Raw genomic sequence first — 144,179 nt, 5'->3', positions numbered from 1 at the left:
TCAGGTTTAGGCTCACATTCTTTTTTAAATTGTACACATAGCTGCAGAATGTTTCAAGATAGCTTTTATGTTGCTCAATGTCCTAATGGTACAGTTCTCCTGTCCTCTGTGAAGGGTTCAGAATCAGGTCACAGTGAGATCTTACCTGTCTTTGCTAAGTGATGTAATCTTAATGTGACTTAACTAAAAGGGGCTTATCATTGATTTTAGAGTCAGACTTCCGGAAGCAAGCAGCATTCACAACGAGAAGGCTGAGATTGTGGACTCCTATGTGTGTCTTGGTGCTGTATTTGATTGTCAGTTAAATTCTGATGTAAACACGAAAGGGCTGAACTCTTTTTATGTTTCTGTCTTTGATTAAAAGGTATTGTAACCTTTTCCTTTATCTATTGGTTTAATGGAATGATACAAAACAACAAAATCAACCTACATATAATATAATATGAGTGTTTGTGCCAACATTGTGGGATTTCACCAAAAAGGCTTCGGCACACTTAAGAAGAAACGGGTGTCCTTAAAAGCAGAGAATGATTTTAGTCAGCTAATGCAAGTCAGAAGTAAATGTATGGACTAAGAGTGAATGGTACATTGATAATAATAAAATCTCTCCTTTACATTTAGATGAACATAATTTTCTCAGAAATAATGTGTTTTCATTTCAAGAGCTTCCACTGTTGTTGGTGATATTGAATGAGAGGGAAAAGTTAGTTTGTAGCAGCATGACTTCTGCATCATGTATTATTCTCTGCAACAGCCTGTCTCGTGTCGAAAAGAAAGCTGTCACCTTCCCTTTTCATTGCCTCCACATTGTTTTTCAAACACTTAAAAAATTTCAGACACAAAGCTTTAAGTGGGAGCAGTAGGCAGCATGACAGTCAAAGCTAAAATTAAATTCCCCTCCCCCCCTTTACTTTCTATAATTGTTTCCTTTCATGCGCAGTAAGTAAACAGTGCATGGCTAGCTAACCAAATTCCACTGCCCCACAGGTATGCAAACAATTACAAAAGCCTGTGTTTGGTATTATTCCCTGCAGCTGCTCTGATGAAGGAAGCAGAGTGGTGGTGCCTTTTAATCAGCACCAATGTAGGGAGCTTCCATGTGTGACCAAAACCCTGCCAGACAATCTAAAATGCGTCAAGGCAAATAAGTGTTAGTTCCTTAATTTTAACAAACACTTTTGCTCTGCTTCTTTCCCTCTACCAGTATGATGCATCAGACTCAAATATGCACAGCCTTAGAGTAAAGATTATTGTTTTTAAGGCTAAAATCGCTCCCTGATCCTTTTTTAGTGAATTTGAGACCAGAAAAGTAATGGCAGCTTTGCTTTTGAATTCTCTACCATACTCTACCATTGTTGCTTAAAAGAACAATTGTTTTTGCCGTTGGTATGACGACATGTTCTTAAGAATGGATGTGTCAAAAAAACTTTATACTTTTCACCATCTACTTTTCAGTGATGAAAAGTAGATGGTGGTGATTGGCAAACAAATGGCCGGAGTCCATTGACTAGTCGATTGAATGAACCAAGACTTTATGGTCTGACTAACCAAGCCTTAACTACCTCGTTAAATATTTGATTGATTAATTTATGGTAGCTGGGATGATCTCCAATCAAAGAAACAGCTCACCATGTTTAAATATTCTTATTTGTCAATTATATTGGTCTGATCAATTATTGTTTAACTGTTTGTTTCATTTAGCAAATAGGTAGTATTCAATTTGAGACAGAAATGTTAATCTGAGATTTAATATATAATCACAAAATAATCCTCATTCCATTAATGCAATGTAGGCCTCTGACACAATGTACTTTTCAGACAGAATGATAAAAGTAATATGCTTCATTAAATAAGACTAATTTGATTTTTAAACAATACAATTATGATATCTCATTCACTACAGTATTTCAAACTTTTATTGTTTTCCATATATTTTTCAAAATGTTTTGGTATAATTTGTCTGAGGAGCAAAACAAAAACTTCTAGCTTAAGGAGGAAGTGTCATCCTCCCTTGTCTCAAAGGAAGACAGGCTTTGTTCTGAACACTGTTGCAAGGATTTTTGACAACATCAAAGAACTGCACTGCATTTCTTCAACTGGTGTGCTAATGAGAAAAGACCGTCTTGCACAAGTATGATTATAGCAGCTTCATTAAGGGGTGAAGTAATATTTTGCATCTTGCTCTGTAACTGCTGCCGATGGGAGCTTCTCTACTCAGACCTCACATTCACTGAGCATCAGTCAGGATGAGTGACTCTTAAAACACTTGTGATCCATTTTGATCTTGTAGAGCTACAATTAGAGGTGCTTTCCGTAATAAAAAGGCCTGTCAAGCAGGTTAAAAGCGGTTGACATGCTCTGTGAAAATCTGTATCACATTAAAACTGACAAAGTTTTCAGCTCTGGAGAAATACTCAGTTGTGTGCACAGCTGAGCTGTTTATTATTGCTTTGAGAGCTTGAGAGCAATTCACTCGAAACAGAGCGGGAGCAGGAAAAACTGAAATGAGTGGGGTTAACACTACATGTCACACAACATAAACCCGAGAAATCACCAGAAGCCAAAAGAGAGTAGGAACAATGCAGAGAAATGAGATCTTGACCCTGGGTTTAATTCCATTTCTAAAACACCAGAAAGAGTTTATTTTTTTTCAACAGCCATGCATCACTGCAGCTAGCTTCTGTATTTACAGCCTAGTCACCTCGCACTGATATTAAAATGGATTATGTTGTAAAATTGCTCCTTGTAATTTATTAGGTTCATGGTCATATTAAGTGTGTTGCCTTTTAGTGTTAGTGAATGTGTCTGATTATGTGAAAACAACTAAAACCAGAATTCATGAAGCAGTGGGATCGGCTCCATTGTTCTCGCACCATTTGCTTTATTTTTGCCTCAGAATCGCAAAACAATTTACTTAAAATACCCACATGAGGAATCTCACCCATAAAGTCTCACAGGTTAGAGTAATTGAGAAGCAGTTTTTGCATCTGGTCACAGTTGCTCTCATTTTACCCAAGCGCAGAGAAGTAAGGGAGAAATCTTTTACAGTTTGATTAATATTTGATTCAGCTTGCTTAGGAAGGTCATTTTTGTTGCAAATTTTCTGAAATGGGAGCACCTGGAACTTCAGGTGTGCAAACATTTACTAGTTTCTAATAGCATTATCCATCTGCCCTACAAATGTGCTCTACTTAAATGTGGATAAAAATAACTAATGTGTTAAGGCTAATGAAGAAAAACTACAAGAATATCTAGAGTTACTAACAAAGTTATATTTGGATTATCAAATAATACAAGCAGACAGTGAAAGTTTTTTTTCTTTTTTCTCCACATTTATGGGTCCATTTAAGAATTAGTAATTAACTTACTTTGCTATTTCAAAACATTTGTAGTGTCTTAGCTGGTGATCACATTATTTATGTTAGTGTTAAATATGCAATGCTGGAGTGTTTTTACCCAACAAAGCCAATTTTATCCTGCCAGTGAAACACAATACAGACAGAAAATGGTATGACTGAGTATGAAGATGATTCAACTAACAATAATTTCAGAATGAATGGGTATCATCTAATCACATCAGAACTCATTCTACCCGCTTACTTGGCCTCCAGTTGTCTGCAGAAAATCACCTGAAGAAGGTTTCATTATTCAAGCCTCCTTTAACGTCATTGTCTTCACCCTCATATAATTATTTCAGATCCATTGGTTCCCCCACATTACAATTAGCTGTATTTATGGAAATTTCTCTTGAAAAAGGCAGAAAACCCCTCTTGCTTAGGGAAATAATGGTCTTGATTATCCGGGATCTCTTAAAGATGCAAAGGCCACAGCCTCCAGTTTGCTTGAGGCTAGTTTCACCTACAAGTGGAAATAATTTCCACTCTAAATCCTTAATTATCCTTACTTTATACACAACAGAATATAATGATGAGAGATAATTAACAAGTATGCTAATCATATCTTACTTGATAGAGCAATTATTTATAATTTCAATAAGGTGTTGTTGATTTGGTTTGCGTTTCACCATTAATGTAATTTGATACATTTCTAGGTTCCAGAAAGAACACATATTTTTAACTTCTTTATATAAAGAAGCTCTACATATTATACAGAAAGCAGGAGAAAAACACACAGGATGGGTAAGAGATGTGCAATAGCAGCAAAAAGAGCTTCTAGTCTGACACCAAAGCCAACTGGTCGGATATGATCTGTTATTCTCTCAATAACAAGGGTAGACACAAGGGCGCTGGCCTCCGAGGGCATCTATAATTCATCAGAAGTTTTCATGAATTAACAATGACATCATACACCCATATACAGTATCTAGTACATGTAAAAAAACAGGAAATAAACAATTATCACAAATGTACTCATTCCTTTTGAATAGAATCAAAATGGGAAAATGTGTTCTGTGCAATAAAGGCTTCTAAAATTAGCATTTAATTTGTTCAAAACGATTTGAAACAAAAAAAACATGTCATTTTTTCTTAGCAATTGTCATATTTCTCATTTTATTTCCTAAAACCATGAAACAGTTCCAGTACGTGAAGATGATTACTCTTAAGACTGAAATTATGTTCCCCTCATTGCTCTTGATAGAACTAATCTCCTAAAAAAATTAAACCACAAAATAGTGACAGCACATTCTCATGACAGATTGCAATATATCTACAAGGCCAAAACTCATTTTATTTGTGAAAACGAATACCAATTATGGATTTGTTGGTGAGATGCAGCATCTTGGTCTTGGATTCTGTATGTTTCTGTTTTGGTCACGCTATCGGCCTACTGTGTCCTGGAGAAGTATTGTGCACCCCTTTAACATTTTGTCATGATACAACCACAAATTTTAATGTATTTTTGGGGATTTTGTCTTTTGTGAAAATGATAGAGATAGGTGCATAATCGTTAAGTGGAGGGAAAAGTATAAAAATCTGAAGTGACGACAATTTTACTCAAGCGCCTTTCCAACGACACTCCAGTAAAACTTATTGAGTTTAAATTTATCACTTATTTTTCAACCTTCCTTTCTGCCACTTAACGTGTCCAGATCTCAAAGATTTCATAAAAGATTTCATAAATGTGGATGGATGCATCAGTGAAAATGTGCTCTGGGTGGTCAGAATGATGAGAAAAGAAGTCAATTTATTTTATCTTTTCGCTCTTAAGTGTAATGGAAACGTCAAACGACACAGAGCCGTGAACTGTTATGTAAGATGGAGGTGGCAGTATCATGGTTTGGGAATGCTAGGATACTCGAAAGAAAGTTGTTAGCAACTCTAACAAGTTTACAAAGATTATTTATGTCAGAGTCCAGACATAAATATAATTAGGAATTAGATTCCTATCCATAGTCTAATTAGACTCTATTTATGATAAAATAATTTATTTTCCTTCCACCTCATTTATAAACTCTCTATCCCAAGGTCTTTGTTGTTTTTCATTTATGCACAAAGTTACAAAATGCAGCACGCCCATGTTTTTCATATTCACATTCACTTGTGCTTCCAGGTTTTAAAACTAATCTGATCTTAATATTCATTAACATAAAAGGGCCCCACAAAGGTGCCCATCTGTCTCTGTACTTGTGAGGGCAGATGCCCCTCACCCTATGGTCCAGCTCTCACCCTCTGAGCCTCCCTCCTCTGAAGAAGGTACTTTAATTAAAACATTTCAGCATCCTTCAAATTTTCCCATACAAACTCTCTCTTCCTGTGAAATGAGCCAGTCGAGTTAAAGGTAGTGCAGAAAACCTGCTGGGACTAAGATGGGATAAGAGTTGACATTATACAAGCACTTCGCAGCAGGATGGAGAGAGAGATTTGAGATAAGACTTAAAGTCCAGCTGGCCCTCACCTTAATGCCAAAGAAAACAGTTCAGCACTGCCAAATCGGAAGTTTTTCATAAAGAATTCATCAGGAATAACATATTTTTTTAGCAAACAGGTTCAAAAGCAGGGAAAAATATAAAGTCGTCATCTGTGGTAAAATTGGATTCTTGTTACCAAATTTGGAAATAAAGATAAAAGTACTTTCCTTTCTCAGATCATTGTTGTACCAGATCTTCTGTTGTCTTTTTACATTTTTAAAAATTTGTCATGGTGAATAGATAGACCCACGGTGAAAGCTAAAATGAAATTCTGGGTTCATAAAATGGTGGTTTCATCAGCTTTTATGATGTTTTTGAGATGAGAGATCAGACTTAGCTATTGTCTCTCTCAGAGTAGCAATTAGATCCCTCCTGCTGGACGCAGATGTTGCAAGAATGAAAAGAATTCAGAAAATTTAAACATAATTTTGAGCTTTGAGGGCAAGCAGACATTGACATAATCTGTGGGGAATATTGTGTGACAAAATCCAAAAGTGAGTGCATGTTACCAACAGTGATATCCACTTGTGGAATCAAATTAGCATTTGAAATTACAAATTTCAAATGCCGGATCATGTTGCTGAGGGTCACCAGTTAAAAAGCAGAAAGTGATAGCAATCAGAAGAAATATTTATCAATATATTTTTCATGGAAAATGTGTTCAGAAGAAGTCTGCATTGGCTCCTGAAACACCAATGCAGACTTGTCATGCCAAAACACACACCCCTGCAAATCAACATTAATTGTTTCCATTTCTAATAAAGATACACATCATATTATTGAATGTGAAGAAAAAAAAAAATCTGAATCCATTCTTAGTTAGAGTTGGTTTTGTATATTGCATTTTAAGATGAATGAGATGTACTTGGACTACAAATAGTCATTGGTTTGTAAATATGACAGAAACAAAATGCATATGAACAGTCTCAGTTAGGATTGTGCTAATTGACTTTTAATGAGTATGTGGCGAATTAATTACAATCACTACACAAACAGAAAGACACAAAAACTAAATTAAAATGTTCAATCAATCTTAAAGCACTGCGTTTCCAAAGAGATACAACATTTATATGCTCATTCCGGGTCTTTCATGCCATTTTGGCTCCAGATAAAGCACCAGTGAGTAAAGTAATGTCATCACCTATCTACCATGTTTAACTCTCTTCCTGGCTTAAATTAACATACCCACAGCCTCTGAGCAAATGATATTTAGAAAACACTTCATTATGTTCCACAAAATTAAACCAAATTCAGTGGGCTAAAGCACTAAACAGATATTTGAGTGAATGAAGCAGGTAGTTACTCTTTAGGCGCATATGGAGGAAAATTTTCATACAGGGTTTTGTTTTCTGGCTAATGTAATTATGAAGCAATTTACACCCTCGTCGTGGTTCTGCGCTATATTTATCTTCAGTAAAGTGCATACGGTTGAAATGTGGCATGATGCCGGAGTCTGTTTTTGAACGCGATGAAAACACTGCTGAATTGTCTGCCATATGCTCCACTGTGCTCAGGTTTACCATCTAAACAGCTTTAAATTAGAGATAATTCATCCCTCGTGTTCCTGTTTGATTTGAGATTTCACTCTAAACCTACTTAGTCTCAACATATGACTGCTAATTAGTGTTTTTTTTATTTTTTTTATTTTGAGAAACAGGACTTCACATTTCTTGGTGGTGAATGTTGACAAGATGTCATTCTTGTCAACTGCATGCTCTAAACTATGCTCTCAATGTTGCAACCAATGGAGATTTCCCTCTAATGTTTCTTTGGATGAGTGACTGAAGAGCAGTGGTAAATCACCTGAAGTGGAAATACGTCTACAAACACCATTTAACAATGTCTGATGAATATTCAGTGCTCTCCAGCCCAGGCAGGAAATCCCCATCAGCCATTTCACAAACTATAGCAGATAATTATACCACCTCTAAAGCAAGGATCCAACACTCAGAGTTGTCTGATGCCCCCTGCGTTTAATTAGCAAAATTACCGCATACTTCGCCCTCCAATGATTACTGCTGTGGGGTTTGATTATTTCCATTTGTGCACACATGGACACACACAAAGTACTGCCATGGGTGGGAAAACTATGCTTCTTTAAACACAACTCTAGAGCTTAAGGTATTAAATCTTTAGTTAGACAAAATGGAAATAAAATATAGATATTGCATTGCCTTTGGGTTTCATTCCAGTATTTCCAAATGAAACCTTTCTTGTAATTTACCCCAATGTACAACCCACCAAGATCCAGAAAAACTGGATTAAACAGAAATGCCGAAAACTATTTACACTGCTAGTAAATAGTGGTGTAACACAGATTATACTCGGTGGACCAGAACTAAACACATAGGTACAACATTCAGTCACTTCATGCTTCAGCTGTGGATCAAAATCCCTGAAAACATGAGATGTGCAGTGATTTCCTTAAACAAAACCAAAACATTTTTTAAGTCACTTTTTAATCAAATAATCTAACTAGGGAAATGTTTGATTTTTCTATGCCTTTACTATGCCTTTATGTCTTCAGTTTAGCTGTTATAACATTTTGAAGTGACTAATTAGGTTGTAGTTGACGTGTTTGTTGCTGAGAGTATTATTTTGCTCATCTATTCCTTACCATTGAGTATAACAAAAGATATTAGCTGGTCTATTAGTCAGGCTATCTGTTCTGGTAGAGAATCCCTACTGGGCTTGTCATTTGTAGCTAACATCAGAAAATTTTTTAAAAGTGTTACTTTGATAAAACTGCATTGTGCTAATTTGGCTTCCGCTATATAATTCAGTTATTTGCAGAAATATTTTTGAAAGAGGGCATACTTCTACATACTGTACTTTTAGCCAGCAGCAGCTCATCTTTGTTTTCTGAGTAACAGTGAAGTCATCACCAAACAAATTGAGGTAAAAATAAGTCCAGATGTCACTTCAAAACTTTTGGACTCATTTCAGTACCAGCTGGTGAGGACATAAAATATGTTTTAAACCAAATGCCAGTCTGCCATGTGCTATGAACTTTCGACTTGTCCCTAACATGAGAGGACAGATTGGCAGCCGTCACATTTGGCCAGTGGCTTACTGGCCATTGTTTTCAATGGAAAGAGCAAATGTTGCAGCTATACAACCATGGCACCTTTTTGCGACATTTAAACAAAAAGGGTATTTGCAGTCTCTCCAAACATCCTGACATTCAACAACACTGGTTCCATGTTATGTTAGGACCCCAGCCCCCTTTCATGTCTCCTTCTTGAATCTGGTTGCAGCTGCCACAGCCCTGCTGTCAGACTGCAACCGCAGCATCTCTTTCTCTCTGAGCCCATGGGGTACAGCTGACAACACCGAGCCAGACAGTCAGCTTGAGCGCAGCAAGAGAGCCCTCAGCTAAAGCTGACATATTCCAGGCTCTATTTCAACAGATGGAGTTTTTACAGGTACCGTTTGGGGTAAAATACCTCGCTGGAGGCTATAGCATCTGGTCCATCACAAATTGGATGGCTCACCCCCCCTTATTCTCCTCACACTTTACAACCAAACCCTATCACCTCACCCATTTTTGTTTTCCCCTCTATTATGTAGGAGAAAAGCACTGCCCAGCAAAACACAAACACACATTCCCAGAAACTGACACCTTTAAGTAGTAAAAAAAATGAATAAATAAAAATCTTTCAGTCTCTTGCGAAAACATTCATATCCCTTAAACATTCTCACACTTTGTCATGTTATAACTACAAACTTCAATGTGTTTTATTTCAGAGACCAGCACAAAGTATTGCCTAATTGTGAGGTGAGAGAAAAAAAATTATGCATCTCCATCAAACAATCCCCATCAAGTTTTGGCTGTTTTAAAAAATTAAACAACTTTCAAAACACATTCACTTAGGAACTACTTTAAGCTTTTTCTCATATAAAATCCAAGTAGAAACACATTGAAGCTTGTGGTTGAAATGGAAAAAAAAATGTGAAAAAGTTTGTCGTGAAAACTGTCAGATGGCTGTAAAATTCTCAAACTCTTTCAAACACTGAATTTGTGAACACAATCCAGTTCTATTCAAAGGCTCTTATTCTGCTCCTCGGGTGTGGCAGATGAGATGACACGCTGTTGAATCTCATTTGTGGAGAAACTTGGGCCAGCACGTCCCCCTCCACATCTCTATCACTCACGCAACGCTCAATAACCTTGGAGTCATATTTCTCTGGCAGTGATTTAACGACTTGCAAAATTACACCGCGCTGGGATGAGTCCGTGTAGATGTTGATATCTCTACTCTTTACTGTCCTGTGCGTCGTCAGCCCTGCTCGTGTTATTTATCGCGACGTACGCCGTGACACACGAGCAGCGCCCAAACGACCATTCATCTCCACGTTAAATAACACGTGCCAGGCCAAGCAAAGATGAGAGGGCCAAGGTGAGCTACGAGGTTTTGAAAACTGCGGCAGGTGAATTACAGCCATTAGGAGTTCCTCTGAAGTTGTGCTGCTGTGTATTTTCCTGAGGCCTGACAGGCTGTAAAAGAAAATTTACACTTGTGAGGCATTTACTCTGATTAGATGAGAGAGTAACCTCATACTGCTGAGTGCAGTTTAAGCGTTTTTATATTGCAGGAAACCACACATTTACCATTGGCTTATGTGGGAACTGATACAAATTCTGAGGAAAAATAGAATAGACTCTGAACAGGCTGTAGTCTGTGCTTTCACTTTTTGCACTGAAACCAGCAGGTTTGTCGTTTTGCATAAAAATAACAGTGAAACAAGAAAAAACAATCTATATTTGAAGCATCCCAGGCAATGAATATCAAGTATCATATTATGTATTGGTAGGTAGTGTTGATGTATTCGTGAGGCAGAATCACCTGTTTGTGAAACAAGAATAAGCAGCAATATTGCACACTATTTAAGTTTTACACAAGGTTAGAAGCTGAACTCAGCTGATATTTTTATATAGGGTGATTCACACCAGCACTAGAAATTACTGTAAATATCAGTTATTACATGAAAATACCTTCCAATTCAGATCTCTAGTGAATATTTATTCACATCCAGTAATTATAATTCAGTGCACACCATCTCTTCATGGCAATTACTGCAAACTGCACATTCCAAGTAATCATTCACTGAAAATGTGGTGCAGCAGCTTGAGCACATAAAAATACTGTATACATTACATAAATAGTTTATCCATGGAGTGATACACATTTGTACTGCAGATATGTGTGCATATTATTCTGGTCCACCTCACCTTGCTGCAACTTGCTATAGCTTCCTAGAATATAACCCAATTTAAAGGACCTGCATGATTACATTTTAGAGCCAGAAAAAAATATTGCAAGTGCATAACATAAATAACATCTGCTATTTGTGTTTTTTGTCTCAATGTCTTTTTAAAATTACACTTTTCTGACATGTAAAGAGCCTTTGGAGTCAATAGGAAGGAACTATGATAATCATGATGATGTGGGGTATTGGATCAGCTGAAAGTTGGCCCCTTTCTATGGTTTAAAAGTTATTTGTCAAAAGACTATTTAGTGGCAAAATGTTAAGTACATGTTTAGACACTTAATGAAAACACTGAAAGATGACATTGAGAACTCTTGCTACAAATAACAGACCAAGAACTGGTTGAGATGACCATACGTGCCTAGTAGTACACCTTGGGATTTTCCAGAGAAATGAAGAGTGTTGCTGGATTCTTCCCTGCCCCCACATCACTCTTAAGCAGCTGACTTAGCTAATCAACTGGCTAGTGTCAGAATGCTACTATTGAACTGAGCAGGTGTTTATTACATATTTTGGTTTGAGTTTATGTTTTAATATAAAAATGTGATTGATAAAAACTATTTTGTCAAGCTTATGACATTTTTGAGAATCTTATATTGACCATAATTTAAACTCTTTTGCCATAGAAGTTAAAGCCCCTTTTTTGGAGGATAAATGGTATGGAAACCAACAATATCAATGGGCTCCTAAAAACAATATAAAAAATACATAATTTGGTCTTTTATGTCTTTGTTGCATCCCATGAAGATGTGATGGACAGCGCCCACAACAAGATTAACACGGGTATGACAGCAAGACAATCATGGCAGAGAAGTGGCCTGTAATTCAATCACTGGTGCAGGACATGTCATGTCAGTTAAGTCTATTGACTTTGACAGGCCGCGCGAGGTGGTGGCAGGCTTTTATTGACATGGGGAGGTGCACAAAGTGCTGAAGCATCATTGTGTAAATGAGGAGGGGTCTTTTCTCCTTCACCTTTGACCAGCAGCTTAGAAGAGACTGGTCTAAAATGTGTGAAAGAGGACTATTTTTTCATATGAGGTTTCACTGTCCTAATTAGGTTGCAGAGAACAAAACAGGCTGTCCTCCATGCTCTGTTAGAAAAATACACATTTAAAAAAAAATGCAATAAACGACAAACATCTCTGATGGTGCATGTACAGCTACAAATGGCTCTATGTGTGCCTCGGCTCAGCTGCATGCACAGCCACGCAAACTCCAGATGCCATTCATTAAATAATTAACGTCAGACTGAGATGAACTTTGATTTAATGGATGTAGCCAAGCCTTGTGGAGCAAAATTGATGGGTCACATTGTTTGGATTTCCTCCCTAACTGTGAAATATCACTTTGGAGATTTTATCGAACAAACAGCAGCAGGAAGCAGAAGCATAGCTTCTTAATGGCAAGACTAAAATTACAAAAAAATGAACAATATAGCTGTTGTTTAGGTAGATTCACAATGATGGGCTATTTATTCGCATCTAAGATCAACAATTTTAGTGTGGATAAGACATGTTTCTTTACTTGTATATTGCTGCTAAAGCTTTGTTGTAAATAAAATCTTTGTCCTTTGTGGCTTAGTTTACAGTAAAGACAACATACAGGAAAATACAAGTGTTTGGACGGTTCAGAATAAAGTCACAAGACTGGTTGTGGTAACAGTTAGGAGTGTAATGATATATTGAATATAGGTTGGTCAAAAAGTCCAGATTTCCAGGCCAGATTTCAGCAATATTACACAGCAATTGTCAATATTTCAAAAATATAATACAGGTTTAACTAAGGAAAACATGTAATACTAGTCAGACTAGAATAATACAGTCTAGGATTGTACTAAAACCATTTCATATGAAGTGTGCTATATGTCTGTCTAATTCAGTGCTTCTCAATTATCTTCCGTTACGCCCCCATATCAAGAAGAAAACTATTCGCGCCCCCCACTCCCCACCGTGACTATCCATGTCTACTGCAGGCAGTATCAGCTCCTCTGCTATGGTGTGGGGCTTTTTGCACTGCGCAATTTGGTACGCCACCTTATATGATGCTAGCAGCGCTCGATGGTTTACTGAAGTAGCCTTCACAAAGCGGGATGACTGTTGGCAATATTCAGCACGTTTTCGCTGAAAAAACTCTAGCGGCTTATCGGCGTGATTGAGATGTAACGTATTTAAGTGACGCGCTAATTTATTTGGCTTCATGCTGTCCGCTGCGAACATTTTTAGACACAGCAAACACACCGGTCTTTCCTCTTCTCCAACTGTAGTCACAGTGAAGCCAAGCGCTAAATACGCTTCGTCGTATTTCCTCTTCTTAGCTTTCGGTTGACTTTCTGTTGTCTCATTATCTTTGTCTCTCTCCGCTTTTCTTTCATCCCTGTGAAAAACTTTTTCATGTTGTGGGTTGTTGAATAACGGAGGCCATAGACAGAACGCAGTCGGAGCTTTTTGTTGACTTAACACTGCTAACCAAGGCAAACCTGTTGTCTTGTAAGTCGTAAAATGTTGCACTGTCGCAAACGTGACAGAAGTAACAATGAGAGCGCCACTGCCGCCCACTGTGCGCAGTTACACTTTATACTAGTACAGCCAAAAAAAAAGCCTGTTCCCCAGGATCACACGCGCCCCCCCAGGTATCGCACCGCGCCCCCCAAAGGGGGCCCGCCCCACTATTTGAGAAGCACTGGTCTAATTTCAGATGTCATAAAAAAAACACCAAAAAACATCACAACGGTTATTCTCTGTTCAACAGAAATTATCTGTTTCAAGTGTGATCAAAATAAATAATTTACATCTGAACTCAAAACTGCTTGATATCAGAAAAAATATTAAATATGCAGCAATGTTGCAATAATAAGATGACTTGCAAAAATTGTACAAATAACTATACAGTGGTATATTCTTTCTGTTTCAACAAAAGTATTGACCAGATCGCCTCAATAATTATTCACCTTACTTATCCTTGTTTGGCATCAAGATTGGTAAAGATAGATTGTTTTAGTTTAAAACAATGTTGGTTTTTCATTAAAAAATGCAAAAAACTGTGTTTGTTCTGTTCTGCATGGACTCCAGAGAGACTGACAAGAATTTTGCCAATATACTATTGCAACCACACCAAGACAATCTTCACTATGACAAGAAATTTGTGTATCGGTACTTTGAATTTCACAAGCTCTCCTTATATCCCTTCTGAAGCCTTACGCTCACCCATCACACCTTCTGCGGCTGGACTCTCCTCCACCTCACTGTAGATGATGGGGTTGTTCTATAATGCATACAGAAAGAAATGCTGCACACAGATGTGGGCAAACAAGTCTACACAAAAATAACTGGAAGGGGGGTGTAGAAGGCACCATGCACAACAAGCTGCTGCTGCATGTGTAAATTGACTGATGCTGCCCATTCCCCCTCCCCCCCGTCAGATTAACTCCACAGGGCAAGAAAGATGAGAGGGGAGGAAAGAAGTGTGATTGGGGGGCTGGGTTGTGCCCCTCATCAAAGAGCTTTTCTTTTCCAATTTTGCATTCATTTTGTGGGTGGGAGAGCCATCCACTCCTACTTTTATACCAACAGATTACTAAACTCGTCACAACATTAAACATGGAATAGAGCATAACAAAACTATTTAAATTTGCTTCAGAACATGAACGAAAGTTGATTCTGTGTTGGGCTTAATCGGAGCACTAGAATACCAATGACTAATATGCATCTTCCTCATGACCTATTATTTGAATGTCAACTTCTCTGCCATGTTTTGGTTTACCAGTTCCAGGCCCCGAGGCCAGGATGTTTTAATCTACTGTGTGGGGCCCTGGGCCATGAGGGCGACCCGCACCCTGAGAGGCAGGTCTGCTGACAGTCCTCTGCTTTCTATTGTGAGGCTGTCACATCCCACCCGCTGATCCCCAGCCCATCTCTGTCTCCTTCGCTCCCTTGAGTGGGTGTAATTACATTTAGGAAGTCAATCCATGCCCAGCCTTCCTTTACCTACATCTTCACCCAAATGTATATCTTGTTAGGTCTCCCATAATCCTCACCCAGGGCAATTATAATGACCCCTATGCAGGAGTAAACCCCCCTAACAATGAAAACATGACTTGTTCACCTTTCTAATGGAGCAGTAATGGTTGGAGAAGAGAATACACCAAATTATTAATTATTTCTCTTTTGGGAATAACTTTCCCTAAATACATCTCATCTATGATATAGTCAAACATCTGATTGTTCAGCTATCGTGATATTGGTAAATCAGGCATGTTAAGGTTTGAAAGCAGATCATTTAATGGACTCAAGTCATGACAAAGTTAGATTTAAGAGAAGCCAGTGAGAGATCATTGGAAACCAATATTGCTGTGAGAGACAAGTCAAGGATAAATCGAGGCATCGCCATACCCTGCAAAGATAAATCTTGTTTTAGACAAAGCAGAGGGGTTGAAGTTCACCATCCTAATTTGATCAGGGAATATTCACTCAGCTTGATAATAGCTTTAACAGCCAACCTGTAGTTGTAATTACATCATCTGCTTAATAACCGAATATGGCGTTAGCTAATGTAATTTGCAATAAAGTGGGCAAGGATTGCTCTAAAGTTGTCTTAATTGAGTTAGGGGGTATCATTTTCAGCAAATTTGCTGGTTTCTATCGTTTTAAATGGAGGATTTGCTCGTAAACAGAGTCTCCGAGGAATTCACTGCCTGATCAAACATGAAGAAAGAAGCAGCACACCCAATAATAAAACACTCATTACCATACTTGCACAGCAGCTGCACAATGACAACCACACATTAAAAAGTCAGCCAAATGTTGGTTGTGATTAAAACTATTTTACACTATTAATATAAACGTGTAAAATACAGATTAAAAACATACATTGCCTTGGAGAAGCAACCTGATCTGATGAACTGCATGATGTGTAGTTCTTTTGAAGATTCAATTTTTTCAACAATTAAATTTTTTTTTTTTTAATTTTTAAAATTAAAAATGTATTCAGCCTCAAATACTCTGCTACACTAAAATAAACTCAAGTGTAAGCTGAAATGTTTATTTGGAAAACAAACAGCATCAGAAATAAAGTTGAGCAGTAGTTTAAAGCATGATTCGATTATTCAATAACATCCCCAGAATTAATTGTACAATTTACAATTTTGGCCTTGAATGAAGTATTAAAAAATTATAAGTAAACAATTTGGCACAAGCTTTGTAGCTGACATGGCAAAGACCTAAAAAAACTGCTCCAGTCAGACAAGATTAGAATTTGCCTTGATTAAATAAAAGGCAAGAGTTGAAAACTGACCTTTACAGATACTTTCTAGCCAATCTATCTGAATTTGAGGAAACACATAGAAGTCAGTCTCGAGACAAAGGACCTGCACCACAAGCGAACAGAGCTTTCACAAAAAGTAATGACTTAGAGAGATTGTATGCCACATGTTCTGTTGTGTAAAAAAAAAAAAAAGAAAAACACGTTTATCTGTACATTTCCTTCCTTTTTACAGTTAGCTACCACTTTGTGATGGTCTTCGATATGAAATTGTAAAAATATTCATTGGTGTTCTTGGCTGTTATAAGACAAAAAAAAAAAAAAAACGAATTCAGGATATTTAAATCATTTTGCAGTCACTGTAATGCAATATTTTGCAAATGATTTAGAGCAAGCACAACCAGATACTATGCACCTTTTTACAGTTCCTTGCTACCTAAAACCTGCTCCTGAAAAAAAAATAGCAACACACAGTGGGAAACATCCATTTGTCTCAACTTTTTGATACCTATTGCAACCCTGAAATAAAAAAATTCCCTTCACTCCCTTAAAAACCACTAGCTTCTATAATTGATTATAAAATATTTTATCTGAGTTTTTGAATCATGGATACTAGCATTTATTGGAAAGTATGAGAGATAGAAGAAAAACATCCTAGCACAAAGCTCAGGCACCATCCCTCTCTTCACCTTAGAGATGAGCTTCAGAAATCTTGATCCATCTTTTGCAGGGTGAAAACAATGAATTTTACATGGCTTCTTTCAAAGAGAAAACTGTAGGGGTTGTGAAGAGAGATGGCACTGTGGCAGCCCCCCACTCCAATCCCAGAACTCACTGCAGACCCCCTGCAAGGAACTTTGTCTGAAGTTACTGAGAAGAGAGGAGGTGCTTGAAGCACTTCATATTTATGGCTGAGTTTGAGTGGAGAAGACTCATCCATCAAACACAGCATTTCCTTTCATCGAGCTTATGTGATGTTTTGAAGAGGTGATATAACCTAGTAGTAAAACTTACCATGCACTAGAAACTGAATATGGGTGAGGGTTTTAGCATTTTTCCAAATAAACTTCCTCCTGTTTACACTGAATTCAAAAGAATGCAGAAAAGTGTCCTTAGTTTGTGTCTCAGGAGAAAAAAGAACGTATTTCTTTGAATCACACTGAGGATGGAGATCAGGTATAAAGACAGATTTTTTATTCATGTGGCTTTGTCACTGTTAAAGGTTTCAAAGGCATTTCAAAAAGACAAATATAACCTCATAGAATATAAAAAGCAGTTCAAAAATGATTTCATTTGTGAAAGGGAAAACATTCATCATGATTATTGGACATTGCAGATATCCCTTGCCTGCGAGGCACCTTCATTCTGGGAGTCCCAAGCAGTTCCTTAGCCAGAAGGGATTCACACTCGCTCTGCCATGTTCCGATTCTGCCTCAGGATCTACTTGCCTGGAAACCCTCCAAAGGGAATTCCCCAGTAGGCACCTTCTTCAGATGCCCAAACCATCTCACCACTCCCTTCGATGTGGAGGAGAAGCAGCTCTACCTCGAGTAGCCTGCTCGTTTCGATGCAGTCGTCACTGACACAAGGACACTGACCATCGTGGAAGAAGCAATCCACTTTTAGTGTCTTCAGTTACCTGCTTTTCAGGTGAAGCTAAAATGAAATGTGGCCGAATGGTGTGCATAATGCATGCTCTTAAAGTAAGAAGATGTAAAGTCAAATAAAATAGTTGTAATTTGTAATTTTTAAAAACTAACAAAAGAACAAAATAGAAAAAAAAAAAAAAGACTGGAGTCACTGGTTGGGAAATATTGAAATGTGTCCTGGTTTTGCACGCTTGACTCCTTTTCAGAACTTGTCTTGTTTCGACAAAATGACACGACAAGCACCATTTACCGCCTTCAAACTTCTTTCCACGACATTGAATAGATTCTGTCAACTACTAACATCTTAAAATACACTTACACACTTAGAACTTATTCTGGTTACCTGTAGTTTACACTATTTTATGTACCTTAACATAACAGAAAGTTATTATATGATTTGTAAGGAAACTCTTTTAGTCTTTCATTAAACTAAAGATTGGCTCTTTTTTCCCATCCTGTGTGGATTTTATAAAATCTGTGCACAAGCGCTTTTCAGCATCTCAGTAAAGAAGATGTGTGAGTGTGACTTCGGCCGACCTTGTAACACAAGCTATCTAAGGCTTTTAAAACCATTACACCACTACAAAGTCATTTAGGGACCGTGTAACAAGACGCTAACCAACACCCCACTCTGATTTTATCTTCATAAATTATTTGTCGTGTTAACTCCAGCTAGTTGTTACCTTCCCTATCAGGGCATTTGGAGATTTTATGGTGATGTGATTTATATGGGCTTGTGGCACATTAATGATGCCAGGGAGCCTTTGCTTGCCATCCATATTCATGAACAACTGTGTTTGGGGAGCAGTAGCGATGGAGGGAAGAGGAGGGACCGCTGCACATCCGCCAAGTCTCCCAGGCACAGGGTCTGGATCGCAGAGCTGCTTCAGGTTCACATGCCTGTAGCTACAGACCCACCTGTCCACCTAGATTCATTGCATTCCCTAAGACATGATACTACTGAACAAAGGAGCCACAGTAATAAGTATTTGAATATATGGTGCCCTGCTTCTTTCTTCATGTTTGATCAGGCAGTGATATAAAATTATTATTTTTTTCAAGATTTTTAAATGGCACCACAATATGATGCTCTAAGAGATATAAAATTAATTTACAACAGTCATCCTCCTAATCCCTTTGTGATATTAAAATGCCACAACTGCTAAGACGCAAATATTTTGTTTGCTTGTGGATTAGTGGGCTTTTGTGAATAAATCAATAAACAATTTTGCACATTAATCTGTTTAAGACATTAGGCAATGACCAAGAGTTATGTGTCATTAGAATATGTTGTTTGGTAGCTGTACTGCTCTAATACCAATTTGTTTTAGTAGATTTCCATAGCTAGTTTGCTGATATAATGAACAAAACACAATGCTGAGTGCAATTCTGCCATGTAACATTTAGCTTTTTTATTTTGGCATAATTTACAGTACTTTGCAAAAGTATTCCTAACCCTTTTGAAAATTGAAAGAGTATAACTCTATTGTAATTTACTCTGGAAAAGAAAATTATTGATCAGAGCAGCATCCATGTTGCGGTTAATTTTAGTTCTGGACAAGCTGCAAATATGGACGCAGCAACCATGTGGAGACCAACACTGAACTTTTTGGCCGACATGCAAAACATGAGAAAAAACATAATGGAACAGCACCCTGAAGCATGAAGTACAGTTAAGCATGATGGTAGAATAAGTGGGTATGATTTACTTTAACAAGGTCAGAAAAACTGGCCAGGGTTGATAGGAAGATAGGTAAAGTTTAGGGTAGATGGAAATAACACAAGGCTTAAAAGCCCTGAGAATCAGGGGGGAGAACAATATTACACACAGGAGTACGTTTTTTATAATCTACATATAGTACACAGTATTATACAGTACTATTAGCTGTAATGTATGAATACAAAAAACTGTGAAATATACAAAGTATGAGGAAGCCAAGATAGATTCTTGGATGTAAACAGTGCATGATTATAGACTTTGAACAGTATTCCATTGAATTTTACAATATTATTGGACTGGAATGAAATTTATTGATCTAAATTGAATTTGGACCAATGTGGACACTTCATTAGATTGGATCTCTGAGTTTTGTAAAGTGTCTGGAGATTACATTCATTGTTCGGCACTATACGGATAAATCTGCTTTGAACTGACATGCAGTATGTCTCATTCAGGTTCTTTTAAAAACTCTGAAGTAAATTTAGCCCAAGATCAGTGGTCATATTTCTGGCAAAATCCAGAAAAGGGAAATTCAAGCAAACCGAAAATATCTCCTGCTGTTTTCCTATAATGTCATTCTCCAACATGGTTTATTTTGCCCATTTGAGAAGAAAAACTCAAGCAGTCTCTGCTGGTGATATAAAACCTGGATTTATTGTTACCTATATAAACACAAGACAGCACGATTTCATGTCCTGTTAGCGATCATGATCTAATCAATGAGCAACACCTTAAAACTGCTGACAGGTAATTATGAGGGCAGCTCACTCTGCGACATGCCATTCAGGTAACCTGTGGTAATTACAGAGGAGAAGAAATATCTGCTGAAGGTTGCACACGGTGCAACAAAAGCCGCCAAGAGTGAATTGCATGTCTGCTCCTGGGTGAGGCCTAATTTGCTTCTGAGGAAAATCAATAAAAGCTTTTCATGTTGGTTGCTATGGAACAACATATACTAAAACACGATGAACATTACCTTGGGGAAATTGGCACCAAACAATCTCTCCATTGCCCTCCTAAACAATGCCTTTTTCTTCTTTTGGAAAAGAAACACACTTTTCAATGATATAGTGCTGATTTTGTTATTTACTGCAAGAATTATTATTACGATGGCAAACACCCAATCACCATTGATTTAAATTCTGTGGCATCAAACATAAAAAGCATAATAAAATAAAATAAAATAAAAAAAATCCTGCAACTCTGATCTTAATGCATCAGGGAATATGCAAACTTTACCATCTTCCATATGGGCCTCCACAGAGACAAATAATCATAAAGGAAAATAATAGCGTGTTCCTCCAGTAGAATAAATGTCATCCCCGGACTCTATGATATTCCTAAATCATAAAGTTATTGTTTCGCATTAACAGTACGTCATTTACAAATTTACAAATACAATACAAAAATGTATGCCTCCACTGATGTATTCCAGTCTGTCTCGGTCATATCTGCCTGTATAAGCAGTTCTTCTCGTTACAGCCGTAATCACAGGTTGTGCACCTGATGTGAAAAAATGTATGTGGGAGTCTGATGCAGGCAAAAAGGCAACACTGGTCTAAAGCAAACTACATAAAAGCAGTTCAGAGAGAAGCATGATGGATGTTATTAAGATTTGACAGCGGGTCACCAAAATATTTAAAGTACAAGAATTATTTGGTTAAAAATTATTATGTGGAGTCTAAAATAAAAGATAATCATAGTTTGGCATGTGTTGGCAAAAATGTGATTTATTTTTTAAATAAATCAAGTTTTGGTGATTACATAAAAAAAACATTATACGTTATGACATTAATTAGGTGACTATATTTATACTCTTTATAATCTTTATAAGCTTTACAGAAATCAATTTCTTATAGTTGCTGATCTACACTTTGCTTAATTGTGAAAACCAACAAACAGTATTTTGGGGATTTAAGTTTTTATAACTTCCATACAAACTAAACAAAAACATTTCCCACCCAAATTTTGACAATCTGATTGGACTTTTGGCAATTAAATAAGGCAAACAGTCTTCCTGTTTTCGTTTCCATTTATAATCCATGTCCCCCCATTATTCTTTCAGGTTTGTGGTGTCAAACACACGTCTTCCACCTGTAGAGGGAAGAGGAAGAGGAGTACTCTTCATGCAGGTTGTCGAGTCGTCTCTTGCTTTGTCAAATCAATAATAAAAAGTTTCTCACAATTATAAACAATTGTCAGCCCAATTTATACTGTGTTTTCCATCTAATTACTTGGATTAAATATTAACCTACTTCTGTGTTAGTGTTTGAACAGCAGACAAACGGCTTTCATTTTTACGACTTCAAGCTTTAATGAAGCACAAACACAAGCAAGACTGATGCAGTCTGTTGGTAATTCAAAGAACACATTTATTATCCTCTGGCTATGAATGAACAGCAGTAAAAGAGAAAGGGGGGATTGCACCACCAGCCTGCCAACCAACTCAAAGAGACAAACAGCAGGACGTGCACATCCTGCCAGCCAAGCCGCCATCACAGCAACTGTCGCCACGCAGCAGAGCTGCCATCGCACGTTTGATTTGTACGCGTCTTGGACATGATTGGCTGCGATGTGAATTGTGAGGCAAGAAGGGGTCTTATTTTTTTGAGTAATTAACCCTTTCACTTGCATGTATTCTAGTTGAGAAATTACAAGTCCCGACAGGCTCCTGTCAACAACCAGCAGCAATCCCACTCTTAACAATGTGTGAGACAGAGAGTGAACACAAAGACAGTGTTTGGGCTGTCACCAGTGGGGTGCTTCGGAAACTGTCTGTAGACAATACTCTGTATCTCAGCAAATCAAATGAAGGGGACACTCACTGCTGTAACGGAAGAGCCTATAGAGAAAGGGCCTAACAGCTCATACAAAGTGACAGACAAAATAATGCACAATTCTGACTTATTCAATCTAATATTTGACGATGCACAGTAGCTGTATATGTTACAGCCTTATTCCAAATTAGATTAAACTAATATCTTTCCTCAAAATTCCACACATAAATATCACTCTGACCATAAAAACCCCAAAAAAAGAATCACATTTACACAACATTCACAACTTTTTTCATCACCAATTGAGCTGTTTTCATTGATAATCCTTGAGTTGTTTCTACAACTTAAATGGAGTCTATCTGTAATATATTCGGTTGATTGGAGTTTATTTTGAAAGGTACACATTTGCAAATAAACATAAACACCAGGCATGAAATCAAAGGGATTCTCTGTCGACCTGAAACAGGATTGAATTGAGATACAAATCTGTTGAAGGATATGGAAAATGTTCTGCTGCTACTACTACTCTTCCAAGGAACTATTAAGGTATTAATTGCTAAATGTAATGTGCTTCTTTGGGGAATTATAACAAAACTTCATGCAATATGGAAAGACTGATTGCAAAGCCAATTTCCTTGTTTTAAAAGTTGAATAATTGAACAATTGTTATTCTGTCCTACAGAAATAATGACTATCTTGTTTGAATTTTATTATTTGGCAATTTCTCATAGGCATCAGCTGCTGTTTTTAAACCCTGGACAGAGCATTACAATTTGGCTTTCATTTTCAAAGTGAGAAAACAAATGAAAGGGAAAATTTATCACATTTAAAGGTCGTCAACATGTATGAAGCCATTCATCTTGGCAGACAGCTTTATTCAATGCATAAAGGTTCCTCCCAGAGCAATCAAAGCTCTAGGGAAAAAATAAAAATCTGATGTTTCATGAACATTGCTAGAGATATGCATTCCAATTATTTTATAGGGCTAAGACATATGCCTATTAAAGTCTTATTTTATCAAAATCATCCTGGAGTGAAAGCATGAGGATCAGAAGAGCAAATGGATGTTGAAAACTGAAATCATTCAAGCTAAAAGTGGATGTTTAACAATCACCATGTAAATGTGTCCGAAAATCTTTCAAAGCTTTCACAGGTGGCTTCCTCCATAAGCAATCTGCATTAGGTAAATGGTTTCACAAATAAAGAGTCACTGACAGACTTCAGAGGATGAGGCTTTTCGTTTAAAATGTACCATATGTGGAAAATAAGGCAGTTTACATGTATTAAGTATTTTATGGCCGGTGTGTGAACAGATTGCAATGCATCCTTAATGAGATCCTGTGACTTTCCTGTGCTTTACACAGTCAGCAAGAAAGTGCTTCTCTTTTGATAATCCCTAAATATAACTTCAGTTTTAATTAGAATTTAACTTTATTGTTCAACTTGGAAAGACCTCTTTCAAACCAAAACACAAAAGCAACAAAGACTCACAATCACATCTTAAACAAGACGTTGAATGATCAAAACTTTTAAATGTGACTTAGAGAAAGAATCACTTTTCAAAGAAATACTTTAAACAATGTTTTTGTTTGGCAACCTGAAGTAAAATAAGATGATACTCTTTGTCTCTATTAGTTTTCAGATTTTGGGAGCTACGTGCTTTTTCTTGGCATTCTACTGTTTCCACCTGCTTCCCTTTTAGATTCCTTTTGGAACTGGATTCATGTGCCAATGGTCCCACTGGGACAATTAAACGCATAACTCTATATTTTAGCTATTTAAAAGAGATAAACAATAATAGAAGAACAGTTTCAAATAAATAAAACTATCAAAATGCAGAACACAAGACAAATAGATAAACTATGCTGTGCAAAATAAAGTGTTCAATCAGAAAATGATGGGATTCTCTCAGAGTGTAAAGTAAATACCTTTTATGACCAGCTTCTTCTTTGTATCTTTGGGTGGCGTCCTTGGTGGTGTGGATAGCCCCCTGTAGCTGAGGTTCTGTTGTCCACCAGATGGTGCCCATTGGTGGAAGAGAGCCAAGTTTCTTCCTGGTGATCACTAAAATTTAAGATCAGAGGTGCCTGCTGATTATAAAGTAACTAACTAATAAAAGAAGTTGTTTTTCCCTCTCTTTATGTCTCCACATCTGTTGAGCATCCACAAGCTGATAGGATGACTGACTGTTCAGTTTTTTGACATCAATGTTTCCGGCAAATCTTCTTCTTCTTGATTTTTAAAGGCAGTTGGAAAAAAAAGAAGAAAAACATTAAGTGGCATTACCGCCACCTGCTGGTATGGAGTGTGGTTTAAATGTTTTACCTCTTCTGTGAGATTATATTTTATGACTATATGCAGTGGTATCCAAATTCAGTCCCTGAGGGCTGGTATCCTGCTGATTTTAGACCTTTGCCTAGTTCAACACACCTGATTCAAGATGATACTTATTAATCAGGCCCCTGCAGAACTCAACGACATACCGAGGAGGTAATTTAGTTTTTTGAATCATATTTGTTGCAGCAGGGACAAAGCTAAAACATGCAGGAAACCAGACCTTATTTAAATAAAATAAACCAAAACAGGTCATCAAATTCCATTAAATACCTCTGACAAACGAATGCACACAAAACCAGTTGTTTCAGGGACTTTCAGGATCTTAAGAGATTAATAAAATTAAGACAGATCTTCTGGCTGGCTCCATAGCCTTCTGAACTGGATGTGTCAAACATGATTGAAACTGGTAATGATCCCTAAATTATGTTAGTCCGCTCTGTATAAAAAAAGAAAAATGTCAATGCCATAACCTAAAAAAACATTATGCAAGGTGGTAACGGAGACAAATTGATTAGAAAATACAGGGCTGAGGTGTCAAACTCTAGTTTTAAAGGGCTGGTGTTCTACAACTTTAAGATGAACCACACCTGAATCACATCATTAGGCTATTAGCAAGACTCTGTAGAGCTTGAGTGTATGAGTAGATAAATCAGTCCGTCGAGTGAGGTATGTTGGATTTGGGACACTTAAAAAGTTGCAGCATAGGACTCTGAACCTCGAAGGCTGAAGTTTGACACTCCTGACAAAGGGCTATTAAGTGAGAATCAGAAAAGAATGAAATCTATCCTGACCTAAGCTCACAGCTTGAGGTGGTGTTCAATGTCTGGATCATCAAAAGCTTCACCATTAGATCACAGAAGAGAGAAACCCAGCAAGGAAGTGAAGTAAATCTCTTGGATTGAAAGTCAGGCAGTGAGGCAGCATGAGTTCTAACTAGGATTTATTTTCACCTCATAATTCCAGCATTTGTGACTTTCCTCGAAAACCTGTTCCATTGAGTTGACTTTTTGTAATGCATACAAAATCCATCTTTTGGTTGATGATAATCAATTCAATTACAAAGAAATCCAATACACACCCCAATCTTTATGATGTAGATTTTTTTTTGACAATTATTTCTGATTTTGTGGTTTAAAGCAGTTTAAGCATTATTTGTTCAATTTAATTAAGCTTTTTTCACCTTGTTCACCTGCATCCCATTTAGTATGTGCTATATGTTGTAATGTATTTACATCAGATCTTTATAAAAAAATATTGTTATATTTTTTTGTCAATATTGTCAGTTGTTTTGGATCATTTTATTGTGATGACTTACTTTTCAGTCCAACTTTAAGAGCTTTTGTCTACATTTGAGTTTTAAGAGTAAAATGTAAAAAAAAAAAAGCAGGATTGAGTTAAAAGAATAAAACACATTTTCTGTACATTTTGTGTACAAGCATAGACAGCACCGACAGTAACAACATATGAAAGTACAAAATAAAACCAATAAATCATCATGTCATTGACAGAAAGAGAAACTTGATGTTCTTTGTGACATTTCCAAATGGCCAAATTTTTTCAAGGCTGTGTACAAAGCAGCTATCATCCAAACAGTCAGTCCATTTCCACGGGTAGTTTATCCGGAACTTGATCTGCAAACCTTTTAAAAAGGAAAGTAGAACATCAACCTATTAACCTGTAGACAATGTTCTGCAACACAGTAAACTGCTGACAAAGCAAAAGACTTTATTTTTGTGTTCAATTGCTACAAACCTATACTACAATGAATATTCATTGCACATAAAGTCCAATATCAGCATTCTGGAAGCAGTTTAAAGCAATGTTTCAAACCAAAGTCTATATGTAAATCAGTCGTTATCTACAAGCAATCTGGAGCAGGGGGCCACAGAGCACAGATTGAAAAACAAGGTCAGTGCTTTCTTTGACAAGGTCAGCACGTGATGTACTAACCAAAATGATAATGCAATGAAAAAGAACTTTGTGGCAGACATTTTAATTCACATACTCTTGTCTCCGTTTAGAAATTTTAAAAAATCCTCCACTTGCTTCTGATTTATTTCCTTACAGTTTTAAGGAGACGTTATCAAGAGAACAGCGCTGCCTGTTCACAGTCAGACAGCATCAGAGGCAGTCTGTGTGGGTGTCACTGAGTGAGCGTCTTTATTACCTAAACACTCATTAACTTGGCAGCTTACAGGCCATTTGAACTCATGACCCACATCCTGCTTCTCATTATTGTGCAAACCAGATAGGCCGGATGACGGCTCAGGAAGTCAACACACGGGGAAACAAGGGAGATAATTTATATTAATATGTTAAATTATGAGCTGTGCGTTATCTACAGTGTTAAAGCTTCTGACTGCAATGTCTTCTTCCCTTATCTCGATGTTTTGTTGAATTAAACACATTTAAGCAATTTTTAAAAAGTTTGATCAATTTATTTCTCAATGAATAGATTGTTTTAATTTACTCTCTGTGGCAGCATGTTAATAGATTTGAATGATCACTCATCCTTAAAAAATTTACAACAGAGACGGAGGAAAGCTTTCAGGCGAGGTTTCTGTGAAACTCCTCACACATGCAGTCTGTTTTGTGGATGGAAATGTCAATAGTTACGACCCCCCCGAAGCACAACCAGAGACTGTGTACGAGGTTAACGTTTTGCCCAGCCACTGATCATTTAAGGACTCCCTTCCACACCAGCTTGTTGTAATTATGGGAAAAAGTGGCAGCATGTGGTCAGGTTTATGACTCTTCTTCAAAGAGCAAGCCTGGTTTGCTCAGGCCAATCTGGGTGCCTGCAGAGCTGTAAATCCCAATCTGAGCCAGCTACTGCCACTAAAAGTGAGTGTGGTGAAGTGAGAGTTCAAAAAGCCCGCTTTCCTCGTAAAAATGCATCTGAAGCCCATGATGCAGATTTGTCTCCAAACATGAGGTAATTTAATGCATAATTAGGGAATGTATGAAAAAATACGTAAGAGACGGAAAGTTATTTTCTTTGAAGTGTCAATTAAACAAAAAGAACTCATTTCGAAAATATTTGAATGAAAACATGAAATGGAGAATAAATTAGCCTTAAAATTATAATGAGACTTTAAAGGAATAAGGAAATCACAACCTGCAAATAAGGGCTGTTAGAAAGACCGAGTCAGTAAAGGTATTTTTTGAATGAATTAAAGAAAATATAGTCAGATAATTCAGAGCATCATAACTTTTGCTTTGTGCTACATTGGTGTAGGGAGGAGGTCTTGACTTTTCAGTGAACTCATTTTTATTCTCACAAACACCCCAGCTAATGATAAGAGCCCTGAGGCAAGTCAGGTCATATGGGACTGGCTGTGCTCAGAAAGAGACCTCAGACATCTGGAACAGCCCCAGCCAACTGTTTCAACTCTGTCTTGTAAAGGTTTTTGCAACCCTTGACCTTTATATATCCTGCCACGTTACATTCTCAAATTTCATTGTATTTGCTCTGGATTTTTCAGCAAATTTGTAAGTATGAATTGAAATAAAGTAATAAGTGATGATCACAGTTTCCAAAAACTGAAACGTGTGCCATAAGTGTTCATCTTTGACTGGGCCATTTTAACTCTGTTTACTGTTTTATTCTCAATATTTTGCTGCAGGGTGAACTTCTGGCACAGTTTCAAATCTTTTGCAGCTTTGAACAGATTTCTTTCCAGGATTGCCAGGCTCCCATCAAATCTCAGTTTATGTGTCTTTCTAAATTTAAATATCCCTACAGCATTATGCTGCCCCTATCATATTTCATTGTGGAGCTTGTCTCTTCAGGATGTTTGGATACAGAGCGAACATTTAGATAATGGTTCCTTGAATGGCTTAAAATGTGTTTGGATTACATAATCTGAATGCATTGTTTCTATGGCCACAAAATTAATTAATCAGATGACGTGTTTTCATGCACCAGGATTTATTCAGAATAGAATCACTGATACATGCTTCTATTTTCTAAAGTAAAATTTCCCTAAAAAACACAGAAGAAGAAATTGTTCTTCCATCTGCATTGAACCCCCACCCCAGAAAAACCCAAAGGAGCAGTGTGCTTGTTCTGTGCCAGGTTTTAATCATGATTGAGATGTTACGCCACTCTCTAATTAAAGTACAAACTAAGCATCACATGCTGTGGTTCTTCTTGCATTATGTAACGAAAAATTGAGAGGAAATAAACATCCTTCAAAGTTCTTTGCTGACTCCAACTACTGCATTTTCCTATGTAACATTGAGGTAGGTTAGGATTGTGTGCCACAATCAGAACAAGTGTTTACACTGTTTGGGTTCTTAATCGGCATAAACCACTCCTCTAAATTTGGTCTAAAATTTCACAATATTCCCTTTGGGGCAAATGACATTTTTATTCTCAAAAGAATAAAATACATTTAGGTTTATGGCTGTAACATGACAAAATATGAAAAAGTTTTAAAGAGGGAACATTTTTTCTTTTTTTTTTGTGATTTAAGTTCAACAAGGTAAGGAAACAAACTACAAGGGACAAAAATAGTTAATTGGAAATAAATGTCTATCCTGTGCAAATTATGTTTCACTACACACAGTTTGATAAGATTTGTCAACACAATGAGCCAATCTTCACAATGATGGGAAAAGTGCCAAACTCACCAAACCAGAAAGAAAATGTCACCCCCAGCATCTAAAACATGGTGACCAGCTGCTCTCTCCAGTCAACCAAATTAACCTCTCAGGGTTTTGATCAAAATGGAATTAAAACGGGGGAAGCAAGATGTTATTGCACAGCAGGATTAAGCTTCAAGCTGAATTTATCCACAGAGATACAGTATATTAATGAACAGGACTCTGTGTATCATATTGAGCAGCAGGTCGTTCTGACAGAGTTATTAATCTCCGCAGACCTGCACTTTCTCTTCTAATCTCATTTCCCATTTGTCAAATTCAACCTTTTTATAAGTTCAGTATTTGGCTTCTTCTGACTCAGGTTAACAGAAAAAAGTACAGAAAATGCCACCAATTTCATATTCTGTAGCACATTGAACCCTGTAAATGAGAATATGTTAAAGTAACAACTAATCCAGATTTGTTTGAGAATTTAAGATATTTACGTCTTAAATGGAGGTCTGAGGTGTTGCACTAATGATGTGTGAATCACATACTGAGAATGGAAATGATATGCTAACGGTTTTCAGACAATGACCTTTTCTCAAACAGTGACTCTGTTTTAGTTAGGTCATAATACCTTAGGTCTCTCGAATTATGAACTGCACACTATAGTACTTAACTGATTAAAATTTCTTGGTCTGGAGGAATTTTGAATTTAAATATTACTCCTTGAACTGTCTTGCCTTATTTTAAGCCTGGAAATTATTTTTTACATTCAGCTATTTTATATTAGGCTTTGTGCATCCTGAGTAGCAAAGTTATTTATTAGATGTTATTTCACTATTTCACACATGTGTGCTTAAAGAAACTATAGATAAAATTAGTTTAAGAACAAGTCTGTAAAATAAAATGCCTAAAAAGTGAAAATGTACTTTCTGGTGATAGACAATGAAACTGTGATCAAAGGCAACTACCACATGTTCCTCAGCAAGAAGGTATCTAAACATCCCATTTTTGTCACTTATTGATAGTCAAGTCAGAGATCAATTCGTAAAGGTAATTATGCTTGCTTTTGTGTGTACCTTCAGCATTTACACTTAAGCACTTTTTCATGCTACTGTTTCTTTTTAAGCAGCTTTTCACAAGTCATTGCTCACATGTTTTGAGCGTGCGCCTGCCACACCTTTCACACTCACATCAGGTGAGACTTTGTGTCCCTTATTCTTCATCTGGCTGCAAAAATTTGGGCTTTAACTTTGAATTCTCTGTTGTTTCCCGGAAATAACCTTACAGAGCCAATGTAGGATTCCTTGGAGAATTTTCTTGCCTGCCAACTTTGCTTCAGTATTGCTTTATAGAGCAAAAATGATTTAAGCAGATTTGAGGTGATTCTGTGAAAGAAGACAAATTCTTGTAATTCAGTAGCCCAAGTTCCCACCTGTCTGGATTTGAAGGGTCAAAGGCCCTTCAGTTTTGGATGATGAAATGATCAAACTTGTTCACATCTGTAAGAAGAAACATTTTATTCACAGATACTGGGAAAAAACACAAGCTGCCATATTATACATCTATACACAAGGTTTGAAAATCCTATACAAAAACAAAGATCTTAGAAAATATGGGTTTTGATATGAAACGAGACCTCACATATTGTCACATTTTGAAAAAGAAGGTCTGTTTGTTTTTTTGTTTTTTTATTCATGAGCCCACCCTCTTCCTTAGTGAAAACCGAAATTATTGTAAAAAATTAGAATGGTAAAAATGGAGTAGAAATCATCTGTAAAAATGGTTAAAAAATCTCATGCAGCATCTTCTGTGAGGGCCTGAGAGAGCACATCTTTGTAAAATGAGACAAAACAAGCACACCAAGATAAATCGTTACCAGTCTGGTTTTTCATGTTTTTGGAACAATCATTCTCTCAGATCTCTCTTCTTCTCTGTGTGTCAGCCATTTGATTCATAAACGCGTTTGGGTGGCTTCAAAGAGCAGATATGATTGATTTTTGCTGGGCACCGCTACAGTCACCGTCCATTTCTGCATTCTTTCACGAGAGGAAGCAGATTTAGTCATTGTGGGAGATGCTTCTTAAATGTTGCCATTTTTTTCTAAACAGTCTTGTTGCAGATAAAGATTAACGTTGCTGCTGAGGACCTTAAAGTAGTTACAGTGTAAATGTGCTGGAATGCATAGAACTGAGGCTTGGTAGCACTTGGGAAATGCACTGTTTAGGAACAATACTGTACAGGAAGAGGCTGGCACGTTGGCGCGGTCTCATTTGTGTCTTACATTACATAGTCCAAACCATTTGCAGAGAAATAAGGCTCAAAGAAGAGCATCCATAGACCTACTGTCACAACTTAGGGTGGAAAAATCTCTCAATGTCCATCACAGTGCCTTTCTGATTGTTTTGGCTTCATTTTTTTGATTTCCAGGGAAATAAACATCAGTTAGCACATTTCAAATAAACTTTGCTTGCCATCAAACACACCAGCTGATCCACAGAGACCCATTTTGATAAAGGCAACTGTAGGGAAAACAAATCATTTCCATCCTGTGAGCTTTTACAGGCCAGCTGACAGGAGGAAAGGCGGTCTGTGATGAAATAATACTGTCCAGTTTGAACGTCTAGAAAACTACAGGAATACAAATTGAAATTAAGGCGCAAGAGGTTGAATGACCATGGGGAAAATGCTGACTTGAGGTTAGAAACAAGAGAAAAGGCAAAGTCTGGGACCGCAATAACATTAGCTTATTGCTTCTTATTTTTTCTTTATTTTTCCCACTTAAAAAAAAAGGTTAATTGTACACACCACACATTCATTTAAATACGCTATACAATGCGGTATAAAATATTTTTTTCTTAAAAGCAACGTGTTCAGGGTTATGTTCAGGTTAACACCTGCGTCGTATGAAAAATAATGACTCAAAAAGAACATTAATAAAGGCACTTCAGGGTGTTTGTCAACTTTTCAGTAAGTGATAGCCACTGCTTTGCCATGAAGACAACAGCGTTTGTGCTCACGCTTCATTCCTCTGTCCTAGACAACGAGGCACTGTAGCTCAGATGGTCGAGATCTCCTATGTTTTTCAGTAAAGCTCCGCTCTTGTCCCCCATCTGTCTCTTTTGTACTTCATTCCAGTGATATCTATAGACTGACTGCTACATCTCTTCTACCTTTTTCTTCTCACTTCCACTTTCTTTTAGATTCCTACTTGCTTTTGTCCTCAGACTTCAACTTCCCGCAGTCCCTCTTGAGTGCCGGGTGTCGACGGCATGCTGATGTCGAAACATGTCACCATCATGACGTGGGACTTGCAAAGATTGACGCAAAACTCCAACTCCTCTGTGGCCTGTGCCAAGGCCTCTAGGTACTCTGGAGACTCTTTATCCATACTCTGGTCCACGTCAACTGATGAGACAAGAGATCTCGTCTTAGGGCTTAAAACAAATGTATTTTTTAGGCTAGGGACTGAAATATCAGTACACCAAAAGTAACAGTGACTTACATTCTCCAACCCACTTGCTCGGATCCATCATTAGTCGAACCTTTGTGTCCTCTAGCTCCTCCAACAACACTTGATGCTTTGCTCTTAATTCTCTCACCTGCTGTTGCCTTCTCTCTAGCAACCTCCACTTGCTGTTAAAATACACCAGACCCTAAAATAGGATAAAAATGGGATTATTTATTGCAGTAACCAGAAGATTCTGTAGAGTCCGTTAAGAGAGAGTAAACAACCAATTTCTAATTGTGAAGAGTAAATCAGTAAAGTAAGTACTTTGAATCAAGCCTGCATATTTCCTTTTTCTGTCTATCTTGACCACAAACTGCATATTGAAAGAGTTATATTTTAAATGAAGCATCCAATTAGATTTGTTTAATACAGAATCTCAGCCAATATGAAAAACAAACATACCTTTTCAACTTCTTGGTAGGGTTGCTGCAAGAAATTGAGACAAAAATGTTGGATCAGTAAATGATAACCATGTGTAAAACCGTGTATAAATATTGTTTTAGAAGTAGCGTGCAGTAAGATTTTGCAAGTCTGCAAAAGAAAATCACATCATTACCTCTGACTAAAGCAACAGAACAGAAAAAATATACAGTGCCTGAAAAAAATATTTAATTGACTTCAATAACAAACTACAATATATATTATAATGGGCTTTGTTGTAACAGAACAACAAAAAGCTTAGCATGACGTCATTCTGAATTGCCTTACATTCATATTCCTTTCCTAACACTGTAGAAGAAACACATTGCCACAGCATGATGATTCCTCCACCTTGTTTCACTTGAGGAATGAATGAAGTGCAGGGTTAATCTTTCTACTGTATTTAGGTGAGTTCTGGATTTTATTGAAGTATACCAAAATAAAAAATTAAAAATTTAGGTTTTAATCTAATCCCACAAAAATACCCTGAAGGTTGTAGTTGTAGTATGAGAAAATGTTAAGTGTGTGAATTCTTGTGTAACAGTGTAATGGTTTTTCTGATTAGTTGTTAATATTTTTCAATCAAGGTATTCTTTTTTAAGAAACATATTTAATGTTTTCAACAAAAGATTAAAAGAAAGCTAACGGGAGAATTCATTCGGCAGTTAATTTCGTAAAGTGAGGATGTATTTGCATTTGTTCACATGGTCACTCTATTAATGTCTGTCTTTTGCTTTCATTTTTACACACTTCCCTGGTTTTCTCACATTCAAATCAGAAAACCCTTATCAGTACACTAGACTTCTGACATTCATGGGGAATGCTACCAAAATACCAAGCACAAAGTCTGGACACAGACATTTTAACACCAGGATTTGCTGCTGAGCTAACTGAAGGTCAAACGTCTGGGGCATATTATTCTTGTCCTACTTGTTAAAAGGAAGTTAGATGGAAAAGATTCAAGTTATTTCCACAAAGTCCTGCAAATCGTGGTGGCACATCTTGAGTATGAGTGGCAATAATGCTGCACTTGCAAAACAGGCTTAACAAGCAGAAGTCACAAGCCCTTCACCCAGACATGACAAAGGTTTAGCAACATGAGCTGCAAACAGTCTGGTTTGACCCTCTGCTCACCTCTGTGGTTTCCTCCTGACGCCGTCTTTGGAGCCGTTCCACATCATCAATCTCATATACTTTGATCTCAAAGGGCTCTTTCAACTGTCCAGACATAGGAGGCAAGTCCACCCACTGGCCTGCTGGGGCCACCTTTTTCCCCAAGGACGACGTGTCTGGCAGGGGTGCAGGAATAAGTCGCCTTCTCTGGAAGCCTTGAAAAATGCATACCATGCAGTTAGATAAGCATTTTCTATATTTGGTTAAGGACAAGGCAAGCTTACACAATGCTATCCAAAGTGTCTCACAGGTAAATAAAGTGCATTACAAGAATAACATGTAAGCGTCATTGAAGAATTGTTTCAAATTAAAACAACTGAATAGCCAAGACAAAAATGAACTAATCTAACCATATTTACAGAAAGGCTGCAGGAAACAGTAATGTTGCAGTGGTTTGAATGAGTGAACAGCTAAAGGGTCAGCTGCCATGCTTAATACCAGTTTTTGGAGTCAATAGAAAGGGTTTCAAAATCTATACTTTAAAAAAAGGGAACCAGGACATTGTTTAAACTTAAGACTAATAAAATATGACAAATTTTTGAGGTGTAGGTCAGAAATCCAGCATAGAATGAGCAGCAGGTGCCCTACTGTCTTTTTTAGAGACATCATTGCATTATTCAATTCCACAGAAGAGTAAACAAAGCACAAGTTTTTTATGTGTTCCATTTTGACTTGAATCACTACATTCTGGCAATGTTTTTAGGATGGCCAAAGCAGTAAACTTGACATGTCCATAACAATATTGCAGTTTCTTGCATGCTTTGTGGTCTTCAACCAATAGCCTTTCATTTTGTGGACAAAAACCAACAACTTATGTCTTTTTTCTGTTATTCTCTGTGCGTCCATTACATCTGTTATTTTTCTTACCATTAGCTCTTTTCTTGGGATACTTGGAGCTCCTTGCTCTGCCTGAAGAAGAAATCCCACTTTCACTCATGGAGTCAAGGGCAGACGAAGCACTACCTGTGGCTTCACTGTCCCTCATCATGCTCTCATATCCGCTGCTGCCTCCACTGTGGTAGAACAGAGCTGTGCGGCCCATGGCTGGAGGCAACTCACCACTCAGCACGCTGCTGTTGTCACTGCCATGACCACTGCTATAGCGCTGAGGCCGTCTGGGTGCAGTGATTTTACTGTACGGAGAAGGTATCATGGTTGTGGGAGACTTGTCATCAGCCACATTTACTCCACTGTCATTCCCGCTGTCTGAATCTCCTGAACCTCTCCCATGCTTTCCTGATATGTTCCCTGTTGCAAGTTCGCTGACACGACTGTTTGCGGCCCTAATAGCCTGCTTTGTGCCCATGATAGTCCCTCTGCCAGGTTTATTTTGGACTGGAGTAGTAGTCCGAGAGCCTGATGTTCGACCTGATGGTGGGAGGTTGGCATTAGTATTCCGGGTCACGGGAGAGGCCAAAGATTTAGTAGAGGTGCTGAGGCCCTTGGAGTTGTTGGCTGATAGGGACCGTGCTTTATTTCCATTAACTGCTCCTAATGCTCTCGTATTTACAGCGGTTTTAGCCTGACTTGGCTTAATATTGTTTCCACCACTTTGAGTAGATTGGAAGGAAGCTATCGGAGAACTAGATGAATTAGGAATACCAAATCTTGGAATTGACTTGTTGGATTTGCTACCCAGACTTGCTCCACTGTTTTCCCTGCTAAGTGTAGCTCTGGAGCCAGAGAGAGAAAGGCTTTCACACCTTTCAAGTGACATTTGGCTGCCGTAATGCAGACCAACCTCTCCTTTAGGACCTTTGGCCTTCAGGCTAGAGGTAACTTTGGCTGTGTTGAGGCTGGAGGTTTTGAAATTGGTAGAGTCTGCTTTACGGTGTACCTCAAGTTCATCCTCTGATACAGCTGCCCTTCCCCCATAGGTCCTCATTGCCTCTCCATATGCTGACTTTAAGGCACTTTGGGGCAGCAAAATCTTAGTCTTGTGATCAAGGCTTGATTTCCTAACTGGAGGAGGAGGTGGTGAGGTGCAACCAGGCTTTGGGAGATTACTTGTTTTCTGTGAATTAGCCTTGTTGTTTTTCCCTAGCGAGGAGAATTTAAGGCTTCCAGAAGATGAAACAATATCTTGACTTCCCTTGTGATCGGAAGAGGAATGAATAACAGGCACCGTTCCCAGGGTGGTGGCTCCTCGCCTCAGCTGAGGCATTCTGCTGGGTGGATTTCTGGTAGCTGACTTCTCACAGCCATCAACCACTCTCTGGGATGAGGTAGAGCCCTGCACCTTGGGAGGGTGAGGTACACTGTTGCTGTTGCTAGATGCTTTGCTGGAAAAGACACCAGAGGGAGGGTTTCTGAGAAATCTGCTGGTGCTGCTGTCAGACGTCTGAGGTTCTGCGTGGTTGTTGACGCCCTGCCAGGGATCCTCCTGTTTAGCTTCTTGCCTCGGTGGATCTCTACTGCTGTTGCTGCTACTGCTACTGCTATGAGAGATGGATGAGGTAGGTTTAATCTTCCTGGGAAGACTAGAGTGGACAATCGAGGAGCCCTGTAGAAGTGGAGGGGAGCTCACTGAGTGAGCTTTGGATAATTTAGAAGTAAATCGAAGGGACCCTTTGGTTGATTCTGGGGATTGGGGGCATCTCGTCAATGACAGTTTACTTGATGTGGCACTGTTACTGTCTTGTTCAGAAAAACTGAATCCACTGTCATTTAAGGAGCTCTTGGCATCTCTTGGAGATGACATACAATGAAACATTTCAAGGGAATCAAAGAAAAAGGTGGACTCTGGCCCTATGTGTTGGGCCTGTGGAAGGAAAACATCTGTTGAATGGGCCCCTTCACTTTCCAAGGTGCAGACACTGACCTCACTCAACCAAGAACTGATAGACGAACCCCTGCTGTCTATACTCTCCATTGAGCACTCCTGGGTGGGTGTCACCATGGCAATGTTGACCTCAGATCCTCCCACAGTTGATGTGTAGGCATCAAATTCATCATTGATGCTGCTGATGATGCTGACAGGCCTAGAACCAGAGGCCAGAGCCTGAAGTGAGCAGTCACTGTTAAAGCTAATAATGCTTGATGGTCGACCCTTATCTACAATACTGCCAATGGAGAGCTCTTCCACAACAGTAAACACTAACTCATCCTCCCCATTCAGCTCCACTGGCTGCTGTAGGGTGACAGTAGCTCTAAGAATATCTCGATCCAAACACCTTTCCCTTAAAGTTGAGCGCACTTGACACACCTCTACAGGTGCTCTCAGCAAAGGCGATATGCAAGGGTCCCTTCTTTTAACAGCTTGGTGGCTCATTCCCACCGGTGGCATCCTGGTGCCTGATCGTTCTCCTTTTTCAGGATTTTCTATTTGTTGTGAAGGAGGTGGAGCTGGCTTCGGCAAAGCTTTCTTGTTGGGATAAACTTTCTCCCTTACTACAGGCTCCAAGCTTATGGCTATGGGAGGTGTTGATCTATTTGTGGTGACCTGGCTTTCAGTGAGTACCTTCTCACCATCTGCACTGGTTCTGCATACATTTTGGACAATCTCTGCTGGAACCCTTTCTGAAGGCATGCATTGTCTCTTGTTGGCATCAAGTTTGGGTATAACATTGGCACTGCAGGATATTTGAATAGGGATAGCTTGTTTAGTTGAGATTCCCTCTTGGTTGTTGTAAAGATTTACTCCAGTCTTTGGTGAATTACAGACTTGGTTTTCCTTGGATTTTTCTGTTTTAGGGCTAGCCTGGTTTCTCTTGCTTTCTCCAACAAAGGCAGTGGGCTCTTCACTACCATCTATACACTCCAATCTCTCCTGCAGCTCAGCAAATGTGTTGCACTTAAAGAACTGGTCTCTATCCTGAGGTCCTTCTTTTGCAGATCTCTTCTTGTTAAGCGAGGGGATAATGGGAACAAAGGCAGGTGGGCCTTCATTGTCACTAAGCTCTCTATCTGAAATTGCAGTTCCCCCAGGTCCGACATAAATGACGGTATCACAAGATTGTTCACTGCTTGAAGAGTATTCCGGGTCGCTGAGCAGAGCTGGCAGGTCTGGATCCAGGGCTACTGTCCGAGGGTGGAAAGGTCTTAAGTGTGGTGGCCGTCGAACTCTCCCTTCCTCACAGGAACTTTCCCCTCCAGATGAACTGGATGCATACTTCAAAGAAGAGCAAAACCAAAACATATAAGATTGCTATTAGAAAGAGCATTAGCTGCTTGAAAAGGAAGCAGTACAAAGAATCAGTTTCAAGTCCTACATTTAAGTCACTTGGTGTAGTGCATGGTTTGTGTACACTGATGTTCATCTTTCAAACTTACAAAGGAATTAGTATCCTGCAATTACTGCTTGTAGCGATGAAGGCTGTTGCCATCCCTCAGTGTACATTTTGTGTAATAATTACAGCAGCTGACATTTTATTGGTCTAAAACATTAATGTGATGACCATTGTATTTTTTTTATAAAACCTTTTTAACTGTTATGATGGATTGCAGATGGGTTTTTAATATTTCAACATATTTCACACTGCATGTCAATATTTATCTAAAGGTTAAAAGTACAAATCAATAGACACGTGGAAATTAATGTCAGTAAAACAAATTGCTGTATCTAAACAGCATAATGATCATCACTGGGACCACAACCAAATAAATACAGGTTGCAATTGGGCCTCATTAACTTTCCCTAATCACATTTACTTAGGCAGTGCTATCGATTACATGCAGAGAAGCTGAGAAAAACTTAATCTATGATATGGAGAATTATTTGGGTGCATGTGTAACAATCTCATCTTGATGCAGATTTTATCTTGATTAAAAATAAATTTACACCTTAAGAAGACAACAAAACTGACCATGACAAGTTCTTATATTGGTGACAAACTACTTTTTCATAAGTACAAAACAGTCAGATAAATTGTTCTTATGGCAAATACCATAGCAACAAAAAGCTAAAAGGAATGCAGTCTTATGTATATAGAGCATACCTTTGATTTCTTCTTCCTCATACGGTGAATACGAGAAGCCAGCTGGATTGTGTTGAGTGAATCAGCATAGTGGTTTGGGGAATCTGAGATATGGGCAATCATGGTGGTTCTGCAGTTGATGTTGCCAAGAGACTCCCTCAGCAACATTGTTAGTTTGCTGTCCCTAGAGAATGAATTAAAGTTGCTATCAGCAAGCGGCCCTGTCATGTTTTAAACAATGACAAAAGTAACTGATGTGTTTTGCTGTCTGGGGAAGAGTCCTTAATACATGAAGTGAAAAAACCTCCCAGGTGACAAACTGTTAATCTTTTAATACTTAAAATACGATTACAATCTTGTGTTACACAAGGAAAAATTACTGTCTAAAGGAAAATAAATTATCAACCCATGCACTGAAACAAACCCATAATCAATTATGGTTTTCTTACCTGTAAGGTACATGTTTTGCTCCATTTGTCAAAGCCATTATGACGTTTCCCAGTGCGTTCAGGGAAAGACACATGCCTCCACCTCCATCTCTGCTTTTGCTCAGGACCTTTTCACAGCTTCCCAAATCAATAAGGTGCAGTCTGCTCCGTCCACCCGACACTGTGCCAATGGAAGAAGGGGAACCAGGTAAGCAGAACAAAGACATTCCCCTTTTGAAGTTACTGTGACAGTAGCAACATAGCACTGTGTTAACTGTCCAGTTTGTTTAGGAGAAAGATTCCCACTGAGGTCATTCAGTTACAGAACAACCAGCTTTATGAAAGCAAAAAAATAGAGCAGATAGATCAGTAAGTCTGTGGAGAAGTTTAAAACAATATCCAAAGCTCTCTACATCTGAAACTGCTAAATCTACCAACTAACAAATGGAAATAGCTACATCAGTGTAGCTAATAAGACCACTCTTAATCCAACCAGCTGGATTCCTAAAAAATATATAACTCTGTGTTTGTTTATGTTATGTGAAAATAATAATAAATCCATCACAATCAGGATTAAATATTTATTCTAATGAACGAATAAATTAAATTAACGATTTTATATTTAGATATGAAATAAGGCATTCCTTCTCAAATCAAGCACATCATATGAACAGTTATCAAATAATTATTTATTTTCAAGACAAATACACTCTTTTTATCAATTGCGGTGCAGGAAAATTCACATTTTTACTGTAAAGTGAATGCCTCAAAAGTCAGCGTGGAGGCTTGAAGATTTTACAGAAATACTAACTTCCTCCTTTGCCGCTTTTCTCCATGCGATACTGGTAAATATGTAGTGTGAACAGCATGTGCGAGTTGCGCCTTTCATCTTCATCTGCATCTGGCCTGCTGGTGCTGCGCGCGGCGAGGGCTGCATCCAGGAAGAAGGCAGCTTTCTCAGCAGTTGGGGCTCGAAGCTCGCTCTGGTTCTGGAGCTACAAGGTTAAAGAGCAATGGTGATGTGAGCAAAAGAAGGTGTAAAAATGCAGGCGCAGAAAAGGATAGGAGCCTGTTAATTGGGCCCCAGCATACATTAGAGTGTGTCTCCGGGGCAATTAAAACAGCAGATATGCACACAGAAGGAGAAGGATTGAGAGAGGTAAGGTAGGAGATGGTAGTGGTAGGATACAAATATAAAAAAGGGAGTGGACAAGAATGAAGGTAGAAGAGATCATACAGAAGCCCACGCGTGGCTGCTGAGAGGAAGACAAGCTTCAGAGGACTGCATTTCCTTTGAAGTCAAAGTCCACAGTTGCCCCAAAAACAACATCTGTCAGAAACACCTGTGAACACCTTCAAACATCCAGTTCTTACCATCCCCCAGTATTACTTCTATTGTGCTATAGAGGCCTGATTCTTATTCATCCATAATAGATGCTGACAGGAGAGTCCGCATGAGAGAGAAGAAAGCTATCAATAACATAGATGAGTTTGGCTTATACATTAAACATGGACAGAAGAAGCATAATCGAGACAGATAACCGGGAAGTCCTGGGAGATGTGGAATGAAAGAGAAACTCACACAGACGCACTAACAAGAAACTTAAAATCTCTTTGGAGGAAAAAAGAGAGGTGGATCATAGAAAAAAAGATCAATACTCGGATAACACTGGAACCCACGGAGAGAGTGAAAGGATCAGTGAACAAAGGAAGAGTGAAGAGCTATAGCAATACTCACCTGAGTGCCACAGATGGGATCCTCTCTCAGATGGATTCCCGGGGACTGGCCCTCCTGCAGACTGCCTGTTGACACCTCAGACAACAAGTCCTTCAGCTCTTCGTCTTTCCCAAAGATTTCCACAGCAGACACACGGACTGAGAAGCGAGTGCCCGTCTTCTCCTTGCGCTCGTTGATGAGCTTGAAGAGCCAGGAAATAGCACAGGGCACAATGCCCAAGCTCTGAGTGGAGCTGTCTTTGCCAATCATGGTGTATGTTTTGCCTGTTGAGTTAAAGAGAAAGGGATAAAAATGGAAATTTAACTAGAAACATTTATTCTCACATAAAAAATGGCTTGTATTTCTGAACCTTGATTTTTTTTTTTTTTTTTTTTTTTTTTTTTTTGCATTTTATCACATTACAATGGCAAATGAAATAATTTGTATTGGGATTTTATGCAAAACACCAATGCAAAGTAGTGCCTATTGGTGAAATTAAATCTTATTTTAATAATCTATGTAGTATGGCACCACCTTTGCAGTTAGTATAAGTAAATCTTAACCAGCTTTGCACATGGAAAGATAATTTTTATCTAAATCATTTTTTCAAAATAGCTTAGGCCCCAATTTTCATGGAAGATGTATGTGGACATGATTACCGAGTCCTACCAGAGATATTGCAACAGATCTTGGGCTGGACTTTGACTGGATCGTTCATTCACTTAAATATACTTTAATCATACCCATTCCATTGTAGCTCTGGATGTATTTTTAGGGTTGTTGGAATGCAATCCTTCACCTCAGTGTTTTTCAGCCCCTAACAGGTTTTCTCCTGTTAGGGGATGAGATTTTATCTCAGATGCAAAGTCAAAGGCTTGGGTTGGAATTCAATTATGATTTTGGATAATTAGAAAAAAAGTCCAAATGCACACTTTGCAGATTCTTGAATCCCATGTTAATTTTCTTCTAATTGGCAATTATGTGTTACTTTGAGTTTGTCCCATTCAATCCCAATACAACCCATTTGGGTTTGGGATTCTGACCTAACAAGATGTGGAGGTCTTACGGGGTACAGGTAGTGTTCTGAGGCCTGTAATTTGAAGCTGCAAATATTATGCCGGCTGTCTTTAATTGGCGAGCGTTTTAAACCACATGGAAATTATCTGAAGGTTACAAGGTTTAACAATTAGTGAAGGAAAAGAAAATGACTGGTGCGGGGCATCAGAGGTAACATAAAGTTAAAGTAAAATCAAATGCTAATCCAAGGACTTATTCCAGAAGCAGTCATTCTGTGGAAAATTATAGCTAACAGCACCAAGAGAGAAGCACGCTCTTCATCCTAGGAGGACTGGCTGGACCAATTACTAAGATTTTAATTAGAGACTGAGCCCTGAAGCTTGTACGCAGCACTTTAGCCCTCAACCCCCCCACCTCAAACCAATTCTTTCTTCCCTCCAATCTCCGATTCCTTGACTCACCCCAGTGCACTGCTAAGCCAATTGTGGACATCAAGCGTAGCTAACAAAGAGCAATGAGAGTTTTTTTCCCTGAGACTAACAAAGGCTGTTGTCTAATCTGTTGCCGGTGGAGGAGCTTACCGAGCTTGACTTGGCCGAAGCAGAAGATGCAGCCGTCTGCTCCGTTCACTACAGATTGGATGACCTCAGCCACTGTCCCTGAGCACACCTCAGCCTGTGAGAGAGTGAAACATATACTTGTCACTGTCAAAGTCTAGATGTGACACGTCTAAAACAATAAAATAAAACAGGGCAAATACCAAGAAGCATGTTGATTTTGGAAGTATAAAACATAAATGAACCACAATCAACCCGTTTTAAAAATCTCTTCTTCACAAAAAAGCCTTTGTGGCCACGCCTACTTTTAAAAAAACAAAGTGAGTACCATACATGGATGATGTCTCACCTTAATCTGTCTTGTCTGATGCAATACTGTAGTACACAAATTCATTTCCAGTTTTAAAAACAAACCTTTAGAAACAAACACAATTTTTGCTGTCATAGTATCTTTGTAGAAAATATGAGTTAGCTCCGTGTAAGCAAATGGGTGACGAGGGTGGAGTTCTCATCACCTGCAATATCTCTCTTCGAAACACTTTTTTAAACACATGGAATATTTAATATAAGGAAAGTATCAACTCGAGTCCAGGAGAAGAAAACACAAAGTTGTTCATGATACATTTTAATTTTTTCTACATTTTTTTTTTTACCAAGCAGATTATAGCCTGATCTGGATTGGAAAGGAAAAGTTGTAAAAATGAGATACCAAGTGAGGAATTTCTATTACTCAGGTATGTTTTTGTGAAGGTTGCACTGTGTATTTTTGTTTCAGCATCGGCCCTCTGGGAGCAGTGGGCCCTTACCATACATCACACAGCAAACAAGACCTGTAACAGCTGAACAGCTTGCTGTAGCTGTTAGCCACCAGCAGAGCCGTCCCAGAGGCACAATCCAGCAACTTGGCTTCAGCTCTGCAGCAGAAACATTTAGACTTCAGCTATCAGCACCATACTTAGGAAAATAATTGTTCCATGTAGGTGGTATGATGGAAGATCTGGGGCTCTCTCTGTTATGGATATGCTGCTCTACACCAGTAATCACAACCTCCTTTACTTGAGTTTATTGTGCTATTTGGAAAACGAATAAAAGGATAAATGGTGATATAAATCTTAATGTTAAATTGCAAATCTGTGCCAAGTAGAAAGCTTGTCTAATCCTCTTCTGCAATACAGTAAATATAACGCTGACCTTTTTTTGTGTCTCAGCGGGAGTTGTGTGGTTAGATATAGAGTTTGGATATAAACGGAGTGGATTCAAATCATTCCTCAGACAGTTTAAAAGCCCCAGCTGTTGGGCTCACACTGGTAAGATTGCCCCCTGACCCAAGACAAGCATTTTTCTCTAAGCCCCTGGTCACACCCTGCAAACATAAAGATTGTCTCTTCGTCCTTGAGAAGCTAAATTGCCACCTAACACCTTAAAAAAAAACACACGCACATGAACACGCATAGAGGCTCTTACTTGCGAGGCATCATGGGTAAAAACAGCATCGAAGGCAAATATCTTTGGGACGGCCACAGTGGCGGATCTCCTGTGCCCTGAGCTGGAGTGTGGGCTGGATGCAGGGTCGTAGAGGGTCAGCTGCTTTTTCCTGCTGTCAACTTTTAAGAAAGACTGAGACTCTGAGGAGTCCGCAGCCTCCAGAGACGGACAGATTCGCATCATCACTTTCACCTAGAAGGATAAGCAAAAACCAGGATGGAAAAAGCTGGATTAGAAAGTGGGAACGTGCAAAATGTATGAAACAGAAAAGAGGAAATGGAGTCAGCAGAGATTTATCTCTTGTACAGTGTGAAGGTGGAGAAGAAACTCAAGTCTAAGAACCTTTACTCGTCTAAAAAAGAGGAAAAAACATACTAAACATTCTGAATGTGTTGTTGGAGGGGATGTTGTGTTATTTTTTTAATTAATTGTTTTAATAAATTGGGTATTCAGAAAAACATTTTTTGTTTTCTTTTGGACAAAATAACTTTTTACTTTTTTGCATGTTGCAAACAATATAAACAAAACGCCACATTTTACAAAACGTATGCATAGTGTATGCCTTCATAAAAATAACAAAACATTAATTTATTGACAAAAACAAACAAACATAAAAATAAAAAAAATAAAAACAGACTCAGTTTTGTCAACCACTGGCAGTACATACAGACAGATTTTTTTTCTTTTTAGCTGTAATCTTAATTTAAAGTTTCGGACAAAAAAGGCATTTCTTTTTGACTCAAAATATTATTGTCGATGGAAATCTATAGTCACAGCAGTATTAGTGTATTTTGCATCAGGAGTCCTCCGACGCCATGCAGATTATTTCAGAGCTGAAACAGTCAGGCTACCATGGAAGTCTTGCATTGACTGGGAAACTCAATGGGCCAACACATTGCTTAATGGTGTTAGTAAAAGGCACCAAGGTGAGTATTGAAAGTCATAGCTGAAAACGGTGGAAATTGATGTGCGTGAAACGCCCTGCTGTGGGATTATCCGAATCCAGGTTGTTTTTCTAGACTGCAGGCAACTCAACAGCATGAGAGAGCACCAGCATCTACACCCCCCCCCCCCCAACACCTCCTCCATTATTCCACCTACTCACTCTCCTCCTTCTGTTGTCCTTGCCCTCAGTTGCACAGAAAAAGCCAGTTCACTGCTAAAAAGCCTGAAAGCCACCCAGCTGCATATTGCGGCTTCACATTCATCAAGTGGGCTTTACGGTTTTAACAAATTCCACAGGTCAGCGTACGGTTCATCATGCCAGCATGGAAAAGTGAAAACGATGACAGACCATGCATTAAAGCGTTGACTGAGCGAGGTTTTGACGAGACAGCTCATGTCACAGCAGTGGAGCCAATCTCCTGGTGGTACGCAGTTCAACCTCCTCCAGACAAGAGCAGATGAATTTTACAATTTCCTGCTGCAGAGAAGCATCGTGTGTGATTTGTGTGGCTGTGTTTGAACATGTCTGGCTATAAATGACTACAATTTACAAAACCCCTTCTTCAGAAATCCGGACAGCTCCATGTTGCTTTACAATCTGATGGTCAGATATTTCTCACTTGCATTTCTCCAAAGGCAATGTGGAAACATATCTGTGACTGACAAGTGATGGAAACAACTCTCGGGATGTGTTTAACAGTCCATTCATCTCTTGGCCCATTCACTCTTACATTGTTTGAATACCCTTTATACAAGTCAGTTTATTCAAGATGCAAATCAGTCGTGAAGACTGTTCTGTTCAGCCTAAGGATTCCACAGGACGTCTACATAAATGTTCTTTCAAATGCTGCATACAGAAGGTGTTGCTGGAGTGAGTTTGCAACATTTTATTGAAGTATTCAAACTCTGCAAACAACATTAAATACTTCCTGAAGTATTCAATGTTGCAAACATTTGTTATCGTTACACTACAACCACAAACCTCATTGAATTTTATAGAGAAGCAACAGAAATTAATGTGAAGTGATTTTTTACAACTGAATATTTCAAGTGTCTTGGATTTCTTTTGTTAAAATGTTTAAAGTTATGCATTTTCACCAGTTAACTTGTACAAATGTTCAACAAGTATCTTTTGGAAGGCACTTTCATCTTAATTTTCTTTGCCAAGGCCAAACTTTCTTTCTTCAAATCTTTCTTTGTTACATACACATTCAAATAAAGACTTTTAAACTGATTTTCTACATATGACTGCTGAGATCATTAGAAAAACAAAAGCTAATGTCTCAGCTTTATTTATGTTGGCAGTAATATTAAAGATATTAAAAGCCACAGTATTTTAACACACTGCTAATGGTTTTGGTTTCCCTGCACCTTGATCCCTTTCTGAAATCCATTTGTGTTGCTTGGCACGACTCCATATATAAATGTCTGCAGGTAAGAAGCAGAGAAGTGGAAATGACCTACATACGGCTGATGGAAACCAGCCATTCACTCAAGTGTCACAGCGCTGCTGATATAAACCAGATGCAGGCAAAGTCAAGATGGAGAGGGCAAGTGAAACTGTTATTTCAAGAACCTTTCTGGATGGCAACAAAGAAATCAGACGATGCATTGGTGTATTTGCTCACTAGTAAGATAAAGCTGCACTCTGATAGGCTATAAAGATCATAAAATCTCATAAAAATTCAACTGTCCTGTTAGCAGAGCAGATGTAAACCACTGGTCTTGTTTGGACTTGAAGGGGATTGTTAACAGTTTTTTTTTTTTTTATAACGTCTGCATGTTGAAAGGTGATTTACGACATGAGGCAAAATTTCAACCGTCTGGATACCTGGCAGCAGAACCGAGGGTTTCCTATCCAGGTGGGATCTAATCTTGTTTCGGGGGACTTCTGCTTTATAAATACAGGACGTCGGCTCAGACAAACAATACCCAATAAACCTCAAAGGAAGAGCGACTTGTTTGCACAGCTTTGTTTAATGACTGTCCTATAGCTGCCAGGCCGACTTTCATCACCGTGCACCACATGTAGAATGGATTCAGGAATCCCGCTGTTGTGGTGACCACAGATATGTGAATTACAGCTTTTACTGGCTCTTGGTGTTGAGAGAGGAACGCTGGTCCCACAAACTGAGTGAATTCATGGCATTCCAACAGGCTTATCTGACTGAATCTGCATGAATTGGACCAGACGGCATGCTGCCTGTAGACCAGACTGTCTCCACTCTGCATTTCACCCCTTCAAACAGGGGTCTCTCTGTGAGTCTGTGTATGTGTGTGTGATGTTGATGAGGACAAGGATACATCAGTGTGCATTATAAGTAGAAAATGTGTTACGGTGCGCATGCTCTCACCTTTCCCATCCCTGGGTTCTCTTTCACTTTGGACACGGCTCGGAGGAGACATGGTGGAGTCGGGGGTGGCGAGACCTGCAGGATGCCGCTGAAATTAGTTGGGTAGATGGAGGGCTCCTGTGGGTGGAGCAGGGAGGGTTGGTGTTTCTTCCGTTTGGAGGAGAGGTTAAGCTTCTGAGCTGCCCTAAAAAAGAAAAAAATGGGAAATGAAGGTATGGTTAGATCCAGCAAGCCAGAAAGGTTATACTTAAGGAAATCTTTGTTTCCGTGAGGTGCCATGCCACGTACTCATACTATGCCACCTCCACAAAGGTGAACACTTTCCCTTTTAGTTTGCCAACATACACAAAACCACTAAAATTTCTCTTCTAAGAAACCACTCCCTACCTTTTATAATTAAAACACACTTATTTTCCAATCTCCCAGCTTATATTATTTCACCACATGGAATTAGCAATCAGTGTCAGCTGAAAATCATTATTTAAACTACGACAATGTAATATAAATCATCACCAGTCAACTTTCTCAGTCCACTGGGGGCTAAATGTAGGCTGTCATAGCTGGAAGACAAAGGAAATCTAATCACTTATCTTGATCAGACACAATCGGGCTGCCATGTTCATGCCAGGTGAGCACTACTGAAGGACAACCAGATGGGAAACACATGTCGCCTTAGTAACTGTAGGATGGCTAAGCACTCGTGACAGAGCGTGTTCATTCATCATTCAAGTCACAGCAGAAGAATGAGTTTTCCTTAGGAATGTTTAATTTTGCAGCCGAAGCTGGTCTTTACATCAAGTCATACAATACGGACGTATTAGAGATTCACCTGGAAATAGGTTTGGTGCACTCAGCTGAAAACTGAACTTTTAGTGCAAATACTAAAAGTTTGCCATTTTCAGTGTGAGTTTCAAGTTTAGAGATGAAGTCAGACATGGAACAAAAGGAGCCTGTGTATTTCTCCTTTTTTTTCCTTTCTTTTTTTTTTTGCAGAGTTAGGTTCATTGTTAATTCAGGCTATCACAATAGAGTGGAACATCAGTAGACAAGAACACGGGGTATTACAGCAAAATTGAAATAATAGGTACATCCAGTTTAACCACAGAGCTCTTTCTCACACACAGTGTAATGTCTCCTTCCGTATTACTGATTGATTGCAATAGAAAATCCTCTTAAAGTTCCTACAATACTTACAAAAATAGTCCTTTTTTAGGTAAATACATAATATATTTATTAAGTGAAAGATTTCACTTGCAAGATGTTCTGAAACAGAACATTTCTGTTTTGTTCTGAAACATTTCTGGTCACAAGAAACAGACAATCATGGTTTGGAAAGGAAATGAGCACCAGGCATCACTTTCATCCTAAACTAGACCAATTAGCGAGCTAATATAATTGAACTAATCTAGATTATAGCATCTTTTTAAATACAGATGCCATTAAAAACTCAAAAATTAGTTTTAGATTATTTCAGCATCATGCAATTCTTTCATTTTCCATTGGATTCAAAACTCTTTTTCAGAGAACCTTAATTATTTTTTCATTCTTTTATGAATTCCAGCAAGTCAGACCATAAAGACAGCCAGACATTGATCTAGGCCAAGAAACGCCTGACCGATGCAACCCTAGATTTTACAGGTGGTACTCTTAAAAAAGGGAAAGGCAGTGATCAAACTGAAATAAAACTACACGTCTCCAAGTCAGCAGGAGTTCCTCAGCGTCCACTCTCAGGCCATTACTCCTCTTCTGGCCTCCTCTGGACAGAACTGGGTGGTCTGCTGTGAAAAACCTCACCATGTTCTTACTCCTATCTGCCTGTAGTGACAATCTAACCCCCCCAATCTCTACTACTCCCCTCTTCACTGTAACACCCCCTACAGCGACAGCCGAAGAGCACAATCATGGAACACGCTGCTGGCTGATGGAATAATTATTGCATCCAAGAAGGCTGCAGGAGAAGCGTCTCCCTGGGGAGCTGCCTATGTGCGATAGCATGTGACTGAAAAAAATGAATAAAGACTAGATGGGAGAGATGGATGTGAGCCAGAAAAAAAGGGAAGGCGAATCTACGCAGGAGTCCACGTGGCTGCATGCTGCAGCATGCATGGGTATATATACATGTGGGAGGTTTCTGCGACACATTCATTCAAGAGAAGCCCATCCGTCTGTCTCTCTCGCCCCATTCTGTCGTTTCTCTTCCAGCAGCAGAATAAATCAAATGTGAGCCTAAGACACTGTACAGGAAAAAGGGCACCAAAATGATTTGTAACTGTCCTAACCACAGAGGGGTGGTTACATCCCAAAGCTGAGATGGTAACCTTGAAGTTTAATTGCTGCTGCACAATGACAGTCAGTGCGCAGGTGTGCTCATGAATGAAACCAGAGACAGATTCACATCCACATTTTGAGATTAATTAACCACTTCTTTCCCTCTCTGGCTCTCCCTTCTTCCTATCTTTGCCTCTCTTCGCCTTACCCAACTGTGAACAGGGAAAAGGTGGCGAGAAGTGGCTCAGATTTCATCAGCCCACAACAGCTTATCCACCTGTTCACTCTCAATCTCCATGCAAGTAAAGCTGTTTCCACACACAACTTGCTCCAACTCTCAAAGCAGAATGTCACACTGAGTAAACCAATATCTGAGATCTCTCAATTTTCTTTTCAAAATATGTTTATTAACATTTGTTTAACATGCACCAGTAAGAATGTGCTGCAGTGATGTACTTACAGCTCTTTCCAATCCATCATCTAGTTTATGCTCATAGTCAAAAAACAGACAACTGATTCAGATCAACTTTGAGCTCCGTGTCTGTGCTGTCACTGTTCTCCATTATTTGCACATTTGCTACGCCAGCGCAGTCGCCAAGAACACGGCGAGGAGGAGGGGGTTGCTCACTAGTCAGGGCACGGGGCTCCTTCCTACTCCGATCGCAATCATTGAGGTTCCGCTTGATTTCACAGAGGTTTGTAAGACGCCAGGGGGGTGGAGGGAGGACGATCGGGGAGAGGCGTGGGCGTCATAGTAACTAAGAGGAACAAGCGGCAGGTGGGGCAGAGATGAGGGATGGCCACTCTGCAAGGAAAAGTAGGAAAGGTGCAACGGTGAGAGAGGTGCGTGGAATCCAGAGTTTCCAAAGAGGAAGCAAGAGGTGGAGCACCCGTCTAAAAAATCATCTCCAACTCTCTCCCACGTGAAAAAGTTCTGCACCACTTCACGGTCTTAAAAAACACCGCTTGAAGCAGTTCAGTTCCCCTCTCTGTTTCTTCATCCAAGTCTTCTCTGCCACAAGCTGCACTGTTTCCTGTCATGGAGTTAATCCTGCACGCTCTGTCTGCTGAGTGCGGCTGTACATCCCGACGGTCTTCCCCACAGCCAGGAGGATTGGAAGGGATTCTCCACTCCTGACTCGGCTTTGAGAGAAGAAGGAGAATTCCTGCTCTTGTTCCACCTCTTGGTCCTTCTCCTGCTGTCGGAGAAATTCTGGCAGCTGTCCTGCCGTGTCCTTCTTTCCCTCCCTCTCTCTCTCTATCTCACATACACACATGCAATCCCTCCTCCTCCTTCCTCTCCCTCTCCCCGTTTTCCCTCAGCCCAGCCCCTTCTCCCTCCGACTGCCAGACGAGGTGTCAGCGCTCGATTGCTGGGTGCTTGCGGCGCAATTTGCCAGTACTCTTTTTCTCCCTACACCCGCACACATACACACACATGTATGCACCTCAAAACACGTCACATGAATACTTAATGCATACAGGAGCCCTCTCTTCTTTTAGGGTCCCACACTTCAAACAGATTTGGTTAGTATGCCTACAGTGCGTGCATGCATGAACCCCAGTGTGCACACGTGCTTCTTTCTTCCAGCACTTTTGTGATTCGCTGTCATTGTTGAAGGATGTAATTAGCCAGAGGACTGAGGGTCTTATTAATCAAAAGTAGAGACATGCAGATAAGCCAAGATATACTTAAGAGAGATGGATTGTTCAAATGAGAGATGCTTGGACTCAATTGACAAGCTCTGAGAAGGTAAGAATACCAGAGCAGAGGAAACAGAAGAAGACAAGAGACAATGAGCGGTTGACACTCTAGGAAAGCGGATTTATGCTGGCCAGTGAGAGGGAGTGCAGACAGTCAATGGTCAAGGGTAAAAAGGGGAATGAAAGCATGTGAGTGGGTGAGCGCTGGGGTTAGAGTACCCTGTATTCCCTGGGCTGCCAATTTACCAGTAAGCCCTCTCAGTCCCCCGCCCCCCGAATACAGCAAGAGTTGTTTGAAAGGCTGCCGCGTTGGCTGCAGAGAGCCCACTACAACACATCGGCAAACAGAGTGGGTGTGAGACCAGCCAGATGAAAGTACATTCAGCACAAAGCTCTCTTTGACTCTCATACTGACACACTGCCCCACATATGAACTCAGCTGGATTAAACTTTAAAAGAATAAAAGGGGAAAAATAAAACCAGAGCTCCATACAAATCTGAGGATCCCTGATAAATAATGAAGCTGTTTGATATATCACATAACCTTTACAGGCGTCTATGCAACAACAGGCTTCCCTCTGCTTTTCTGCAGCAAGTCCAAATTACATCAGCTGAGGTGTCATTGTTTGAGAAGTGAAAGGTTTGGTGCATTCTTCAAAGAAAATGCTGGTGTTGATATTAGAGCTGCTCAATTATGGAAATAAATTGCAATTAATTGTCATGGTTACCCATTGAGTTTGAAAAAAAACATTTACTGCACATCATGAACAGTTTTCCCTATTTTCATCCATTTTTTTTTAATTCCATGTTTTGCCTTTTTTTTCTACCTCAATAAAGCAAATCTAATCAGGAGTAATGTAATCACTTCAGCGCCTCTTGCTTTGCTTGTTAACACAAACAGCAATCATATGGCAACTCAATCCATATGTGGTTAAGATAAATTACTAAAATTCAAACTGAGGAAAACAATAAAACCTAAAGGATGACTGAGGAAGATGAGCAGTCGCTCAACAAATCACTGCTTTTGTAAAGTGTGCAAATAAAACCATATTAAAGTATTCCAACACAATCAATGACAATACTTTTAAAATCATTCAACTTGTTTAAACTTCTCAGCTTAAACATTTGTTTTACATGTACATGTATAATTTTACTAACAGCTATATGGTGGTGTTAATAGGGTAAACACCAACTAATTTAAATTTCATGCAGATCTACCATAATGTATCATATTTTAACATCACATAAACTGATGAGCTTATCAAGAATGTTTGAGGAAAAACTGTATTTTAGGTCACATCCAAAAAAAGGGCATTGTCACACTTCTTCCCAGTATGCCATCTGTGCCTGTAGTTCTAAACCACATTGATTTGCATGTGTTGAGTACATTGATGGGATGTGGGGTGTGGCATTCAGTGTTCAGGTGGATTGAGGTTTTGCCATGATGTAACATCTCCTTTTTTTCTTTCCCATAATTGATGCTCTGGTAATTAAATGCCAATATTTTATGAGTCTTCCCAAATGTTGAGATAATTATTGTGACCTACTTTGAATAGTTTCAGCTTTAGCAATCCTCAGGTGAATAGATAGAGTACACACATAATGTTGCCTAAGATTAGGTTATTCTGTTGTTCAAGTTGAAGTTTATTTTTAAAAAATGGGACAGTCTGAACATTTCCATATAACTACATGAGATTATAGCCATGTGGATAACTTCCATTTCTAGTCTGATGTGTTGCTTTTTCATTCCTACAGTATTTAAGTAGCAGTTGGGTAAATGCTGAATTATGTAACATACAGGACCATTTTGGCAGCTTAGCTCAGCTGTGAAATGTTTAGGAAGGTTCTGTCTGAAGTACATTTTCCCTGAGGCAGTGTATCTTCCTGGACCATTGAAATGCAAGGCAGATATACATTAAAGCGATACAACCTTGTTAGTTTCACAAGGTACTCCTCAGTCAGAAGTCAGGCAAAGTGTGGCCATCAAATTTAATTAACAACGTTGTTTTGTCAGTTACTTTGTTTTAATGGTTGTTTGGAGATTTGATTAACTGCTCAGCCTACGTTGGCATTGGTCACTCTGACAGAGTTGCCTCATTAGTCCCATTCCCACTGCCATTCCCCTTAGTGTCCTCTCACATGTGATACATCACAAGGGCATTAAAAGAAGGAACAGTCACAGTCAGAACTGTCCCGATCGCCTTTCAGCTCAATCACTGTCTCCTTTATGAACAGACCTCAGGGACAGATAATGACTGTAATATATATAAATGAGCCAGAGCAAGACAGATGTAAAATTAAGCACCTTTTTAAAAGAATAGGTCTACTGGTGGCTTTTTTTTTTCCTTGAGGAAGAAAAAACAGATTTTGTCCTCACCTATAGAGCGAGAGGACAAGGAGCAGGAGGTCAATGACTCCAGAGAAAAAAAGCACAGAGGGGCTGTGTTTGCCTCCAGCTTTCAAAGCTCCACGTTGGCTTGCTGTCAATAATCACCCCAGTCTTTTTCTTCAAGCTTTGTCAAACTGGCTGAAGAAATTCCCCTACCCCACAGAATAATTTGCTGGCACACCCATCAGCTTCATTGTGCAAATTTATCTCTGTTCCCCTGACCATCTATATATCTTCTTGGGTAGGTTCGTTCTGCAGCTAATTAACATGTTGGAGGCATTTCCTATTCTTGACATTTTGTTTCTGTGATTCCCAGCTTTTATTCTCCCTCCATGCACAAGATAAGGCTGCTGTGCTATTCATGCAGGAATCAGATCACTGGATATGATATCATATTGCTTCATCCTCGACTGCCCCTCCCGCTGCACAGTCTGCAAGTCTCCCACTGTTGCTGATTAGCAGCCCTGCATTGCTGTTCATGAATGGAGATACATGAATGATAATGACCACAGCACAAAGAGCCAGGCACATTCACTCTCAGAAACACTGAACATTTATTCTGGTCTCAGTAGTGCTGGCATTTGTGAGATGTCTTTTGTTCAAAAAGCGCAGCATCTTGAAAGCGTTGCTCCATGCCAAACCCAAAATGCCATATCAGCAGTTGGTCACGACTGAGTGAGCTGGACTTGTGTTGCTTTATCAGGTGGGGCGCTATTTTGTTGCATGGAAAGATAATCATTACCAAACCTCCCTAGAGCTAAAATTGACTGTCTTGTTGATGGGCTGCCCTCCACACGATCAAACGGCTCTCTGCCCCAGAGGTGTGGGCGAACAGCATAAATCACCAAACTGTGAGAGAAACACAGACTTCAGATAAAGTGAGCATGCCACGCTAATGTTCAGATAGGCACCGCTGCACTGGTTTATGCTTTACCAAATTTGGGGAGGATTAAAGTAAATCTGGATCTCTGCATCGCCCTCGTTGGCTGTGATCCCCATTACCCCACCACCCCCACCACTACGGCCCAATCCAGCTATCACAGAGCCTTAGGGGTAATTAAGCAGCCATGACATCAGCCTTTGAGCACACAAATTCAGACAAGAGGAGATGATGTCATACACTTAACAGCTACTCCTGGCAGAATAAATAGCCCTTCTAGAGAGGATTTACTTGTAAGTCCAGGACGCCAATTGTTCCACTTGAGAGAAACCGTTGCTTTTTACTTTGAGAGAAAACTTTTCTAGCTTTCTTACTTTCAAGATTTGCATCAGTCTAATAAATGAACTTGTTCTATTCTTTTATGGTTATAGAACATAAACTTAGTGAAGTAAGAAAATAGTCAGAATTTCACAGAGGATTTCTCAAATTTGTACATATAAGTAACTACATCTAAAAATAGTCTAAGAAAAATAGTGTAAGAAGTTTGACCAAAATGTAAGACAAAAAAGATTTAATGAAGAACTCAAAACAACTTACAAAAAACAGGGAGAAACAAACAAGGAGCCAAGGATTGAACAGAGCTTAATAAACATCAGGCAAACAGAAAGAGCCAGTGAGGAGAGAGTGAAGGATTCAAACTAAAGTCTGAATGCTGGAACGATGAAACAGGGTGCAATTTTGGAACAGGCAGCCTCTCAATACATATTATTTTAATTTTAAACTCTCTTCACTGTAGACTGTGTTCCTGCATCTTCCATCATATAATAAACTTAATTTTTTATGGATTTTTCTGAAATATCCAAATGCATTTTCTATCAGAGGTTGATTGTTTGGTCAGATTAGGTTTTCACTCATCATACACAAGAATCACAATTGATTATTGTGATTCATTTATGTTGTCTTTGTTGTATTATATCCCAAAGCAGGAGTAGTGCGAGGGCATCGTTAGAAATTAAAAGACATTAAAATGACAGTCATGAAGAAGTCTGACTGGAACTGAATTTAAATTATAGTGGCACTAAAAGCTGTTCTTTTGGTACCTGTCTCAGAGCGCACCTTAGGTCTTTATTCATTAAAGAACTAATTAAATATGCACATCTATGTTACACATTAGCTTTAAAAGGGGTGATACCAAAGGGACTGGCTGTCTAGTGCATGACAAAGCTAATCTTGTCCTCTTGTGTGGCTCAGACGTTTAGTCAGGTAATGAGCCCATCTCTTTTCTAAAATCTCCCTGCAATCAAGGGGCTCTTGGTGTAAACATTCATTTAGTTTTTTCTCACGTCCTCTTTCCTATCCTAAAATGCTCGAAACAACTGTCTGGTGCTTCAGCCTTGCAAAAACCCAGATTAATCTTGGAATGTGGCTAAAAAAAGATAATTGAAGAAAAAAAGTGCAATCCCTTCTCAAAAACAGAAAAAAAATCCACAAAGGCTACTACTGGGAGATGCTGGAACAGATTCTCACTCCGTTCACTGGGGTTTTCTTATCATTCAGATACAGATTAGCTTTGGCCAAATCAGAGATCTTTCCAGACATTTAGAAAAAAAAAAATCTGTTTCCTCTTTTTTTTTTTTTTTGGCAAGCTTCTCTGGCTCTCTGTTGAGTCTTATCAGTCCAAAATATCTGTAGCTTTTAAATGACTGCAAGCTCACTTTCTGCTGTTTGCAGTTGTAGCTGCAGTCTGAAGATTCTTCTCTTCTGTGTCAGGAACCTTTTACAGGAAATACACAGACAGCTACAGGCTAAGATGAACGGTCTTCCTATAAATCCTTAGAAATAGATAAACGCATCCCAACAAAACTAGACACCAATAAATGGGATGTCCATTTTGCTGAGCAATATCCGGCCTGGTGTGTTCCAAGCATGTTGGACCAAAGCCTTCTGGAAATGTTCTTTGTTTCAACAAGGTGTTCAGCAAGCCTTTTGTCCCTGCACAGTGTCTGACCTTGCACACGGAGAATCAAATGGCACATTATTTGTGTGCCGACTGCTGACAGCCCAAGGCTGCTCACACATCTTTGCTGCACCAGTCTCTAGCCAATTAGGTAAGGCCAAATGCATTCATGTAACATCTGTGAATACAATGTGTTGTCACATAAGAAAAGATTCCCAACAAAGACTGGCATTGCCGTCTGCAACTGACTTGTCGTATCTGAATCACTTTGCATCATCAAGAAGCGCTGCTATCAGAATAAAACAGCAAAACCCTGCAAATAAAATTCCTATTTTTGCCAGCGGGTTGTAAACCTGTTCTGTCACAGTCTGACTTTCAAAGGTGACTGTGGACTGAGGTGGAAAACGGGACATTAGTGCATCCTCTGGAGAATAGCTTGAATAGCAGGGGATCATTAGAAACAAATGGGAAGGAAGGGGCTGTCACTGATAAACGTTGAAGTAGGCAGTGCAAACGTACAGCTGGGATTAAAAAATGAATTAGGGGGAACGGACATTAAGAGAAAGATGCAGAGGAAACCGAATAAGACAGCATGAAAGGAAGCAGCAGGGTGTAAAACCAAGTCCTCTCTTCGATCAGTGAGCCTGGCTCTGTGCCAATGAAGCGCTGTCCACGAGGAGGTAAATCATTTTCTGCCTGAGAAGAAAACCGGGGAGAGAAAAAAATGATTGCTGGGACTATGCCACAGCCAGCTTGGAATTGCTTTATTCCCAGAGATGGGAATCCCCAGTCGGCCAAGAATAAATGGAACAGTTGGTGACAAAAAGTGAAAAAACTCATCAATATTCAAGAAAGTCTGGTTTGGTGCTACAGTATATCAGTGTAAACAGAAATGCAAGCATTGGCAAGTAGCAACAGCTTAGTGTATTTTGTACATATTTGGATGTAAAGTACCCTGGCAACATGATACGTACAACAACCATATTCACACCACTTTGCTTTTACCATGTTAAATTCCCAGGCTTGGATATATTTCTGAGCCATTTTATGTCGTAGTCCAAAACAAAGGAGCATATATGTGTGTACCTTTGGCTATAATGCTCTGTACTCTGAATCCCCTAAATATAGTGCAATTTAGCAGTCACCAACTGAACTAGACTTAATTAGTAAATCTAGTTCAGTTGTGTGTTATTTATTCTTGGGATAAATTTGAGTGTTCTGTGAAGGTCTCAGCAAAGTGCTGTGGTGTGTACAGTACCCTACACACCATCTCCAGGTGAGACGTGGAGGTGGCAGCATCTTGCTGTGGGAAGATGGTAATTATGAGGTGAGAAGACCACGTACACAAATTTGCACTGTGTTGGCATGTCTCATAAAATCTTTGCAAAATACATTGAGCATTGTGGATAAATAAGGCATAAGCTCTGAATGCAGATCTTGAACTGCAAACATATGTTTGCTTTTAAAATCAGAGCCATGTGTCTGTGCTAGAAAAGCTGATGGATAAGAAAATACAATGGTCCATAATTGCCTAGAAATGAGGTAATTTTTTAAACTTCTTTCCTGAAATTGACTGCATCTCTACACACCCTGCACCCATTGAGTCCATCACACACCCACTTATCTGTCACATTCCCACACTGAAAAGCCATTAAGACGTCTCGCCAAAAGGGGGCTTAAGGATGGCTTAAGACAAGCACAGGAAGGAAATATGTGGGTATAATTCCATTCACCATTCACTTTATTGTTCTTTCCAGCATTCAGGATCTCATCTTCCCTAATGTGGCCTTAACTGGCCACGAAGGATTAAACAAATCACTGGGCTTTGACTTGGCAGGACCTTTTTTATGTCGATGAGATAAACTTACAAATTTTGAATCTATAGAGGAAAAGAACCAATGGCTATTTTCAACAGAAGGCAGAAGTGTGAGTGAAGATTTGCAGCGACAGACAACGTGCAGCACTGAAATATTCAGCTGTTGCCTCAATTTTTTTTCCAGCAGTTGAAAGTGAAAATTTTGGAGGTAAATATGCTTTTCAGCTGATAGGTGACACGTGACGATGAAGATATGCTCCTGCCATCTTCACAGACGCCAGACTCCCCACCTCTGGCATGCTGACGAAGATTAACAGCTGCTTTCATTTTTCCGGTTATTTTTTGTTTGTTTGTTTTTGCATTTTATCGGTACTCCTGAGACTTTGCTCCTGGTATTCTGCTGTACACTCCTCTCCACGGCTGCAGGGAGGTTTCACATCCTTCACACACATGTTGAACTCCAGTTTTCCCATCATCCCACCCACATCTTCCCACAGAAACCTCCCTAGGACCTCAGGCGGTTTTACTCAGGGCACACAAAAAATGTCTTGGCACTCACCTCAAGTCATCACAGGCTGAATGATGTTTCCTGTCTTGAAACAACATCAACTGGAAGCAGGATATTGCAGACAAAAGACTTGAGAGGGTGATTCACATGAGACAATTTTTCAATCAGATATATTGTCCTGTAATTTAATTCATAACACAACTTAAGACCTTGATGAGCACAGGATTGACAGGCAAAGAGGTAAAAGTCAGCTTACTTCTGCTCCACTTCCCCGCTTCATTAATCACTTTCTGCCAGCGGAAGACACCAAGCGATTATTTATTTGCACTTCTTCGCACAGAGGCTATCAGAACAAACAGGCCCACAGGCAGCTAAGAACATTTGGGGGTGATTAATCAGTACACTGACGGGACAGACAGAACGCGTTGGGGGAGGGGATTTTCAACACCTGCTCTTAATCTTTTATCTATCCAACAGGCTGAATGAAAACTAGACAGAGGTTTGATTGAAACAAACTGTACTGTAGTGCTGATAGCCGTGATAGTAGGTGCAGGTGTGCTGCATGAAAAAAGATGGGTCTACATAAAGGATGGTAGTAAGTATTTGGGTGTCAGGGTTCAATAAACGCAAGGTGGAATCAATGGAATGGAGTGTTATTAAATTCTCATGGTATGATAACCTCAATACCAGCAGTAAAAATACATAGAGATTTCAAGCATTAAGGTGCCCAGACCTAAAGTAATCCTGATCTTGAAGAAATGTGTTTGCAGATGTCTCATTCAAATCAAGCAGTTCATCCTCTACCAGTGTGATAAACACATGGAGCTGCAACTGGTGTATGTGCAGAAAGAGATTTTAATAATCTCTGCAGCTAGTTCTCACATACAAGGTCATGAACCGATTGCAGGGAATAATCCTTTCTGTTCAAGACAATGCATGTGGTGACACAAACATCAGGGATAAACTCCCTTTGAATCTTTAAATTTTATGGCAAGATGTCGAAACATTGAGAGACACAAAAACATATTTTTGCATTTCCCTTCTAAGATGTGCAATGTGCACAATAAAATTTGCATTTATCACTATGTTTCCTCTGTCTCTGTACCTCAAATTTTATTAATTACATTAATTTAGAGAGAGGTCAAAGGTTAATTTGTACATTCCCAGATAATAATATATGTCAACACAACAATGTGTGATGCAGCAGCCTCATTAGTCCAACAATTTCTTAGTTTGAGTCCCCCACAGTTGCCTGTTTCAGCTCTTCTCCAGCAACACCAGCAATAGATGGAGATTAAAAAAGAAACAATCACAATTAAACGGTCTGGCTTTGGGGGATGATAAGACAAAAGCTAAATCGTCTGTCCTAACAATCACCAACCCACAGCGGTAATCATAGCGCCTGACTATCAAAAGACCAGTCCAACCAGTTAACATTCTGCAGAATAAGGTCCTGCAAATGTGCATCTCTCGAAAAATAAAGCACATGTGTTTGGGGAAATCAACTTGCAACTGGTGATTAGGCAGATATTAGTTGTTCCTATTGACAGGAAGGGTATGGCACAGCTGAGTACTGAGGAGCAGTGATGCCTGAGACGCCCCAGCAGGAGACACCTTTGTTTATCTAGATTGTAGCACATAAAGGAAGCTCACAAGAGATTATGAGCCTCTTTTCCACAACTGCCCACAATAAGGTGATAAACTTCCACAGCACACTTTATCTGCCACTCTTTCTTTTCTCACTCTTACACTGTCAGAGCAACTACTCCTAATGACAGAGATAATAGACTCCATTTGCATGACACCTTTCACTGAGGGGCACTAAAGAGGTTTCGATGGCATCCTTGAGCCCCCACAGTCATGACACATAATACCCATTCTACGGGATGGGAGTAAGAGAAATACTCATGATAACTACACACTAATGTACTGATCATGAAGCCCAGTGGGTAGCCATCAGGGCTGTTATCCAGTTAGACAGGGAATGTTCGACGTGGGCAGGCAAACTGAGCCGAAAGGGATTGATGTTCAGGGCACGGCCTCTCCTGCCCACATGCAACTAATCGCACACAATTTAGCCTTTTTTACTGTTGTCACCACAGTCCTCACTGACAAAGGCAGTTCTGTGTCAAGTGACATACCTACAATAGATTGAATTATGTTGGTGCCTTGAATCAAATAAAAACTCAACTGAAAACTGAAATATCTTATATATAACAAACTTTATAAGTTAACTGTATTTAGATAAGATCAGTTTACCATCAGTTAATGTATTGTATCCAAGTTCTGCCACATTATGCTGACAACCACATTTTTTGTCTGGAGACTGGTGTTTGTGAAGATTTTTAAACTATTTTTAGTATTAGTGATGCACTTAAAAAATGAACAAAGAGGAAACACAGAATGTAAAAGTTCAGGTTGCGTGTGAGAGCAAGCCTTTCAGCAGATAACAGGAAGGCTGAATGGAGTGCAGCAAAGTTGTTTTGTTTTATCCTTTTTAGGTTTTAGTCTTATAGAAACATGTCTGTGGAAATATTGCTATATTTTAGCATATCTTAAGAGTTCAGATAAGTATTTACATTCTCATGCACACAAAGACAACTGGTTTATTTATGCTAGATTCACTAACCTTGCTACTTGCTAATAAGATGCTAAGCTCAAAATTATCACCATCTTTTATCTGGCAGGAAGGTAAAAATCAATTGTTTGATCCTTTTTTTAAAATTGCTTAAAGAGAAAACAGAATCATAACAGTTGGTTGTAGCCTAATAAAGCTGGTTACTGGATATGGCCACAAAACTCTGATCAATGCATCTCTAATCTCAACAGAAAATAAACCTCTGCCACTAATTTCTCTTTGTGAAACGAAACTGTCAGGTTTAGACAGCAGTGCTTTCCCTGCTCCCCACAGGGCTCAACACATGTGGACCCAGGGTGAGTGCAAAGGCTTGTGTCAGCACTTCAGCTCTTTGTTTGTCATCCCCACATTCACTGACCGCTTCAGGCAATGTGAGTCGGCCAGACACACTTCCTGACTCAGGGGATTTACTTAGTGGAACAAGGGAACTGGGACAAAATATCCCTCTGTTAACAGCATGATAAAACTTCTGCTATTCTTCCTTTCCAATTTCTGTAGCTTTTTATAATGTTAGGGACAAGTGATCCTGATCTGCCAGTCATAACAGAGCCCAACTCATCACCAGGAGACACACTTTTGAAAGAAGTCTTTTAAATCAAAGATGCTCAATAGAAATTTCCAACTATTTCACATTTCTAAAACAAACTATCCACAACCTGTTGTCAATCAACACAGATCCTGAGAGTTTCCCTCCCTTTCCTGTGAATGAACACAGAATTCATATCAAAATCTCTCATGAAATATTCAACATGCACTTTTCTGCTGCGTACAGTTTATACAGGTATGACCCAAGACTAACGTGATCTTTTCCATCCAAAGACTCAACATTGTAATCAGGATTCTAGAGATTTCTCATGATAACATTCAATTATTTTTCAGATAATTTACACATTTAGACTTTAAATAAATAAAAAAAATCTGAAAATACAAATATTTCTGCCCACTCTTCAAAAACAATATAGTGACTAAATTTTAGTCATTTCCATGTTCTTGACTCTGTGTAAAGACTTAATCTGTAGCCGTCGCTAAAAACATTGGCACCTTCAGACTTACAGTACAGTATGATTTAGAACCAGTGATGCAACTTTTCACTGCATGCAGGTGAATGAAAAAGTGCAGATCTCTTAGGCTGCAAGGCCGAGCTCAACCTTCATCAACACCTCAGCCTTGACAAAACCTGACAGGTCTTGGATGAATTCACACCTGGCATTTTCTGCAGGTTCCAACATTTTTGTTGCCTCAGCTGGTGCAGCCAATGTTAACTGCCACACAGAAGGAACCATTAGTCCCATCAGCCTGATTATGACAGGAAAAAAAACCAGCTGGTGTTTTATCCATCAGCAAACAAAGACAAATACCAGCTCAACCATCCCTATTCCTACTCAAAACGTCTGATGAGCCACTTGCCGCTGTGGGCATATGTTGCTCAGATTCAACAGATTGATATAAGTCAATACTCATTTGTCAGTCTCCAGAGGTGCACACAGTACTAACATCTTCTGCCCCATTGTGGCCGTTTCCTAAAAAAAAATAGAGCCCTGATTTCTGCTGTATGTAATACAGCTACATACCGTACAGTGTGCTTACACTCCATCTCTCTTGGTGGAGGAATCCATCTCGTCGCAGCTTGACAACAAAACTATTAGCCCCTCACCTCGAGGGAGCACAGAGTCCAACTCCAGCAGCACAAAACTGCACATTCCAGAGCGAAAAGAAGAAAAAAAAAAAGAGTGTGACACACAAAGAAAGATAGATTGGGAGAGAGAGGACAGAGAGAAAAACAGCTCACAGGGCACATTCAAGCCAACAAACACACACAGGAAGGCTCTAACACATCCAGGTGAGCTCAGTCTTCACTGTGTACAACATAACTTACTTGACTCCCATGGCAGTGAATCCAATATTCTTCTCTACAGACGCAGACCTCCCTCTCCTGACGCTTTCAGAGAGGAGCATCAGTCTAAGCTCGACTTCTGAATGACAGCATTTATAAGCACATTCATCCCAGGCAGCGACTGGCCTGCTCTGAGTCTGTATCCCCCGGCTATGTGGGCCAGACCAACTGCGCTCAGCAGACCCCTGTGCTCCCTGTAATCTATTCTGTCTGTTTGTCACCGCCTAAAATCCCTGCTGTCAATCACAGCGCAACAATCCAAACACAGTCATGCCCTGCTTTGTCTGTCCCTAGAGTCACTGCACGGATCCCCCCTGTTGTTCGAGAATAAAACCACTACATTTCCTGAAGCTCCAGATGTTTGTCTGTTCCCAGGCTTACATTATGTCTGACCTCAGCGTGTCTGTCTGCCTGCAAGGTGGTCGGTCTAAGTGGAGGGTATTTCCTGTTACCGTAGGAGCCACAGCTCAACCACCATGCACAATCTGGCAAAGATCAGTCTCTAGCTGTGTTTCCATTGACCATAAAATTGCACAAATTGAAATTACAAATATAAACATGGTAAATGGAAACACGCCAGAACAAAAAACCTGTGGTTTTTGACAAAAAGCTTTTGCGTTAGGATGAAGTGATTTTTCAGCCATAACAAAATTGGTGTATTTTACAAAACTGCTATTTCACATTACGCCTGTTTGTAAACAGCAGCGATGTGCTCATTTGCAGGAACTGGCCTCTTTGGAGAATGCACAGCTGGCTGCACAAGAGATCTCACAGAATCACTCAGTTCATCAAAAATTTTATTTATTATTCAAAAGTGTTGAATCTATTGCTCTTATAAAATTGCCAACTACAATTTCTCCAAAACGCCACGAATGAGAAGCTTTTTGCTACTATGCTGGCATAAGGACGCTGACATCTCCTCTGTTTGTCGTAGTCTGACCTTTCTCTGAGGTCAGACTGCCATTATAAGGTGGGCATTCTGTTCCCTGCAGGTTGGGTCCTACTTATTCCTTCTGCCCCGACATTGTCTTGGAGAGTGTCACCGGGGTGCCTTTACTGCCACGATCCAACCTCAGATAAGCGGAAAAACAATGGCTGGATAGATGGTTTGATGCACATTGTGTTTGCATCATTGCCCCCTTTAAAAACAAACAGGATGAACTCCGTTGACTTCATTTCCAACTCCTAAGCTCACATGAATAGACAATAGACTTTGGTAAGTAATCCAACATGTGTTTTTCAGGCACTTGTGACCCTGCAGTGCCTCCACTTTCCAATGTGTGGGACTCATTGATGAGATGCGCATCCCTCCACCCCCCGACAAAATTACAGTTCACTGGACGTGAGTGGGCTATTGCAACTTCCTAATTCCCCACTCCACTTTTGAAAGAAAAATTAGTCACATTTTACTCCCACGAGCTAATCACATGTTTCTATGGTTACTCCAAGCAGCCTGGGGGATGAAGGGCAGAGTGCGTTGCTGACACAAAGGCAGTGTCTTGTGTGTGCAAGGCTAAATGGACCTGCTGCCACAATTACAGGAGGATTCCTGCACAATCACAATCATTACTACACAAACACTCACCTGGGCAGCAGCTGCAAAACAGCGATGGGTGACCATAAAACCACTTCCTCCTGACGCTCCCCCCAGGGTCGCATTCCTGCAAACAGCTGTTCGCCTTGCATCTGCAGCAGCCCACCTGCCTTTAGTGTGCCACCTTAATCTCAGTGGCCCTCTGAGTCATTTTATTCTTTACCTCTTTATGTCATCAGAGTAAATAAATCAACCATCTCCAGGGTTGGATCATGGCAAGGAAACAAAGTGATAAACGGACTCACCATGTCCTCCAAAAACCCATAAACAAGGGAGTATCAATAAACCATCAAAACGGTCTAATCCTGCTGTGTAGATCTGAGTCTCCTGATCTAACTGGGCTGCAAATTGAGCAGTGGACCCCCCGAGGCGCCATGCACCCAAAAATCCCAGGAGCCCAGCTTGTAGCAAACACAGCATCACAATCAGCAGGTGCTGATGGGACAGAGATGGAGGTGGAGGAACCTGCAAAGCAGCAGTTAGCTTCACCATCTCACCCCTGCTGAGAGCTCCCCCTGTTTTCATTAGACAACATTGTGTCAATACACTAATCATATGCTCCGTCACAAGGCAATCGGTGGTTAACGTGCAACTCAGCCGAACACTGGCTCTAAATTCATTACCCCCTCCCCACTTCTGTAACACACACAATGAGATGCGGACACACGCTCCACCCAGTCAGAGCCTCACCGTGGACTCATCCCATCTTCAATGACTTTATAGTTAGAATAATTGCCAACTAGCCATTATTGACCCAGAGGTAATCCTCGCTTCAGAGTATATTTTCTGTGCTTATGAATAAAAGGAAGACAAAGGAGAGGAGTGCCAATTGTTAGAGAAAAATATAAAATATTCCCTTAATGTATGAAGCATGAAGGCCGAGGAACGCAGCAGACAGGTCAGGCATAGCTTGTTAGCTTAGACCTTTTGCTATGATCAGCACTTCAGTGGAGAATTGCAAAAATATCAGAGCTACATATTTCAATAACAGATATTAGCAAGACAAAATTAGCAAGACAAAAGCTTGTTCAGCAAGCTTTTGTCTTGCTAAACAAAAGCTCAGAACTTACATTTTCAAAATTGATAAATAGCAGAAAAGCCAACTAATTTGGCCTAATTAATGAAATGAAAAAATATCAAGCTGAAATTATTTATATTTTTCGGATCTTTATCAGAAAAATAGACTTGTTGGATATTATTCTGTCTGATATTATTTTGGCATCAGAATTTGAGTATTGTGACATTTGTACTAAGTGGTGGCAGTATCATGCTGTGGAGACACCTTTACTCCAAAAGAACTGTACATGTAGTAAGACATTTCCGTACAGGGACTGAATGCAAATTCATGCCACACTTTCAAAAAACTTTGTTAAAATACTTCGTAAACCATCAATTTTCTTCTACTTCACATTTTCTCTCTTAGTATTTATTTGTCACATAAAATATCAATAAAATACACACAAGGTTGTGGTTGTAATGTAATGAAATGTGGAAAATGTGGAAAGGCACCATATTTACTTTATCCAAACATCAAATTAATAAGTCTGGAAAACATCACAATTGATTAAAGAATCAATTTTAAAATAATTAAGTAATTTGTCTAATTAAGTCACCCAGAAGCAGAAATGATTAATTGGAGGTAAACAATCACGTTTCCCAACATGAATCTGATCTCTTGCTGTTTTTGCACATTTTGTTTCTTAAAATGTTTTTCTACTCAGAGGAAATCTTAAATGAAACAAATTAGGTGCAATTTCAATTAGGTAAAACTCTTTGAAATGTTGAACCTTATGTTGATAAGGCTCATATTTCTGTCTCTCAGTAGAAGCTAAACTGAATCAGGTAAACTCAGACTAATTGAGATCTAATTGAAATTACATTTTTGAGAAGAGACGGTGGTGCTAAATGTCAGACGAGAGTCTAAATAGGAATCTGTACTCCGCTGAGGCACAAACTGCTCTTTGCTTATTCTGCTCCTATATGCTGGGCTTTCAGCATTTGTACATGCACGCCACTAATTGAATCTTCAGAGAATAAAAGACAAAAACTAATCACATATAAATTTTCAATCAGACCGAAAATATGATGGACAATTATTTTATTCAATTTTACTCCTTCAAATGGAGTACAGAAGAAGAAAAACACTGTTGATTGATGCGTTTGTTTTTCACTTTTTGGGCCTGACGTTTCAATCAGCAATTACATAAAGAGAACAGCTGCAGAGGATCAGGAAGCGAGTGTGCTTCAAATCAAGCGAAAAACATCTCTTCTACCTTTTCTTTATCTGCAGATTGTGATGTTGTTTAAGTCTGACCCTGGTGATTGTATTTTTGTGGGCCAAGTCAAACACAGAGCTATTGGCAACAGATTTTCTTTGGGACGAGATGAAAGGCGGACGCCTCTGTCCGATCAGCACCAGTTATGAGGGAAAAAAACATGCTTTCGGATTAGATGGCATGCTGTGAGCTCACGTCCAAAGAAAACATAAAATTTAATAAATCAAAATCAGAAATGAACTCTGCAGTTCCTGATTATATCCTTTGCAAGTAGGAGGATCCATGTTGAGTTATGGATTTGGGTTGTCCCTGCAGTGAAGGACAAACCCTTATGGTTGCACTGATATATTCTGGCGCAGTGAAAACTGGGAAGATAAAGCCTATTTGGACACCTCAGAGAAACGGTTTGGTCCAAACTGATCCCCTGTGGGCTTCCTGTCACACACCACAGGTCCCCTCGCTGCTTCCTTACGCCTCCTGTGGAGCAGCGTTTCAATACCTCTACACATCGCTCTCAAGCCAGCTTTCTTCTCTCATCAATATTCATTACACTATAGCTCTCTTTAGAGAGAAGAGGCAGGCGACGTATCCACTGAGTGGACTACCAAAACTAGTGGAATGCAATGTGGACAAAAAGTTTTATCATAATACTTTGTGGTATTGTGAAACTATTATTTCTATTTTAGGTAACTGTGACTGAACGGCACAGCAGTCACAGCTGCACAAACGCAGATGCTGCCCATTTGTAATATGCTTCGTAGTGATTTGTTTCACTAAACTGCACAAAATGACTGCATTTAATCATATTTTCAAATTTATCAATATTTATTTATGCTATCATTTAACAAAGAAAATAATAAAATTACCAATCCAGTCAGACAAAAAAGAATTTAAAAAATTCATTTTTAAACATCATTAATTGGAATTCATAATAAAATTGATGGATCAAAATTCTTATCATGACCAGAAATTTATCACAATAAATGATAGGATGAATTTGAACCATTAGAAAACTATTAATGAAAGTGCTCTGTATTCTTTTTCCATTTCTTAGAACCAAACAGGACAGAAACAGTTTCCGAGCTCCAAAAGACAAACACTTAAGCTGAACTAATTTCCTGAACTGCTGGTTCTGTTCTCTGTGTAAACAAACAAAAAAAAAAAAAGACTAAACATAATAAAATACCTCAGAACAATATTAAGCTTTAACCTAAGCTACCTTCGTGACACTCTCCCTTTTTTCTATAAACTTATGTAACTCTGTTATCTATTTGAATTCACTGGTGCCTGTCACTAAAGGTTCATTTAGCTGTGTGATGCACATCCCACAGAACAAAACAAGTGAAGCATGGTAGGAACAACATTTCTACTGAATAGGTGCCCTACACTAAGGCTAGCAACCTGAACCGTCATCTTCAGTGGGCAGAAAAAGGCAAGTCTGTGCAAATCTCCTCAGTTTCCCATTTGGGGCACAAACTGAAGCCTGAATGTGTCTGCAAACACATTTTGCACCAACAAAGTTGATGTACAGCAAAACAACACATTCAAATCGGTCCAAGGTTCACAGCAGTTTTGTCGAGGTCTCACCTGATGAAGAAGGAAGTTGCTGCTGATGAGGAAGGAGAGGCGGATGCACTGGTTATGGGTACTGGGATTCCTGGGTGGTTGGGGCCTTTCAGTCTGCAGGGCGTCAGCGAGGTGGTGGTACGGCTGCAGCTGCTGGTGGTGTTTGTCATGGTGGCGACGGGCGCCTCCAAGGCTGTGACATCACTTTCTGCATCCCCCATCAAACTATGGGCCTGTTGACACATGGATACAGAGATAAGACCACAAACCAAGCTCTTGCTGGTCCTGTTCACCTCCATTCCACTCCATTTGCTCCCCCCTTTGCCCTCCTTTGCCACAGATGGATGGGCAGCTGCTGCAAACTGTACGGGTTAGTGGCAGTCAGCAGTATCCGCAGCAGAGGGCTCCCCACAGAACAACAGGGACGCTGCACCATTCATTGATTCTGGCACCGCTCACAAGGTTGCTCTGGATGTAACATACTGTAATTAAGCAATAACTCGCATTTAATTAGCAATTAAATCACTAGTGATTTAGCTCACTCTGCACCCCCAATTATATCTATACCTCCATGGCTAATTTGGCACCCAAGCGGGTTGAGTCAAAATGTCTGAGAGCGAGTTTTAAAGAGGGTAAAGAAATTACCTGTGGTTTGTGGATAGCTTAAACAACTAGGAGGTGTGCGAGCTGTGCATACTGTACAAGTCGCACCCTTTTGAGGAAACAGGCCACAGAGCAAGGTTAGACTGAGGTGTGCCACACTTGATTCAGCCCTTGAGCAGTGTTAGTTCTTGCTGAAATTATATCTCACTCAATGCTATGAAACACAGCCGTGTATGCAGCAACTACATATCTGACTAAAAATTCCTGAGGCAAGAAACATTCACAGCACACGATATAATTTCAGGGCAATCAAACAAGTTGAAATTTAACATTTAGTCAATTTGGGCTGGAAATAATATGACAAGACGTTAACTGCAGCCAGCAGAAAAAAAATGCAAACTTGTTTTTCTGTATGTAATTGGGTCAATTCCACCTTTCACTGATTCATACTCCATTTTAATTTCATCCTTCTTCCATACTTTAGTAGCAGTAAGCAAACTAGGACATACCCATGTACTTAGTGTCAGTATGTTGGTGAGATATTGGGATAAATAGCCCTGACTCCTGATTAAAACAAGATTGTTAGTGACAGGTCAGAGTTTTGAAAAGATCAGTTGTAGCATATTCATATATTGAAAAGGAAAAACATGGCTTTTCAACAGTCAAGCAGTAAATAGACCTATTTTTAGTTTAGCAGTCAGCTTTTTGCTCCATATCGGAAGCATGAACCAGTTGTACTCCAACATACATACAAGAAGTTAATTCCCACCAGAGCTCATATTTTATTTTATTTATTTTATTCAGCAATGATTTTTAGTTGTTCCTTGAAATACTTGTAACTTTGTCACTTGAACACCAGGTGCTCAGCAACAACCTTTGAATTAACTAATGACGTACTCCACATCGCAATTTGGACTGGATTCTTCCTTGGCAACAAAAATAACGTCCTCCAAAACACTTATTATAAAGTTATTTATCATTACTGACTGACAGCTGCACTAGTTAAATGCCATAACTGCTTATGTCAGACTTACATTCTAATGTCTAAAAGAGAAACTTGACTCTTGCTGCTTGTAGTGTTGTGTTATCCTTGAGCAGTTGTCAAACAGTGGTATTTTGAGCGTGTTAAGGTTCAGAATAGCACCCTTATTTAATCATAAAAAAAATCTAGTTTTGCCACCTTGAGACATGATGATGGAGGATAAGTTGGAAAAAAGGTGCAATGTGTGAAGTTATAAATAAATAACTTTGGGAATATGCAGAAACACTAAATATGTTGCAGAGCCCTGAACTACTGCTGAAGCAGAAAGCCCTCACACCAAAGCTGGAGTTGGTGACAAGTTAGGAATTCAGCGCATACCAGCAAAGTGGACCCATTACACTCTGGCATGAAAGACTAGAGCACTTCACACACAGCCGTACAGGAAGCTGGTGTGCAGCTCATCACATCTGCTGCTGATTGAGTCATTGGAGGCTCTGTTTTTAAATCAAGTGGCAGCAAATTTGAGGAGGACACACAGACAGCCGGGCACAGGTGGAGCTGTGGTGCAGGCTCAAAATGGGTAAAATGCAGACTCAACACACAGAGAGACACGTTTGAGCTTGGGCCCAGTGCCTAGCAGAAATGTCCCTTTGGAATAAATGCAGGAGACTTAAGCTGCACACCCAAGCCGCTCCCTGCAGCCTTGGACCGGGCCTGGCCCTGATTATGGCTGAGGAGACGAATCTATCCCCCGATCAGGTAATTAGGCTGTGTCAGTGGAGCCATGTGCACTCGGCTTTTCTGCACCAAAAGTCACTAATGAGCTGGCCTCCCACTCACTCACCCCAACCCTTTATCCTTGGTTCTTTCACTGGGATAAAACTGATAAAACAGAGAAAGGAGGGAAAAAAGCAATGAAATTTTAAATATAATAGGAAAAGTGAAGAAGGGAAAAAAATAGATAAGGGTCGGTTGAGTGGGTGCTCTGATCTCCAGAAGTGAGCATTGCAGGTCAGCATTCAATCAACAGACCATCTTCCCTTCAGTCCACAGGGAGTCCACTGCAACCTTTGACCCCTGCAGTCAACAGACAATTACAGCTGAGGTGAAATAGGCCTTGTGTTGATCTGGCTGTTGTTCTCAGTTGGCCTCCATAACCAACAAAGTCCAGCTGAGTTGAGAATTGACTGCTAAATGATACGGGTTTCCTTCTGGGAGAGGAAATCACACTATTCAGGCCATCTTGACGGAAAATACCAATACAAATATTCAACCCCATCCCAAGCAGTAAAGAAAGAAAACTGGAATTTTCAACCTTTTTCCTTCCTTCTCTTGTCACCACTGCCATCTGTGGCTCTTTGCCATTCGAGCACAGCTGCAGCAAGGCAGCAACAGCCAAGATCGTCTGCTGGCTAGAAAATTGGTGGCAGTGGAGCTAGATGTGGAGGCAGCCAACCACTGTGGTGAAGAGCGGAAACCCTCAAAAGTTGAGAGCATGTAGATTAGTCTGCATGTGGTTTTGGAAATTTTAAAGCAAAGGATGAAAAATGTTGATTTGATTCAGTCTGAACAGCTCGGCTCATATTGTGATTCAGTCAAATTACAGGAACCGCTAAAAGCTCGTGTCATACCGAAGCTAGAGCAAGATAACTTTTTGAAATGTCAAATTGTTCTGACTTTCAAAGAGAGCCCCGAGAATATATGAAAAAAATCACACCTAGTTTTACATGTACAGATCAGAAAATTGAAATAGCATGAAAATTTTATTTATTTCACTTTTACCAGCAGTGAAAACTATGATTTATATCCCTTACAAACAATCATATATTTCAAACATTTATGTCTGTTAGTTTTGATGGTTATAGCTTACATTCAGTGTAACATAACATGTGAATTTTAAATGAGATCAATAAAAAAGAACAATAATAAAATGCCAGCCTGCTGAAAAGTATGTTCATGTACTGTACAGTATACTTGCTCACCACTGAATTCAGGCTTCATGCCTAATTATTGCACTAATTCATGAATCAATCTGTGCGAGTAAAGATGTTTCAGGAAAACACGAGTTGATTTATTGTTTCCTTTCAACTTGCCAGTACTATTGGGTCCAGTATTTCATCTCCCTTTTGACAATATCCTTTTTTTTCCTAAACTCAGCTTTTCATTATTATTTGGTTACGGCATTTTCACAACAGCCAACTTCATTGAAAGGACATTTTCTGACTTACTCTCCTTACTAAAAGGGTCAGTGATAGTCTGTCACAAGTTGTCCCTGTGATTGTGTAGGCTATAACAATTAATAAACAGTATACATGTAGCCTTTTATAATGTGTTTATGAGGTATCTGACACAAAAATGTTCTATGATATATTACTGTTTGTAGTTAATTTAAATACAATGGATCCCACCCATTCACTGACTCATCTATGGAACATAACTCTAAATCCTTTGGGGAAAATGTTTTTATCTGTGGATTTTTTTCACAGATTATATCTAAAAAATGCTTAGCAAACTGAAATACCTGGACGAAGTGTTAAGTGTCATTTGAAAAAGCAGCCAATTCAGGAATGCCCTTCTTTTTTCTTGGTCCTGATTGATTGAAAACCAAATTGCGGAGATAAAGAAGAATGTGTACGATAGCTTCTGTGTTAATCCTAGGAGGGCTTCCACAGTGCGTATACTGAGGTATATTTAAAACTATTGAAATAGGCTGTTACAATCATTTTCAGAGTGTGTCTTAAGTATTCACAGATGTCAGCTTTTCCAGGCAGTTGTGGTGCCTAAACTCAGTGAATGCAAGGAATGACTTAACTTTTTAAATTGAATTACTAAAATAACTTAATTTTCTGATGAGTTCGGTAAAAAACTGAACAAACTTTAACTAAAACTAGTAGTTAGGGGAGTGAACTTTGTGTCCTTCCATGTAGGCTGCATACATCCTCTGTCCTTCTCAGGGTTGTGAGAGCTGAAGCTTATCTTAGACAATGAAAGGTGAGATGTGCAGTCCATTCAGGACAAGCTGTCACTCTGCAGAGGATCAACACAAAAAGACAGATGACTAAGAACATGAACTCCTAGAGGGCAAATCCACTTTAGATCACCAAGAGAATTTTGTGCAGCCTGAGAGAGAAGATCCAAACTCCAGACAGAAAAACTGCAGTTGAGTTTTAAGACAGGAAATTCTTTAAGTCTGATGACTAAACCGCCCATTATTAAAGATTCCCTTCTGTTTCATTCTAATATATGCAACAAACATGCTAAACAAAACCCATATGAGAGATTCTGGGTGCTGTGTAATGAACTCCAGAAACCGCGTTTGACAGATCTGCATAAAACACACACAGTATATGTTTGCCCCTCCTGCCAGAACAGAGCAGCAAACTCTCTCTACTAGGAACACAAGTGGGAATCTTGTGCCTTTCAGCACTGTGTAACTTCCAGTTCTCAAGAGAGTATGTGGGCTTTTGTCATTCTGAAGGATCTGGTTTTAATGAAAGAAACCGCTGCGTTAGCTTGATGTCCTGAGGGGACATTTCTCCCACAGCGAGGACGGCCTCAGCCTCGGCTGCGGGCTTTGAACAACTCACCCAGGCTTCGAGAGCCGCTAATTGCTTTTAGGCACAAAGATGGAGAACACGAGTCAGTCTCTGCTGTCTTTGCCAGGGCATTTGGTTTAAACCAAGCTGCATACGAGCAGCTAAAAGCTTTTGATGGTCTCCCATAAACCATCTCTACAGGCACTTGTTGACATTACTGGTGGGAAAAGCTTTTCAAGCATGAGGAAGAAATGAATACCCAGAGACTTCATTTATTTACACTAAAAAAACAGAGCCGGGGAGATTTACAAGTTATAGTGCCTCACAAAAGTATTCACACCCACTGAAATTCTTTGTGTTTTTTTTGTTACTGTACAATCACAAACTTCATTTTATTTATTTAGTATCTTATGTAACAGAATGGAGGTGGAAAGAAAATTAAACATGGCTTTCTGATTCATTTTTTTTATTTATTTATTTTTTTTACAAGTAAATATCTGGACCTTGAACCAACACGTTTTTGAACCCTCTACATATTTCACCTGTGTTTAGAGCTGCAAGGTGTTTGAGGTGTATAAATACATCCAGCTCACTCAGATTGAATGAAAAGGATATCTGAATATCTTTTTCTTTCCAAGTCATAAATTAAAAAAAAAAAAAGGATTTAATTCTAGAAATTTGACTAGGCCATTCTATGCTTTAATCCAAATCTTCCCAGTATAGAGCAAGTTGTTCATTTAGGATTGATGTTCTGCTGATATATAAGAGAACGTTAAGTTAGTCAGAGTGAGAGTTGAGGATGCAGAGGATGAGACTAAGGAGAGACAGATAATTCTCTGTGGTGATTCCTGAAGGAAAAATAAGAAAAGCAAGACGATGCTGGTTGTATATAAACTTCCACTCCAGACTCCAGATTTTTGCAGCCTGTTAAAGATTTTCTTCCCATAAAGTCCTGTATTTAGTTCTGTTTAAATTCCCATCAGCTCTGACCAGATTCTTTCTTTATGCTGAAGAAAAGTATCACCAAAGCATGATTCTGCTTCCACCATGCTTCACAGTGGGTATGTTGTGTCAGAGTTAGTTCTAGCTGCTTCTTTAAAAATGCTCCTTTTGGCGAACTGCTACAGGACTTCCCGTGAGTTTCCTTGAATAATGTTTTTTTTTTCTTGTCACTTTCCAACAAAGGTCAGTGTTCTTGGCTGCACAACTAATGTTTGCTCTGGTAACAAATTCTCCTGCCTGAGTTGTTGATCTCTCTCATGGGCCTCTGAGCTGTTTCTCTGATTAATGCTCCCTTTGCCCTGCATGTTGCCATTCTTCTTCTTTTTTTTTTGTATAAAGAAATAAACAGTACTGGTTAAAATTTTCATCCTTCCTTGGACTTTTTTGTAACTCAACTCTGCTAGTAAATTCTCTCTACAACTGTATCCCTGACCTGTCTGCTCTTTCTTGATCTTTATGATGCGGTTTGTCAAATAATGTTCTCTATGAAACCTCCGAGGCCTTCACAGAACAGCTATATTTATACTAAGATTAAATTAAACACAGCCAGGCTGCAATAACTAGCTGACCTCCGAAGGCATTTGCTTGTGTTGTGATTTTTTTAAGGGTGTGAGAGTAAAAAGGTTTGAAAACAAAATCATGCAATGCTTCTGTAAAAAAAAATTTAAAAAAGAAAGGAAGAAAGAAAAGCGCTTTTTCTTCTGCTTCATTGTGCTCTACTTTGTGCTGGTCCATCTAGCACAAAAATTCAGATAACATTCACTGTTTGTGGTTGTATTGTGACAAACGCTCACATTTGCAAGTGACTGTTTGCTAATTTCTTAGGTGCTACAGTGTGAGCTATTATTAACATATGTTGTTTAATCTGAGTAGAGCCTGGCAGCTGCAGAATGTCACATTTGTTTCTCAGTTAGGTCTGACAACAGATGTCACCGTCTTTGCAGGAAGTAACTCTGCAGTAAAGCAAAGCGCCTTCTTATCAGAAGGCAGAGATAAGCTCTGAGATGCTGGAGATCACCTCCTCTAATGAAACAGTTTAAATCATTTAAAAGATTCAGTCTTTAATCATGACAGCAAGTCAAAAAAATAAAAAATCCACACCAGCCACACATCTAATAAACCAAAGGACACATAAAGAGTTATGGTTCAGGTTATTTAAATATACCCTTGAGGATGAGGTCAGCAGAACACTGCTGGAATGATCTCTGACCTTAGATCAGTCAGAACACCAGGCAATAAGAGGTCAGCACTCCTTCAGAGGTTTGAGTCAACAGCTCTCTTCAAGGCTTCATCTCCTCCAAAGGAAATTGAACATTTGTGATGATTGATGTGATGAGAGCTGCAGGGTGATGTTTATAATTTGTAAGTGAAGATAGTAATGGTGGCTTTTTTTGGCTCACATTACAGAATACGTACATCACTTAGTTTTTCTTGCATGTGCTATTGTTCAAATATTAGATGTTTATGTTAAATTACCTTGGAAAAGTAGTTTAATGTTCAAAACTACACTTATTGAATGTTTTGGAGGGGGGTTTTGTCAGATGACAAACACAAAATTCAGTGTACTTTCTTGGATTGCAACGTAATGGATACTGAAGTGGGAGCATAATGATACATGGTTATGACTTTTTTGCCACAAATGAACATTTTAAAATGTAGTGTAATTCTAATGCCAGTAAATACATTTAGTGCATCAAACTGCAAAACACTACTGGTACATCCAAACAAAGAATCACGGTGTTGGCTGCATCATGCTGAGGATGTTGTTTCTTTGTAGGGAAAAGTAAATAATTACAGAAAACGGTTGAAACCACTTGTCATGTGCCTTCCACTTCACAATATTATTACATAAATTGATAAATGTTGTTTGGGTCCAAATGTTCAAAACAACAAAATAAATAAACACTATTCAAAGTATTAAATCAGCTTTTCCCACTTCAAATTCATTATGCTTTTGCCATCAGTAAAGTAACACTGATCTGAAGATGGCTTGAAAACTAGAATTTTAAGAGGTGCAAAAATGTTTGCAAATAAAAAAAAGGGTGTTATTGAACAGTACAGAGATGTTTTCATCAGACAACAGGATCTGTAGATAAATTGTGCAAATAGATTTTCATATTATACAGTTATACAGACATACCTGCTTAGGCTGAGCCAGAAAGTTATTGACTCTAGAGATGCTCCACATCCCATCAAGGTACTGCTGTGCCTGGATGGTGACGGTGCTCAGAGATCCAGTAAGCTGCCCTCCTGCCACCGTCACCTGCACACTGGTCTTGGACCCCGAAGAGGCAGAAGGGCTCTGGGCCCAGCCTGGAACTTTATGCCGCTCCCCCAAAGGCAGGACAGAGCGGTTCGTAGGCTGGCCTTTCACTAACTGCTTGGCATGGACACTTGCGGACGAACCAGTGATTCTGGAAGGCTGTTGCAGAGTGGACGTGGTGGGCAACGCTGCCATGTCTGAGCCGAAGGCGAGAACAGGAGAGTGGAGTGCCTGCAAGGCCTCCTTTCTCAGCTGGTGAAGAGTTGTGGAGCACACCTGGCAACAGTCAGGTTCATGACTCCCAGGTGTTTGGAGCTGATCGAAGAGGAAGGTTGCATATCCTGGGTCCTGCAGGGAAAGAAATTATACAAATAGTCAGGAGATAGAGAAGGTCTGCATCTGCTCGTATATTTCATTTAATAGTGTCCGTCGCATTTCAGAGATGCAGAACATCAGGAGGTATGACTATTAAAATAATTATTTTGCTGTTGCATCCTGTATGTTTTTCTGTATTATAACTTTTAACGAGAAATAGAATTTAGCTAAAATTGGTGTTGGCATGTTAATGGTTTACAAAACCTGGAGATCAAAAATCTGCCACAAACCAATGATTGGATCATGTCAGTTTAAGATTTAAGGAATGTTTTGGAGAAAGTTTATTCATCATGATTACATTAAAATATTCCTTCAAATACTTTATAGTGCTGCAAACTTCAAGCTTCAGAGATGGCCTTGTCTTTTCACTTTGTTTCTAAGGAGGCTCCCCAGGCTGTCCATCTCTGCTATGAGGGAGTGATAAAACAAAGTGACAACGCTCACAGCAAAAATAATTTACATGTGATAAGTCTCCCAGCATAAAAACATTTGAAAAAAAACACACACAAAAAAGCTGAAAATAACTAACTCCACAAGTAAGCAGGAAACGTACAGAGCAATGATTAAATTATTCAAAACATAAGTAAGGATGAAATGTAACTTTATGCCTACATACACACCATCAGACACGTTTGGTCTCTTAAGAGGCATAAAGTGGCACTACAGGCTGCTGCCCTGTGGAGTCATGGCCTAAGACAGGAGCTCACAGCCCGCACATAAATGTTTATGAGACCTTTGCTCCGCAGAATCTCTGTGGTGATCAGGAGGAGAGAAACAGTGGGGAAAAACAACAATCTACTGCTCTAATGCAGTGCCACTTAATACAGCTAACCCGACAGGCGCAGAGAGCAAAGAGGCCGGCCGAGGGACTCTAAATCAGCTCCTGGTGAAGGCAGCTCAATACGCAGACAGCCCTGCAAACACCAGCCTTATGAGACATAATGGACACATATCAGCAATGCTTTTCACTGACTGTCAAACTGCTGCCTAATTGAGCTTTACAGGATAGCCGCAATAAGGTTTACATAAAGGATAGTCGTGCGTGAAGTCATAGCGAGCCAGAGCCTAATGTTAACTAAGTGGCTGAAGTTAATTATTTACGAAGCTGCCTATTTTGCATGTAAACATGGATGGGGTGAAAAAGAAATGTCTCGTTTAGTCTCACTGTAAACGGCTCAGCAACTGTCTTATGGATTAGCAAGTGCAGTACAGTCGCAGACGGACATTGCCTTACAGTCTTGTTGAGGGATTTAAATGTAAGAAGCTTACAGTTAAATGTGAAACAGTTGCGGGAGCTGAATCCACAGCATTGTTCAGAAGTATAAATGCATTCTGTCTGTGAATATTAAATTAATATGTGGCTTTTAAAGACACTCTTACCCTTAAATTTAATTAAGGGTTATCTTTAGCCCACTCAATATGAAAATAAGCCTACAGATGAATATGTACATAAACCAATCCAATATTTGTAGAAAATCACCTGCATTAAATAGCAAAGATGTAACACTTTTGGCAACCATCAGAAAGCTTTTCTAGCAATGCTGGCCAGATTTTTGACCATTTGAATTATTTAGTTTTCAGCCACTGGCCAAGCTTTTAAACAAAGCCCATATTTTTTTAATAGGATAGTTGTGAAACCAGACTGCTCTACTCAGCTTTGTTGTATGTTTGGGATCACTATCCAGTTGGATATCTAAGTATTTCTCCATCCAGGAAGAACCAAAGTTCAAGTCTGTCATAGAGCTGTCAGTACAAACCGAACAAAATCACTCTGGGAAAGGATTTGCTTTTAGAGGAGACAAAGGGCTGAGATGTTTGGTCTAATTAACTAGGCTTAAAGTCGTAGACAATTTCAACAACTCTGCCATGTCTGATGAGAAGAGAAGTCAAATTTACAGCTGAATTTATGCCAGAAGCTTGTCGATGCTTGAATGGTCCAAATGCATCGCTGGGAGCCCAAAATCACATGACCTATCCAGAGTACACATAAATTGCTCACCATACTGTATTTTCACCCAGGCAGCGTATCTAAACACACACAGGACATCTCCACTGACAGAAGATGAAATGGTTTATTACACAGCAGAGTGCAATGTAATACCAAGCCATAGAAAATGCCGCTGGCAGCTATTTGTAAAGTTTGGCCTTGCTTCATGTCCACGTTTCCGTATGCAGAAAATTGAAGGAAAGTCATAATAAATACGTCCCACCCCTTCACCCTTTACCCTCCGACCACTCCTTTACCCACTCGGGGGACTGGTAGATGAAATCAATGCCCGTCTTCTTCTTCATGCTTTGTTAGGCATTGATTTAGGGGCGCAGTAAAAACGAAACACAAAGCTGAGCCCATCTGTTATTCAGTTTGGCTTCTGGAGGTTAGAGAGTGGGCCTTCTCCTGTAAAGCTGTTCATAAGCTTTATGCCCAGTGGTGTGAAGAAAGGGTCACGGCCGCAAGGCAGGATAGGTGGCACAGATTATGAGGATGATGATGATGATGTTGAGGAGAATGATGTGATTAAACTGAAGGCCACAGAGGAGAAGAGGTGAAGAAAAGCGATAGAGGACATCAAGAGTGGCACATATTTCACACAAGTCTGGTTATAGAAAAATTTCAAGAGCTATGGTGGTATAAAAAATACGTTTTTCGCCCTTCTGAAAATGCCTTTTTGTTTGTCACAGTCAAATGTTTGAGATCAAACCAATTTCAATATCAGGCAAAAATAACTTGATTTTATTTATGAAGGGGAAAAAAAAGTATAAAACCAACCAGAACCCATGTCTAAAAGTATTTGTTCCTTAATATCCTAAACGTAAGACCCAGTCGTGCACCGACTATCCAAACTAATGTTCCTGCAGGAATTTTTGAGATTCAGGAGATGATTGCTTTTCTCGCATGGAGTTTATAATTCCAGCACTTCAAGCACATTTTTCAAACCAGGAAACAACAAAACTTGACCAAACCATCTCATTTCTACTAACATGCCTGACCATAGATATGACGTCTGGGTCGCTGAGCTGTTCCAGTTTTATCTTGTCAATCCATTGAACACTGTCTTGTTGATCATCAAGAATTTGTTTGGCAAATGTGAAAAGGGTCTTTTGGTTGACATTACATTGTGCTCCGCAGAGCTGTAGATGTTGGCTTGGGTTCTTTTTGTGACTTCCTGGACGAATCATCAATGTGTTTTTGAAATAATTGTGTTCCATATTTTCCCCAATTGTCAATAATGATTCTTAGTGTGGTTCACAGAGAAATGACTTTGTGAAACAACCACTTCTGATTGTTTCTCAGCTGTTCTAACTTTCTTTAGGTCTGCACATGATGTATTGCCTGTTCCAGGTTGTCAGACAGGTTCTATTTAAATGCTTTCTTTATTTTGAAGGCCTGCTAGGAATCAGGCCAGAGTGTGGCTTTTGAAACTTAACTATCCAAAACACGTAGTCAGTTAAAGTGTTTATGATCTAATGGGAGATGAATGCTTTTCTCCCATGGGGTCAAATTGGTTTGGATGTCCTTCTAACATCAATGAAATCACCATTTGAAAACAGAAATGTTGTGTTTACTCAAGTTATTTTTGCTTAGTTATAAAATACTTCCAACTATAGGCAGCAGCTCAAACACTTTTTTCATATCATGTTTATATCCTGCTCTAGCTAAACGCTTGGGAGCTTATCCATAGGCGTAAAGTAGAAGCATGAAGCCTACGATGCATTAGTGCGCAACACTCAAAGCCATACTGTTTCTTTTATTATCCGTTTGATATATTACTGACAGGTGCAAGTGGGTGTGAAGGGTAGCATCGCTTCAGAGAAGTATGTAATGCAAGGCTTTGGCGCAGTCCAAATGCTCAAAGCATTCCCCGCGCAAGGCGTGGAACCTCTGCAGGTCTTTGTGGCCATTGTTAATATGAGAGCTGGTTTTGGTTTCTAACTTGCGGTTTCTAACTGTGGAGAGTGCTAGACTGCTGCATAAGAGGTTCAGGGAGAGGCGGGAGGAGGCAGGCAGGAGTTGTGGACCTTGCCTGGAGGCGTGTGGATGGTTGTGTTGGTTTACTGCCTGTCAGTGGTGATCTTTATTAAACTCTGGGGACAAATCTAGTCAGATACTGTGGCCTTATTATGGAAACGAGCTGCACTGAGCACCACGGAGAGAGAAAGCCCAGCCGGTGGAGTGAACCCTTCATGGTCCTTGGAGACTGGAGTTTGTCTTCGTCCCTCACACTAACTGTGATGAAAACCAGGGCGGCGGCAGCAGCAAGAGAAACGAGCCAACTGTCTCCGTAGGTTGATGGAGAGCATCATCACAGACAGGCCATGCCCAGAGGCTGATGGAAACAAGTTCAGCCGCAACCACTTATGGAAGAGAGCACAGGGAGAAAGATGGACTGGATTTCTCTCCCGTGTGTCCTTAGACACAAACAGAACTGAAATCACACCTCATTTACCTCGTCTTATCACTGCACCCTTTCTCTGACCAGGCAAAGCAAAGACCTGCCATATAACTGTTTCTACATTCAGTGTTTGATGTAGCACTGATATGGAGCACCGGGCCAGATCCAACCAGCTGCCCTAAATCACGGGAAGGTCACAGTGATTTGAAATGCATGAGGCCCCTTGCTTGCCGAGACACTTTTAGGCACGCTCGATTGAAAGTAAAATACTCTGGGACACCATATTTTCTATTCCAGTTGAGCCCGACAGATATTTTCCAAGCATGAAAGCTCACTGTGACCCTCTCCAGGAATGGAAGAAAGAAAATGAAGTGAAATTGTTTCAATCTGCAGACAGGATAGGAAGGAATTTTAGAAAAAGATTGAGATGTTCGTAAAAACGCCACCTAAAAGAGTCTGAGTTTATTTAGTCGACAGGTTTCTGTGATTCACAGTGTCCTGCTAAAGTATTCAACTTTGTCACATTTCATCACATTACAACCACAGACCTGAAGGTATTTATTGTAATTTTGTGTTAGAGAACATAAAATGGAGAATTATGCCTGAAAAAAAAAGTTTAACGTATTTATACTCAATCTCCCTGAGTCACTAATTTGTGGAACCATATTTTTCAGGTAGTTTTAGGTCCAAGTCTTTTGAGGTATTTCTAAATGAGCTTTACACATCTCGAGGTGGAAATTTTTGCTCATTCTGGAGCAAAGCCTCGTAAGTTCAGTGGGTGCGGATATTTTCAAGGCCAGACTTTTACTTGGCCATTCCAGCAGTCACTGAGTGAGAGGTAAATCCCAATTAATTTACAAAATATAAAAACTTTTAAAGGGACAGAATACATTATCAATTATATGAGTTGACATTAAGGAATTCACAACTGTATGGTCCATTCTCTGTCTCTCTCATTAAACTGAAAAATAACCCTTTTTAGCTCCTGATTTGGATCTAATTGCTCAATCACTCCTCACCTCCTTCCTGAACCTCCCATTTATTGTTCTACCGGTACGGAAACATTACTGAAAAGTAGTAAGTACAACAACACACTGCTTTATATCTTATTCTCACACCAGTGCCAGTCCTGTTTACACATCACAGTTCTTAAGTACTTCCTACCGACTGCATTTCTTGTAAAATCAAGACCACACAGAAACTGCAGAACCTTTTCAACTTCTAACTTTCTCTGAATGTAAGAAAATAATCTATTTACTCGACCTGCACATGGACCTAAAACGCACAGACCCTCGATAGATTGGTCCCCCAATAAACCGCAGGAGCCCCCCGTCCGGGTCCCAGGGTGATTGGGGGAGCATGAGGTTGACTCGTTTTCCCACAGGTTAGCTCGGCTCACCCTGACAGCCAAGTTGGAGAAAAACGAGCACAGCTGCTGGCCTTGCCCCGGGTGAACACAGAGCATTAAGGCAGATTACGTTCCCAAGATAAAAGCAACACATCCAGAGGTGTAATCCCTCTCAGACCCCTGCTCCATCTCAGCTCCGGAAACCCACCAACTCTGCTCAGATTCCCCGGGTTCGCCTGTGGCTCTGATTAGAAATCAGGTAAAGCTTTTAGAGCCACAGCAGATTGGGGATGCAGACCATTAAATTTAACCACTGCCTGCTCGGAGGCAGAAACAGACAATGACTCAGGATGTCACACTAGCATGCTATTTAACTGTGGGAACGCCTGTAGTGGAACACAAAAAGGGACGGTACAACAAATCACATCAAACAGATGTTTGCCCACGGTCTGCTGACTTGACAACATTAAACAAACCTGTAATAAGACTTTTCCCAAACAAAGCGTCTCAGGAAACACAGGAAGACTGTCATTACCTACCTGACGACAGCCTCGGAGAAAACAGGCGGACAACCGCAGCAAAAATTCAATCTGCAGTGGATGTGAGCAGGAACGCCACCTGCTTCATTCATCCTGAGGATTTTACTGTAGAAGTCTAGAAGCTGTCACCACAAAAACACAAAATCTTATCAAGTAGTTTTGGTCTAATTGTCCAAGTGTGCTAATTTCTTAGAATACTTGGACAAAACTAACTTACAAGTAACTTTTCAGCAAGATGTAGGACCTAGTTTCAAGTCAGTAATGTCTTAATATTGATGAAAAAGTATTAGATCCATTGGCAAATTATTTCACTGATAATAAGAAAAATATCTTATTATCAGTTAAATAAGATATTATTACCACTGGAACTAACATATTTTCCATCAAAAATAAGGAATTATTTACTTAAAACAGGCTCCTATTTCTTCCTTAAAAGTTACCCTAAAGCTAATTTGCCTTGTTTCAAGTTTTCTAAGGTATTTGTGCTAAAACCTTTAGAAAAATACTAAAGCTTTTGTATTTTTGCAGTATAAAAGTGGAAGTTGCAAAGTTTTCAAATAAGCAATTTTCCTTTTAAAAATTACTATTTCAAACTATTTTCAGAACAGAACAGCAGATCATAATCCCCTCTCCAACCTATTTACTTTGCTAGGATTTGAGAATCAGTCTTCCTTTAAATGAGCATCTGAATCATCACATCTGAAGAATCAAGAAGAGCTCAGTGACTGATGACAGCCTTCTGTCTTCTCGTCGTTTCTTTATTTTAAGCTGGCACTGAACTGCTGACAGAATGCAAATAGGCTTTACTCTCTGTGACACTTTTAACACATGATAGCACCACCTGCCCGTAACATCACACTGTGACACAGGGGGGAGTAAACCAGCCACTCGATGAAGATTTAACAGAAAAGAAAAGCTGTGACCTTCTTGTCCTTTTCGAGGTAGGTCCTGGCTGACATGCTCTAGTTTGGGGGATTTCATGCACTGTGATACATCTCAGAGTAACCTACATTGCAGTCTGCAGTTCCCCTGGACGTGCATTTCCAGAGACAACACTGTCCATCAACTCTGAAAAGTCTACGAGTTTTGTTGACCTTCAACTTTATATGTGATCACTCATAGGTTTCTGCTAAACTGTACCGAAACCATCACTGACTCAGAGTGCAGATGTGTCATCTCTCCATATGGTCGACCCATTTAACAGTCACTACTTCTCCTTTCAGAGCCACTACAAGCTATTTGAACTCATTGTGCCATCAGCTCGTTTTCCTTGAACTTTTTTACATCTGCAATGTATTTTGTTGTGATTTATGTGAAAGAGAAACACAAATCAGTGTCAAATTGCATTCAAAACCGATAAAAATAAAGTTTCTTCTTGTGCACATAAAATCCAAATAAAATAGATTATGACTCTGTCACAATAATAAAGAGAGAGAATATTTCTTGAAGGCAAAGGAGAAAATGCAAAAAATATGTTTGTGTTTATATTTGTGTGTTTGAGAAACCGTCTCACACCCATCCATCACTGTAGCCTCTCACCACTTGGCCATTTAATTACCTTTTCCTGTTCTCTTGTGCACTTAAAGAAAACATGCCCTTTCAGACTGTTTGGACAGAATTCATTCTTCTTCTCCCCCACCCTTTCAATATCTTTCCCTGCTTCTTTCTCTCTCTCTCTCTTTCTCTCTGGAAAGGCAAGAAGGCCTCAGCTGGCTCAAGCTCTGGGTGTCTCAACCCAAAATCCATCAAGCTTTCATCAGCTTTGACTGGGGTCAGAGTGTTGGAGGGCTAAGACAGATTCACCACTGGTAGGAAGGAAGACAGATGCAAGAAAGGATGTCTCAATTATACATCTGGTGGTGACTTAACATTAGTTTAGTTCAGGGGTTGTTGAAAGAGCCATTGGACCAAAAAAACAAAACCAAAAATCAAATTTGTCTGGAGCTGCAAAAAATTAAAAGCCTCATATTACAATGAAGGCAAAACGAGCTTTAAGTGTTTATATTAGCTATATTAGCATATTATGAAAATGACTAAGTGTATACATAATTAGCATTCGTGATTAAATGTTTATTTTCCCTGCAGTGCGTCCTGGACGGAATGACGCACCACATTACTACTCTGTTGTGCAATGGTGCTTTAAATCTGCCTTCCATTACAATATTAATGTATTATGATTCATTAGTTTGATAAAACTTAAAGAAATGCAATAAAGAAATATGATTTTTTTAATGTCATTTTTATTATGAAGATCGACAGGGAAAGGGTCTTTTTTCCCCCCCTTTTTTGGAACTCAGAAAATCTGCTCCAGATGCAGTTTGCATAACCACGATCGCGCTTTGTAATGATCACCATCAAATGTGTGATTGAAAAAACAACAAAACAGAACATGCATTACGTGCCCATTATCTGGGCAACAAAATATATGTGCCTTGTGGTCTTACATGTTTAATGTGACTTATGTTTATGGAGGTCACAGGACAGCTTCTCAACATCGAGCATGTAAGATGTAACTTTAATCTTGAAGTGGCAGCTAATGTAGCGCGTTCCCTGGAAATGTCTTTCCACATTACCGTATTTTTCAGACTATAAACCGCAACTTGGTCCCCACACTTTGAACCGTGCGGCTTATAGCCCAGTGCGACTTGTGTATCCAGTTATTTAAAGAAAATGTCGATACGACTTATAGTAAGGTGCGCTCTATGGTCCGGAAAGTGCGTTCTCTTTTTGTTATTTGACAACTTCTCACTACAAAGCAAACATTCAGGTAATCTTTACGCATTGGCAATGAATGCAAATGATTCAGTCCAAGTATTGTAGAATTTCTCCTCTGCTATTTTTTTTTCCCCCTTGGCTCTCCATGCCCACCACAGCTAAAAGAAATGTGTGTCACAGGCTGCGACGCAAATCTTTGTTGACAGAAATACTCAAATTTAACATTTAATCTACATATTTCTATACCATTAGAAAACGTTAAGAATGATTGTGTCATGTTTGTCCACCTACAGAAACCATATTAAAACAAAAAAATATATTTCCCACCCCTATCTTTTTCCATTTTCAAACATCTGTGAAAAAGCTCCAGAGAGCCACTAGGGTGGCGCTAAAGAGCCACGTGCGGCTCTGGAGCCTGGTATAGTTCAATATGCGTCTGATTGGAGAGATTAAACAATGCTTGCACAGAGGAAACGGTCATTGTGGTGAGAACTGCTGAATTTCTAACTGAAGAGATCTTTTTTTTTTTCCCCGAAAATAACATGTTAATCTGTGAACTAATTTCATAGTAAGTCAATAAGAGGCCAATATTCATGTTCCCCCTTTTTCAAATGTACATTTAAAAATGCAATATTTCAGTTAAATAAGCCGTTACCAATTCTGTTCCACACTTCGTATTCAAATTAGTATTCCCATACCATCTGCTTGAGCTTGCTCGCTTGTATTTTGTCTAAGTGCCCACTCTATTCCACATGATTCGCGTACAACAGTTCCACCAGCAAAGCCACCCTTGTTAGTCAAAAACATTTTCATGCTGTAAGAAGCGCTGACAACTGCCCGCTTTTTCACGGCAGTTTGCTTAGCAGGAAAACATTTTGACTGGGAATTGCAGCGCTCCCAGTTCCCTGCAGTTTACTTAGAGGGGAAAACAAAAACAAACTGCTGCCAAGGGCTTATGGCGACTAATCTCCATTCGTGGTTAAAATGTGGCTGCAGCGAACACTAGGAGCGTGTGTTTTCAGTAGTTAATTATCAAAGGAAAAAAGGGAGTTACTCATGCTTAAACTGAAGTAATTACGTACAGCATTTGCATCCTCTGGACCAATAAATGTAAAAGAAATACATCACATCACATTTACATCCACATTTAAATTGTGTTTTTAAATTACAAGCAACACATTTAGAGAACGTGCAGAACGTGATGATTCTTATGCACTCGGTATGGGCCTGTTTACAGTATCAATGTAAAAACAGCATTTTCAAAAGTAAAAACCACTAAGATTCTGAATGAAATTGAAAATAAAGCCACAAATTGTCATCAGACATGCTAATGTTAAAAGAAATAAAATGCTCAAATCAAAACATACCAGAACCTGTGGGAATATGTCAATAAATTCCTTTAAAACTTAAAGACAGTAAATTAATGCTTTTGTCCTTTTAAAGCTAAACTTTAAAGAGTATAAAACTAATAATTATGTTTTTATCACAATGACACCCCTCTAAGTTGTATATCCAATTCAATATAACAAAACCACAATGAGAAAATATAAATATGAGAATCATCAAAGTGAGTTAATTATTCTCCTATAACGTGCTTTTATGGTCCATGATCCTTTGTGTTTCCTTGCAGTTTTCCCAAGATATCCAACATACATAACATCTGAGAACATTCATTTTAGTGATATATATTTTGCTGTTTGGTGATTGAAAAATAATCCAGTTTCCATTATAATTGTTCCACTGCATGCAGCCATTTTTGTTTGAAATTTAAGTGCAAACAGCATGAAACTGCTCAAGCTTACACAGAGAATTTCACACTGGCTCAAGCCTAACATGAGCCTGACTTTATGTTCTTGTTGTAATAAATAAATATATATATTCCTGGACCTGACCAGATTTCTGGGGAGGTGGGGACAAAATGATGTGCTGAGTATCCTTCATTATCAATTCTGTCCACTTCTCTCTCCAATAGACAGTATGGTGATTATCCTGGAACGCTGCCACTATAAAGGATAAATATTCATATTTTTCTGTTGCTGAGAGTGTCTGAGTTTCAGTCTCCCTCCCGCCATCTCTCTCCACAGAATCAGGGTGGCTCAGTAGGTTTAGTGTGTGGGGAGAGAAGCACATAATGAGGCGCAGTAAGTGCTTATTGTTGAGCGTGGCACTTTTTTTATTTGCCTGATGTCTCAATTTTCACCTACGAGTTCCTGCACCAGTAAAGATATGTGAGCGACGGGCAAATTGGTTTACATCATAAATGTGTAGGGGTTATAGGAATACTCATTCTAGCTCCTTATATGCTAAAATCCTGAGCTGGGCTGAGCATTTATGCCTCATCCACATCCAGTCTGCAGAGCGTTCCCGCATGGAGTGACACACATTGTGTGTCAGAACAATGCAGCAGCAGAGTCAGTCTGGTAAAACATTATAGTGTAGGTACACCACAGAGGGGGGGGTACTAATTTATCATAAAAGATGTCATTACCATGCCAATAACTTGTCAGAGAGCACAATTATCTCTAATAATAGAAACACAAAACATCAGGCCAGAGCTTTCAGTCAGGGATGATGTATTAATGGAAAACTGTTGTGTTAATAAAAAAAAATCCACACTGACAGCTGGCAAGAGTAAAAGATAGAGATAAAACAAAACAACAAAAGATAAGCGCTAACCAGTATCTAGTTTTTTTTTTTTTTTTTTCTGCTAATTGAGAAGTCTAGACACATTTTGTGAATCTCGGTGAGATAAGGAAGTAGGGAGAATAGCACAGGCTAATCCACTCATTGACTCTGCAAGATTTTCATTCACCATCATTGAAAATGCTTAGCTTATCAAAATTGTTCCATATGCACATTTTTTCACTTTGTGTTTCAGGAACAATAGCATCCTGCAAACAGAGTTGTGGACTGCAAGTCAAAGTTCCTTAAACATTTTCTCCCAAAAAATTGTAATATGCAAATTCAGACGTAGTTTTCTTTGATTTGGTGTCGCTCTCTGCAGTTATCTCCTCTATAACTCACAGTATGTCCAAAGAATAAAATTAAAATTAATTTTATTTTGTATTTCATTTGATTTTAGCACCATCAGAGGCTTGATGGTGCAGCAGTTACCATTAATGATGCCTGCCAGCAGAGGAGTCCAGGGTTTAAGTCCCAGTAAGAATCATTTTATGTAAAGCCATATGCAGGTGTTGCTCTTCTTCAGGAACTCTGGCTTCTCTCCACAATCCAATAACATGCCTGTGAGTATATCACCCTAAATTGCCCTTAGGTGTGAGTTTAAAGGAGCTGCAAAGATCAACAGCTTCGATTTGAAAATCTGTTAATAAATCTGTCCATTTAGGGAAGAGACCCAAGACAAGAAGAAAGTCACAAGAAAAGATTAGAGTTCATCACAATCAGTGCAGGGCTGCAAACATGTGCAAGAAGCTGCTATTGTTTGATTAGATTAAACTTTAACTTTTGCAAAATACTAATTGTCCCATTTTGAAACATGGTGGCAAGATGAATGGTGGCAGTGTCATGCTGTGGTGATATATTTCTTAAGAGGAATAAGGAAACCTACACTAGATAAGACTTGAGGCTGAGGTGGATGTTCACCTTTATGTAGGAGATCTTCCCAAACATGCAGCCACAGAAACAATGGAATGTTTATTTCACAATGATGGTCTAGTCAAAGTTCAGACCTAATCCAATTGTAAATCTCTGTCAGCACATAAAACTTGATGTTTAAAATGCTCCTAATCTATTTTGACCAAGCTTCTTGCAAATGAAAATTTAGCTTCTAAGTCCCAGTCCTGACAAGCTTTGTGACTTGTATAGGATCAATAAATCGAACTCAGCTTCCAAAAACAGTTGCAGTGATAGATGAGTCCATAAAGTATGACCTCAGTTGTTGCATCCTTTATATTTTTTTTAAAAATTGAAAGTCAACAATAATTTTCCTCGTACTTCACGATTACTCACCTTTGCGTTGGTGTGCCAGACAACACCCTAATAAAAAATGCAAACGTTTGTGTTTGTAAAATGACAACCGTGCTTTGTGAATGCATTTTCAAATGTGTATGTCTGAGGCACCGACATGGAAAACCCTGAAGTCAGTGCTTTCTGGCTCCTCACCTACATTGTCAGAACAACAGATCTCAGAAAAAGTGGACGAATTCAAATTGATGGGAAGACATGTAATCCTGAGACTGCAGCTTGTTAGCAGCTAGCCGGCGCAAGAAGAGGCAACATGATGACGGAATGTGTCAAAGTGAAAGCCTTCAATCTGGAATGTGATTTGCAGATTTTGTTGAAAATTACAACAGTATTTATATGAGTTGGTCTGTTGCTGTATTCATGAATGACACTTATTACTGCATGTAATAGAATTAAACACAGTTTAGAGCAAATAACCATAGAAGACAGAGATTTATGAAACTAAGAAAAGGATACAAACCTAAAGTTATCAAGTTTAGGATGCAGTTTCGTCTCCTTGCCTCTCAAGAGTTTCTTCTTACAACTAATGACTTCATCCGAGACTGAATAACATGCTAAATCCATACTTTTCTCAGACACACATTCACAAAGTCAGATGTGAAGCAGATCAGGGGATGCAGAAGCACGCCCTCACCGTGCTCAGGGTTTGATTGTTGGAGCGAAGGGGTCAAAGGGCAGCTAATTTCACAACTCACAGGGGTCAGCCCTGGTGTGGCCTTCTGCCGGAGATCGAGAACCCCAACTAAAACCCTGTCAAGAAAGACAATTGAACTCCGACCTCCGTGCTGATGGTGTTGACCTCAGACAGAGAGCACACACGTCTTAATCTGGGTCATGGAGAGAAGATCAGGTCCCCTGCTGCCAATCTGGAAACTACACGCTGAAGGAGATACTGCTGGTGTTTACCGTCTGGTTTCTTGTTCATCAAATCAAACCATGAAAAAATGGCACAAATACCAGGAAACAGTCAATCTTTTTCTTATCCAGAAAATTGTTGTGGTCACTCAGGCCTGTGTTAAATGAACATTTAACATCACTGCATGTATCCTTGTGGATGGGTTGGACATTTACCTAATTCTGATTAGTTATAGGGATCAGCTATTTGTATGTAATGAGTAGTACTGTCATAGCAGGTGCAAACAGGCTTCAGTCAGAGGTTAGTTCAGATCTGTGGCAACATAGACTGCTAAAAAAAGAGCCTTTCCATCCCTAAAAGAAACATCTGTAATACCTCTGCCAGAGCTCTCATTGTCCAGGTTTCTTCTACATTTAATCTGTATGAATGTTTGCAGTATGATTTAATTTAATTTAATGTTGACACGTACAACAAATCACTAAATTCGAGTCAATATGCACTAAGTGGCCCTGCCTGACCTTGGGAGTCTCTTTTCTGATTGTTGTGAATAAAAGCCGCCAGCTCCTTTTTCCTCTTTCTTCTCTTTATTGCTGGGCAATTAGTTGGGTTTTCTGTTAAGCAGCTTGGCTGCTGTTGATTACTTAACTCTTTACTACCTGAATCTTTTATCAAATGCATAACACATTATTATCCAACAAACTCAAAAATGTACACAAACTGGTCATTTGAACAAAAGACAGGTCGGAGACAGAAATGTAGCTTTCAGATTAGCAAATTAGCGAAATTTGAATGAAACACACCATTAAGTGACGGCAAAGAACTCCAATATGTTCCTTGCATCTGCATGTATGTGTTGTATATGCATAATGAGGCATTAGAGATATAAATACATACATCACCCTGATTTTGTGGTGGTTTGAGGCAAATTTGTGACAATACTCTCCAAGACATGAACACAAAACAATCGTAGTTTGTTTTGTGTTAATGAAAGTGATGAATGAAACTCCTTTGGTTTCTACTTTTTGATTGTGTTATTTGATAAATGAAATATTTTCAAAGCCAGCCTAGTTTGGCTAATTTGTACTCAACTGTAATGTTTAAAAGCCGTATTTCAGCCAGCTGACCAGCTGTCTGCAGTAAGGAATGAAGGAAGGGAAGAGCTTCTGCTGCATAAAGACGATGCCTCAGACGCTTTGTGGAGCTTCTCTATTAGAGGATTTTTAACTATAAGAGCAGGTCTAAAATGCTAATAATTTTGAATAATGGCTAATATGAACTGACAAGGTCTTATCCTTTTTTTTGACTTACTTGTTTTCTTACCTGATATTTCATCAGCGCTCTCATGGCTCTCCACTGATCAGAATTTCCTCAAAGCTGCACTCTAAAACAAAGCTTTTTGCAGCTCTATTCTGTGCCTGCCCCGTCCTGTTGTACAGATCTACAGAACGTGTGTGATGGATGGATAAAATCATTTGACACCTCCAGCCTGACGGAAAAGGTATTGTGATTGAGGTCTAGAGATCACCCAGAGAGAAGGAGTGTCTCGCTTTTATGATTAACATCACGCCAAAAAGGATTTCCCTTCCTAAACAGAGACATGTGAGGCTGCCAGCCAACGGGACACGGCCAGATGGGATGTCTCTCAGATCTCCTGCACTGTTTTAGAGACAAAAATTATCCAAACCTGTGTCAACAGCTGGGAAAGGCATCCCACTGCTGCGCTTTGTGAAAGTGATAAAAATAACGCAGTGAAGTATCCCACTGTGGGTTACACCCAGAACAGGTCTGTTTTTCCTGACTGGGAGGGTCACCGTCAGCCAGAGCTGGACCTCCAGCCAACATACATCAAGGCAGCACTTTCCTACTCCTCCATTTTCGCCCCTGTCCTTTCCTGTTTTGACAGGAAACAGGAGATGATAACATAGTCGCACAAACAAGCAGAGATTGCCTCCGACCTGCTGCCGTGCTGTCCTCGTGTGGCAGAGGATGTCTGTTTTCTTTAAAGAGGCTCGTGTCCAGGCATTAAAAAAACATAACACAACGATGTGTTCCAAAAACACCACAGAGAAGCACGCGCACGCACCTGATGCACACCTGCTGTCCAGACAAGCTTTCAAAAGCCTGTCGCAGTCCATTGTCCAAAACAAACTGCATCAGTCACGGACACAAGACTGAGACAGGAAAGATGTAAGCAGTGGCGTTCACTGAGGGGAGCCAAACATCAAACTTCAAGGGTAAGCAGAGGATAAACGTCTCACAGAGAGAGGAAGGCTGGGAGGGGAGTGGTTAACGGCTTGGATCTCCTGTTCGAAGCTCTTTTTGAAACCTGCATCTTTTATGTTATCAGGAAGCGCACCACAGTAAGACACAACAACCAGGGTGACGGAGCCATTAGAGATGGCTTTGTAGACGGTGTGAGAATTTCAAAGGAGTGAGAAACTTTGATTGCCCTTTTTGATCCCCCACTAGCCTTTGTTTATGAGCTAATTAAGCATTGTTCCACTGCTCCAGGGGTCTTCAGCTCTCCATCCAAATAGCACCATAGCATGACTTTTAAAAGGTACTTTATTGCTTTTATGACACCCTCTGGCATAACAATTAGAATGGGAATTACTTTTTATATTACAATCTAGTGTGGGAACCACCTTCTGTCAGCAACGTGCAATTAGTTTCTAAGTTGTGCAAATGTTTGCAAGTACAAAAAAAGAGATAGACACACAGACGAACACATCAGATGGGTCAAATTCAGTTCAAACGTGGTCTGTGGTGTCGGCATCTGTGGGAGTTCAAGTGTGTCCAGCATTCAGCCCTCGGCTGGACAGCGCGGCCAAAACAGCTCTGCTCTCACAAAGAGATGAAGACATAAAGGCCCAGCGTGGGGCGAGGGAGCGCCGAGGGGTCAGCCTCGGACCAAAGGGGAAGGAAGGGGACAACATGGACATGGTAATGACCGTGTGACTTTGGTTCACAAGGCCAGCGGAAATGTTAAGACACATCTGAGCAGAAACGTGTTTACCTATTTGAGTCTGAAAGTCACACGTTACTAGAGACACAGGTGCATCACAGTGACGTAACAATATCATTGAAAAGTTTAGCTGTTCAACTCAAGTAGATAAATTCCTACATTATATAGATTCACTGCAAAATATTTCAGGTAATTTTGATAACTGTATTTCTTTAAAAACATCATAAGATAACAAAAAAGATGTTTAATATAAAATATTATCCCTGATGTGACTGAGACAATCAAGGACAGACTATTGACAGCTGTCCATCATCTTTAAAATGGTGATTTATGCATAAAATAATCTATAAACATAATATATTAAACATTTACCTTTAAAAAAATATATCAGGTACAACATATTTGTAAAAACAAAAACTCTAAATCTCATTTGAACAATGTTAATAAGAGCGAAATATCAAAGGTGTGAGCAGCACAGCATCAACTCCTGTTCTCACCACTAAAACGTAACAGGAATTCACCAAATTCACATGTGCAGGTGTGCTTCCCAGGAACATCCACCCCTTTAGTGCCAGGAATCTGTTGAGGGACAGTATTTCCGTGTTGCACAGACATGTTCAAAAGCATTCCAGTGATGTTTTCGTTTTATGCATAAATTTAGAGCAGTAAACAACAGTTGCAATCTGTCATTTTGATTTAGATGTCACCGAGACAAGAATTACTTACGATCCCTGAAGCATGTTTCAAAGATTAACTGCAAACCGAAAATGCAAAACTTAAAGATGGCACAAAGATCGACACGCAGGTATGAAACCTCCAAGGAAAACCAACTTGAAAGGGAAGTTAAATTTTGAGATAACCTAACTTTACTAAACTATTAGTATTTGATGTCTATCAAGGCAATTTGTAAATGACTCATATGAAAGACGATCATCCATCAAAAGAACAAAAAAAGTACAAGCTTTTCTTCCCAAAAGAAAATCTTTACTGAAGAAACTCTGGTTGTAGTGTCAAATTATTAAATACTCACAATTGCCTGATCTTTAGTAACTCAAAACACACAAAAAATCTTGACTTTCCTAACTTAAATTTAAAAAAAACAAAAGTATTTAGAAAAGAATAAATATGGGGAGCCACATAACAGCCCACACTCTTCACAGGAAATTCTGCAAGCTTGATCTCACTCTCAGCAGGGAATCTGCTCGCTTCGCTGGGGGGGTCTGCACCACAAAGTTCCCTGAACAAGCAGGATGCCTCATCTTTTACAGGCGATGCTGAGGTGAGCAGGAAACGTAGAGAGACGGGAAGAGGCAGTTTGGGACTCGTAAACAGAAAGGTTTAAGTTTAAGTGCTCGGCACACATGAAGGAGATAAAGCGGCACAGAGCTCTCCACCAAAGAGAGTGACATCATAAAACAGAACGGCGACAACAAGAGGGGAAACATAAAGGACATCTCTATTAATGGGAGGCCGATCATAAAAGAAAGGAGATGGAAGGTTTACTTCAACAAGCATCAGCTGGGAGTCATGACAATCTCAAGATGTCGACATTTTTAATGCAGTAAAGCTCCGCTATTTGAATATAAATCTAATTATCCATGTGTGGCTGTTTTTAGGAACATCAGTAACTCTTGGTCCAAGTCATTGCAGGCTTGAGAGCGAAAGACAACAAAATATTTGGTGAAGTGAGCTGTTTCATTTGGATGTAATGGCAGGATGCTTCCTGGGAGTCTTAAAAACAACTTTTGTTGTTTCTTTGAAAGAATAATAGGAAACCAGATTCAAACTGCAAACACCAATTTATTTTCATATCTTTTTGTCAACCAGTTCTTTTTAAAAATCTGCTGAAATAAACCAACATTAACAAGCTTTTATGTGTGGCATGATGACATTAGACTCCACATAGGGTGACCATCTCAGCAATAGAGTAGCTGTTTTGCAATCATAAGGTTGTATGTTCGATTCCAGCTTCCTCCTGTCATATGTTGATGTGCCCCTGGGCAAGGGACTTAATCCCAAATTGCCTACCGAACTGTTGTTAGGTCGGTAGATATATTGTTGTAAAAATCTGGGCGCATGTTGGTGAATTTGGCCCTAGTAAAAGTTTTCTGCTGCAAGAGAAAACATTTCAACCTTTGCACTGGAAAACGTTTAAACATTTTCTGACTTCTCCCTGTTCACTGCCACATTGTTTTATTTAAAAAGCCGTTTAACAGGCAAAAAGCCAAAAAGTGGCCTTCAGATACGCTATTTCCTAAAAGTGTAGAAGTTGCTGAACTGCTTCAAAAAACTTCAGGTGCCAATCTCATAAAAGCACACACCTACTGTATCTTTATTGAGTTTTTCTTTAAAAAAAGAAAAAAAAGAAAAATCCATTATGAAAATCCATACAGCTGCAGATGACCTTTTCAGTGCTCTGCCTGTTGAGAAATTCAACAACATATTTTTTTTATGGAAATAAAACCAACTTGGCTGCCATTTTGCAAACTGCAGGTCTATGCCATTTCCTTTCAAATGTCAGCAGACAAATTATTATGTCAGGCCATTTAAGGCCGAAAGAAAAGTGCTAGGTGAACAAACAGCTTTCTTTTCTGAAGCAATGCGTCGTAATGATTTGGAGCAATTCTAGAATGCAGGATATTTCCATAAAGGGGATTAAAATGTAATTTATTTTAATGTCCTTGAAAGCTCAGAAAGTAAAAATCTAATAACCAGCAAAACAAACTGAGCTTTACAAACATAAAAGCAACGTCCAGACAAAATCTCCAGCAAACAGGTCACCACCAGATATGTGTCTGTGTGTCACAATGAGGACAAAAGCCTGACTGTAATAATGCAATCATAAATTGGTAGCAGTTACGACCAGAGAGATGGATGACTTCTGCTGCAAAGTGGAAAAGATGGAGGGACTTTGAGCGAGCTTCATCTTTCTTTTCTCTCTGGTGCTTACACGCACATCCACACATCATCAATACACAGTCGCCCTCGCTTGCGGAGCTGGATGCTCAAGCATGAAATGAACATGAGCAATGTGAACTTTGACTGGCATTTTCACACCTCGCCAGGATTTATGGGGCACTATATATACGTATCAGAATGAAGCTGCTGATGATAAAAAATAGCCCAAAGCTTAGGTAGGAAGTCCAGGGAGATGAGTTAACGCTACCTGTTTACCAATCATAACACAGAATCCATCAGCTATTACACAAATAGAATCACTGGAAGATGTTTGTGTGCCTCCTAACAGATACAAATGTAGAAATATGATGTGAAAGCAAACTGATGCACTTACACAGTTTCCACAAACCGCAGCCACAGTGTAAAAGGTTCCTAAGGGAATAAAAAGAAATATTCAACTGCATCCATACATCCTTTCCTGGTCTTTAGCTCATCCAAAATCAGAACCCAGATCTAGACATCCCTCTCTCTGGTCCAGGCTAAATTTAAAATAAAGTCCCTCCAACATGGTCTGGGTCTCTCTCAGGGTCTCCTGGTTCTGGTGGAGTGGCAGCTTGTCTGTGAACTCTGCAATGGATGATGAACCTGAGCCCCATATGGGTGAGCTAATTTAGTTTTCGGCTTCACTCTTTCTTCCATCATTACTGCAGGTCCCAATCAGTTTGTCCAACTCTCACTTAATCTTACGATACATCTATGAAGGGATGTCGGCTGTTCTTTAAATCAAGATTGGAGACTTCACATGCAGGAAATGCTATAACAATTGTAGCCAAACCGCCGAACCTTTTGCTGTCTTTTCTGGACTTGGAAAACTTAGCAGCTTTTTGAGATATAATAACACTAGAGGAAACTAAAACTTGTCTTTTAAATTAAATCTACAAATTATAATAACTGCATGAGAGGCTGAAGGCAGTTATCTTGTAAATATGTTTTCTTAGTATTGAAATAAATGGGAAATATAACTGTGGAACACCACTGCTCTCCCTCTCACACAGTGTGACATCACCTCTGATTCTTATATAACTGACATCCACTGTAGAAATGCTTCTCTAGGCTCCTTTAAACATATAAATTAATGAATTACATCATATCTTATCACCTTTGACAATTAAATCAGAGCTTTTTTCAGACATTTTTGGATTCTGACACCAAAATTTTGTTTGAAATTATCTTTTGGAAATAGTCTACTATCTAAATTCTGAGAAGTTAAAAAAGGAAATGAGGTATGTTGTTATTCTTTTTAGCTTTAATTCAAAAAGTCAATTTATAATTTTATCTTGCACAAACATTTTGTAAAAATAGTTAAGGCTTCAGAAGAGCGGAAGTTGGCTTGTCGTGTCTCTTGTAATAAATTGTTATTACATTAAGCGCCTTTATAAAAGCAAAAACCAAAAAGGCTTGCCTGGCTGGTTATTTCTGAAAGTACATGTTGCCAAATGCTGGTAAGCTTTTGCGCTGAACTAATTTCTTTATTGATTCTATCAAAGGAATAAAACAAACAAGGCTAAGTCGGCTCCAACTCAGGAATCACACGCTGATAAAGCCCTGTTTGCCCTGAACATGGGAGCCACGCCCAGACAGCTCAAAGTTTGCTGTCTGCATATCCATCTTGGCAACGATGCACAACGCTGGCATTCTCTTTTAGCACTTTGCTATAAGCCAGGCGATTTGTCTGCTACCACAAGGCCTGCTGTCAATTGAGCACATTTTATGGAGCCAGTAGGAGATTACCTCCAGCCCATCGGTGTCTGTGCACCATGTTGAAAATTTATCTTAACAACAATCTCTCTCAAATACTCTAAATCAGACTCAATAATTGACTGCGAACCGCCCGGATTGTGCATGTCTCACTCCAGTGTGACATATTGTGCTGAACGCTGGGAGATCCAAGACCGCAAGAAGCAAACACTCATTCAGACTTCAGACTTTTACTGTTACATATTTAGATCCACAAAGTCAGGCTGATGCATTTCCAATGGTTTCATATCTTGTTTCATTTATGTTCTTTGTTCACTGACATTTCTGCCTCTGCCGCTTTGTTCTCAAGCTCTGTAGATCTGTGCAGTGCTGTATTACATTGCCCTCTCAGTCTGCGCTTCAGCTTCATTGTTCATTTCACTCTGGCTCTTTGTAACTTGTAATCCTTTGCCAAACAGCAGCAAACTCTTTCAGGCGAAGGTTGTTTTGTACAATAATAATTTTTCAAACACACAGAGAGTGGAAGACAGTGAGAGAACAGAGGTGCTGGAGACTGCTGCAGCAGAACAAGGAGCATTACCTACCAGTTATGTAAGAATAAACGCAGAAGGATAAAGTCAGATGCATGATCAGAAGATAATGTAATTGAAACAGTAAAAATAATTATCACGTGATTATTTTTAGCAGGATTGAAAAGAAAGCGATGGACAAACACTTCAAATACAACGTCTAGCATAATAACTAATAATATATTTCTTCAGTAGTGAAAGGGAAGCTGACAGAGTTAAAGAAATTATGGATTTAGCTGAAAATGTTGCAAACCAAGTTAGAGGCGGTAAAAGATTTTCAACTGGGCACAGAGGTTCACCTTCTGGATAAACCGTCACAGTCAAAAATAGAATGGCTTTCAGTGGTCTCAAACTCCAGTCCTTACGGGAAACTTTCGATGTCTCTCTGCTTCAGCACACCTCGTTCCAATATTAGCTCATTAGCAAAGCTCTGTGGAGCTTGACAGCATGCTAGTGAGGCAGTTTCACCAATTAATTCAAGTGTGCAGGACAAGGGACACATCTAAAAGTTGCAGGAGTCTGGCCCTTGAGTAATTCAGAGATCAAAACATTGTTCATATGTTCAACATTCAAACTTTAAAAATGACCACCCAGCCTAAATAAAGAGAAGCATGTAATTGATTTTCACAAAACTTAACCTGATCATGGTGTGTGACCAGAAACTCTTGCATTGCTTTGAACGACACGAATGGAAGCTTTCCAAACGTTTTCAGGCACAAGCTTGATATCACCAAGTACAGTGCATGTCACAATGAATCACATCCTTAGTCAAAAATATCAGAAGTGGGATTCAAACTGAAGTATTGTGTGCATTTCTGTGTGCCCAACCTTTGCCATACGGGCAAGTACAACATGTGATATATGAGCATAGATCTATGAATTTGAATGCCTGACATTTCAAGACTTTAATCAAATTGAGAGTTTAAATCAAGACTAGAAAATGTTACCATTGGACATTTGAAGAACTCATTTAAGATGTTTTGAAAACTTCTGAACTGAAGTATTCCCTTTACACCATTTCCAAAATAAATAAGCCACTGCAACCTTTTCAACCTGTGAAGGTGTGAATATCCATGTTTAAGCATGCTCTCTTTGACAGGTACCTCTGGGAACATCTGGACGACTTTTTGCAAACATTGCAGCACCAAAGACACAACAGCAACAACCAGATGACCAAAAAACTATGCATCCTGATAAACCTGTGAATGTGGGTCTTGTTGTGTGTCTGTGTGTCAGCTCCTGTTTCATCCTGTCCGCAGTGGAGCCGCTCATCTGAGCACCCTGAAGTGCAGCGTAGGCGGAAAGAGTGGTAGTGATTCCAGGTGTTGCATTCCGGCCGATTCCTGACGAATGGGGATGAGCATCGGCCTCACTCTCTTTCAAACCAAAACCCATCAGCCTCCTGCAACTGCACAGCCTGAACCCATTATCAGCACTAACTTGGCAATTTGCCCCTTGCAATTGCAATAAGTAGTGGACTAGCGAGCAACAACTGGGGCTGATTCACTTTCCCTGTTCAGCAAAGGAAAGTTGTAGAATGAAGCTGCAGCGGACACAGTGAAGATTTGACCGTCACTCCAGAGTTGCCCGGAGGTTAGAAAATGAGGCTAGTGGCTGGTGATAGTGCTTCGAAAGCAGAGCCAGCTGTGAAAATCTGCAAGTAGCAAGTGAATGAGAAACTCACTGCACTGCACATAACAACTGACGCAGTTGTTCCTCTATGTAAAAAGCATAGTTAACCTGGAGTGTTTGGAAGAAAAGAAAAAATGAACGGCAGGTTAAGATTTATTAATAAAGACATTTATTGACATGTTGATTCTGGCTGTCAAAAAATTATTAAAAGTGAATTTGATCTGATCAATCTGAGTTTTTTAATTTTTTTTATTTACAGTAATACTTAAGTATGTTAAATGCAGAAACATTCCCATTGCCAAGATATTGAAGAGCAGTACTTTGCTGTGACATAAAAAGTAATTACTTTGACTAATTTTTAATTAAAATTTCTTATAAATTGCCAGTTATGCTTTACTGTCAAAAAGATGAACAGCTTAGGGACATGATTTAAAATTCTATCTGTAGGTTATAAACAAATAAAATGGATAAAAGTAATCTATAAACCAAAGCTTTTTTCAGAATCTCTGATCATATCCAGAAATCAAATTTTGACCTTTAAAAAGAAGGTTACACAGCCTGATATGGAAAAGTGATTTTTCGACACTAAAATCTAGATGTAGATGTAGATGTATAAACATCTACAGAGAGCAGTAAATTGGCCTAAAACAACTGCATGCTGCTACTGCTCAAACATGCAGTGCTGCAGAGTAGCCCCATGACTGATGTCTATGGTCTCTGCACCACTTGACACCAGATTATTGCTCTACAGTTTAATATAGCCACATGCCATAAAGCAGAAGTCACACTGCATGCAGGGATGAAGCAGAAGCACAGCTCATCTCCTCTCTTCTCCTGCATCGTTTCTCATCTCCTCCCAGGCTCTTTGCAGTGAAACAGGCTGCTGAGCACATACACATACACACACACACAAATATGACAGAGAGCCTCTGGGGCTCAGGTGTTTAAAGGTGCACAGAACAATATGGCCATGAACTGTTTTAACTCTACGATATCTCAAGTTTCACAACCGGGAGGGCTCTTCAAAGTCTTTCCTTCCATCTGTCTGCCAGTCACTCCATCCTGCTCTCCTGCTGCGAAATTGGCAAAGCACACCTGTTCCAGCAACCCCCTGCCTCAAATGCTAATCTACCAGACGTTTTACGACAACTGATTGCAGGGACAGAGGTCAGCAATCGAGGAAGAAGCGAAAATCTGCGTGAGAAACCTTGCAGTTAAATCGAGCTGACTTTTTCATGTTTATTGCAGTTGCTTGTACATCTGCATGTGTCCATGCACATCACTGTTGTCTTTAAAGAAGTATTCCAATAAAAGAGAACATTTTGCCTTGGGCAAAAAAGAAAGGCATGCGGCTTTGACGCACTCTAAATGCATCAAACACAAGCTTCTCTGCCGCTTCAGGAACCTGATCTGAGACGCCTACAGACACACCTACATGACTTACATTTGAATGGATTGATGATCAAATGAGGAACAAAAATGAAACAAATCCAACATGAATCCCAGTGAGTCATTTATGAAAATTATTCCTCCCATAATTCATTAATTTAAAGTAGAATAAAACCTGCACAAAGTCTGATGGTATAAATTAATTTGTGCTGCTACATTCGTAGTCACATGGATATACACGATCCATAAGAGCCAGAGACGCTTTGTGCATACATACGAGACATGATTAGCTGTAGTGTACTTTCTCTCCATGTACAGGATCCCTCTTGATTGTAGATTCACTAGATGGACTCCAGTGGCCTCTTAATGGTCAAGGTTTCTGATTCCACAGTGCAAAGGTCCAAGGAAAGCCGAGGCTGACCTTAACCTCCAACAGCTTCAACCCCTCGCAGGCCTGCAGGACATTATCTTTTAATCCGTCTGCATGCTAATTTACCTCAGAAGGTCTACTGTTGCTTCTACATTCATAAATCTCAATATTAAATAGGAACTGTTACAGTACCAGTAGAAGCAATCTGCAGTTTCTGCATCGCAGCAAACTCCAATGCAGCATATGGCTCAGAAAATAGAAAGCACTGAATCATGTCGATGAATCCAAGTTTCTGTAGTCAGTATGAACATATTATAAGACAATTAAGATGCTATAACGGGTATAATAAACCGACTTATTACTTGGACATTAAAAGGATCTGGACATATATCACTATGACTGTGCTGGCAAAGTATTCATTCCCTGTGTCAAGTTTTATTTTTTGCCATTTTCAAAGTATTTTACTTTGATCCCAAGCCCAAAAGCACTCTGCAACTTTGGAAAAGCTGCAGAGATCCTCATTTCAGGTAGAACAGTCAAAACTATTAGACACAAACTTCCCATATATGGCCTTTAAGGAAGAACAGACACAGAAAGGATATAAGAAGTTCAGTTTGTCGCAGTCGATAAAGGACATAACAAATGCATAGAAGAGGGCAGTAGAATTATGCTGTGGGTATGTATTTCTTTAACAAATAATGGATGAAAACCTTTTGGAGGCAACTAATGACTTGGTGCCAGCTGGAAAATGATTCTTTAACACTCAGTCAGCGCTGCAGAGGAAAACATATCAAATTGTATAATGTAAAATGTTAAGAGCAAAATGTTGTCAAATAAAAGTAGCTCTGTATTTTTCCACTATTCTACTTTAGTTTAAACAAACAAGATTTAGCTTAAACAAACTAGAGAGTATTTTAGATGTGCCTGTAGTCTGAAAGAAGTCCAACCTTTCTGACTTTCATTCTCTCTAAATGTTATCTCTCGGTGAGCTCTGCAAACGCAATTAAAGTGATCCCTTTCAAACTGGAAAGATATAAATTTTTGTGTGTTATCTGGTCTGATTTGCTCCAAGCTGGCCTGAGGCGATGAATAATAATCTTTTCTGGCAGCGGGTGATTTGTTACATTTATAGAGGTCTGTGAACTAACTAATTTAGGCCTCCCTCTGCTCCTATGCAAACATCTCAGAGAAGATGGCAGGTCTGCAACGGAAAACAATTTGGTTATTTTTCCTGCTTCTAATCAAGACACCAGTGTATCACTTAACTTCATATTAGGGATTCTTTCATGTCAGAGATTTTCACTCTGCAGTGAGACATTGTGGGTGGAGGTTCCAGTCAAACTCCTATCAGTTTGCAGCAATTGTTGACAGATCCTCTGATTACAGTAAGAAGCTTAATGGTTTCTTTGATGTAGAGTTTTAAGCACTAATCTTTTTCTAAAATCATCCCTTAGCCACCATGTTCGGCCATAATAAGCAGTTTAAAATTATTCAAATTAAGGAACACAGGCAGTCTAGCACTAATGACTGAATCACTGATCATCACAGTTTTAGATATGAAAATCAAATAGGTGAATTCCCTTGATTCAATAAAGTATGGGAGTTAGTACCTACAATTAGACAGAAGCATTTAATGTCTGGACAATATGAAATGTGTTAATCAATCAATCAAATTTTATTTGTATAGCATGTTTCAGCAGCAAGGCTTTTCAAAGTGCTTTAGATCATAAACACAAAAACACAAAGTCATGCAACATAGAATAAACAATACATTGTTACATACTACATTTCAAATACAATTCTAAACAGGTGAAATGCGTTAAGGCATCCAGTGTGAAGGAAAGAAAGAAAGAATTGTAGGACTGCAAATAAAACAATGATTAATTAGTGAAATGTTCTTTTCAGTATTGGTGCCAAATGTGTGCAAGCAAAAAAGTGCACATTGGCATGAGCATATGCAACTCTGCATCTTTTGTCTGTACAGGTGTGCATGTCAGCATTTTGTGGTGATGATGGTGGCCAAAGAATTTATTTTCGGTGCAAGAGCAGGGGATCCCAGTTAGAAGTTGTGAACCACTGCTTCAAAGAATCTTGTTTTGCTCTGCATTTTCAGTGGCAAGTTTTCAAGCAATGTCTCTACCAGCTTTGAACATCTCCAGACTTGCATCTTTTTTCTCTCCAAAATAGCTTTAGCTCTATCAGCTTGGATGAAGACCATGACCAGATCTCAATTGGATTTAGGCCTGGATTTTATTAAAAGATAAATAAATAAATACATTGCTTTGTTGTACTTAAACTTTACAGCCCCACTCTCCATTGGTCTGTCATATAAAATATCCGGAAAACACATTGATATTTGTAGATTTATCATTGCATCATTCAAAGCATACATTTTAATATGAATACTTTTGCAAGCTACTTTGTCAACCAATTTTTCTTTGCACATTGTTTTCTCACACAACTGGTGGCCTTTTTACAAAGCTGTGCTGAATCGCAGACATAAAGGGAGAGGCCCTCGCTTCCACAGCTTTCTTGTGGGACATACTGTAAGCACGTTCCTCCAGACCCAAACAGGAAAATACAAAAAAAAACTGTCTGGGAGGCTTCAGAGTGTGTGAAAAGTCAACTTTCCCTCCAGCAGGCTTGATGTTGAAAAGCACATTCACTCTTCCTTGAATTTTAGTCCTCCTGATACTACTACTGTATTCAAACAATACAGTATGCAGAGAGAGGGGATGTCTGGGGACTGAGTGACTTCCTCTTAAGAAAGAAATACGGGTGTGCAGGCAGATTGGGAGGGTGGGGAAGTGTGACGTTGGGTAAACAGTCTCTGCTCTCGGTTTTTCCCAGGACAGACCCAAACACTGTGTAAATCCAAGCAGGTTGCAGGATCCCAGACACACCAGCACGCCCCACGAATGACCCCGCTGACCTTATACCCTCCATGGAGGAAGTAATTTGGAACCAATCATCCATCCTATGAGGCCCAACAGGTGAGCTACTCAAACCTCAAAAAGACAATGAGGTTTTTATCCTTTCGCCTAGAGGAGGCCATACCACAGCAACCGCACAACAGCATCCAGCCATCACTGCTTGCCACCCTGGAATTAAGGCCTCATTTAGCCATCAACAAGAGCAAATAGTGGGTAAAGAGGAGGTCTCCATCTCTTTCTTCCTCATAGAACACCTGGAGAGAGCCACAAAGTGCAGCCAGAGGGTTTGTCACTAAACACAAGAGGTCAGTTCCAATGACAGATGACAGGACTCAAGTGAAGCCTTTATGGATATTTGAAGTGGATATACCTGATAGCTGAATACAGATATGCTCTGAATTTCTCATAATGGACAGACCACACACAAGGAGTCCAGGTGGTTGAGAAATGTTCCCTTGTCCCTCTAAAAAGCTGCTCCTGGGTGAACCACGGGTGCTGTGGGATTACAGGTGAACCCTAAAGTGATGTAACTCAATCTCATGTTGAAATTCTCCCCCCTTTAATGACAAAAATTACAACAAAGGAGCACGGACCAGAGGCCAAACCCAGTCCGCCACAACAGTGGGGGCAAGACCTATATTTAACAGTGGTGGGAATTGTGGGAGCAGCAGCACAGGAACACTTTCAATGGACATCGAAGGCCGACTGGGACTGAACTTCCTCCTTAGCCTCCAACGTGAGCGGTCCACTCGTTTCAGGCCTGTGGACACCCCCCATTGCCCCCCACACCCAACAGCAACATAAAAAAAGATAAGCATTGTTTGGTCGAACAAAGGGGCCACTTTAAATGTCTCAAAAGCGTCCAGTTTCACATCCAAGGCCAGCATTTGAAGTCAAGTAGAGCAATAAATAATGTCACAAGAGAATGATGAGAGTCTTCTAGGTTCTGTTAGAAAACAGCAAGTGGAGCTTCATTGTCCTTCAACCCAAAGTGAATAACAAGGGCAAGAACAACTGAAGGAGACAAATATCTTGAAAGAAATGTTTCAGCAACTCAGAGTGAGAATTGATCATCAGGAATCCAAAACCACCTTCTCCATGCATATGTTCACATATTGGCCAATATTATAGGATATTGACTAAAAATGGTTCCCAGCTAATATTGTCCACATGTTACAAATTGTGGTTAAAACAATTGGAACTAATATGGTACCTAAAAGTGATGTGCAATTGCGATTCAGTATCTTAACATTTAGCCAACAACCATGTAGAGCGCGCAGATTAGTTTTGCTGCCACAGGTTATATTTCCATCCAGAATGGACCACATGTTGAAAGTGTACTTTAAACTCCTGACTAGCAATTCTGTCTTTGAGCTCCACATATAGGACTGGTACAGGTTATCCTCCATTGAACCTTTACAAGCCATTACCTGGGAGCCATTGTGTGGCCTCTGAACCATATCAAGTGGGAACTATTGTCAGCCCATCTCTAACCAGTATGGTACCATCACTGTCTGGGATTCCAGCTGCCCCACATGGGTCCTAAATGTACTGTACAATTTAAGGTGGCCAATTGGTTTTACCATATAGGTTGTATTTTGTGAGGACAATCGGGGTTTTGTAAGCCAGGCCTACTTAGACCCAACCAGATTGAGAAAACCCTATGGGGCCAACATGGGTTTACTTACTTGCCCCATTATATGGTGGGGGGAATTAAATGGGCAAGGGAGATTAAATGGGCAAGGGAGATTTCCCTGAGGGAATATAAACTAACCTTTAAGGAGCTGTGGTCAGCCAGAGTTTGCGCCTGTTTCTTCAGTTCGGACACCTTCTTTTCGCACTGCTGGCAAAAGCCTCCTTTCTCCTCCGACTCGGTGATGGAAACTGACCCGGCGCCCTCAGGTGGAGGACGGCTGCTGCATCGCGCTTCCTCCGCGGAGAGAAATCTTTTCCTGGGACTCACCACGGACTCTCCACTGGGACATCCCTCCACCTTCAGCACAAGATAGAAAAGTTTGGCAGGTGAGCAGTTCATGCGTCAGGCGCGCATAGGTGACAGTGGTGAACCTGAGAACAAGAGCACCTTTTCAGTGCGCAAAACAGAGAGGTGCAGGTTAAACGAAAAAGGAGACAGAATCAACAGTTCCCCTCGATTGTGACACACTTACAGTGAACTCGCGGCTGTGGAGGTCTTCTCCATCAGAAGCCAAAATGCCCTCAAACGTTCTCATTCTCCCAGACCCGAGGTTTACACCTTCAGGAGAATCTTTCGTCAAAGTCAAAGTGAAAAACGCGAGGCAGAGCCATAGGCTACTCTGAAGACTAGACTCACTGTCATCTGTCACATTGCACGTTGGCAAGAGCTGCACGGCCAAAGTCACAAGCGAGCGTGTCCATAAGTTTGCAAGCTGCGCAGGAGTTTTTGGCAGATCAATAGAGGAGGCGGTGAACCCCGCTGAAGTGGGAGGGCTGAACAAACTTTCTCCCCCTGGGTGGGGTCTCATTATTCCAGAGTAGAAAGTTTAAAAGCTCTTTTGATAGCTAAATTATTTAACATGTCTTTTTTATTATTCTGGTACACGTACCTAAACATGTTGCTCTGCGCATTAAATGGAAATATGGAAATTTAAAAAATGCGAATTTATAATCCTGAAATTAGGTCAAGTAGATTAACTTTCTGAAACAGTAACTTCAAGTTTTTTTTTCTCAAAGACACTATATTATAACTAAGAAGGTAGTTTGACCAAAATTAAACGATTTTGAGTCCAGAAGCGTCGCCCCTGCGCGTCGTTAGTTGGACTCTGACGCCATCGTCTGGGTAAAGAGCAAAACGGCATTCCTCAGATTGAATTAAAGGGATTTACTATGGGTTTAATATTTAATTAGTAAACTTTGAATATTTCATGTGGGTGATGTCAGCCACAGTGGCCACCCCTGAAAAGGGTTTCTAAATTCTCCCTGTTCTTAGTTTTGTCCGTCATTTCATATTACAGACTACATGCCATGTTAAACTCCAATTTACGCAAGAACACATCTTCTCTAACAGTTTTGAGGTTAAATGGAGATATTCTGAAGATCTTTGGAGCGTTTTAGAGTCAGAATACAGGATTCTGATATAGTATAACAATCTCAGTTTCATATAAACATGTCCAAAACGTTTTACAATAATCATCTTCTGATTTTCTATGTATATCATTATTCACAGTGTTGCTTTTTTTTTTTTTTTTTTTTTAACAGAGATTTAGATCAATTTTGGGTTATGTTTCTGAAAAATAATTTTTAAAAATGAGATATAGAATTTCCCCCAAAAAAATAAATAAATGAAGAGTTTGAATTAATTTGATATAAAGAGAATGGATGTTGCAAGATGCGCTTGAATCCCGGAGAGGAGCGCCGCTGCGCGCATCATTTTTCTGGATCCCGATTGTTTTTCCCTCATCACATTTCCTCAAGTATTTATTCATCCCCGAAGAGTCGCTCTTACCTTTGTTTTTCTTCTTAGCAGGTGACTTGTAAAGCCAAATATGATGTCCGAGTCAACAAAGATAGTCCCCAGGTCTATGACGTTGGGGCTGGGCTTCCCTGCTTCGGGAGAGCCCGGTGAGTTTGATAAAGCCATGTCGGCTGCAAGCGCTGCCCGTAAATAGCTTTTACTCCTATTTGGTGCTTAGATCCATTAAATTCACGAGTTTCATTGTGCCAGAAAAGACCCGAGAGGTTTTTTAATCCCAACATCCAGGGAATTGCGTTGAGCACGTGTGCGTAAAATAATAACCTCCCGGGTTTCCAGTGATCTGGAGTCCAAGAAAAGGACAAGTACAATCCACCGGGCTTGTATCCAGGCTACTTTTCGAGTTTGCTCATGTCTAATCTGTGATTGATGCTGCCACAGATCTGAGAGCGAACAAGGAGCACCTTGTGCATCTGCTGCGCACTGATCTCCTGCCTCTCTCCATCTCATCACCCAACTCTCCCTCTCTCACTCAGCCGCCCTCTCTCTCCGCTATAAGCTCCCCCCTGTCAGGCTGTGATGACCTGCTCGATCATCCCCCTCACGAAGATGTAAAACACAGAGTCAGTCCTGCCTGTAACCCCAAGCACACGGGATCACCTCAGGCTAATTATCTTGTATCTACTTAAAAAGTGTCCCTGGAACACAAGAGCCTACATTTGCCTTTTTGTCTTCTTCAGGTTAACAAGCCTTCAAAGTTAGACTTGTACAGAAGAAAATTTGACATATTATCATTATTGTAAAAGTTATCTTTACAAAAAATTAAATGATTCAACTAATTAAATTAAAAATGTGAAACTTGTGTTCAGTTATAAATTTAAGACTCTCTATATGCACTGGATATAAACCCTATAGAGCCTGTTAGTACTATCAAAAGGAAGTTGAGAGACACCAGAGTCAACAATGAGGAATGAATGTCACTATTGAAATAAGCTTCTTTATCGCCTCAAGAGAACACACGCTGGTCACCTTCATCTCACGAATTGTACAGTAATTTATGCAACTGCTGAACAATATTACATTAATTTCTTCACTTTCTGAAGCTAGTTATGGAACGGATTGAGGCTGAGCCCAACAGATGGTTTCCATTTCATTCATAAGAACCATAACTGACTGAGCAAGCAATAACCAGTAAAGGTTTTTGACGACATGGCTCACTGCTCAGAGACCAACAAGATATTTACCATAGGTTGCCTGATACCTTTTATTTCTTTAACATTTTCTCTCACACAGCTTTTAGGTTGTGGAGTATCATAACTATTTACATCAGTCAAAGTACTGATGAGCACATGTCCTTCAAAAATGCCATTACTTAGTCCAGTGGAAACATCTTTCTTGCCATTTACAGTAATCAAACTCTTGTTATAATTATTTGTTTTTGTATGTTTCCACTGGTATTTTGATTATTTCATTTTGGTAATGAGCTCCAATGTTCTTCATCCAGTCCTCATCATCCTTTATGAATCAATTTTAATATGGGCCTCCAGAGGGCACTAACAAAGCATTGAACATTAATTCTTAGATAGTCTGTTAAATCTTGAATAAAAGAGAGAGAGAGAGAGAGAAAGAGAGAAAACAACAAAAAAAAAACGACATCATGCCTAAAGTTACATAACTGGTCATCATTAAGTCGAACAATGTGAATTTTACATCCTTCATCCCAGTCTGATTCTGAGATATCTGAGTACTTCTAATAGCTATGCCATAAGAAAACACTGCTGCTTGGTAATGTTTTCTCATTCATTATTAAAATCATAAAACATTTGTATTTTATTTTACTCAATGGTTTCAAAAGGGTGATTAGATGGGGACCATCTAAGACCAAAATATCATAGCAGAATTTCTGAAGTTTAATTTTGCCATCAGGTGGCTTCTACAGGTTGGTGGGGGGAGAAGTGTGAGACAGATATGGTCTGATCTGTGGATGAGATTTTTTTTCAATTAAATAAATTATTGAAGCTCACTAAAACTGGTCTCCTTTTCTTTTAAATTATTATTATTATTTTTAAATATTTGGCTAGAGTGGCCTATAGGAGTGACTTACTGCTCCTCATGAATCTCCTATCTTCTTCGTGGCATCATTCTACCGTAATGAACCTTATATGGGCGGAGCTGATTTCTACTTTCAAAGCGCCGTTTCTGGGTTGACCGTAAGGTTGAACTGGATGAATAACCGTAAGAGGATCTTGATTTACGCAGTTTTACTTTAAAATTAAGATTTTTATTTGGACTTTTAATTCAACAAAAAAGTTGCGAGACAAGTTTGGAAGTTTTAAGCTTTTCACCCAGCAAGAAGTCAATTTCCCTGCAACATGAACAGTTTGACAGGTAAGCACCGCAGATTGAAAAGGTCAATAATTATTTCATGGACTAATCAATTTTGATTAAAAAAAAAAAAAGAAACAGACAATCAATTTTGTGTGGCTTCAGTTGTCACTGAAATAATGACTGCAATCCATAAAGATGATTTACAATATTCGTCTCCTCCCCGCTCCAGGAGATCTGGTTGTACTCGGATCCCCCCCCTCTCTCTGGCCGCTGATGAAATTCAGTGGACCCCCTCCTGCCTGTGATACCCCCCTGGGAATGACTGCGCTTCTACATCTGCTGCCCTGTCCCTGCCTGCGCTCGTACACTTAAAGCGCTCAGGGCTTCTCATTAATGCCTCTCCTCGTGTCTTATCCCTTCTCCTCTGCAGCTCCCCCGGTGCGCGGTCAGGCTTTGAGGGAAACGTTTAGCAAATATTGATAGCTCTTGGTGCACGGAGGAGATCAAAAGCAGAAGAAAAGGAGAGAGGAGGGCAGTCTAAAAAGTGAAGCGGTGGATAAATGGTGCACAGTGCTTTCATGCATGATTTATGCGGTATAAGGTGGGTTATTGCTCAGGAAAAAAGCATTTGATTTTTTTTTTTGTCAGATTTTGGATGCACCCGACAAAAAAGTGTCTTTAGAATTGAACCTTTAGTAAATGTATTTCCTGTAGGCACAGATTTAAAGTAAAAAAAAAACTGAAAAGTGGTTAAATCAAATAAATAGCAGATTGTTAATGGTGACAAAATAGGAAAATTCATTCATCTCAAGCTTTATGTAATATGTTTTCTTGTACCGTTAAAGACAAAAATGCATTTCTTTCTCAAGTGAGTGAATTTGCCATTTCAACACAAAACCAATTTGCAGAGCTTTGGACAGTGACCATCCCTGCAGACCACAGGTCTATGACCCCCCACAGACTCGTCAGAGACAAATGGTTCTTTATTGACTTGTTTTAATCAGTACCTCTGGAAAGTAGGGAGAGAAAAGCAGTGAAAAAGTGAGAGCTACGCAGCAACAGAGCCGTTAAAATGTTGCATATGTGCCAGCAGAATGAAATTACTGAGCCCTAATCATTTTTACAGCCCCCCACAGCTCCGGAGCTGCAGGTGCTGCTGGGACGCAGTCAGGCAAAGATGACAGGGAGACATCAAGGAGGCTGCCAATATGGTAAAAACGATGCAGCCGTTCCCAAATTTGTCCAGATTCAGGCCTTCTTTGAATCTGGCCAGAAGTGTCTGAGATGGCAGCAATTGTCCGACTGCTCAAGTGGTCCTAAACATTTCACAATTTTCTCAAAGAACTGTTGAACTGTTGAGAACCACTTGATCAGAATGACTTTGCACTTCTTCATCCGACATTCGTCCTTCAAACTGTGGATTCCACTGGTGAAAGAAAAACCAGCAGCTACTGTTAGTGAAAGGCAAAAGTAAATGCAATGCGGCAGCACTTGATGATGTTAATTCTGCTACAGAACAAATCAGTACAAAAGCAGAGTAAAGCCCAAGCAAAACACTTCTTGATCAGAGTTTTTACCTGAAGAAGGCACCTCTCTTTCTTGGTAGTTGTAGTGTTCCTTGGTGTGATCCCTGCCAAGACTGAGTAACTGAAGAGGCAAGAGGTGCTTATATAGTGTTTTTGGGCTTGGCTTTCACAAGAGTCTCGTTTAAGGAAGAATGAGGCTCATGCTGGTCCGACCTGATGAACCAGGTTTCACCAGTAAGGAGCAGGACAGGGCAGCTACCCTGAAAAGGAAAAAGAAAACAGATACTGACGAGTGATCTGAACAGATGCAGTTTTATGTCATCACTGCCTTGTGAGTTCGTGTGACTTCTGATGAAAAAAGATTAAATTTATAGTTGGTAATAGCCTGCTGTTCACCGAGCTTTATATTAGTACGGGATGCAGCTATTCTCCAGAAGACTTTCTGCAGTCAAAATGGTTCTTTTTTGCAGTCAGAGCGTGTTTCTGGTGAGAATACAAAGAAAACTGAGCTCAGAGACAGAAGTGACCTCCAATGTTTGAAAAGATCTTAATTTATTCATTAAAAAAGAGAGAGTTAAAAGCTGCAAAGACAAGGCAAGTTTACTTGACATTCATACAGAAGGTAGCTCTGAGCAAAAATAAAGAAAAATACATAAAAAATAGCTCTATTTATTATCTCATACAAAACATGCAGGTGAAATTTAAAACAATAACTAATCAAATTAGACTTTTATGGGAAACTTGTGATAAAAAGAGATGTTTTCAGTCTTGACTTGAAAAGACCTGGCAACTTCTACACACTTCAGGTTTTCAGGAAGTTTGTCTCAGAGCTTAGGGCTCAACATTCAACAGTTTATTTGTGTTATACCTGTGTAACACACAGAAAATGCTTTCTGGATCACTGTGACTTGCTTGCACCACTAGACAGGATGGAAAAATAAATGAGGATCAAAAAAATTCAAAGTTGACTCCTCATGTTTATTTATGTGTCAGTGAATGCTGAGTCAAAAGGTCTGTGATGACTTGTGGGGTTTTGATGGTTCATACAAGAGAAGAAACTCTGAGATGTACTTAACCCCAAAGGTATTCAGTGCTTTATAAACCAATAACAAGATTGGAAGCTTTTTCCATATTCAAAGTGAGGAAGTGCAGTGATTTAAGGACTGCTGTGATTTTTTTCCTCTTGCTGCTGGTCAATATTCCAGTAGCAGCAGTTTTAGATGCACTTCAGCAGTCTGACCAATTCTTCATAAAAAATATTCAGTGTACTTAACCACAGTGAGTCTCAGCTTGATGCTGCTGGTCGTTCCCTGGACTCATTTTAAGATCAGTAGAGACTTGCATTTTTATTCAGGCTGTGACTCCAATGTTTGAACTCTCTTCCACTTCCACTCAGATCAATGTTTACTGACTCTTAAAAAAAAAAACTCTGCAAGCTATTGAGCTGTGTATTTCATATACAAATATATTTCCATGAAATACTTTGTGATGTTTTTATCTATGAAAGGTGCTATCTAAATAAAAATTACTTACAAAGCAGAAAATGTGTCCTTGGATCAGAAGACAGCTCTAAAATTATACAATACATCTTTAACATGTACTATATATAGATTTAACATTACCATCAAAGAGGTTTTGAATGTTGTTTTGTCATTGAAGATCTTTTCAAATATGATAAGCTACATTTTCAAGGACCTCTGTCAAAAACACAGGCCTGGTTAACAGGCCTGTACTAATTAATGTACTTTGATTACATTTAATTAAAATAAAAAAGGTTATTGCAGTTTTGAAGCGCTGATGTTTTGCTTCTGTAAATAGGGAATATATTTTTATATCTGCAATATTTTAGAAGCAACATTACAAAAAACAGAAGAAAAACTTGTGGCCATCATGTCAAGACAAAGGAACATTTGAAGAGAATCAACATATTTAGTTTCATCTGAGTGTGTGAAAGACATCAGCAAGCACATAAGGTATTTCTTTTCATCAAAGGCTTTATTCCTGCTGTTCTTCCTACAAGGTAACAAATTACTATCAGTCAAAACTCATTACAACGCTTTGTAATACAATGAGGTGAAAGAGAATCTTCCAAACCATAAAAATGAGGGAAAAAACAGAAGTGCATTAAAAAAAAAATCTAAAAAACTAGAGCAGCACTGGATGATGTGAAAAGCCACAATAATTTTATTGCTGAGAACATTAAACAAAGTCATGAAGTAACACAAAAACTGGTTTTCCTCTTAATCTGCTTTGCACAATAGTCTGGACTTCCCCTTTCCGGTTCAGGGTGCGAGATATGCGACGCTTCCAGTTCGACAATTAGCCTAGAAACAGGCTGGATGAGTCTGAGGAGTAACTGCAGCTTGTTTTTTCTATCACACCTGGAGAGCAGCAGGAAGCGGGAAAAATGAGCTGCATTTAGGAGCTGCGTGGCTCTTTGGCTGATGTGAACAACATTCATTCAAAAAAATATTGCTTTCATAATCCCACATTATATTTTCCGCAATTTCACTAAGAAAAGAACTACAAAAATAAAATCAGTCATTTTACACTGCCATTGGAAACATTAAAAATACTTAGCCTTACAAGCAGGTAACAATATATCACAAAGTCACAGCTTACACTTTTGTAACATGAGACTCACTTCAATTCCCTAATTTAAGGGTTATTTTGAGCAGAAAAGTAATGAATTTGTACATCCAGCATTGTAACAGCATTGTAATTCAAAGCAGAAGTGATATAAACACATTTGGATGGATTGAATGATATGTGCTCATATTTAAAAGAGGTCAAACAACAAACATAAAGGTGGACGGGATGTAGAGGACAACTTTACAGGAACGGAGGTGGACTTGGCTCACAACAACGCTGGCTTGGCAGTGAACTCGATCCCTGCACCGTTCTGACAAAGTAAAAGATTAGAAAAAAGGAAGGCTTAACAATAAGTACGAGAAGGGATGACAAGTGATTCAGGATTTCCACAAACACACTGACACACATGCAAGAGTAGTGTGAGCAGGAATCTATGAGGGTTTGCCAACAAGCGCTCAAACTTGATTAGAAACTGTGTTGTGGAATTAAGCTTAATTTGAATGCATTGTTTTGCTTACAAGAAACAAGTGTTTATTCTGATAAAAGTAGAGAAGAAGCTACAAGTCTTCACTTTTAAGACACCGACTCCTGATAAAAAGCTCTCAATAATTTACACAAATATGGCCTTTATGGAAAAGTGGCAGGAGAAAAAAGGCACATAATGCTATTGGGATAAATTTCTTCAGAAGGGACAGAAAAGCAGATCAGCTCAGAATCCGGTAGGACTTGAAAACTGATCTTCACACATTCAAAAAGTAGAAATTTCAGTTTCTAAATGGCCAAAGTGATTTAAACATGCACCTAAAGACTTAAAAAGTGGTTTTCTACAGACTCAAGTTTACTAAATGCAAATGCATGCCACACTTTTCAAATTTTAGTTGTAGAAAATCTCTCTTTGCACATTACAACCATGTGCTACTTTGTGTTGATATAACAAGCTAATTCGAAATAAAACTGTAACGGGCAAATATAAAAAGTTCTAGGGATTTCTGGAACAATAACATTTTCCTTCCCTCTCTCATTCCTTCTCTTGAAATTTGAGTCAGATCATTTGACCTGGTGTCATTATGACGATCTGGACGAGTGTTTTAATGACAGGATCAGTAACAAAAAGCACCCTGTATGAAGGGGAACTCAGGCCATGCTCACTGGGGGAAAGGAGCAACAAACTGGGAAGTTCACCATGTCATTTACCTCCTCATCATCATCAATATTATATTCATCATATTCATTTAGTTCATCAAATACGGGCTGAAATGAACAAGACAAGCAATTAATAGGCAGAATTAAGGACTTGTTTTGATTTAATTTAGGTTCATGTCGGGGTTTGGATGAGTCTAAAGGAGGATGGGAAAAGCGTTTACCATGGTTTTGCTGCTCAAGTATGAGTTTAAAAACTCCACCACGTCCTTATTGCCTGAAGCATGAGCCTGAGACAGAAGAAGAGGGATTTATTAGACTTTCTGAACTGACAAGTGTTATCACAGCAGACCAAATCTCCCTCAAACCCACCACTTCAATGGCCGTCTTCCCGTCGTAGCCTGGTCTGGTCAGATCTGCCCCGGCGATTCTCCAGATATCAAGACCCTCTTTATCGCCACTGGCCGCGAGGCTGACACACACACACGCAAACACAACGTAACGCTTTTATTAAGGCAAAACCAAAAACGAAAAGAACTGAGGATGAAGAAAGAGCCAACACATCAGAGGAACAAATCAACAGATTAGCAGATGCTTTTGTTTCGTCTTAACTGATAGAACAAAAAAAGTGTGCTCGTACAAAATAGGTCCTAACAAAACCAGTTGAGTATCACGTGTAGATAAATAACAGAGCCCGGTCTGCATTATCTTCTTTGGAGATGCAGATTGGGTCCACAAGTATGCAGCTAAGTCACATTCTTAGTGCATGTGAAACACTTGGGCAACTGGTTGGACCTGTGTCACCTATGCAGGATGGGTCAGCATGGACGGTTCAGAAAACCGAGCACTGTGGGTAAAGTCCTGAAATGTCTTTCTGGTAAGTCTGACCTGCACAGTTCACTTCCTGCTTCCTCTAGTTGCTCTCTCGAGAAGTGAGCTCCGGTCTTCCTCAGAAGCCTCACCACTTCCTTGTGCCTAAATAAGACAAAAACACAGAATCTCATTTAACTCACACTTTTTCCGGTAATTCACAGTTTAATGTGATTCTGCAAAATAAAGAGATTTTGTAAAGCTGCTACATAATTGTAATATCAGCATTTTAAAATATGCTGATATTTTATGTTCTCACTGGAACATAAGTCATAAGTTCCTATAAATAGATTTGTTGGACATTAACCAACTTGTAATATGAATTTACCAAAAGCGTTTAACACAATATGCTGGAGTGTATGGGGGAAAAAAAATTGAAGGCAAGATCTAAGCTTTTTTGTTTCAGTGGCAACAAAGACAACACTGTATCTTCATGACTTGTTAAAGCAGAAGTTAAAGTTTTCAAAATCTTCGAACTTCTGCTCAGCTCATTTGCTGTTTCATTGTGAGACTTTAAAAATATCTAGTCTGGAGTATATTAACCATTATAATTAAACAGAAAAAGAAATTGGACACAGCCTGAAAAAATAACTAAATTGAGATTTCACATATTTCCGAGAATAAAATATGTGTATATTTAATGATTTAATGGATAAATGTATTGAATCTAGTATGTTCCCCAACATCTCAGAGGTGTAGATTCAATCCAACATGTTGCAGTTTCTTTCTCAGGCGTTTGTACCAGATCAGGTTTGAGATTTTTATGGCGAATCTGCACAAGGTACGTGTAATTCTGATTCAGTAAAAGAATGTCCCACTTACAGTTTGGAAAATATCTAGATGTGCATACATCTAGATATTTTTCTACCATGGTGTTAGTGGACCTCTGTTTCTTTGTGTCGCAAATGTCTGACAATAATCTCAGAAAACAGCTTGAGTTTCCGACTTCACAATGTCAGAGAATACGGCAGTCTTAATATTGTAACATTATGCCTTTAGTCGTGTGAAATTGACAATTTACGATAGCAAAGGCTATCCATGTTTTTCTTGTAAACATGAAAAATGAATCTTAAAATTTTAATATTTTTGGTGGAATTTTACTTGTCATTGACAATGATCTAGTACTATGTACTCTGTCATAGACTTTTGGCTCTTTCTTTAATAGTTTTGGATAAAAAAGTTCCTTTTAGATTTCGTTCATGTCCAACCCTAAAATATAATATGTTGTATGTGTGTCTGTCAGTGTGTCAAAAAGTGCTTTTTATCTAAAGTTTCTGCATGCCTATTTTTTCCTAAGGATTGGATTGACTGTGCTAGTATTTTAGCTTCATACAACCAGAACGTCCTCAGGCAGAGGCTTCTTCAAAATTCACTGTAATACTGACTGCTGAAGTGGATCCTTGCTGCCCACAGCTACCAGTGTGTACAACAACCTTTTGAAGAAACCTAAATAATACGAGTTACAACAGTAGTTTTTATAACTGAATTTGGAAACGTTACACTTATATATTTCTTTAATATAACAAATTCTCAGAATTACCTTTTATTTAGGCAACATTTAGGTAAAATACAAAAGATGAAATCATTAAGGCTTCAAATAAAGTTTTAAAAACTATGACGACCTTTTTGTGGTCAGTTAAAAAAAAATCACAGAATTAATTTTTAATCAAATTATTTTTATTTGTTCACAAGAACCTATAAATTAACCACTCACTCAGAAACAATCAAACTTTTATGCTTGTGTGACGTTAAATCATTTCACAGTTAAGAAATATTTTGATTTGGGCTTCCTCCAAGCAAATATTGCGCTGCAGCATTTAAGAGTTCATACTGATGTTATTGTGTTGTTCTAAGAGTTAGTGTAGTTGGAGTTGTTGTCTGACATGTTAAGACAGGTTCCTTAACCCCCACGTTCAGCCACCCACACAAGAGTCACCTGCAGGGACAGTCACTGTGACAAGACACAGCAAGTTAGGCCTAATATCTACAACTGTTTGCCTTTGTGCACCAATGTGCATAAAAAAAAAAACATTGTTAATGACAACAGGGCAACAAAACTAAAAGCAATCTGTTAATTCTATAGATTGTGTGACATAAGAAACACAGAAACTCCTGGAATGACAAAGGCGACTAAAAGAAGAAACTAATTAGTATCTTTCATCAGTGAAACTTGGAGCAAGCTGGTAAGACTGGTTATTAAGGCACTCCCCACATTTGTTCTTCACGCTTTTAGTCTGTACAACTCTTAGTTTTCCCTTATATGGGCTGCAGTGTGGTGTGAAAGTTCTGTGGAAAATACATCAGCGATACAGACAGCACCTCCAAACCTCAGTTCTGTTGGGCTGCTTGCAGTCATTTCATTGAATCCATTAAAGTAAGAATCTGCTGACAGAAGCCATGCAGCATTCTTTAGGACGTGTTCGGTAACGACAGGTCCCTATGGCCTGATGCTTCACTCCAATATCACAAAGGAAACAAGTTCACGCTTGCAGTGCCAACGGTTGAAGTAAGACAAGAGCAACATGGTACAGCTGTGACACACAACGTCTCCCTCCTTAGGCTTAATCATCGCTCCAACATGGAAATGTGAAGCGTGGTTTTCACCGCCAGACGTACAGAAAGATTTCAGAGGGAAAAGAAAGCACATGTAAAAATAAACACTCTCCAAACTGTCTGATGACAATTAGCCTAATTAGTTTGTAATTATTGTTGGCCTCTAAACTCCATTATGAGTCTCTCCTCTGATTTCCCCCACCCTCTAATACAGACGCTTTTCCCTTCTCCTCATTTAGGCAGATCCAAATTCCCTGCCTCACAGCAGCTCTTTTAATGAAATCTCCGCTATAGCAGCTATTAACAACATGTTTTCAGGAAAACACTTTGAGGTCTGTGAGGAATGACAATTGTTGCTAATGGCCAAGAGGGGGGGGTTATACATCTGCAACTTCATAACTTTAATGAGCAGATTAAAAACAAGCACATCAGTGCTCCATGCGGCTTTACCTGAAGCGAACGGCGTTGCATAGGGGTGTGTCTCCATAGCGATCTTTGGCATGGACAGAGGCTCCCTGGTTGAGCAGGTATTGCACAAGTCTGAGGTGACCCTCACAAGCAGCGACATGCAGGGGTGTGCGTCCGTCAAAGTCACCCAGACGTAAGTCGCTGCCCTGAAACACAGGAAAATCAGCCCTGCAGGTTGGCTATCCAAAACAGTAAAAACAGGGGCGAGGTGTGTTGATGAGTCTGTCATAAACGTGCAAATCAAATAAATACCCAACAGCCACACAGACTGGTCTTTAATATGAGCAAAATAGACAATGTTCTAAATAAATGTACAGAAAACATCAGTTTAGCAGTCCTCTGTCCTTTCAGAAATGTAATATGTTGAAACTTCAAGCAGTGTCTTTAAAGACGCTATCCAGAAGTGTATTTAGTTCTGATTTAAAGCCTGTTTTCTTTTGACAAATTTCGACACAGATCATGACGCACTCAGGGTCTATTTGAGTTGCAAGAGGTTTGACTTTCCTTAGCAAACGTGTAAACTGTAAACTGAAAACAAGCTGAAAATTTTCACATCGGAAAATTACAAAAAAACAAGTATGATGGGATTGCATAAGTGTGCTCTTTTAGCTTTCAGAATTACCCACCACATTTAAACTCATGTTAAGTAAGAGCTAGCAAACACCTACCATCCCTTACAGTTCCTATTAGGCCTTTTCTGATATCTTCTTAGTTGTCCTTATGTTATGTCACAACAAGCATAAAAGCTTGTTTTTTGGGGGGGTTATGTGGGTATGTAATTTCTAACAAAAAGGTATGAGGTATGTTCTACAGATAACAAACTATATCAACAGCATGTTTGGCTGAATTAACAGAAAAGTGTCACTGGTGCCAAATCTACAAAAACACCTATGTGTATGTTTCCAAATTCTATTTGGCTTTGTGTGAACTTGGACGTCCAATTTTCTCAAAAGACTAACATTGATTTTTTTTTCTCAGTAAGTTTTAACTGTGGACACTGACCCTGCCACTCAAACATGAGAAGATAAGAAAGGTCAGAGCTAACGTACAAAGTTATGGCTAAAATGAGTGAGAGTGTATCAAACTGTTTTTGTTTATACTGTATGACACAATGAGAGGGAATGGCTGCTTACCATTTCCTTAAGCGCTCCTAAAGCTTCTGTGTCCCCAATTTTAGCAGCAGCACATGCCAGTGAAGGAGTCAGGGCATCACGGATGGCTTCCAGTTCCTTTTGGATGGCAGAAAATGTAAGAGATAAAAAAAATGGCTTTCAGGAAACTTGATAGAATACTCTTTCCAAAGTTTGTAAATTTTAATAATTTTAAACACTACCAATGACAAAGGTAGAAGTAGTGTTTTTGTTTTTTTGTACAACTTTATCAATAAAAAAGTATGACTTTACATATCTAGTGTCGTGAAGTAGCCCCTTAAAAAAATAAAAATCACAAATTGATCTTTGCAAATGTTTTTTGTTTATTTATGGGCATGTGGGGCAGTTACATGCTGTCAAAGTCCTCCAACTTATTGCCCTGAAAGACTGCATTGGATTGTTTAATAATTTCCATTCTCATCTTTATTTGTTTTGCATCAAATACAACAAAATACTGTGAAAAATTTTCATCATTACTACAAACCAAAATGTTCATGGGACATATTGAGATTTTCTTAAACAGACTGGCACAAATTAATCTAGAAAAGTAAAGTGGAAGGAATATGGTAAAATAGTTTTCATTTTTTATGCTTGGGGTTGTTGTCCAATTGAAAGACGAACCTTAAACGTTTTGCCTTCCACTTCACAACTATGCACTACTTTGTGTTCGGTTACCAAATAACATCCCAATCAAATACTTTGTTGTTTTAACTGGATGATACATGAAAAAAGTTCAAGAGGTACATATACTTTCATCCTTCCTCCAGAAATATATCAAGAGCTGCACAGACGTTTCTGTAGTTTGATAACAATTCTAACAGACAGTATTTATTTCATGTAACATGTAAATGTTTTAATGTGACATTAAGCCTTGCACGGAAAACTGGAAGGACACAAGCGCCACTGAGCTTTCCTAAGAATCTAAATGGAAAAACAAACACAAAGACAAGTGTAAGAACTTAGGACTTGATTGTCCTGTTATCAACTGGTTTGGTGAAAATCCTGTTTAGCTGTTGTGGGGGTTGAAACGTGTGCGTGGGTGTCTGTCTGCCTACCTCTTTGCAGCTAACGCTCAGAGACTTGGCAATGACCTGGATGAACCTGCTGTCACTCAAACACAGTTTAGCTCCTTCGAGGTCGGCACTCATCTCACCTCGCAGGTTTTGAGCCATCATCTGAACGAGAGGACAAAATGGTTTATACTTGTGTGACATTCCTTCTTTGAAAAGTTCACATCAACACTAAAAAATAAAGAAGCCTTTTGAGCAAATAACCTTTTTCTGAGCATCCAGAGAGAGCTCTTGCTTAGCCAGAACATAAGACAGTTTTGACAAGGCGGCCTCAGGGGTCATGTCACCTCCAGCTATGAGACCGGCATCCATCAATACCTGAAAAGTCAGATGAATCAGTCACTTGCAGAGCAGACTGTATAATAATCACTTGCAAAATTGGAAAAAAAAAAAACTACTTGGATGAAAAGTTAATCTGTGTTTATGTATGTAATCACTTAAACAAACATGGAATGGCATGCATAAAATAAATTTCACATTTCTCAAATGTTTGAGTTGTTCATCAATTATATGTGTCTGTTTAACGAGACATAAATATTTGTTTTTAATGAAAGACTGTAGCACAGGAAATATGAGATATTTTTTAAATACATAATACATTTAAAGCAATATATCTTTAAATTTGTATATATGAAGTTGGACTTCCACAGCAGTAGATGATTGTTAAAAATTTCAAAGACCAATATGTTAGTTTTACAGTGATATGAATACCATGCTCACAGAAAAATAAAAATAAAAACATGAGCAAGTCACTGCAATATTAAACAATTATATTGCAAGTGCATATTGTTTTAATTATTATTAAATAAACTCCCGTACCCTTCCAGTGGCATAGGAGGCTGAAACTGTCCCCCTCAGACACTGGGTGCAGTTGACTATGATGACACCGGTCTTGGTAGCCTTACTCAACTCCTCCAGAAGATCAGGGCGGTTATCGGGCGCGTTCCCACTGCCATAGGTCTCCAGGACGACGCCCTGCATGGGTGGCTGCAGGAAAGCCCTGACCTGGAGACAGATGTGAGCCGGCTCGAGTTGAAAACAGCCCGCATTTACGACCGCATCAACTGCATAGCATCAAATTGAGAAATTAGTATTCCGTGTTATTTTTCCTGCAGTGCTTTTTAGTCTTATGCACGGGACCATTCCCTCTACTAAAAGCCCATCTGGTGCCTTCTCTAAAACCAGTATCTCAATCACCGGTTGGCTGGCAGGCACTCGGAGGCCCTATAGCACATCATTAACCGTGGCATACGACTAGAACAGCAGATGACTTCAACGGCAGAAAGGAGAGCAATTAATCTGAAGCCATTAGTGAGAATAAAGTCACTTGGCAAAAGCAGTGCGAGGGGAAGGTGACATTTAAAGTTCGGGGTTCAGTCAGTATTTTTGAGTATAATTAGTAGATTGACAAGAAAGGTCTGACACAGACCTCAAATCACACTTCCACACAGCAGGAAAGGTGAATATGCAGGAGCCTGGAGTCCAATCAAAACGGTGCCTCATAAAGGCCTTTAAACGTGGTAAGAAAGCCTTGATAGCAGAGCTGGGTAGAGGGAGCAGATTGAGACAGTAAAGGAGAACCGTCCCCGCAGGTTCTGCAGGGGGAAGCTCAGCTAAATGGGACGGTATCAGCGGCATTCCTCCCTCTTTACAGGGTGATTGGACATGGGCCATAACTTTCTCTCATCTTTTTCTGTCCAGAACTCGCTCTGCAGTTTACAAGAGCAGATAAAGTAACAGCGGAAAAGTAATTACATAAAAGTAACAGTATTTTATTGCAGTTTGACAAAAACATGGTTTTACCTTAATTCAAAAGACATTTGTGGTTTATGTGTGAGTCAATTCAATTTGAATCAAACTTAATTTTGAGCTGGTATTGCTTCATTTGCCAAACCCTTGTAACTCTGTGTTAATGTTATTGTTAGTGTGGAGGCCAAATTAATGTAAAATAATATATATTTTCAGTTAAAACATATTTATTTAATTAGTAATTTAATAAGTGCATTTGTTGAGGTTTCGGTAACATTATTAGTATTGCATGTTGCCAATGTCGTAATGTTTTATTTTAGGTTATATGTTTATAGCTTAATTGGTCCATTTTGCATTTTATGCGAATGCATGCTGGAACGTTAAGGAAGGATAGAAGAGAGAAAGAAAAAGCGCTGCAAGTAATATCGACAAAGCCAGATGGTGTTTCAACCGTAGTTTGTTTGTGGAGGTAAAGTTCAATCCTTTATTCAACTGCTCTTGTAAAGAATACACGTAAAACTGTGGAATAAATTTTTGGTTTGCATCCTTATATCGGAGTGCTGTGAAAGTTTTTATTTTTTCTCTTCAAACACACAAGTGAATAAAGCAAATAAACCTTGTGGCAAAACAGTTAGAGTTGAGATTTATGACAAAAGTCCAAATTGAACCGGGTAAAAAAAAAAAAAGACATAAAGTTGTATTAATTGACTTATTTTACTCTGAAAAGAGGAGGAGGCTGCTTTGACTTTTCTTTCTTAAGGAAAGAAAAGAAGCAAAATGCAGAAGTTCATTAGACTGCAACAAGCTCAGTTCACTGAACTGTAATTTGGATGGAGCCTCTCCATGGCTCGCTCCCGTCAATCTCACATCCCAGATGATTTGCATTTGAGTCACCCTGTGGTCACAAGCTACAAAATGGAACTGGAAGATGTTAAACCAAAGCTAAAAATGAGAGACGTTGCACAGCATACTCAAAGTATGGCATAAAAAGAAAATCTGTAAAATTTTAATTAAAATAATATGAAGTGTTTACTTTATGTCAATGCGGTCGGGTGGAGCTGCATCTTTTAGGCCTGATGTAAACTCAAGAGAGGTTGTATTTTACATGCTGTATTTTTACATGCAATTTCAGGCATATCACTATTCAAAGACTTTTACAGATCCAGAATAAATGCCATCTGGAAATTCATAAGATTTCACTAATGTTCACAAAACTGAAAAATAAATAAATAAAAGAATCTTTAGGAGATTCTTACATAGCAGTGAGAATTGCCACCACGGTCCCACCTGTAAGACAGAAATCAAATTTTCTTACTGTTGATGAAGTGATTCCTGGGAACAACCTGAGCAGACCCACGTTCCTGTTCAGCTCCGTTCTGACTTGAAACTTTGCCGTGGTGTTTGCCCTCCACACGGTGTCCCAGTTAACTAAAACAAAATGATTAAATTGCTTCAGCCACAGCAAAAATTACACATCGCAGTATGCAGAAGTATTTTATCTACGACTAACTTTTAAAATCTACTTCAGCGTCTGCTAAAGGAGGCAAATTGGGAGAAGTGAATGCGTTGAAACTGCCGGCGTCCACCTTAGTAACACGATTTCCTCTGTAGAGCTTGTTGTAGAAATACAAGCAAACCTGGAAGAGAAGAGATCTAGTTCATGACCAAAATTAGTTTCAGATCAAATCAGTTTCTACATTTTTTGTCTTACTCTCTTTTGATGACTTACTTGCATTTTTAGACAAATGTCAAAAAGTAGACCATTGGAGGAAATAAATACCAGAAACACAGAACCTGGCTAAAGTATTCAAACGCCATTTTTCTTTTAATTTTGATACAACCACAAACTTCTGCACATTTTATTGAGATTTAATGTGACACATCAAGACAACATAGTACATCATAGTAAAGTTATGGAAGAAATGTATGGGTTTCAAATGCTTTGACAGGAAAGTCTGAGAAATCTGATGTGGCTTCTTTTAACCTGATACCCTGAAATAAAATCCAGTGTATGCAGCTCTCTCAACTGCAAACCTGCAATGAGACAGCTGCCAACTTAAACTGACAGGCAGGTAAGAAGAATAATAATCAAGAAAGAAGCCAAGACATCCACAGCTCAGTCCATCACCAGGGAATCAATGAGCCAAATACAAATTAGGCTTTTATTGAAAAATGCCAGAAGAAATCTTGACTGCAGAAAAATTTCTTCTGGTTCCATGAGACTAAAACTGAACTTTTTGGTCTACATCCAAAACTAAAAGTGGCAAAAACTAACTTCACAAAACCTTGTGAATGCCATTGGTGAAACATGGTGGTGGCAGGCAAGCAGCATAGTACTGTGGGTGAATACAGTACCATGTATTCACCCTCAAACGGGAATCATATTTGTTCCCATTTGTAAAATGGGAACAAATGTGGTTAATCATGCAGATTTCTACTACATAAAGCTACTCAAAAACAAAATAAAATTTCACCTGATGTAAAATTCAGGTTCACATACATTGGATAATTTCTAATATATTCTTTACACAAAGTGTTTTGAAGTGTTTGGATTAAATGAACAAAAAGCAGCTCAGTTTGAAACACTCGGCCCTAACAATGTATCATTCTGCAGAGCGTACGATGAACAGAGTAAGGTGCTTTTCCTGTTCTGTTAAGTGTTGCAAAACACTCCCAGTCAAAGAAAGCATTCTTTCCACACCCATCTCTGAGGTACATGATGCATTATCTCTGCAAATCACACGGTATATTTAATTGATTTAGACATTAATTCAGTAACGGAAAATACTAAAACATTGAGTCACAGCGATTCTTCATATTTGGTTCATAAATAAAGCCAAGTTATTAAATAATTTAAAACTATAGAGGCTTTTCAAACCTCAGGAATGACAAACTGGCCGGCAATCAGCAGCGCTCCCAGCAAGTTATCTCTGCCATCATTCCTCAACTCATAGATCGGCACCTAAATACAGAAAGTAAACACGGCAAATTTTAGCAGCCACGTTTCATAAACTGGTTGGTTAAACACTTGAAGACAAGTTTTACCTGAGAGCCGGTGAGAACGATTGGTTTTCCCAAATGTTCACACATGAAGGACAAAGCAGAGGCTGTGTAAGCCATAGTGTCTGTGCCGTGAAGAATCACAAACCCGTCAAAGTTTTCATAGTTTTTCTGGGATCAAAAATATTAAGACACACAATGAGAGATGAAGTTAAAATTCAATGTTTATTTTTTTTAATGTTTATTTTTTTTAATCTTTTATGACCTAGAAAAAATCTGCCCTAAAATAAAGACAATACATTTTAATTACATCAAAACTTTTACTCAGTAAATTTTTTGATATCCTTCACAAGGATTGTGTGTCACAAAAGGTTGTTGCTAAAGAAGCTGGCTGTTAATACAGTGTTAATAATATCCAATCATATTAATGACAAGTTTCATGAAAGAAATAGTGTGGTTAAGAACCAACAGGGATAACCACATCCTCAAGAATCTTGTCAACCAATGTGGTAAATTGTTATAGCAAATAAGGAAAAATGAGCCCCAGTCATGTATTGAGTTCATATATTATGCAGTAAAATGACAGATCTGTTAAAAATGTAATTTTATTGATCTTATGTAATATTCTAATTTGCTGAGAAAGTGAATTTAGGGTTTTCATTAGCTGTAGTGCAGGTAATCAATAAATTAACAAAAATACATCATTTCTTGTGTGCCTTATATGAGTTTTCATTTTCAACATTTTGTTAATAATCTAATTTAATGAGATAAACCTCTAAATGTACCTCAATGTCTTTTCCAATGCGCCCCCAATCATCTGTGGTCATGTTGGAGGAGTCGAGCAGAGGACTGTACTCCAGGATCGTGTAGACTATCCTCTTATTTAATTTACTCGGCCTTAGAGGGAAAACAGTTTACAAACGTTATATTCAGGAAGTCAATAAGCTCAGATGTTAGTGGAGTTAGTGCAAACACATTCACCACACAAAACATAAACACAATGTTAAGGCAAATATTTAAATATGACAGGATAAATTATTATTATTAATGTCCATGCTGATCTTTTTTGTATTTGTGTTCTGATTAACAAAATAAAGTAAGTTGAAAGAAGTAGAAATGGCTACTAATAAACAAAAGAGTTGATGAATAGACAATGTTTTTTTTAGCTGGGCCTTTCCATCTCCACAGAAAGCTGCCAAAACCTGTTTTAAAAACAGACAAGGAATTCTGCAGGTTGAAAATCAAGGTGTGTTGCCATGTGGGTATAGAGAATGGAAGGTTCGAACTCTCAGGCCTACGTTTTGTTCACACTACTGAATTAACTTCAGCTAAACAACAAGTTTGCTGAAGTTGTGCCCTGTAAAGGGACACAGCTAATGCTACATTCTTGGTATTTCATATATGATTACAGGGGGAAAATATCTGTTCTCATTCATGAGGCTGGAGAGTCTAACGTCACCTTTCAACGTAAAGAGCCCCACCTGCAACACTCACATGTAAAGCAGCGTGACAGCCTCATCACAGACTGAAAGATTTCCCCACTAATCTCTTTTTTTTTAAGAAAAAAGAGAGGGTGTGACTCCCTGTCTCCCACCCCCACATTATCATGAGCAGCCTTATTCCATGGAGATAGAAGCTGAAAGGAACAGCAGGGGGAAGAGCAGGCAGGCCCCAGCCCATCCAACCAGGGGTCTTCACTAACACTCTTCCAATTAGCCTCTCATCCACACACAACCCCGTGACATATGTTGTTGATAATCTGAGAACTGAAGTAGCCGAAGAAAACACTATTCAAATCCCAAATTATTCATCCTTCTGGCCTGAGGTACATAAAAGCTACGCATTAGCATACCCGTGCTAGGAGGCCTAATAATTAAAGAAGAATAAATGTGTGTATTGTGTGTGTGTATTTTTATGAATGGGGTTGGTGGTTGAATAAGGACGGTCTAAGTTTGCATAGATCTAATTCAGTTAATACTGACTCACAAATACAATACTTTTTTCATTCATTCGATTAAAAAAAATCATACATATTGTTAAGAAGAGAACTATTCAGACCAAGTGAAGGTTTAGATTTCAAGTTATTTTCCCTCAACCAAAAGGTTTATTGCTAACAGGAAATAACACAAGTGTCTCTAAAAAGATAAAACAATCTAAAGGAAATATATAATTTCTCTGTTTTCATTTAGATATGATTAAAAAAATTAGCTAACTAAAAATATCACTAATTCACTAATTTAGGCAACATCCTCAGTCTGATGTTGGAAAGTCTCTGTGTGCACAATAATCTTTGACACTATCCATCTACTTTTAGATTTAAACTTTTGCAAAACTGCTACATGACATTATTTTTGAAGAAAACAGTGCAAATTTAGATCTAAATGTACAAATTTTTGGCCTAACTGTATTGTATAGATTCTTTTCACACAAAATGAGACATTTAAAAGCAATTACTTATTTTAATTATATGCATTAAGACTTAGCATTGTTCAGCACTGCTTGAAACACAAGGAGTCTGACAGTTGTCACTATATCTTGGATATATGTATCTGTGTGTCACTCCAGTCACAGTCTAATCCTTGTCAATACCCCAAAAATTCAAAAATCTTTCAATTTCTACCACACCTTTTTCTTTAACTAAACTTTCTATTAAGTTTTGGATGCAGCACTGTAAAAACCTGTCAGTTTCTGAGACAACCAACACATTGGCTGTGCCATAACATGACTCGTTTTTTAATCAATCTATGGTTAATATTTACATTTTGTAAGACTTCAAAATAATCATTATGAAATTTACCAAAAATAATACTTGAACTATTTTAGTGTGTGTAAATAAAATTACTTTCTGGGTCTGCTCAGGTTTTTTATTATTTTTATTAAACTACAACTCAATGAGTTGCACCTTCATAAACTTCCACTGACAGGACGTAAAAACTGTAAAAAGTTGTTAATCAGCTTGGAGCTCAGTCCATTCTCATTAATGTGCTGCATGTGGGCAGGACAATAAGACAAACTTTATCAAACATGCTGATCAGCAAATTGTTGTTTGGCCTTTACAAACTGATGGTCCAAGGAAAATTAGATTATCTCAGCCCAGGTTATTATCGTTCACATGTTAAAGCTGTTGAATTACAGGAAACTCAGCACACATTAGCTCAACAGAGGAGACTAAAAATACTCAAGCCAACATTTATTTGACACCATTCCCTTGTCAGAACAGAGAAATAAAAATACTGTCAAGCATGTGCCATGCTTTCGGTTTTACAGCACCGAGGGAACTGGAGATCGGACTGGGGCGTTGGCTTTCTGTTGAGGTGACAAATGCAGGTTATTGTCATTAAAAGGAATCTGAGCGTTAGAGGAACAGTTTACTAAAAAACAAAATTCTAAGTTTGGGTCAAAACTAGATTAAATAAGGGGGTTGATAGAGCAAATTATGTAAAATTGCTATATTTTAGGAATAAACAAAGGGTTAGTTAAAAATCCAACAATATTAGATAATCTAAACTGTCATACAAAGAAAATTAAAAGAATTAACAAAAAAATTACAAGAAAATTAAGCATACAATAGATGATAATTCTTCTAGTGAAAAGCAATAGCACCAACCTTACAAGATGCTCACTGGATTTTTCCCTGGCTCAGATTAAAACAATTTAGAAAATGTGTCCATTATTCAGTTTTTTTCAAATTCAAATACTTTTATACAACTAACAATAATCTATAAAACACAGTTATGTGGTTTCTATTGTAAATTCAGCTATAGTACACAGAGTGGCCTTCAAACGTTTATCTTTAAGAGCATGGGTTATGGCTACATGTTGACTTGTTGTTGAACTTACGGCAGAACCAGCGTGTTTTCCAATTGGTAGTACTCGTACAGGCAGGTTTGATGGGCATAAAGTTCATCATGTAGGATGGGCAGCTTCCGCAGATTCTCCACAAGGGCATTGGCTTTAGGGGCATAACCTGTAAAAGAAAAAAATACTATATGTTGTAACTTATTCTTTGTACTGTTTTTTTAAAGAGAGATTTGCCATTGTCAATAACACAATAATAAGTCTTATACTGAACCCTAGAGGTAAACCTAAGAAATTACATGAACACAATATATATATATATGTATATATATATATATATATATATATATATATATATATATAATATTATATATATATATATATATATATATATAATATAACAAATATATAACAATGGCAAAAAGAGAGATTTGCCATTGTCAATAACAATGGCAAACAGTCTTATACTGAACCCTAGAGGTAAACCTAAGAATTACATGAACACAATATATATATATATATATATATATATATATATATATATATATATATATATATATATATATATATATATATATATATCTTAACCGAACTTTTTTTTTTTGCTATTTACATCACCCAGGTTTTTTGTAGGCAGTGCAAGGACATAAGCTGGAGTTTGTATTAATTTTCACAAGTCAGTGTAATTTATTTTGACAGCATATAAAGTTGTGCAGTGCTGGGCTATTTCATCCAGAGAAAACACCACAGAAAGAGCAACGTAATCAGAGAATATAATGGTGTGAAAAATGTTTGCTGCCTTCCTAATTTCCTTTTATTTTTATATTTGTCACATTTAAGTCTTTCAGAAGATCAAACCAACTGAAATATAAGTGAAAAACAACACAAGTAACCACATAATGCATTTTTTAAAGGAAGGGGCTTATTTTTGAGAGAAAAAAAAAATCGTCCAAACTGTGAATGAAAAAGTAATTTTTATTCGCGGCATAGCATAAAATATAGCAACTAGAAAATTCCTGAAGAAATTTAACCGGGGCCTGCCAAAGTGTGCCCGTCGGTTTGGACCCAGCGTTCTGATGCTAAACATTAGCATCCATGCTAAAGAAAGCTGCAATGTCATCAATAGCACGTGGAGATTCACAAGCATGACTTACTGCATTCAGGAAACTAAATATGGGTAATAAGTAAGGGAAATAGCTAATACAAGGTAAAAGGCTAATGCTAATTCTCTGCCTTGCTGTGCAAGGCAGAGCCCTAACCTGAGTGGAAAAGATCATGCAGGATAATCTTATTGCACTGCCTACGGCAGTGCACTGATGGGAAACAGAGAAATGCTAATGTTTGTGCTAATGCTAATGCACAGTCTTGCTGCGCAAGACAGTGCCCTAACTTGAGAGGAAACGATAATGCAAGCTAATATCATTGCAGCGCCTGCGGCGCTGCATTAGCCACGGCTGAATCTTAAGGCTTTTATTTTGAAATGTTCAGAATGTTTCATTTTAAATGGTCAATGTAATCCCATATATGATTTTTTTTTATGTTAATTTAAAATTTCCACACTAATTCCATGTGTAACAATGGTTGGTTAAAAATAGTTATAAAAGGCCCAAAACACAAGCAGTTCTAAACTCCAGCTTTTTTCTCTGAGTTCTGCCATGTTAGAACTACAGTGATGCGTTTTTGTAGTCCTAATCAGCTGGCCCCTTTGTGTTCCGTTGCCATGGTAATGGATCCTCTGCCAGCTGTGAGTCAGACAGGGGGAGACTTAATTCTATCAGTTTGAGGCAGCCATTTTCACTAAAATAGGCATGAGCCAGAAAGGAATCTTAAGGCTTTTATTTTGAAATTTTCATTGAGATTAATTTTAAATGGCCAATCTCATCCCATGTTTAACACTGATTGGGTTAAATCAGTTATATAGTGGTCAAAAGAGCAATTACTTGATGGAAAAATTGTCAAGGCTTTTATTTTGAAATTTACATTAAGTTTAATTTAAATGGTAACACTAATCCCATGTGTAACTATGGAGTTTTTGAAATCAGTTCTAAAATTCCCAAAAACCAAGTACTTGTCATGGCCAGCTCATTCCTCCTCAGTAGTAACTGACAGTTCCGCCATGTTGTAGTTCTGCCAATCAGCTGACCTCTTTTGTAGGCACTGAGTGATCCGCCATGTTGTAGTTCTAACCTGCAGTCATTGTAGTTCTAAAGAGCAGCTCAGTCCTCCTCAGTAGTAACTGACAGTTCCACCATGTTGTAGTTTTTATATTCACCTATGACCTCTTCTGTAGGCACTGAGTGTTCTCCATGTTGTAGTTCTAACCTTCAGGAATTGTAGTTCTAAAGAGGAGGTCAACTCTCATGTCAGTGTGACACACAAGGAGAGGCTTAATTCTAAGTGCTTGAAGAAGTTAGTTTTTCTGACAGGCCTGAGAGAAATATTCAAGATTTTATTTCGAAATTTTTATTAAGCTTAATTTAAAATTGCCAAACTAATCCTGTCTGTAACAGAGGTTGCTTACAATCAGTTATAAAAGCCCAAACACAATGTAATTCTAAAGGCCAGCTCATTCCTCCTCAGTAGTAACTGACAGTTCCGCCATGTTGTAGTTCTGACAATCAGCTCTGACTCTTTTGTAGGCACTGAGTGTTCCGCCATGTTGTAGTTCTAACCTGCAGTCATTGTAGTTCTAAAGAGGTCAACTGTCATGTCAGTGTGACACACAAGGAGAGACTTAATTCTAAATGCTTGAAGAAGTTAGTTTTTCTGACAGGCCTGAGAGAATATTCAAGGTTTTATTTTGAAATTTTCATTAAGCTTCATTTTAAATGTCCAAAATAATCCAAAGTTTAACAGTGGTTTTGTTAAAAAAGTCACATAATGCCCAAGAGAGCAATTACGTGATATAAAAGAATCTCAAGACTTTCATTTTGAAATTTTCATTAAGCTTAATTTAAAATTGCCACACTAATCCTGTGTGTAACAATGGTTGCTTAAAATCAGTTATAAAAAGCCCAAACACAATGTAATTCAAAGGCCAGCTCATTCCTCCTCAGCAGTAACTGACAGTTCCGCCATGTTGTAGTTCTGACAATCAGCTCTGACCTCTTTTGTAGGCACTGAGTGTTCCGCCATGTTGTAGTTCTAACCTGCAGTCATTGTAGTTCTAAAGAGGTCAACTGTCATGTGTGTGAGGCAGAGACAGATTTCTATCTTTGTGAGACAGCTCTGTCAGTTATAATGGAAAAAGCAGCCCGAACAACTCCTTGCCGTTCGGAAACCGTGATACGTATCGGAAAACCGTTTGAAGCATATGAGAGAGCTATTTTTTGTCTCCGATAGTCCTGCAAATCAAATCTGTAGCTCATTCACAGTAATTGCAGCGATGAGAGAAAAATGGTGTGTGCTGAGGTCTGAAATTTTCCAAAAAAGTATGAAAATACATGGTGGAGAGCGTCAGTTAGGCTGGAACTTGATTTTGCTCTAAAGCACCTTGACAGAAAACCGTAAGCCCTAGAAAATTTTGAAAACATTTTACCGGAGCAGACATTCGTATCGATGTCATGTCCGGGTTTCATACCGATAGCACAATATTTGTGGGCGTGGCGGCGATTTCAAAATTTATTTGGGGTCAGAAATCGACTTCATTTTTCACTCTAGCGGAGCGGCAGTTGGTGGCAGTTATGCTCTGCGTTTCGGCAGTTGGAAATTTTGCTCGTTTTTCGCTTTTTACGTCGCCGTCGTAACGCCGATTCCCCATAAAAGTAATAGCTCCAATGCCGGGAACGAGCCGCACGTTTTGATACCACTTTTGTGGGTGGGCTCGCAGCGGTGCGAGCCGCATTCCGGTGAACGGAAGAAAAATAAAGAAAAGAGGAAATAGGTGAAGAACAATAGGTGCCTGCCATGCAATGCATGGAGGCAGTTACTGACTTGCTTCGCAAGTCAGTCACTGCTCTCCTTATGCGTTGCTATGGGCAGGCCCCAATTAAAGATTATTAGCTGCAATCTCTCCGTCTTGTTTAACCCTAACCCTATGGCAGCCCCCAAGAACTTCTTATATTTTGTTTTGAAGCCTGCTTTTATAATTTAGTCATTTTCTGTTCCTCTATCAGATATTGTAGTTTGAGCCTAATCTAGGTTAACCACCTGAGTGAAGTTGCCCCCCACACCTTCTTCAAATCAGACAAAATTGGTGTCAAAAGGTTGTGCTACATTTGTGCTGGTTTGTGCAGCAAAACATTTGGTTTGTGATGCTATCATTTTAACGATATAAAGAAGTGTTTCTAGAGGTCATCAAAGGTCATCAAAGCACAAACGTTTGACACCAATTTTGTCTGATTTGAAGAAGGTGGGGAGACCAACTTCAGTCAGGTAAATTACCTAGCTTTCATTGATCAGGCACTCCCAGTGACCATGCAGTTTGACCAACAGACCAAGACAATAACAAATAACAGGCAAAATAAACTACTGATGCCTGTTCTTACAGGGACCTATGCATGTTATTCTGCATATCTACATGTTGCGCAATTCCACATGTAAGCATGGGGTTACTGATTTATGAAGGGTGATGTTGTTCCAACTGTATCCTGGAAAAAAGGTGCCAGTATCTGAGGTCTAACTTCAATTCGCCCTAAAATCCAGCCCTAATAAATAACTGCTCCAAATGAATACAACTTTATTACAAACAAATAAGTGTACTTTTCGTTTGAGGCAGAAAATATATTGAAAAATGTCAATTTTGATTAATTGTTATTTTAAGTGTTCCTTTCCGTGTGTCTATTTTAGGATGCACGTGTCAGTTGTTATGAAGCATGTGAAACATGTGACAGTTATTTGCATGCTGAGTTATTTGCTACAGATGTGGGCTTCAAGCAGACACTGCTAAACTTAAAAGTAAAGTTAAAAGTATCCGGGAGCACAGTCCATCACATATACCTGTATCATGTAACGTCATCCCGATCGTCCCCCCGGTGTTTATCACCAGGACCCGCGACTCGTTCCCGCAAGGTGAAGTCACCTTCTCTAGGTTTTCCACCGAGCTGCAGCTGGACAGCTTTCTCCTTCGGCTTGGGTGAAGCTGAACGCCAGGCGGAGAAACATCGTTTGTTTCTATAAGAGTCGGGTGAGACAGAGCCCGGCCGAGAGTGTTAGGTCTACTGTATTCCGCCATGATGCCTTAAAGTGGCGCTGCCCCTTTAAATCCGTCTGTTGAAGTTGAGGCGCTTGTCTCGTAGTAAACGTCAGAGCCCCGCCACGTGAGCAGAGGATTCCATCGTTGTCAGTGCGGGCGGAGTTTCGCTACTATAATTCACAGCGCTGTGATAGACCAGGAAGGGAATCCATTCTGCAGTCATCAATGTGGTTTTGGGTTATACACCAGTGGCGGTGTCCTTATACAGTGGGCAACAGGACAAAGCGGCTTCACGTCCATGGTTATATAAACTGTAGAAAACCTAGGTCTGGCCCTTCTCCACGCACACACCACACCGTGCGCGCTCTCATGCACGAGACGTGTCCAGGTGTTATGCCGAGAAATGCATGCCTGCCGAGAATTGCATCCCCTGTCGCGGGAGCGCGCATCGCTCTAAACTCTCGCATATTGATGAGTAAACGGGCTGAAATCCGACCGAAGAGGAAACTTTTAAAGATATTCGTAACATTATCACGTTTATTAATCATGTAAGCGCTAAAATTGTGGGTTTTATTTCGCAAATTAATTAAAATAAACACTGATTTTTTCACGTTTATTGAGCCATATTTGTCGAACGTTCTTCAGTGTCTGATGAACAAGTTCTCCGCAGCTGCTTTGAAATTCCAAGATTTTTCTTTTAACACCATAATAGCTTAAAACTTTACAAAACCGAGGCCCAATTACGTAGAACATTTTATATCACGCTTAGCTGTCTAGTGTATTAATGTAGGGGAGATGCATTTTAATTTCTGAGCCTGCTAATATTTGCATCCCCTGTCTATTGTCCTGTTCATATGAAACTTATAGTGGTAACTCAGGGAACAAGTGTCATTATGTAGAAAAAATATAATTTCCAAGTTAGCAGGGGATGCAATTTTTGGCAATATGGATTTCTAGCTTGCCAAAATTTGCATTCCCCCTGTTTTCATCAAATATTGTTGAAATGACATTAAATTAATACCAGTAGTTCATGGAACTACTCTGGTCATGTAGAAAAACGTATTTTACTCTTAACTCTTTATTTCTCCAAATTAGCAGGGGATGCAAATTTTGGCAATATGGATTTTCAGCTTGCCAAAAATTGCATCCCTTCTACTTTCATCAAATATGATCCAATTGAGATGAAACTCATACCAGCAGTTCTTAGAGCTACTCTGGTGATGTAGAACAAGTTATTTCACTCTCAACTCTGTGTTTCTCCAAGTTAGCAGGGGGATGCATTTTCCAGCAATTTTTGGCAAGCTGAAAATCCACATTGCCGGAAAATGCATCCCCCTGCTAACTTGGAGAAACACAGAGTTGAGAGTGAAATAACTTTTTCTACATCACCAGAGTAGCTCTAAGAACTGCTGGTATGAGTTTCATCTCAATTGGATCATATTTTATGAAAGTAGAGGGGATGCAATTTTTGGCAAGCTGAAAATCCATATTGCCAAAAGTTGCATCCCCTGCTAACTCCGAGAAATAAAGAGTTAAGACTGAAATACGTTTTTCTACATGACCAGAGTAGTTCCATGAACTACTGGTATTAATTTAATGTCATATCAACAATATTTGATGAAAACAGGAGGGATGCAAATTTTGGCAAGCTAGAAATCCATATTGCCAAAAATTGCATCCCCTGCTAACTTGGAAATTATATTTTTTCTACATAATGACACTTGTTCCCTGAGTTACCACTATAAGTTTCATATGAACAGGACAATAGACAGGGGATGCAAATATTAGCAGGCTCAGAAATTAAAATGCATCTCCTCTACATTAATACACTAGACAGCTAAGCGTGATATAAAATGTTCTACGTAACTGGGCCTCGGTTTTGTAAAGTTTTAAGCTATTATGGTGTTAAAAGAAAAATCTTGGAATTTCAAAGCAGCTGCGGAGAACTTGTTCATCAGACACTGAAGAACGTTCGACAAATATGGCTCAATAAACGTGAAAAAATCAGTGTTTATTTTAATTAATTTGCGAAATAAAACCCACAATTTTAGCGCTTACATGATTAATAAACGTGATAATGTTACGAATATCTTTAAAAGTTTCCTCTTCGGTCGGATTTCAGCCCGTTTACTCATCAATATGCGAGAGTTTAGAGCGATGCGCGCTCCCGCGACAGGGGATGCAATTCTCGGCAGGCATGCATTTCTCGGCATAACACCTGTGCGAGGTAAAGCTGTCGCTTTACCTCGCACCTCTTCTGTCAGGTCTCCCTCCGCTGTCAGTCATGTTCAGGTGGCGGTCAACCATTCAGGTGACAAACAAGATGAATTTGCCAGCTCAGACCCAAAAGTTCAAACTTCTCTTGCTAAGCAGAGCAACCAATCATCGCCAGTAGAATGATTAAAATATAGCTCTTAGATTAAATAAAATATATAAATAAATTTAAATGTATATATCTATTCTCAAGGCTTATAGTTAATCTAATTAATTTTAACTCTTAAGAATAATTTCTGTCATATTCCACTGGCTCATGCAAAGATCTCGATGATTCTTCTCATGGCTATTCTCTTGTTCTGTTGTTGCCTATTTAGTTGTTTTAGAAACCAACCTGTAATGTTGAACATTATCAAACATCTGCATCAGACATGAAATATATATATATTTATACACCCTTATACTGACTTCGAATAGTTGTAGGGAACGTCATGATGTTGGACGTGAAACATTAGGGCGAAAAATATCTTCAGGGCATTCCTTCATATGAATTGGGTTAGTTACCATTTGAGGACCACACTCGATAAACAAATACTTCTTTTTTTCCTTCCAGGTTACTGAAACATTAAGGAAGTTACTTTGATACCATTCTGGTTCAATGTGATACTCTGGATCTCTTTCTTTGACCTCTCTTGTCTCAGATTGCACTAAAAATTTGGTTACATGCCGTTGGCCGCTAGGGGGAGATATTATACTCCCCCTAGAGGGGGTAATTATCAATAACTGGCAAAGATATATTTTCATTGATGAGATGCTAAACGTTTTTGTATTCAAGATTAAACACTATAGTCTCCACAGAATACTTTTTCTTAATTTCATTTCTTACTTTATAAGCCTTTTCCTGACAAATGGATGGAAAGAAACCTTAAATATTGTATCTTAATAAATTCTATAGGTAAATACTATAGAAGAGACATAGTAAAATTGCATTATATCATATTTTAAAGGATGCATTTCAATTAGTTGGAATTTACTCAAAGTTTATTTTGTCTGGCATTTAATTCCAAAACCAAAATTAACACAGTGGATGTGTTTATAACATAAAGACAGTGTGATAAACCATACTTTTGTGTTAATGATTGTGGTTTACAGTTATACAATAATTATTTTTATAGCTTGGCATCCCAGGGTCCAAACCTATCACATAAGCCAAAACATTTGTTGTAATACTCCAGTGTTGTGTTATGGCAATATTATGATTATAACATAATGATCCTAGACAGCTATCCAAAATGTGCTGAGAAGTTAGGTTTTCATACATCAGGGGAAGGTTAAGTGGATGGAAAATAGTTATAAATATACGCATAGGCCATACAAAACAGCAGATAAAGCTGCATTGTATAAAGTGTGTAATATTCATGAATACGATTGTTTTCACATGCAGATCGACTGTGTCTCATTTAAATGGAATGGTTGTTGTGGGATACTGCAATGTAAACCTAATCCCTGAGAAACTGAAATGTGCTTGTAAACCAACAGCAATAAATGCTCTAAAAACATACATTCTGGGTGTAAGTTGTACTTTTTGAAACGAATTGCCAAAATAAAACTTTTCTGTCGTCATAATACTCATTGTGCGAGAGTGTGGCATAAAGAAGCGTCAGACAGACGGAGGCGGACTCGGCGGCTGTCAGCTGAATGGAGCCGACAGGAGGAAGTGGCCCCTGATGCAGTTCCACACCTTTCCGTTATAGCAGCGGTAGTGCGGATAGCTCCAGTTAAAGGAGGAAGGCAAGAGCTGAGTCAATTTATCGACTCATAAGGACAAAAACAGGTAAGTAACTTAATTATAATCGGTCTCTTCTTCTACTAAAATGTGTCGCTAATCATATTATCGTAGCACGCGTTTATTGCCCTGATTTCTGTAGTTGACTGCAGCTAACTACTGTTAGCTACTTAGCTTAGCGTGCTAGGTAACGCGCTAACTAGCTGTATTAACTGGCAATCTAGCAATAGCTGGCTAATTTTTTATGTATGACCCTCCCCCTAAATCTCATTTCAGCGTGACCAGAGTTTCGCGTACGGGGTATTTCTGGCCACGGACAAGCAGGGATATATTTTACGAAGTTATTCCCTAGTAGCGCGGTGAAGTGTCCCGACGTAAAGCTGCTGTTTCTGTCCCCCGCCACAGCAGTGGAGAGAACAAGGGCGCACCCGGTGAGGAGGACCGCCACATCCTAACACTAGAGGAAATTCTCTTCAAGTACCGCGGCTTTTGTTGGAGGTACTTTTTACCCACACCGTGAATCTTCTCTGCAGTTTCCAGTCATCGCGGCCTGCACCTTCATTTTCATTTTTACTGAACAATGAACGACCTGCAACAGCTGCTGCCAAGTTCTTAGTCTGATCGTGTCATGTTGTGTGTAGGCCGAGAAGACATTATCTGAGCATAAATGCGCCTGCACCTAACAAGATCCAGACAGACTTTCAGGTGAAAAGTCAAGCATGTTTGTATATTTTTGACTTTTGTTCCCGAGTAAACAAAATATCCATTCACTTCATGGTTTCACCAGTAAGTCTATATTAAACTGTGAGCTGCATTTCAAGTGACCATCAAAACATTATCACATTTTCTTCTTGGGAACAAAGTATTTATGCTCAAGAGTTCAAAATGGGAAAAATGCTGTCAAAAATCTTCGGCAACAAGGAGATGAGAATACTAATGCTCGGACTTGATGCTGCTGGAAAAACAACAATCCTTTACAAACTGAAATTGGGACAGTCTGTGACCACAATCCCCACAGTTGGCTTCAACGTGGAAACTGTCACTTACAAAAATGTCAAGTTCAACGTCTGGGACGTAGGAGGCCAGGACAAGATCCGTCCCCTGTGGCGACACTACTACACAGGGACCCAGGGCTTAATTTTTGTGGTGGATTGCGCAGACAGGGATCGTATTGACGAAGCGAGACAGGAACTTCATCGCATCATCAATGACCGTGAGATGAGAGATGCCATGATCTTGATATTTGCCAATAAGCAAGACCTTCCGGATGCCATGAAGCCACATGAAATCCAAGAGAAGCTCGGATTGACCCGGATCAGAGATAGGAATTGGTATGTTCAACCCTCCTGTGCAACCACAGGTGATGGACTGTATGAGGGTCTGACATGGTTAACTTCAAATTACAAGTCTTAATGATTGAGTGCTGACTGTTTTAGGTCAAAACTACAATGTTGCAAGTAACAATTTACTCTTCAAAATGAGAATGCTTAAGAAAAGTTGATTATCTCAATTTATTTTTATTACGTTTATCTTTTGACTAATTTATCTTTAACTGGGTTTGCCGGCTTAAAGTTTGCTTATGTTCTGTAGCAGGCATATATCACATTCTTTATTGCTTGGGCTTTTTGAGATAAAAAAAAATGGGGTTAACTGGTTTCTAAGGTCAAAGCCACAGAGATCACCACCTTTGCCTGTTCTTTTGTTTCTATTTTATATCTTTTATTTCTCCTGAGGACATTCTTGGACTTGAGATGTTTCACGGTCCTCTTGACTCTGTTGGGATGAACTTTGACATTGAGTTCTTTATTTGTCATGTAGCCTACTTGAAGGACACAGTACTGTGATTTATAGTTTTCCTTCTCTGGTATTAAAAAGAACTGGGGTAAATGCAAGAAAAAGAAAACATTGCCCATGTTTACATGTCGCAACACATTTTCTTACCCCAAATACAATTACGTGGGCTTTTCTGGTTAACTGATTGACCTATGTCATGTCTCACTATAATGTGCGGAGTATTAAGCAAAAGGCCATCAGCAACCAATCTGATACCACAGCTGAAAAGTCTCAATATTGGGACATTATATGATAGCTTATATCTGTAGCATGAGTACATACGTACATTAACCCAACATCAGAGTCCATTCGTTGACGCAGTCAGAACAGAAAGCTCTTATGAAGTGAGATGTTGAACAACAGCCAGTGGTGCAGGTCCTGTTCCTTATTTGACTGGGGGAACTATGTACAGAACAATGTCATTGTAATGTCTTATTAAAAAAGTGATTTTAAATCTTTTACCTCTCTGTTTTTTTTGTTTGTTTTTTTCCATTTGTTGGTTCATTACGTGCAGGGTCTTGCTTTTAAATTTAGACATTTTCAGCTACAACTTGGTTATTATATACTTAGAGCAATTGCAAAGAAAACATTTGTGATATACTCTCCACCGTTATCTCGTAAGACTGCAAATTTGACGCTTAAATAGTTGCCTGAGACAGTGCTTCCCAACCCTTGTCCTCGAGGCACACTGCCCTGCATGTTAAATGGATTGCAGTTCAACTTGTTAATCATCCATCAATTGAAATTAGGTGTGCTGAAGCAGGGAATCACCTAAAACATATAGGGCAGTGTGCCATGAGGACCAGGGTAGGAAAACATTGTGCTAAGACCAGTCCTTAATTAATTCTTCTGAAGTTGGGTGTAGAAGTTGTGAAACATTGATATGAAGGGACTGAATTCGCATGGCAAAGCTGAGAACA

The 144,179-nt window shown here is 39.1% G+C and overlaps 3 protein-coding genes across 12 annotated transcripts; 1 reads left to right on the top strand and 2 right to left on the bottom strand.

The window, feature by feature from the left end:
• Positions 1-30,980: 30,980 nt before the first annotated feature.
• Positions 30,981-110,433, bottom strand: kif26ab (kinesin family member 26Ab). Of its 4 annotated transcripts, none has more exons than XM_055038386.1 (16): positions 110,081-110,433; positions 108,371-108,589; positions 77,752-78,222; positions 69,510-69,721; positions 47,999-48,182; positions 44,679-44,891; positions 43,239-43,332; positions 41,662-41,924; positions 40,735-40,918; positions 39,945-40,104; positions 39,517-39,679; positions 35,447-38,690; positions 34,541-34,734; positions 33,389-33,412; positions 32,981-33,131; positions 30,981-32,883 (listed from the first exon to the last, which is right to left on the bottom strand). In XM_055038386.1, exons 1-16 carry the CDS (start codon positions 110,213-110,215, stop codon positions 32,699-32,701), a joined length of 6,096 nt encoding a protein of 2,031 aa, XP_054894361.1. In that variant the 5' UTR covers positions 110,216-110,433; the 3' UTR covers positions 30,981-32,698. The 4 variants fall into 4 exon arrangements, with proteins under 4 accessions (XP_054894361.1, XP_054894362.1, XP_054894364.1 ...); XM_055038387.1 differs by lacking the exon at positions 110,081-110,433 and adding an exon at positions 108,765-109,015; XM_055038389.1 differs by lacking the exons at positions 69,510-69,721; positions 77,752-78,222; positions 108,371-108,589; positions 110,081-110,433 and adding an exon at positions 64,035-64,067.
• Positions 110,434-115,883: 5,450 nt separating this feature from the next.
• Positions 115,884-137,691, bottom strand: aspg (asparaginase homolog (S. cerevisiae)). Of its 5 annotated transcripts, XM_055038857.1 has the most exons (19): positions 137,231-137,691; positions 132,335-132,461; positions 132,102-132,128; positions 131,765-131,800; positions 129,280-129,391; positions 128,540-128,665; positions 128,373-128,456; positions 127,005-127,131; positions 126,810-126,922; positions 124,565-124,750; positions 123,950-124,063; positions 123,731-123,850; positions 122,658-122,753; positions 121,507-121,670; positions 118,522-118,608; positions 118,006-118,105; positions 117,858-117,923; positions 117,688-117,744; positions 115,884-116,803 (listed from the first exon to the last, which is right to left on the bottom strand). In XM_055038857.1, exons 1-19 carry the CDS (start codon positions 137,463-137,465, stop codon positions 116,759-116,761), a joined length of 2,022 nt encoding a protein of 673 aa, XP_054894832.1. In that variant the 5' UTR covers positions 137,466-137,691; the 3' UTR covers positions 115,884-116,758. The 5 variants fall into 5 exon arrangements, with proteins under 5 accessions (XP_054894832.1, XP_054894835.1, XP_054894834.1 ...); XM_055038860.1 differs by lacking the exon at positions 117,688-117,744 and having other exon boundaries at positions 137,231-137,690; XM_055038859.1 differs by lacking the exon at positions 131,765-131,800 and having other exon boundaries at positions 137,231-137,690.
• A 3,642-nt stretch (positions 137,692-141,333) lies between these two features.
• arf6b (ADP-ribosylation factor 6b) lies at positions 141,334-143,718 on the top strand. Of its 3 annotated transcripts, none has more exons than XM_055038848.1 (2): positions 141,334-141,474; positions 141,835-143,718. In XM_055038848.1, exon 2 carries the CDS (start codon positions 142,312-142,314, stop codon positions 142,837-142,839), a length of 528 nt encoding a protein of 175 aa, XP_054894823.1. In that variant the 5' UTR covers positions 141,334-141,474; positions 141,835-142,311; the 3' UTR covers positions 142,840-143,718. The 3 variants fall into 3 exon arrangements, with proteins under 3 accessions (XP_054894823.1, XP_054894822.1, XP_054894821.1); XM_055038847.1 differs by having other exon boundaries at positions 141,832-143,718; XM_055038846.1 differs by having other exon boundaries at positions 141,703-143,718.
• Positions 143,719-144,179: the final 461 nt, after the last annotated feature.

Source organism: Poeciliopsis prolifica, unplaced genomic scaffold, assembly GCF_027474105.1.
Source record: "Poeciliopsis prolifica strain line A6 unplaced genomic scaffold, Auburn_PproV2 SCAFFOLD013, whole genome shotgun sequence".
NCBI lineage: Eukaryota > Metazoa > Chordata > Actinopteri > Cyprinodontiformes > Poeciliidae > Poeciliopsis > Poeciliopsis prolifica.
Note: the sequence above shows the minus strand (reverse complement) of the source record. Positions and strands in the feature narration are given on the sequence as shown.

Coding starts and splice junctions, on each gene's coding strand:
- kif26ab (XM_055038386.1), bottom strand. CDS start 110,215: ATGGCTTTATCAAACTCACCGGGCTCTCCCGAAGCAGGGAAGCCCAGC. Junction 48,183..69,509: donor GCAACTTCCTTCTTCATCAG/GTGAGACCTCGA, acceptor TTTCTTTTTTAG/GGCAGCTCAGAAGCTTAACC. Junction 33,132..33,388: donor CCTACCAAGAAGTTGAAAAG/GTATGTTTGTTT, acceptor ATCCTATTTTAG/GGTCTGGTGTATTTTAACAG.
- aspg (XM_055038857.1), bottom strand. CDS start 137,465: ATGGCGGAATACAGTAGACCTAACACTCTCGGCCGGGCTCTGTCTCAC. Junction 131,801..132,101: donor TCCAGTGAGCATCTTGTAAG/GTTGGTGCTATT, acceptor TCACCTCAACAG/AAAGCCAACGCCCCAGTCCG. Junction 118,609..121,506: donor TGCAACGCCGTTCGCTTCAG/GTAAAGCCGCAT, acceptor TGTCTTATTTAG/GCACAAGGAAGTGGTGAGGC.
- arf6b (XM_055038848.1), top strand. CDS start 142,312: ATGGGAAAAATGCTGTCAAAAATCTTCGGCAACAAGGAGATGAGAATA.